The 110,349-nt window shown below is 34.5% G+C and overlaps 4 protein-coding genes, 2 long non-coding RNA genes and 1 pseudogene across 17 annotated transcripts; 3 read left to right on the top strand and 4 right to left on the bottom strand.

Moving 5' to 3' along the window:
- Positions 1–6,859: 6,859 nt before the first annotated feature.
- Positions 6,860–17,644, bottom strand: LOC147406888 (uncharacterized). Of its 3 annotated transcripts, none has more exons than XM_086435228.1 (6): positions 16,031–17,644; positions 8,836–8,940; positions 8,441–8,520; positions 7,693–7,957; positions 7,312–7,600; positions 6,860–7,217 (listed from the first exon to the last, which is right to left on the bottom strand). In XM_086435228.1, exons 1-5 carry the CDS (start codon positions 16,779–16,781, stop codon positions 7,335–7,337), a joined length of 1,467 nt encoding a protein of 488 aa, XP_086291354.1. In that variant the 5' UTR covers positions 16,782–17,644; the 3' UTR covers positions 6,860–7,217; positions 7,312–7,334. The 3 variants fall into 3 exon arrangements, with proteins under 3 accessions (XP_086291354.1, XP_086291355.1, XP_086291357.1); XM_086435229.1 differs by having other exon boundaries at positions 8,836–8,931; XM_086435231.1 differs by lacking the exon at positions 8,836–8,940 and having other exon boundaries at positions 16,031–17,637.
- Positions 17,645–33,386: 15,742 nt separating this feature from the next.
- On the top strand, positions 33,387–38,410 carry LOC147406887 (oligopeptide transporter 4-like; annotated as a pseudogene). Its single transcript, XR_015176628.1, has 6 exons — positions 33,387–33,919; positions 34,014–34,111; positions 36,025–36,588; positions 36,747–36,999; positions 37,133–37,315; positions 37,483–38,410. The product of XR_015176628.1 is annotated as an oligopeptide transporter 4-like (transcript).
- A 1,670-nt stretch (positions 38,411–40,080) lies between these two features.
- On the bottom strand, positions 40,081–40,912 carry LOC147406886 (uncharacterized). The gene is made up of 3 exons (XR_015176629.1): positions 40,728–40,912; positions 40,496–40,594; positions 40,081–40,396 (listed from the first exon to the last, which is right to left on the bottom strand). It is a non-coding gene; the product is annotated as an uncharacterized LOC147406886 (long non-coding RNA).
- Positions 40,913–47,995: 7,083 nt separating this feature from the next.
- LOC147406885 (oligopeptide transporter 4-like) lies at positions 47,996–52,808 on the top strand. Its single transcript, XM_086435218.1, has 6 exons — positions 47,996–48,632; positions 48,729–48,826; positions 50,469–51,032; positions 51,191–51,443; positions 51,578–51,760; positions 51,928–52,808. Exons 1-6 carry the CDS (start codon positions 48,126–48,128, stop codon positions 52,540–52,542), a joined length of 2,220 nt encoding a protein of 739 aa, XP_086291344.1. The 5' UTR covers positions 47,996–48,125; the 3' UTR covers positions 52,543–52,808.
- A 1,302-nt stretch (positions 52,809–54,110) lies between these two features.
- LOC147406884 (heat shock protein) lies at positions 54,111–64,593 on the bottom strand. Of its 7 annotated transcripts, none has more exons than XM_086435220.1 (10): positions 64,281–64,593; positions 64,115–64,213; positions 63,875–64,034; positions 63,594–63,773; positions 61,963–62,007; positions 60,815–60,949; positions 60,410–60,492; positions 58,155–58,248; positions 57,923–58,021; positions 54,111–54,431 (listed from the first exon to the last, which is right to left on the bottom strand). In XM_086435220.1, the coding sequence occupies exons 1-9, from the start codon at positions 64,538–64,540 to the stop codon at positions 57,935–57,937; spliced, it is 1,143 nt and encodes a 380-aa protein (XP_086291346.1). In that variant the 5' UTR covers positions 64,541–64,593; the 3' UTR covers positions 54,111–54,431; positions 57,923–57,934. The 7 variants fall into 7 exon arrangements, with proteins under 7 accessions (XP_086291346.1, XP_086291347.1, XP_086291350.1 ...); XM_086435221.1 differs by lacking the exon at positions 54,111–54,431 and adding an exon at positions 57,250–57,403; XM_086435224.1 differs by lacking the exon at positions 54,111–54,431 and adding an exon at positions 57,268–57,406.
- Positions 64,594–65,966: 1,373 nt separating this feature from the next.
- Positions 65,967–85,192, top strand: LOC147406883 (uncharacterized). Of its 2 annotated transcripts, XR_015176626.1 has the most exons (5): positions 65,967–66,113; positions 67,156–74,568; positions 78,125–83,863; positions 84,142–84,182; positions 84,275–85,192. It is a non-coding gene; the product is annotated as an uncharacterized LOC147406883 (long non-coding RNA). The 2 variants fall into 2 exon arrangements; XR_015176627.1 differs by having other exon boundaries at positions 79,097–83,863; positions 84,142–85,192.
- LOC147406882 (MADS-box transcription factor 23-like) lies at positions 71,789–97,810 on the bottom strand. Of its 2 annotated transcripts, none has more exons than XM_086435217.1 (9): positions 97,628–97,810; positions 97,277–97,505; positions 83,770–83,848; positions 74,470–74,531; positions 72,623–72,722; positions 72,507–72,548; positions 72,339–72,422; positions 72,026–72,180; positions 71,789–71,927 (listed from the first exon to the last, which is right to left on the bottom strand). In XM_086435217.1, exons 2-9 carry the CDS (start codon positions 97,456–97,458, stop codon positions 71,912–71,914), a joined length of 720 nt encoding a protein of 239 aa, XP_086291343.1. In that variant the 5' UTR covers positions 97,459–97,505; positions 97,628–97,810; the 3' UTR covers positions 71,789–71,911. The 2 variants fall into 2 exon arrangements, with proteins under 2 accessions (XP_086291343.1, XP_086291342.1); XM_086435216.1 differs by having other exon boundaries at positions 71,792–71,930.
- Positions 97,811–110,349: the final 12,539 nt, after the last annotated feature.

Genomic DNA, 110,349 nt, shown 5'->3' with positions numbered 1-110,349 from the left:
AATTAATCTAACAAATATATCAGTTATCTTTTTTTTTTTCAAAATTTAAAATTCATCTTCTTTAATAATACTCTATATAATAAAATGAGTCATTGTAATTTGAGTCTCTTTTCCATACGTTCTTTGTATGCTCACGTTATAGAACTATAGATCCTTTGCTTTGAGATACTCAAGAAAATGATTTATGATTCTATAAAATTAGGTTAAGGAGTAGCACAATTCTAATATAAACACAATGATAAGATTCACTTGTGGGGGATAAACATCTCATCCAATTTTAGTGATTTATTCCTTTCCTCTTAATCCTTGAACTTTATTGTTGTTACGTTCCTCCTCCTTCATACCCTTCCTTTTTTTCATATTACCCCTCTAATGTTACTTTCTTCTTTTATCGCCTTCAATCCCAAAGGTCTTTTAATAATACCCTTAAAAATTTATTATGTTTTCTCTTTGCCCCTCTTAACCCCCATAGAGGATGCCTGTGCCCTACGCATGGGCAAACTCTAGTAAACTTATAGGAAAGGAGGAGATTTTAAATTAGAACACATGATTTATATGAAACATGTGAAAATATTTATTCAACATCTATTAAATTTAAAAGGAGGAAAACCTTCGATCATTTATAATAGAAAAAATGATAAAATAAATCGGTTATGGGTACCCATTGGTTATGATTCCTATTCAGTTTGGTTCATTTTAGGCCCAACTTTAATCGGATATCGAAAATAAGGGTTTTCTATTCCTATTTTGTTTCAGCTACACTTAAATGGGTACCCATTGACACCCATAATTACAACACCATAAGATTATGAATAAACATCATAAATAATTTTACGATACAATATGATTTTACAATAAAATCATTTATAATATTTATTCATAATTTAACGATGTGGTAATAGTACAACCCTTTTTTTTTTAGAGTCGTGATGAATGCACACAGTTTGGTACATGGTTGGGTACACGGCTAAGGTCGCAAGGGCATAGAACCATAGATAATTTTCATCGGGATTCACAGGAAAAAGATGTGCGGTTATGTGCTCTTACCACGTTAGCCGTGTACCCAACTGTGTACCAAGGCCAAGTGCATTCATCAATATTCTTTTTTTTACTATGACATCCCAATTTATTTAATTTTTCCTAAAAGCAAATTAAACTTCTTTCTTCTCCAAATACTCTAGTTTAGAGAGTGAGAGATTAAACACATTTTTTGCTTATGCATCCCTCTTCTTCAAAGAAAAATCAATTGCATTTCTTTTTTTTCAAATATCTCTGAGAGTATGTTCGAGTGCATGGAAAATTAGGGGGAAATTGGAATTCCGTGGAAAATGATAAATTTTTAGTGTTTGATGCATCAAAAACTCTAAATTTATGTGAAAAATGATTTGCCAGTACCTTTGATTTTCCTTCATTAACGGCAAATCATTTTCTTACCCCTCTGCCTTGGAAAACAATTTACTAGCATATGACAAATCAAATAAAAACAATATTTATTTTATAAATAAATTTAAACAAAATAAAAAAAACATACAAAAAAAATGAAAATCAAACAAAATCATTATTTTATTTATAAAATAAATATTTAAATTCTTAAAAATTAATTATTTTTATCAAAAGAATTAAAATTATCTAAATCAATCTATTTTCTTTATATAAATTTCTGATTGAATAATTATTTTTAAATTATATCAATATTTGTTTTATAAATAAAGTTAGAGAATTGCTATTGACACTCCAAATTTTATTGATTACACACCAAATAAAAAAAGAAAATAATAATTAAAAGTTGGAATGCCAAAAGAAAGTATCTCATTATTTGCTAGATTTGATCTATCTTTTTGGTTTAGTATTTTATATGAGCCTAGTCATAATTGCAAACAACTACTAAAATTATTTGAACGAGTGTTATAGATTACAATTTGAGCCAAACCTTTGTAATGTTTGAAGAATACATTTTAATCTTTAATTGGGGTGGAATAATTAAAATGTAAGGTGCCAATAGTAACTCTCTACAAATATTTGGGGTGCCAATAGTAGTTCTCTAATAATAATTAAGAAATTGGTTGTAATAGTTCAAATCGTTTAAAAAAATGATTTAATCATTATTTTTTGCATAATTATAACAAAAGTCAAATTGAAATAATATTTTTTTGATTTTTTATTATGCAATTCAAGCAACAAAAATAATTTTCCATGTTGTACCAAAGCAGTAGAAAATGATTTGCCTTGAAAATCATTTGCTTTCTTTGCAATCAACCATACCCTAAATATTTTTGTCAAGAGATAGAGGATATCTTTTTTAGGATTGTATAAAGAATCCTTTTTAATAAATTTTAGTAGATCTCTGTCGTACTTTTGAGTTATATTTAGTTAAATTAATAGGGTAATTATAAAAAAAAATTCAAATTTAAATATTAATTATAAAAAAATAATATTTTTTGTAAATTTATCAAGAGAAACCTATTTGACAGTTTAAGTATCGAAATATATATTTTTTTTATTCAAAATTTCGGCACTTGAAGTGTCGAATTTTTTTTTTTTTTTAATTGTTTCATTTTAGATTAAACCCTAACAGACCCAATTTGTAGATTTTTTCAATCTTCTTTCTTTTCTTAGTTATGGGGTTCTTCTTTCCCCAACAAATTTATCTAGTTTTGAGTTATACCAATTGATCTGAGGTGTTTGGGTATTTTTTCAGATCAACCACCTAAAAATATCAATTTGATGATCTTATAAATCAAGCCCAAGAAACTACTTCTTTATATTAGAAGCAGAAAAACCTAATTCCCCCTTTGCAGAGAATCGATTCTTTGAACAAAAAATCTAGGTAAGATTTTGCAAATATACAAATTTAAATAAATCCAAATCCATTAGCACAATTTTTTATTGTTTCTATTTCAGACTTTGAAGAATGAGCATACAGCACATTCTGATGAAGTAAAGTGCATCACTTCGGAGCCATTCCCTGGATCTAATGTTTGGACTGCTCTTCAATTTTTTAGTATGATCCTTCACAAACCCTCACTATTATTTTCCTTCTTATATCTTATATTGGTTAAATTACCTGATTTATTTATGCTGTAATGGGATTATTTAGGTTCTAAATGTGAAACTCTCAAAAAGAAATATCTTGAAGAAAGTCTTCAACGAAAATGCCTCTACAATGAAGTAATTGAGCTTAAAGGCAACATAAGGATCTTCTGTCGAAAATGTGAATAAAAATACAAAATAGATAAAATTGACACTTTAAGTGCCAAAAATTTAAATATAAAAAAAAAAAAATCAATACTTTAAATGCCAAAAATTTAGAATAAAAAAATATTTTGGCACTTAAATCATCAAAATAAGTTCTTTTTGATAAATTTTTAAGAACTATTTTTTTTTATTTAAATAACTGATATTAATTTTTTTTTATATATAATTGCCCCTCAATTAATTAATGTGATAAAAGTAGGGTGATGTGCCAATAGAAATTCTCTAGAATAATTATTAAACGTGCGACTGGGTGTGGTTTTGTTATTAGCCCACTAGTGCACCCTAAATTGAGGTGTAATCCAATATGGATGCACTCATGAAGTTCCCACACGTGTCATTTAGAGCCTCCCTTGGGTTCATGCAATCCCAATACCCATCATAGTTAGGTGGCTTGTACGAGGTGGACTTTGGACCCATGAAATAAGTAATGGGCCCATATGAGTTGTTCAACAACCAATACCTTTGATGTCGACCGTACATCAAAGCCCAAACTTGACTATAGGTGTATTGAATATGATTCTGCCTACCTAGACGATCTGAAGTTCTGAACCAGATTCAGGTTCAGATCCATTCTTATGAGTAAAGGTTGGCTGTCAACATATGGGAGGTGCTAAGCTGTAACATCAACAGATAGTGGCCACGTGTTAATTGTCTAACACCCTCATTTAATTCTCACTTCATCTCATAAGCATTTTTTTTTTCTTCATGGGTATCCCGGTAGAGTGAGATTAAGCCCAAGATGGTCCCAAGGAATTTATGCTTAATGGGCTTTTTAACACTTAACTTACGTTTCGTGAAGAGATTATCAAGACTCAGTTTGCCACTAGGCAAACCCTTCGGGTAGGAATGTACAAATTATCCATTACCTAAAAATTGAATAAAAAAATCGAAACAAAATCCAGACCAAAACTTGAATGAACCGAACTGAAATGTTTTGGTCTAGGTTCGATTTCCACCCTTGGAAACCAGACGGAATCAATTAAAACCCAAGAATTAAAAAAAAAAATTCTGAAATATTTTCCCCTCATCCCACCTTCTATCTTGATAGTTATACATATTGAAAATATTTTCTATTTATTATTTTTCTCTCTTTTCTCTTTTATTATTTTTATGTAACGGCATTTATGTCTATTCACCATTTTATTAATATATTTCTGCCAAACTTTCATTATGATGTGTAAGGGCCTTCCCTTGTTACTACTTGTAATGGTCATAACATATAATGTTACATTTGTTGATGATTATTCTCGTTGTACTTGAATTTATTTGGTATGTTCTCGTTTTGAGATTTTTCCTATTTTGTATTAATTTTCTTAAAATGATTTAGACTCAATACAACATTATTGTTAAATCTCTTAGGTCTGATAATCGGGAAGGGGAAAATATATTTCTGATGGGATTCCATCTCATCTTCATGAGCATAGTATACTTTACCAGTTGACTTGTCCTTACACTCCTGAACAAAACGAGATGGCAGAATACAAGAATCGTCACCTCATGAACATTGTCCGTTGTCTTTTTTTGGGAATGCATATTCCCAAACTATACTGGAATATGATAGTCTTCACTATAGTTTTTCTTCTTAATCGCGTTCCGAGTCGCACTTTAGGTGGACAAGTTCCTATTCATGTTTTTCGACCTGATAACATCATCTTCCCCATTACACCTCGAGTCGTTGGGTGCCCTTTTTTTGTTCATGACAAGATCCCTTATCGCATGAAATTAGATAATAAAATCATTCGGTATGTTTTTCTTGGGTTACTCGACTATGTCAAAGGAGTATCACTGTTATAATCCCCTTTTTCATCATGTAATTCATTATTTGGATGTCATCATTTTTGAAGATGTTCCCTATTTTTCTTATATATCTTCTTTACATGACTCTTTTTCTTTATAGGATATCTCTCTTATAGTGCTACTATCTTCAATTTTTTCTTTATTTCCATCTTCGCCGACGTTTAAAATTTACTCTAGTCACCCTCCCCCCTCCCCCCTTCCCCTTCTCTAGTCTTGTCAACCTTCTCCTTAGACTCAGATATAACCTTTTACATTCTTACTTCGATTCCTTCTATTTTTGACTCCCACTTGCCTATTGTACTTTGCTATCGTTATGATATTTCGCTATCGCAAAGCAAATACACATTGGATCTTCTTCAAGACAATAAAATGCTTAGTTGTCGTCCTGCATCCTCTCCTGTGGATCAAAATCACGGTCTTCATGCCGAATCTAGTGATCTTTTGTCTAGTCCTTCTTCGTATCAGAGACTCGTAGTCCGTCTGATCTATCTGACTAACACTATACTGGATTTGACATTTACGGTTAGTGTAGTCAGTCAGCTAATGTATGCTCTGGTACCTCTCATCTTGATGTCGTTTATCGTATTCTTCGCTATTTGAAGTCTCGTTTTGGTCTTAGGCTTTCATTTCGTCTACTGCTCAGTCACATTTGTCATATTTTATTGATGCTGATTATGCTGGTTCTCTTACTGATAGGAGATATATCTCTGATTTTTGTATTTTTCATGGTGGTAAGATCTAATGAAAAAGTAAGAAACAAAATGTAGTTTCTCATTCTTCCACCGAAGTTGAGTGTCAGGCTAGGACCTTTGACACTTACAAGCTTATTTGGCTTAGATCTTTACTAACGGAGATGGGATTTCATATCTCTGGTTCTTCCACTTTATTTTGTGATAACAAATCTATCATCATGTTTGTCCCTAACTCAGTTCTTCATGAAATGACCAAGTATATAAAAGAAAGTTTGATCTGATACTCTTCAAACAATCTTTGTATCTTCTTTAAATCAACTTGTCGATATGCTTACGAAGTCTATTGTCTTTCTATCACTAATTCTCGTCTTGTCAAGTTAGACTTAGTTGATTTATTTGCCCTAACTTGAGGGAGAGTATTGGAAATATTTCCTATTTATTATTTTTCTTTCTTTTCTCTTTTATTATTTCTATTTAATGGCATTTATGTTGATTCACTCTTTTGTTAATATATATATATATATATCTACCAAACTCTCATTATGAGACTTTACAATTACTTTTCCTATAATTCTTCTATATAATTGACACTAAAATATTTATTTTATAATAATAAATAATTACCCATCAAAAGAAAGTTTCTCCGTATATTGGATTTGTGCAGTAAATAACAAAGTATCTATTTTACATAATAAATAGTTATCAAAAAAAAAATAATAATAAAAACATTCTATCTTTTAATTTTACACTCCATACAATTGGGAACAAAATAATTATTTTATAATAATAAATAATTACCAATAACAAAATTTATTTCTATCTTTTTGTTTTATACTCAGCACAATAACTATTTTTCTTTCTATGTACGTGATTTGTACAATAAAAACAAAGTAAATACTTTATTGCAATGAATAGTTACCGAATAGAAAACAAACTGTAATATCCTTAACTTTTTCATATTTTATATATACAATAGGCAATAGAATACAAAAATTGTTTCTATTTTTATATTTTATACGTTTGGCAACAAAAATAATTATTTTATGGAAAAAATAAATTTTAAAAAAATATACAAAGTAAATTATAATAAGTAAATCCCCATAAAATACAGGATGTAATCAGTTTAAGCATCTAAAAATTAACATTAACTCACTCCACAAATTCTGAGTGAATGTGTTTGAAAGGGTGGTCACCCTACAAGTACAAAACTACAGCATCTTTGAATAGCCCACAAAATAATAAATTGAATTAAAAAGAAACAGTAGATTGTAAAGAATAAGACCCACCCTCAACAAAAAATAAAATAACAAATGGCCCTTTTATCTATCCCGACTCAATGGTGTTTCACTACAGAACTCTCAATCTCAGTCTACTAACAGCTGCTCATCTGTACAGTTGATGGTGTGGCTGAGTACAGAGTTTATCTTTGTTTCATGGGAGGGTCCTCGGGAGCCCCGAGCCCATACAAGTTACCTGCAAACCAGATTAATGAACATAAATCTTTCATTGAAGGAATTTTTTTTTTTAAAGTTGGGTTCAGAAATACGAAAATGTAGCAGACCCATACCATAACGAGAATATATAGCCTTTTCAAAGGCGGAGGTAACCACTTCTTTCCTGAAATCCGCCTCCAATAGTTCTCCTTAAAAATGATTTCCTATTAAGAGACCAACTCCTCTTCACTGCCCTCCGCTTCCTCCAAGCAGCGATGCGGACATAGAGAGTAGGGAAAGTGAAGCAAAGTAGTAAAAGCAATAGCAATATGACACAAAGAAACAAGACATTGCGGAACCCATCTTTTAGGGAAGGATCTTTTTGCTCGGTCCATGGAACGCCTCCCACATTCATCCCGAATACTGTTAAGGGCACCCAAGATGAGGACAATGAATTACTACTCAGTTTTGATGGAAATGTGCTCTTAGAAGCAATTAACCGAAGAAATTTTTACCTCCAGTTACGATGGATAAAGGAAGGAATATTATTGAAAGAAATGAAAGATAGTAAAGCTTCTTGTTTATTTGCTCAGCCTGCCAACTGTCAAGACCAGCTTGGATTGCCGTGACACGATTGGCTATAAACCCAACATTCTCTTTTAATCTCCTAAGCCGCCCAATCAGTTCTTCAAGGGAGATGATGTCTTCACTGGCAAACCAAGTTTTGTTAGCACATTTTTCTTTGACACGTGGAAACACTTGCTCCCCATGTGCAATCACCTGAGTTACACAGCCCAAAGTAACCATAGTTAGCTTCAAAACAGAATGAAACCTATGTGTACTTGATTTCAAATATTAATGGCCTTCTGTCCCTCCTAGGAGATCCACCAAATCAATTCAATTGGGTATTGTAACCATCCATCCTATCATATTCATTAGGATATGCAGAAAAGATAGGGCAAATGTCGAGAAAAAAATTTCTGATACAACATATGTTAATGATTTCAAATATTAATGTCCTTGGTAAGCAATACTTACGCTCTTGGGGTGTTATGAGAAATGGTGGTCTGGCATAAAAAATTATTTCATCAACCAAGTGATATTGATAAGCATGGCAGAGATTTAGTCAGATTTGAGTCCAATTTTAGACCCAATAATTCTATTTTATTTATGAAAATCTCCTTTCACAAATAAAGTATTGAGTTTTCCTTTTTTTGTTTTTTTAATCCTCATGAAATGAATGAGTGGAGTCTAAGAAGCAACCTGCAGGAGGCGCTGCAAATTCAGATGCATTTTAGGGAATCTTCTGTCCTCCAGCATTTGTTTCTTTAAAGCTAAACCACCTGCAGTCAAAGGAAAGGGATCAAATTAAGACTCTTGAACAAAGAATCAGATGGGGAAGTTTAGGAGAAAAGCTGTGTTTTTTTCTCTTTCAGAAGAATTAGTTATGCTTCCCCAACCATTTATTTTTAGCGGTGTTTATTAAAGACTGCACTATATAAATGTATTTCAAGAATTCTTCATAATGTAATATAGTCTTTGAAGGGTTGAATACGCACGTTAGACTAGTAGCCATAACCTGTTTGATGTTCACGGTTCCAACGTTCATTGGAGTTGAATTCTCATGGAAGAAACAATCAAACCATAACTCTTCTTACCAAGGTTCATTATCATTAAGCCATCCTTGGAGATATATCTTCCAATGCATGCTCGATCTCCCCTCTTCAATTTTCTATTGTTGAAACATATGAGTGCTACACGGACTACCAGAAATCTCAAAAACTTAGAAGATAGAAGATAAGAAAAAAAAAATTAGCATGTAAGTTATGCTGCTAAAGACCAAGTTCCCTGCCAAAAGAATTAGTAAATTGGCATCAAGAGATTTGTTTTTCAAAAAAAAATAAAAAATCCAAGTGTTCTTCTAAATTTCAACTTGAAGGCATCAATGTGGCACTTCTATAACACCTGTGGGAAGGGTTGGTCCAAAGTATCAAAGGAATTCATGATACCAATAGAATTCCCTACCTCTACCTTTTGTAAGATCCCAATCAGGGGCAGAGCTAGGATTTTGCCCATGTGGGGGCAACCAAGAGTACAAATTTTTTTGGGGGAGCAACTAGGAGTGAAATAATATTTGTGGGAGCAGCTAAGAGTGGAAATTTTTTTTTTTTTGTGGGGGCAATAGTGGTAGATTTTGTTATCCACTGCTAAAATCTGTTACACTAGCTCACTAGTCCATAGACTTACAAAATTCTAAGGGGGGCAAGTGCCCCCCACAACCCCCACAGTAAATCCACCTCTGATCCCAATCCCTGTTAAAATAACTCCCAACCCATTGAATCAATAAGATTTAAGTCTCTGTTGTGTCAAAATCAGATGTGTTTTATAAAAATGTTTCACCAATCTATGTGACATCCCATTACTCTCTAAATCAAACTGGTCTTTTCACGATGCACAAATTATTCCATTTATGCTTCATTTTCCCTTTTTTTGTGACATGTAAGTTGCTACCCATTTCGTGCAATCCAAAATCTGAGTACATGATAGTTTTGCTTTCCCAAACATTTATTTTGATCATCCCACATATTTATGAATGTCAAAGAATTATTCAAGAATCTGCACACCTTAATATCTATGTGAAGAATAGCTCCTGTCTGGTCTTCTTCTCTGACGTTGGACAATAGCACGATACTAACAAAAGAACTGTCGATGCTTAAGTCAAATTCACAGTATATTGTTAGTTAAAAACCAATGAATCTATATCAGCAAATCTCACATTTATTTATAGATTTTAAACATGTCATTCTTTTTAGAGAATTTTCTTGTGGAGTTTTTTCTTTATGATTTTATCCCACGATATTTAGGGATCATGCTTATCATCTTCATCACAATTTCGGTTGTGTGCTTGGTCCAAATTTTGTTTTTTTTTATAAGTAAATTTTTTATTAATGAGAGGACTTGGTGCAAATTTCCAAATAGACATTCTCCTAAAATCCAATTTTACTTATCAAGACTGCTCTAATCTTCAATTAAAACTCTTGGTCACCAATAGGACAACAAAATCCCGGTCAAGATGATGGATCTTACTCACCCGCCTTCCAATCTTGAGCAACTTCCAATCCAATATATATATTTTTACACAAAGTCTCATTTTACCTGTCGAGGTTGCCGTAAGCTCCATCTGGTACTCTTGGTCTTCGATAGGACTGTAGAATCCAGCTAAAGATGATAGATCTTACAAACCCAACTCTCATGTCGAGATCTTGAGCAACATGCATTTCTTTCTACACAAATCTAGAAGTAACATATGTATGATCAAAATGAATTTGTATTCTTGCCCCCCTCTCAATGTTGTAAATTGAATTCGAAATCCTAAGATATTAGTCATACACACATTATCTCACGATTCCATGGGGCAACTGGTGTTTCTCTTAAAACAAGTCATTAATGACCATTGCCCATGTTTCTTAAGATGTCGCCCTCCTTTCAATTGTCATTGTGATGATGACATTGTTGTCATCCACCTAACTTGTCACACGAGATGATGTTTGATTTTCCTACTAGCTATTATCCTTATTCTTTAAGTATGGTAATTGCATTTCTTTCTCTTATTTCATGTCACATATTCTCTACTTTGCATCTCTATTAGACCTTAGGCATTTCCTGTAACTCTTGCTTGTTTCCTAATTCCCAATCAAGGTAACTCACACCTTTCTTTTTCAAATTTATTTTCCCAAAAAATAAAAAAATAGAACATCCGAGGAATAAGGATACTATTGAAAAAAGGATTTCATCTTAGGTGGGTTGGGGATGTAAATGAGAATTTGGCTACTAAGATATTTATTTTTTGATAGGCAATGAGATATTTATTTACGATGCCGAATAAATGCTAGACTGACTTTTCCTATGCATTCATTTGTTTCAAAGCTTTCAATTATAGGGTCAAGAACACAATTTCATCTCAATCGTACACGTGTCACATCTAGATCTATGTAAAAAAAAGAGTGATTAGGTTGCAAATTGCTTAGGATCCAAGATGGAAGACGAAGAGTAAGACTCGTAATCCTGTTAAATATGAAGAATATTAGATGGAACATAAGGCAATCCCAACAGATAAAACTAGGCCTAAGAAGAGCATCTAGTTAGAAATCAGCCCCAGGGGGCATAGCTTAAAGCATATAATTCATGGATGAGGATAAGCATGATCTCAAAGATCATGCGATCATCACCGACACCACTATAATGTAAATAATTCTACAAGGAAACGCCTTAAAGATGAAGACATGTTTAAAATCTATAAACAAAAGTGAGATTTATTTGTTTAATGTATTCAATTCCAACCAACAATATACTGTGAATCTGACTTAAGCATCGGAGGGTCTTTGACAAGTACCACACTAGTACCCAACATCAAAGAAGAAGACCAGAGAGGAGTTGTTTGTGGCGTCGATATCAAGGTATGCCAATTCTTGAGCAATCCCCCACAATGGTGTTTAATAAAAGTTGTATTTTACAAGCATATTCAAGAATTATTTATGATTTAATATAGTGTCTGAAGGGTTGAATCCAGACATTGAACTATCGGCCTTAACCTAGTAAATGGTTCTCAATGTTCTTTCATTCATTGAAGTACGGATTTTCCTCAAAGAAACTACAACTCTTCTCTCTAAGATTCATCATGGCAAAGCCATCCTTAAAGATACATCTTCCTTTCCACGCTAAATCCTCCCCTCACTTCCATTGTCTTTGTTTGGACCATAAGAGTACTCAATGAATTTCCAAGAATCCCCAAAAGATAAAAGAGAGAAGGTAGACAAATATTTAGCATCTAATTTATGCCACTCGAGACCAATTCTCCTAGTATGAAGTAGGCCTAAGATCAAGTATACCCATTGACGATGCTCAAATTATCTGTCAAGTATGAAAATGTGTCCAATTCACTTGATCCTATTTATTATAATTTTGCAACTACTTAACGAAGATTCATAAATTGGTGGCATAACAAACAAATAATACCCGAGGGAACTCTTTAAAAACTCTGCATCTCAAATTTTGTCAAACATGGAATTGGCATCATTCTTTAACTTGAAGCATTGAATGTTGGATTTCAATGCCAACTTCATCATCCTTCTAGCAATCTAACAGAGAGAATGCAGAGCCTAAGATTCCACCCATTGATATCAATGATTCATTAGAAAGGGCTACGTTTCTAAAGAACATTTCAAGGGATGAGCTTGCCACATGAGATGTAGGTCATTTGTAATATGAACGTCTTTATATGTTTGAGTTATTTTAATTGCATAAATCGTAACATTGTCCATAATCTTCATAGGCATGAGCTAAGCACTCGAGGGTACTTCTGAAATTTCGGATGTTTATGAGATTGTTAATTTAACCAAGGGCATTTAAAACATTATGCAATGATACCAGAATTCAAAATAAATCCCTTGAATGGGTATAATTAAAGTAGTAAGGACTGAATATTTTGTGGGGGAAATATGCATAATAAAAAAAAAATTAAGGGATTGGAAATGTATGTTAGTGAAGGTATCATGCAAGAAAAACAAGTATAGAAATTCAGAGTTGCACAATACAACCCTCCCAACCACACCTATTTGTGCCACTTACAATAGATCTTCTTGTTAGGTCCTCCAGATATTTAAGTGCCAAGGAATTTTTTATTGCTTCCTACCATTAAAAACTTTGTTTTCTCACATTTTTCAAGTTGGGTTGGAATTTTCAAGTTTTTTCCATTAGTTGTTTCCCAAAGCTTCACATTCGACATTTAGGAAGAAGGGAAATCTATATGATATGGCATTGGACATCCAATATGCATGGTAATCACCGAAATAGTGACTTGGGGAGTGATTCTGCCAGGACTAGTAACAACTGTCAACTTCAAAGTTAATCATGGGATGTGTCGTGGCCGTGCATCATTATATGATCAAGTTGCATCAGGGGGTAGTTATAATTTTGTTTTTAAACACTAAGGCGTGAGGCAAGGGATTTCACTAGCCAAAGCCTTAGAAGCACTAATTTTTTAAATCGATACGCAATTAAATATACGAAAATAAATAGAGAATTAAAATGAAAGATAAAAATCATGACAATATCTTGAAACAAAAATTATGACAATTCTTAATTCCAATTTCCAAATTTAATCAAAGAACCAAGGGGATGGCCAACGAGGGGGTTTGAACTCAAGACGTCTCCCTTTTTGGAAGGAGGCCCTGGCCACTACACCCAACACTCGTTGTTTAAAATCAAATTAAATTATATCGCATCTATAATTTCATATGTCCAACTTTTAAAGTTTTAATCTCTCAAATAGAAAACAACTCTTTGAATGTAACAACCACTCTTAATTAAAAAGTATAACAACATTAAAAGTAGAAGTAGAGGCGTAGGTTTTGCAAATAGAGAAACTAGGAACAAGGAAGAATAAAAACTAGTTGAAGAAGAAAAGCCAGAGATTTTAAGTAAATGAATGCAAGCATATTTGCTACAACACATCCCCATAATGCGTGCGCCTAAGTAAAAGGTCTCAAAAAGGCAATCCTGATGCATAAGCCTCTCAATGCCTCTTTAAAAAAGACGTAAGCCTTTGAGGGATAAGAGCATTTCCTTAAATCGTTAGGAAGTTTTAAGAAAGCTTTGCTCTGCAATTGGCCATTAAGTTTCTACCTTATACAAATATCAGCCATATATCAATATCTTGTAACAAGGAAAGAAAAGAAAACGGAAGTGTTGCACTAGGGTCTGCAGCATGTCAGAATTTGACATGTGTACTTCATCCCTATAGAAGAGTCCATGCAAAATAATCTTGGTGTGCTATGTGATAGATGCTTGCCTATCAAAATTAAAAAAGAAAACTATAGAAGATGGAAATAAGATTGAATTGCTTAAAAGAGCAGAAAGTTGGGCAATCAAGAAATCACACAATGAGCTAGCAGAGATGATGATGTTGTTAGGGCTGAGTTGAAAGTCTAAGAAAGATAAATTGCATACATCAACACATTCACAAAGTGTACAAGCAGCCCCAGTTGGTGATAAAATAAGGGAGAATCATTTGAGATGGTTTAGTCATGTGAAATGAAGACTAGTGAAAACCAATGAGAAGAACTTGTAGGTTGGAAGTTTGAAAAGTGAAGATAAAGACTAGAACGTACAGCCCTGCTTGGTAGCTCCGTAAAATGGTGTAAAAGATCAGAATAGTAATCCATTCCCACAATTTCAGATTTTCGTTTGCTTTGTTCTACGATTATTATATGGGCCCACCCATATTTCGATGCAAAACACCACAATTTTAAGGTAAAAACTCGAAATTCTTTGCGGGCAAAAAGGTCCTGCAAAACTTTCCTAAAACAGAAAACCTTATCTATTGAGATATTTCAATTCCTCTCCTATTTTCTCCTCTACTCTACTCTTCCAGGCGGTTGCGAGTCTCTCTCTCTCCTATGACAATGCTTGGATTCTTATCAATGGAGTCTAATCAAGAAACCCAAGAGGAAGGAGGGATTGAGTTAGAGTTGGATTAGGAACGTGGTTTTTCCAATTCTCTTGGTAGAGTGGACTTCCGAAAGAGGTATTTGGAGGCAATGGAGTCCAAGTAAAGGTTGGTAATGGTTCTCTAAGTTGGGGTTCTTGGGAGAGAAATGTGAAGGTGGAGATTGTCCTAAAGAAATTAGGACTTAAGGTTTGGAATAAGGTATGAGTTTTGGTTCGATGCCATTAGTGAGTTATGCTTGTATGTGTTTATCTGTGAGTGACTCTGTAACAGAGCTGCCATGAAGATTGAAAAGAAGATAAATGGACGGAGATTGAAGAAGAAAGAAATTACTTGTTTTAAAAATTATTTTAAGAAAATGAAGATTTTTTCTTTTAATTTTTTTTTTTTTAGATTGAGAGAAGATAAATGGAGAAAGACTGGAGGAAAAGAGAAGTCACTTGCTTAAAAAACAATTTTAAGAGAATGAATATTATTTTTAAAATTATAATTTTTTTTTGGCGTTTTCCTTTCCCAACCAAGAACCCCGAAAATATTACAGGAATTTTTCGGAATTAAGTACCAAGCCACTTTATCCACAAAACACTATAAAAATCCGTAAACGTAAAACTCCATGAACACAAAGTTTTGTGTTGACAAACTTTTGCAAAGCAAACAAGCAGGGCCTACATGAATTAGTTTTGAGAGTGGACTTCACGATGATTGAACTATTGGAAGACATGGCTTTAGATAAATTGAATGGCAATATCTATTCAATCAATTGTAATAGTTGGATAATGATTTGGCAATGATGATAAACATGAATTTTGGGCTCAAGCCCGAAGCATTGGTTCAAGTATTCCACCCCCATAACCATAAGGATGGAATACAATCCTAGCTTACCCACCAAAAGATGAAGAGTTGAGTCGGGCACTCACTTTTGTGTTTTCTTTTACGCTCAGACATTGATGAATAAGCTTACTAGTTGGCTTGAAACAATATAGATATGGAACTTTTGTGCATAATTAGTTTTCATCACCAAATCCTCTTCTATGTTGTTCCACTACTTGAAAATATAAAAATATATATAGAGAGAAGAGCTACCTATGAATTCATCATGGAAACGACAGGAAAGGGTGGAAGGCAATAAGTTTGAAAAATCAAGAGATGCCACCAGCCAACAAAACATCAAAAGCACAAAGTGAAGAATCTACATGCGTCTTAAAAGTAAATGTCTTATATTCTTTGTAACTAAAAAAGAAGAACAAGAGGTGAACCAAATCAACATGATGAAATATAATGGGAAAAAAAAAAACGATCAAAAGAATTCATTAAGCAGATTAAAATTGATATTTGATGGCAATTACCTTTATCCAATTCGAGCTCAACCGAATCCAACTCCATCTCAAGTTTGGTGACTATATCCTGAAGGTGATCCATATGCGTGTCAACAACATGAACAAGAAGATTTGAGACCGTTCCAGGAACTGGATTGTCAGCCTCCTCAGAATGATTCATTGTCAAAAGAAACTCAAGAACATGTTCCCCAATTACAATTCCATTCCCCTCCTTCTCCTCACCCCTAACAAGACTTGGACTCTCCACACTTGGAATTTCCGAAAGAAGAGATTGACCCGTAGGCGAGAAACCCAATCTTGGAACACGACCCAAAGACACGGTGATCACTGAATTCTCAGTGATTCTTGCAGCAATCCTGATTGTAAAATGACTTGAAGTGGGTCCGGGTGAATTGACCCTGAAAACAAGGGCCCCATCAACATGCCCACAAAAGGGTCCATTGCTGACAAGCGAAAGGATGTCTTGGAGTTTTAAAGGAGGGCAAAGAACATCAATAAGATATTGTGCGGACAATGAGAGTTTCTGATTACTCCTTGGAAGTTCAACATGATACCAACAGAATTCTCCACCTCTACCTTCTGTAAGATCCCATTCCTTGTCAAAATAACTCCCCAATCCATTAAATCGATAAGCTTTCTGTCTCACGGCTCCAGGAAAACGGGTTCGAAAGTGGCGAGTTTCCCTAAGAGGAAACTCTGTGGAGGGTTCTCTGTCCATTTCCTCAACTTCTCCACTTGTTTCTTCTTGATCCAGCTCCATATATATATGTACAAAGTTCAACAAAAGTATCTCCTAATTCTTGTCAATATCATTCCAATGGTCCATCCAACTTATTAAAAGATCAAATCTTGAAAACCTTATTCCAAATCTCCAGAGCCTCCAACCCAAAGTTTTGAATAAATTTCATGTTTCTGTAATGGAATGCTAAGCAATCAAATCTAACATGATTAATTTCTAAAGTAGGAATGAAAAAGATAATCTCAAATCAAAATGAATTTGATCAAAACAAGTAAGACCCACGTCGAGAAATCAAAAACTCATATCAAATCATTGACCGAAACCACAAAACTTCATCATCCACTAAGATTTCAAATCTCAACCTTTGATCCAACCCTTAAAATCCCATAAAGATTCAACCTTTTAGCATTCATAGAACCCCAGAACCAACCATTACAACAAATATTGGCAAGTCAAATACATTATCAACCAAAAACCCCAAAAAAATAAAAAAAACCATAAGAGCTCTTACCTCATTCAAACCCTAGAAAGTGATCAAACATCTTCCAAAATCCAAAAAATTCAATTAAGAAGAAAAAGAGGATCATTAGAAAAGTAAAAGAAACTATAACAAGAAAAGTACAAGAAAGGCAAAACCGTTCAAAACTGTAATTCCGACGGCGCAATTGTATCCCTTTCTTCGAAGTTGCCCACCATCTCTAATAATAAAAAATAAACAACTAAAATTAATGTTGAAAATATTTTAAAACTTAGAACCCCATCACCGATCACGTCTTAGTCTTCCAAAATTTTCTAAAATAGATTACTGGCTCTAAATTATTTTTTTTATAATTTTGGATGCCCTTTATTTAAAACAACTAGAATCGATTATTTGATATTTGTTGTTTTGAAAATTATTTGCTAAGACAATGAACTAATGACTTGATGTCACATGTATTAAATGAGTAAAAGTGATTAGTCATTGAGAAATTTTTTTGAGTAATTTAAGTATTTTATTTGTATTAACCTTTCAATACACATGGCGTTGTGCCATTGGTTCACCAGCTTAGCACATAACTTTCATAACAACAAATCTCTGATCAAAATTTAATACAGGAACAAACCAAGATGTTTTAAATTTCTTGATATGATACTCTTTCTTTTAACCTTCACTTAAAGTTTTCAATCTAGGATTGTCAATGGGATGGTCCCTAAGGATCTTAGAACCATAACAATCAGTTTTAATTCAATTCTGATTCTTATCCATTCTAACTCTAATTTTAAAATAAATAAAATCTAAATCACTAAAAATCATAGGTACCCATCAATTTGGATTTTCAAGAATCGAATGAAAAAAAATGTATTTCAAATCATTATAAAAACTATTTTTTCTTTTCAAAAAATTAACTTATTATTAAGAAAGTATTAACTTAGCTATCATTTGTTATACAAAAGATACTAAATAATGATTTTTTTTTTTAAATTAAAATTTATCTTAATTAAAAGTAATAATTTTTTAGAAGAGAACTTAAGTTAAACTCCAATCGATTATTTATATGAAAATTTGAAGAATTTCATATATAAAATATATTTATTTTGAAAATAAAAAAATATATAGGATGTTGTAGATATAACATTGGAGTTAAAGAGTATAGACATTTTGGTGGACCATCGCACAAACAGCCAATTTGATTGTTGACTTTTAATTATTAGATGGGATAAATATTTAAGTCATTAGATCTGATTAATTTTTCATGATTCATGATTAGTTATTTATTTGATATTTTTTATACTCAAAATTAACATGCATAGTCCACTAATCAAGTTATATTTAGTTTTCTTTACATTTCAACAATATATGGTGCGATTAGTAGGCCCAATTGAGTGTGGTACAAAACATTTTCGGTGAGGGCATCAAACTTGTATAGGAATCAAAATTGTACTTTCCATTACAAGTTGTTCTTGAACAATGCGTAGAAGATGTTACCTCACCTCCAAACCCATATAACGATACTGATTCTCTTTTTAAATCTTACGAAAAGACTCAAAATTATGATAAGTTTGCTAGTCAAAAGATCCTCCAACAATCAAGATAGAAAAAAAAAAAAGTCGCCATTTTCTGACACTCTCTCCTTGACGTGGCATGGGCTAAAACCATAAACTTTTATCCCTCAAGGTACACAATTATACATCCCCATAAATATGTGTAATTGTGAATCCCGAATAAAAGAATCTATGGTTCTAGCACATGCCACATCAGGGGGCATATGAGGGAGTTAGAAAATCATTATTCTACAAAAAAAAAAAAAGGATTGAAAATGTGTCAAAAGTCCTTTAGCATGTTGTAACTCTTATCTATATCATTCTTAATTTTTCTTTCTATTTTGATTTTTTTCCTTAAAAAATTCACGAAATATTTCCTATGGTCTTTCAATTTTCTCTCATTAAGAAACTTCCTAAACTTATCCATAATCATTCCATGCACAACTTTTATTTCTAATTATTTGAGTCAGGGGCAGAGCTAGTAAGGAGTCAGTGTAGGCAATTGCCCCCATAGAATTTTAGATACCCCTGTATTTTCAACTAATTACATTCTCTATTTTCCCTCACCCCCCTCAGACAAGTTGACACTTGGCAGGTCTTAATGCAACTCACTTATGTAATGGTGGACACATGCACCCTCAAACTTGCATGTTGATGTTGATCCTCCCTCAAAAACTTATAAAAATGTTAAAAGACTCAAACCAATGCTTCAAAACATACCTAAATGTCAATGCTTCAAAACATACCTAAGTGTCAATAGAGTGCTAACTTTAAGTCTTAACCTAACGATTGTAACAATTGCATTGATTCAAACAATTGTAATAGTTGTTTATATTTATAATTAGGTTCATATAAAATCCTAAACTAAAAAAACAGAAATCTAACAAAAAATTTAATAAAAATTGAGAGAGATTCTATGGGCACCCCAATTTTTACTTATTCCCAACTATTCATTCATTTTTTTACTTTTAATTGGGGTGAAAATAAGTAACAGCTAGGGTGCCTATATCTACTCTGTGTTTTTACCCAATGACAATAATGACTAAAATCATGGGCTATAAGAGTGTGTGTGGGCTTAAGACCTTTAAGGCCCTTAATGGGCATTAAACCCAATAATGATCTGTTGGCCAATAAAGTTTTTTTTTTTTTTTTTTGAAAGGTCAATAGGGTTAAGACAGACTCAAATCAGTTACAACCAAATAACCAGGACATTACAGGCATCGTGATAAATAACAAAGACAAGGTCGCTAGTACAACTTAATTCAGTAAAACCTAAACTATTCTGATAGGAAGCAAGTATGTTGGTAGTCCTGTTGGCCTCTCTAAAGACGTGGGTGAATGAAACTTCGTTGAATCTATTGAGCAAGTTCCTTATAACAAGGACCACATGAAGAACACTCCACGGGGGGTTCCACTTACTTTTCAGGACTTGGATAGCATGCAAGGAATCAAATTGGATCTGAATCTTAGAACATCGGTTAGAAGTTGCTAACTTGATCCCATGGAAAATGCCCCGGAGCTCATGGGAAATAACAGAGATAGGAGCTTCACATCTAATAATAGCCACAAAAACTTCTCCTTCACTGTTCCTAATGATTGCTCCAAACCTTATTCTACTCGTGGAATAGGAACTATCTGAGTTAATAGCCTAAATATCTCGATCTAGTTTAGGCTAAGTGCAAAATCTACTTGGCTTGTGGACAAAGCTAACCTGAAGGTCCCAAGCATGAGTGAAGACACGATTCAAATAAGAGTTTTCAATGTCTTCTAGTAAACCCTCGAAGTTGATCCAAATATCTTCAACAATCTTGCAAATAATCGACTCTGGATCTAGGCATTTATTTTGATAAATTCTATTGCAACGCTCTCTCCAAATGTGGTACATATAGGCACACACAACCACTTGCTTCACTTTTTGAATAATCGACTTCCCTTTGAAGTTTTCAACAGCCCATTCAATTTCTTCAGCCCAAGTACCGGAGACTCTTCGCACGAGGTACTTTTTGAGAATACTAGCCCAGACACACCTCGAAAAAGAGTAGCCCCGAAAGATATGATTTAAATCCTCATCTTGCAAGCTACACAAAATTAATTTGGACCTAACCCAAATTCCACAATTAGACACCTAGACATAGTCTATAATAATACAAAAGACACCACAAAATAAATTTGCACGACGTAATTTTGTACTTGAATATGTAGGATCCCAAATCGAGATGTCATTGAAATTTTCTTTATCAAAAGCAGCTCTTTTAGAAACTTCCAACCCTGTTGGAACAAATTCTTTAACGAATTTGTAAAATCTAGTTTTAATAGAGTTTGGAATTAAAATTTTGCAATTGAATGATATTTATGTGGATGATCTTCTCAAAAATAAGAAGGGGCCATAGATGAATTTATGATTCTGGCTCACTGTTCATATTAATTACCAAAACGTGAATGATAACGAATTCGAAGGTTGTTAAAGTGAGTATTTGGCAGGTTTGAAGTGACAATTTCACTTTAAACCACCTGCGAAATAGTCACTTCATTCTTAATTTACTTCTAACGAAAATGTTATTGTTCACGTTTTGGTAATTAAAGTGAAAAGTGACCGGAATCGTAAATAACTCATTTTCAGCTCACGAAATAGTAATTCACCCCTAATTTTAAAACAAGGTCTTAAGCATTATTATAAAGCCAACACCACTCCCCGATTCTTGATGCTGTTAATAGAGTCCCTTATTGTTTATTATTATTATTATATTTTAAAGTCATTGTTTTTATAATATTTTAAAAGATAATTTAAACAGTTTAAAAAAAAAATTCTAAAATATTTAAGTGGAGTTACTGAGGTATAACATTGTTACTATCTTAGTTCTTTTATCTCTATGAAATAAACGCCATTGTGAAAAATATAGTAATATTAAAAGTTAAAATTTAAGAGAAAATCAATTGAGATGATTTATTTATTTGCAATAAAGCCCGATTAATATGCAATTGGAAATGTTGTGCCCATTTAATATTTTAAAAGAATAAGAGAGAGATTTGAAAAAAAACTTATTTAATTTAACTGAGCCAAATTTAGTAAGTGACCGTGCGGAGCACCAACTAATAATCCCCTGATAAGTGACAAAATACTAACAACGAAAAAACAACACTTCAAGTTGAACTACGATTCTTCAACATAGAAACTTGATGAAAGTCATTAAATAAAAAAAATAAAAAAAAGAGTATATCTTTATATCTTCGAATATCTATTTTATTTTGTTCATATAATAAAATTAAACCAATTACTTTTGAAATTTAATTTAATTTATGTTATGATGCCAGAGCATGGTTTCAAAACTTGTCCGAGACCAAGACATATCGTTCGAGTCATCTCGATATCAGTCATGGACGAGATAGATGGGCAAGTCAATTTTTTGGAAGAGATTTATAATTTCATGTTCATTTTTTTATTATTTTTGAACGAGACGTCTCAAACATATCGAAAAACTCATCTGAGACGACTCAGTATCTAACATGGACAAGACGCAAAACCAAGTTTTACAATCATGTGCCAGAGTCTCATTTTTTTAAATCATTATCCAAATTGGGATATTTTTTATTTTTGAATTTTTTTTTTTTTTATCTTATCTAATTCTCCTATTCTTATGTGAAGGAAATTTATAGATGGAATTTTTTTTTGTTCCGGTCATGAAAATGTGGTTGGACCATTTTAGTTTTTAACCATTTGGGTCCTGTCATTGGCATTTATGACAAGCCACCCATTATTCGAGCCATAGATGCTACATGATGGCGATATTATTATTATTATTATTAGAAGAGTGGTGGTAGTACTAGATAACCAAAATATGAATTCCCATCACAAATGCTTTTATTTTGAAATTGGATTATAGTTGATATAGATGCTATAGTGACAAAGTCTCATTCTATACAATGTGATTTTGATTCAAATCCATATCATAATGGTGTGGTAACAATGTAACATCACGACCCCATCATGGCACTTTGGCATGAAATGTAAATAACAGGTAAAATTCTTTACCTTACCCCCATACTTGAATCTCGATGAAAATCTTTCTCCTATTATTGCAAGAAGTCTTAAGATTGGGGGGGGGGGGGGGGGTGTACCCTATCAAAGTTTCTTTGATGATTAAAGTTAACATGAAATCCTAGGGAATTGAAATAGAGAATGAGTTAAAAGTCTTTTACTTGGGTGATGGCCTCCCTATCTATTGATTATTGATTTTGAAGATTTTCTGCTATGATATTAATTTTGCTATATTTTTTCTGTGCTATTTCATTTGTAAGAGTGATTATTCCGCCAAAACTACCTTCAGCCGAGTGCTTTAAGTTAACCATGTGTCACTCTGGTCGAGTTCTCTCAAGGACTCAGAAGAGTTGACACGAGGAGTTTTCAGACCAATTCACTTGTTAGCTAAGACCATTATTATGCATGGGTAAGTAAACACATGTCTAACTTGATCTAACTCATTCTCGGGATTCTACGCACGAGAAAGTTTTTTTGTTGGTTCACGTCATTGAGTGTAATTATGAACTTAAACCATAGAGTTGGATTTAATTCTTGTCAACATTAAATTACTAATTTTATTAAAAAGAGGTTTAATTACCGAACAATAAAAGAGGGTATACTTTATTTTTATTTATTTATTTTGTAAGATTTAAGAATTGAGGTTCTTACTTTTGGGGGGTGGGGGGAAGCAAATAGAGTTACTAGACTCAACTCGGGTCAAATTTGGATCCTATTACGATAAGATAATGGGCCAAGTCAAATATCAGTTCCTCGTACAATATCAATTTAGTTTGGGTCGTTGGCCCATGATCCGATTTTCCAGATGTGAAATTAAAAGGGAATTTACCAAACTTAATTAGTCTAGAAGGCTATGGATGATTAGAACCGTTGGTTTTTATGATCATCAAAATGATAGTGAGCTGTCCACGGAATTTATTTTCCCATCGAAAATTTTTCCAAAATTAATTTGTATTTACTGATCAAATTAGGTGATTCGACTAAGATTTTTAATTAAAATAATATGAACAAGTAGTGTTAAACCCACCAAGTCAACTTGGTATGTATCTGATGTTATATCAGAGATTTATTTTTGGAAAAAAGTAAAATAATAATTTTAATTTCAAATATAATGGAAGGATGATGATTTTGATATTCAAAAAATTAAAATATTATTTATAATAAAAGCAAAATATTTCAAATCCCTAAGAGTTTAGAATATTTAAAAAATCTTATTCTACATACACAATGTGAAAAAAGTCCAAATTTTACAGCTCTGATCAATCAGATTTCGTAAAATTTGACAGAAAAAGGGGTCGAATTTTTCATTGTCAATTTTTTTTTTCAACAGATCAAAACTGTCAAATTAATAAAGGATGGGAGAAATTCGACAACTTTAAACCGTCAAATCTACGAATATCTAGAATTTTGACTGTCCTTGACTGTCAAAATTCAGTTTCTAAAATTCGTGGGCCTTGGCCCATCAATTTTTCTATCAAATTTTTTAGTTTTCACGTAGTGATCTTTTCTCATTTCATTGTATTAATCTACCAAAAAAATCTCCCAAAAGTCCTCATAAAAAGATTTATATTACTAACTTGCCTTGCTCCTAAAAAAAAATACATCCTAATAATCTCTTTACTAATTCTATTAAAAATACAAAAGGTTTTCCACCTAAAATTCTTTTGAAAATTAAATTAGCCGTATACTCTAAAACTCTTTTACCAAATATTACTTGGTACCAAAATTTCGTGATTGTAGAACAAAAATAGAAAAATAATGAACTAGATATGATCTCCTTCACGAGCTGAAAAATTCCTTGCTCTAAAGATGAGTCGTGATAATCAGACAACGCGTCCTAGAACATACGCCCCATCACAAAATTGTAGATCATTTGTCTCGGGATACATAAGAAAAAATTTCTATGTATCTTGAGATGAATGATCTACAGTTCTGTAACGAGGGCGTAGAGGGGAAGTATGTCAAAGGGGGCATCAGCAAATCATTATACTTTAAAGATTTAACCGCATCCAAGCACAAATTCAATTAGAATCGTGATAAATGCACGTGGTCTTGGTACGTGACTAACTTACCAAGGGCACAGAACCATAGATCGTTTTCATGAGGATACATAGGAAAAAGATGTGCGCTTATGTACCCTTACCACATCAGTCATGTATCAGACTGCGTGTATTCATCATTATTCTTTCAATTATCCAAAATCTCATAATGCTTTGGTAGCATCAACAGTCGGGACTACGGAATCAAAAATCACTTGCACATACCCATAGTGAGAGTCAAACTGCTCAAATCTAGGGACAGTTGATGCATGAGAGAATATGTCAATCGCCTATAATACTAATCTTTTACTAAATGTATTCCCTATGAAGCCTAATTGATGTACGATAATACATCCACAATTCCAAGGTAATGACACACTCTGTACTCAAATTACACGATAGTCTAAACTGATTTTCATAAAAAAAATATTAAATATTACATTAGAGTTGCCCTAGAGTGATTGTGCAAGACATTGCTGTCGACTTTGCGTTGATGTGGAGGTATGCACATAATAGTTTATGCTTCCACTCGTATCTCGAGGAAATGAAATGATGGATTGCCTGTGTTGGACAGACATTCAACGTCGAGTTGGACTGTCCAACCTTTGATTTTTAACTTATACCTCAAAGAAAACAAATATATGGTTATTTGTGCACTACCGCGTCAACTTAGTGTTGAACGTAGTGTCCAAGGCAGGTAAAGTAGCATGACTCCGAGGAAAAACACATATGATTTTGTCTTCCATTCACACTTCCACATCAGCTCCATGTCAAGCCCCGTGTGTTATGGGTATTCACTTTCTTAATTTGCATTTATTCTACACTTATTTATGGGTATTGTTTAAGTGCAATAACATCAGCTCCATGTCAAGCCCCGTGTGTTATGGGCATTTACTTTCTTAATTTGCATTTATTCTACCCTTATTTATGAGTATTGTTAAAGTGCAATAAATACACTTTGGAAATAAGCATATGAGGGTATTTTGGTAAAAAATAAAATTTGAACGTGTGCCATAAGGGCACATATTAGGAAGACCTCTTATTTATAAATAAATTTTTATGAATGAATAATGATTTTCAGGCGCCCCCTCTAACATATTTCCCTTGACATGGCATGAGCAAGAACCATAGATCTTTTTCCCTGGTATACACAACTGCACATATTTATGGGGATCTTGACATGCATGTGCAAGAACCATAGATCTTTTTTGCTTGGGACACACAACTGCACATTTATGGGGATGTAAAGTTGTGCATCCCAAGGAAAAAAAATTTGTGATTCTAATCCATGCCACAACAGGGAGTGTATGTTAGAGGGGGGCATAAAAAAATCACAACTCTTTATCATTTAGTAAATATCCATTCCTTGAGTTGCCCACTGATTGACCTCAGTTACAAGTATCTTTGTGACCATAGGGATCATGATTGTTCTGTTTTTATATTGAACTTGATTAGCAATCTTCTTCAACCCTCTCTCTCTCTCTCTCTCTTTCTTATGTTAATTTATTGAATCATGATTTTCTTACTCTCCCCCCCCCCCCTCCGACATACTTCCCATACTCTCCTGATGTGGCATGTCTTAGAACCATAGATTTTTTTTTTCTTCAAATACACAATTGCACATCTCCATAAATATATGCGATTGTGCATTTCGAGGAAATCTATAATTCTAGCACATGCCGCGTAAGGAGAGTATGTCGGAGGGGGAGTCAAAAAATCATTATTCTAATTTATTTGCATAATTTATTTCTTAAAACATTTTTGTTAGTGACCTTTTAACTTGCTTGCATTGACTTCTATGCAGAGTCACTACATAAGCCTCTTATCATTTATCCTAGAGTCTTTGGATATTAATAATTTTGACATTAGAAGAGTATGTCGGAAGGGGAGTCAAAAAATCATTATTCTAATTTATTTGCATAATTTATTTCTTAAAACATTTTTGTTAGTGACCTTTTAACTTGCTTGCATTGACTTCTATGCAGAGTCATTACCTAAGCCTCTTATCATTTATCCTAGAGTCTTTGGATATTAATAATTGTGACATTAGGATAATTAAGGAATCAAATCAAATTTTGGACCCCACAATATTACTCTCTATCTTTAGAATTGCCACATTATTTTTTGAAAAAATTATTTAAAGGATCTTAGTAGAGGGATTTTTTCTATATAGTTTCTTAATAGTCTAATTAATAAACTTTTCTTTTCCTTTCTTAACAGTCTATGGACCTAATCTCCCACATTTCTCATGATTGAATGTCCTAACCCTTCGAACTCATTATTTTTATCTCAAAAATTGGATTTTTGGCACCTTAATCAAGTTTCAGAGACTCCATTATGTTAGAAAAGGATTTAAGAAGGAAGAAGAAGTCATTTTCAAGGGTATTTTCAAATTTTATGAAGATGTATATAAAAACCTTGGATTTTTTCACTTTTTTTTTTCTTAATTTTTTGGATGAAAATCGATCAAGGATGATTCTTTTAGATTGAAATCATCTAAATAAGTCATTATCTCAAGTTTTTAGTCGATCTTTCAATAAAATTGGTGAACTCGATGATAACTAAAAAACCGTCGAATTCAACAAGAAATAAAAAGTGGTGAACTCAACAGTAAATAAAAAAGGGGTGAGTTCACCAATAATGAGTGACTATGAAGATGTATGTAAAAGCCATGAGTTTTTTCAATTTTTTTTCCCTTAGTGTTTTTGGATTAAAATCGATCAAGAATGATTCTTTTGGATTGAAATCATCTAAATAAGCCATTATCCAAGTTTTTAGTCAATCTTTCAATAAAAAGTGGTGAACTCGACAATTAATAAAAAACGTCGAATTCAACAATAAATAAAAAGTGGTGAACTCAATAGTAAATAAAAAAGCGGTGAGTTCGCCAATAACAAGGGACCATTAAGACATAAAAACTTTAAAAATTATTATAATAATTTATTTACATACTTTATAACTTAAAACATTTTTGTTAATGACCTTTTCCAAGCTTGCATTGACTACTGTGCTGAGTCACTATCTAAGCCTCTTATCATTTATCCTAGAGTATTTGGATATTAATAAGACTCGTGTTGGAGTGATACAAAAAGGATACAGGAGTGACACAATGACGTGGTGGCGTGCATATAACCATAGATGCTTTCCACGAGATACAAGTAAAAAGCATCTACGATTATGTGCGCGTCACCACGTCATTTGTATCATTCCAACATTAGTGTATTAATAATTGACTCTTATTTCAATTTGACATTAGGATAGGGAACCAAATCATATTTTGGACCCCACAATATTACTCTCTATCTTCATAATTGCCACATTATTTTTTGGGAAAATTATTTAAAGGACTTTTTCTAAATGAAGTCTCTGAAACTTGATTAAGATAGTAAAAATCTAATTTTTTTGGATGAAAACAATGGTTTCTTAATAGTCTATATAATAAATTTTTCTTAACAGTCTCTAGACCTTATCTCCCACATTTCTCACGGTTGAATGTCCTAACTTTTTAAACTCATTGTTTTCATCCAAGAATAGGATTTTTGGTATCTTAATCAAGTTTCAAAGACTCCACTCTATCATAAAAGGATTTAAGAAAGAAGGAGTTTTTTCAAGGTTTTTTTTTTTTTTTTTTCAATTTTTTTGAAGATGTATGTAAAAATCTTGGGTTTTTTCACTTTTTTTTCCCTTAGTTTTTTGGATGAAAATCGATTAAGAATGATTTTTTTAGGATTAAAATCATCTAAATAAGTCATTATCTCAAGTTTTTAGTCAATCTTTCAATAAAAAGTGGTGAACTCAACAATAAATAAAAAATGGTGAACTCAACAGTAAATAAAAAAAGCGGTGAGTTTACCAATAATAAGGGACTGTCGAGACATAAAAAGTTTAATAAATGTCTTATCAAGTTATCGTGTAAAACTTGTGTACTATTTAGAAATAAATCCCTTTTTTCTCTGTTAGGACACACCATTGATATAGTCGCACCAAAATCTCTCTCTCTCTCAACATTAATTTGCCATGGTTTAATGCGGTAGAGGCATTCAGTTGCAAGGAGAGGGAGGTCACAAATTCTAAAAGTATCAACAAACCCTAATCTTACTTATTATTAAAAAAAAAACAGGTCGTTTCTACATTGTGATGGACACTGTGTCCAACACTGAGTTGACAAGGCAGTGCACAAATGATCATATTTTTATTTTCTCGACATACAAATTAGTAAATTAACGATTCTCTATGCACTATCAGGTCAACTCAGTGTTAGGCAGTAAAGTATTTTCCTTTAAAAATCTCAATTTTTTTTTCTTTCTTATCCATTCCACTCATTTTGATCATTAGAGTACTTTTGATAGGTACCACCATCAACTTGGAGTTCAAAAATACTAAATTTTCTTAATAATGGTGACGATCAACGATATTGTGGAATGAAAACGATCAAATGGTCTGGCCCTTGGGTAATCAATCTACCACAACAAAGTCTCTTAATTAATCAAGAAAATATTTACAATATATTTTGATGTTGAATTTTTTTAACGATGGATGATCGATAAATTCATCCATAAAAGAAAAATATTGAGGAGTACACATCAAGAGGTCCACTAAGTCGATGTCTTGGATAGCAACATTTAACGTAATATGATGCGAAGTGAAGTGTGAACCTATTAAAAGTGCGGTGGAATCTTCATAGTTAGAAAGTCTTCGTCTTCATAGGTTGCTTAAACGTATGGGAAAATCCTGGGGGACTTTTTTTTTTTTATAACTACGTTGATGTGATAGCCATAGACTCGTTTCCTCGAGATACGACAAAAGCATCTACAGCTATGTACGCACATCCACGTCAGAAATGTGAGTCTCGCAGTAAATACAATTGTCACGCCAGCATTACTCATCGGCATAGTAACTAAAAAGGTAGTCTGTACAGCTGGAACACAGGGTGTATCCCGTGGAGATTCGAAACGAAGATATTCGGGATTTGGAATCTCCCCCTTCGATGAAGGAATCCTCCTTCATGCTTTTCTTCCATGAATCACTCGTGACTATTTTCAAAAGGACAAACAAGTCCTTCTTGACATTGCAAAGTGAAATCAAAGTAATCCTTCATGTTTAAAGTCAACCTCTACACATGCTGGTCAACAAAACGGTGGACCCACCAAGCTCCCCATGTGATCCCTGGCGATCGCGTGGTCAACAATTTAGAAATTTGACAAATATGATATCGATTTTTTTTATATGTATGGATTTGATTAAAACAGCCATGCAATTTAATTATTTTGGAAGAAAAAAAACACAAGACTTTTGACTTTAGGTGTTCGATCACAATTAATAATTCGATGAATTATTTATGAATTTGTTAAATTATACAATGATCAAAAAAAATTAATTTGTACAAAAATAATGATTTATACCCATCAGGGTGTGATGTAGTGATAAGAGCTTGAGGCCCCAATGGGGCGTGCATTCAAATCCTAGCAGCCCCACTTCTTGACTTAAAAGGTGGGTGGTTGTGTGGATCACCAACATCTAACCTAGTAGATTTAGTCTTGACGGACATTGTCTATGAGCTTATGGATTAGATTTCAAATTAGATATAACACTTGGGCCCTCAACTACCGGGAGGGTCAATGAGTCAATTTTGAGTTTAGTTTCAAAATAAATGGAATCGGAATTATCCAAAATCACGGGTACCTATCGATTCCATTTTTCAAGAATTAAATGAGAAAAAAGTATTTCAAATCATTGTAAAAAAAAAAAAAAATCCTTTAAAAAAATTAATAACTTAATTATTATTTGTTATATGATAAAAATTAATGATTTTTTTCGAGAATAAAAATTTATCTTATATAAAAATAATAAAGTTTTAGAAGAGTAATTCATTTTAAGCTCTAATTAGATAATTTATATGAAAAATTGAAGAATTTTATATAATATGCATTTATTTTAAAATAAAAAAATACCTTAAATCATCTATAGTATGAAAATAAATGACAAAATAAATCGATTCCGAGTACTAATTGGATAGAACTTAACGGTTTCGATTCCTATCAGCTCGATTTCATTTTATACCCGACTCTAATTAATTCCAATAACAAAAGATCCGGAACCAGGGTTTTTTATTCTAATTTCAGTTCGATTTTGGTTAAATGGGTATTCATTGACATTGCCAAACGACGTACCACTGTATGAAAAAAAAAAAAAGATTTATTATTTATATAAAGAAAGTTTTTATTTCCACACCAACTTTTACTAATGACATCCAATTGTGTGCATTTCTTTGGTGATTTACAAAGAAATTAACGTGGTATTAGCAAAAGTTGATGTGGCAATAGCAATTCTCTCGTATGTATTATTCATGATTTATTTAAATTTAAGATTGAGTAAAATAACAACAATAACAATAATAATACGGAAATTAATAAATGATTCATATTGTGTTATCTCAGACCCACATGTTATCATCTATCCTTGATTCTTCAAGGATTCACCACATATATAACGATTGTTCGTCAAGGCTGTGGACCGGTGACTCAAAGGCTTCACTGTAAAGAATCATTGGCTGTCAAGGATGTCGACTAATAGAGCAATTTCTTCTCCATCAATCTCAATCATAAGTGTTGGATTCACAACTATTAGTCAAGATAATGGACCCTATAATAATAAATAGGCAGTATTGATTTTTAAGATAGTTTATAAGCCTTCAATTATTCTCTTGAGGACTAGTATTGTTAAAATATTCCATATATATCTTGAAAACTGCATTCGAAAAAACAAAAAACAAAAATGATAAATGGATTGACACCAAATATTTAAATTATATGATTGTATAAGGATGAATTCAAAGATGAATACTGTAATGGTGACTTGATAAACAAAATACAAAAAAAAAAAAAATCCTCAATACATGGATGACAATCGATATCAGTTTAATTACTTGACTAGCAAATTTAATATATTTATATTCTTTTTTTTTTCTAACTAAATAAAATTTCAAATAAAAAAAAGTTTATGCATGCATTATAAAAGAGTGTTGAACTTGAATCATTCGAAGTTTTTGTTGAATAACATTAATGCACTCACTTATCAGGGGTTGAGACAGTAAGATTGATTAGGTTTGCTCCTTAGGTCATGTCTTCGAATCTTTGTATGCTCCTATGCCAAAAATGTGGATATTTAATGTTGTACATGTGCCGGATGGGATGATATGTAGGGCCCAACAAAGCGAGAAAAAAAAAAAAAAACATTAATACACTCACTAAGAATCTTATATTTTTTATGGTGTAAAATTTTCAACTTCTCCATTAATTCTCCAAATAAGAATATAAAAGAATCAATGGAAGTGCTGTTGTGCTGACAGTCCAGTAACCATTTGACATTAGTAACAAGAGAGAAAATTTCTCTTTTGTTGAAAATGAAAATTTCCTTGTTGGATCTCATTATGGCATTAAAAAACATGATGTGATACCATAGGGTTGTAGAGGATGGAATTCTACAAACTTAGAAAGAAAAAAAAAAAACCTTTATTTGTCACTGTTGAATTTGAAGTTTGAGTACATGGTACCCATCCATTTTCAATTCCATAAATCAAGCTCGAAAAATAATTTTTTTTTTAAATATGACTTTTTTTCATAAAATCCTGAAGGTTGATGTCATTTGCATCACATATAAAACGGCTATTGGGCTGCGAGCAATAAATCATTATTTCATCAAAATAAGCCCTTCACAATAGGAAAGTTGGGATTGGACTCCATTAACGAATGATAATAGGCCCTTCAATGGTTAGTGATGGGATACATTTGCCTTTTCTGTAATTGATCTGATTAAATATGTACAAGGAATTAAGGGAATCAAGCTTCTTTTTAACACATTTACCACTAGCGTACGTTAGTGTAAGTGTGTACCGTACGCCCGTGGTTAATGGTTAACCATACAATGAATCTCTCTGCCTATATGATCACATACAGCCCACACCAATTCAACCATTAATTATACATCAAAAAGCAAAAAATAGGTAACGCAGTTTGCCAAAATTACCCCCAACCAGTTTTTTTTATTTTATTTATTTATTTAAGAAAAATGCTGGAATCATACAAGATATTTACTACGATAGTTCAGCTAATTGGATATTTAATGTTGTACATGTGCCGGATGGGATGATATGTAGGGTCCATCAAAGTAAGAAAAAAAAAAAAAATTACTGCACTCACTAAGAATCTTATATTTTTAGTCTGACGTGCATAATTCAGCTAATTGGATAGTTCTTTGAAAATAAAAGTCGTGCTGGAGCAACATTGAAATTGACATCATTTAATACATTGGTGTGCATAGAATTATAAATGCTTCTCGCTCGTATCTTGATGAAAGGTATCTATAGTTATATAGACACATCCACATCAACAATGTCTTAAACGATATTAATTTCAGGTTGCATGAATTAAAAGAGAAAAAAATGGTACGAAGGGTTACTTCAATTTATTAGTAGTACCCATAACGATAGCAATAAATAAATAACAAAACCTATGGCCCTTTTGATAAAATTCTTGACCATTTTTGTAAAAGGAGGAGATACTCTCTCTCTCGTGATGGAAACTATCGAAATAGAGTCTCCAAAGCACCAATTTACAGAGGAGATCGATGAAGACGAATTATCCCCAATTGAAGAAGTTCGCCTAACAGTGACGAACACAGACGATCCATCTCTACCCGTATGGACCTTTCGGATGTGGTTTCTGGGTCTATTATCTTGTGGATTGCTCTCTTTCTTGAACCAATTCTTCGCTTACAGAACAGAGCCTCTCATCATAACCCAGATCTTACCAATCGGTCACTTCATGGCCCGAGTACTCCCTAAGACCCAGTTCAACATTCCCGGGTTCGGATCGAAGTTATTCTCTCTGAATCCGGGTCCGTTTAACATGAAGGAACATGTTCTCATCTCTATATTTGCTAATGCTGGAAGCGCTTTTGGGAGCGGATCTGCTTATGCAGTTGGAATCTTTAACATTATTAAGGCCTTTTATCACAGAAATATCTCCTTCTTTGCTGGTTGGATTCTTATCGTCACAACTCAGGTTTTTTTTTTCTTTCTCTTCCTCTATTTTTCTGGTTTTTTGCTAAAATGCACCGTTTAACAATGGTGGATGCTAATCTGCGCATGTGGAGCAGGTTTTAGGATATGGTTGGGCTGGGCTTTTGAGGAAATACGTGGTGGAGCCGGCGCATATGTGGTGGCCCAATACTCTCGTACATGTGTCTCTGTTCAGGTATACGAAATCTTTGATAAACATGAATTTGTTATACTCTTTATTACAGCAAGCTTGATGTCGTCTCCCTGAAAGTGCATCGTAGTTTTCTCGTTTGGGCCCAACAATTCCATGAATAGAAAGATTATCTCTTGATGGGCCTACCCTTCATGAAAATAAAAAAGAAAACAAAGTGTAATGATTTTCGACGTTCCCATGACAGAACCGTAAGATCATTTGCATCGGGATACGTATGTTTTGTATCGCTAGGCAACTGATCTACGATTGTGTGATGGGGACGTGTGTCAGAGGTGGGCGTCCTATTATCAGACTCAAAAAGATTATTAGAACTTTTTGATCAATTTGGAGGGTTAGGGCGTATTCGGATTGAAGCTCTTTTGTTTGTTTTGAGGCCTGAACGTCCGTATAGTTTGTTTAGATTAAGACTACTATTGCCACGTTAACTTTTTTTTTTTTTATACTAACGCTACGTCAGTCGGATCAATTCTTTACTTATTTACATAAAAATTGGTGGGTCATTAGTAAAAATTGGTGTGTTGATATCAACGTGAAAACAGGACTCCTTATTAAATATAATTTAATATGATAAATATGTGTTCTAAAAAAACCTCTAACATTAGATGATGAAGAACGTTGAGATGGGAGAATAACAATATTTTTTAAACTAAAACTCTTTTATCTTTTAAAACATATCTAATAGTTATTGAAAAGTCATGTTTCTAAGAATCTATCTATACAAATCTTGAATATTAATAATAGAAAAGAGAGTTGCTATCGTCACACCACCTTTTGATAATGTCACCCCCAATTATGTGTAATTTTTTTTTGATGATTAATATAGGAACTGGTGTAACATTAGTAAAGTTGATGTGGCACTAGTAACTGTCGAAAAAAAAAAAAAAAAGTTATTCATCATTTGTTTTATATTAAGTGTGAATATTAATGGTATCATATATTCGTATTCGTTGATTGTTTGGGGGGAAAAAAATAAAATCAAGAGATCGAATTTAGTAGAGGGTTTAGCTGGCAGAGTGGATAGAATATACCACTTTTTAATGCCCACTTCTTAGGTTCACGCACGTTGGAACATTCTAGATTGCCGCCGACCTTTTAGAATCTCCCACCTCATTTTCAAAAACAATGGCCCGAAAGAATTGACTTTGGACTCAACTTTTAGTGGCTTTAATGACTTTGGACTTGGACCAATCGCTGTTCTAGTTAACACACACACACACATCATTCTCACACTCACTGCATTTTGGTGTATATTAGATATATCTCCCTTGACCATGGTTTTCAATGAGTGACTAACAAAAATGATGAGAATACCCTCATCCTCACTCAAGGATACAGTCATCATCGCCAAAACCTTATCTAAAAATTTTGGGTTAACTAAATGAATCTTACTCCTCCTTTCCATGTTTAAAATTATTTAGATATTAAGATTTTATTTTCTTCCAAATTTCAAATGGAAGTGTTCGACGACTTGATTTTCAAACCTAATACTCGTCTCATCTTGGCAACCACACCGATCAAATTGATTTGTCTCCAACGAGAAACCCTAAAACAAGTTTAAATATTTAAAATAACTATTATTATTATTATTTTTATTTTTATTTTAACGTGCATTAGTAGATGCTCATGCACAAAATCTTGTTTTACATAGATCACAAACATTTAAATTACTTTTCATATTTTGGACAAATAAATGTGATGAACAATTTACATTGACTACGTTGACCAGTTGCCTCCAAAACCAAGATGATTCACCTGAGTCGTCTTAGTCTCGATGAGTTATAAAACCATTTTCAATACTCCCCACTCTAACACACTTCATATAATTAAAGTTGATCCTAATTTTCACAATGAAGTATTGATTGTAGTGTTGGTGAATTCTGATTTTATTTTTTCAGGGTCCTACATGAGAAAGACGAGCAACGCGTGTCAAGAGCTAAATTCTTCCTGATTGCAATGGTCTGTAGCTTTGTTTGGTACCTGGTCCCGGGTTATCTTTTCCCGACTCTATCAAACATCTCATGGGTCTGCTGGTTATTCTCCAAGTCGGTCACAGCACAGCAGCTCGGATCGGGTATGAGAGGCCTAGGGGTTGGAGCATTCACTCTCGATTGGACTGCTGTAGCTTCCTTCTTGTTCAGCCCCCTCATTTACCCTTTCTTTGCCATCATGAACGTCTTCTTCGGTTATGCCTTAATCATCTATGTCGCCATCCCCATAGCATACTGGGGGATAAACTTGTACAATGCCAAGACATTCCCAATCTTTTCTTCACATTTGTTCACAGACCAAGGACAGATGTATAACATAACTGCCATTGTGAATAACAAGTTTGAGATAGATATGCAGCAATATGAAGCGCAAGGGAGGATCAATTTGAGTATGTTCTTTGCTTTGACATATGGATTTGGTTTTGCCACCATTGCGTCCACCCTTACCCATGTTGGTTTTTTTTATGGAAGGTAATATATCCTAATTATATTGTCGATAGATCTAGAATTGTCATTAATTTGGACAGATTTCAAATTGGAAAGGTCCCTTATGCATCTATTTATTTAGTAAAGCTTTGAAATTGTTTAGATCATTAACAATAATATTTGGTGTTCAACTAAATGCTCAGCTAGATCTGTGAGCGATTCCGTGAATCATATAAGGGAAAGGTGGACATACACACAAGATTGATGAGGAAATACAAGGACATACCTAACTGGTGGTTCTACCTTCTGCTTGTCGTGACTGTCGTGATCTCTCTTTTACTGTGCACTGTCTTGAAGGATCAGGTTCAGATGCCATGGTGGGGGCTCCTATTTTCTTGCGTCCTTGCTTTCGTGTTCACGCTCCCCATCAGTATTATAACTGCCACAACAAATCAGGTAACATAGTTGAACTATAATCCTCTCCAATCTTGAATAAAGTAATGTAACCAGTTGCGCATAACACATTAAATTTTTTATTTACTAAAAATGCATTATTATGGCGTTGATGTTCTAATGTTTTTTCTTACAGACACCGGAGCTGAACATCATTACTGAGTATGTAATGGGCATTATATATCCAGGAAAACCAATAGCTAATGTCTGTTTCAAAACCTACGGTTATATGAGCATGGCTCAGGCTGTCTCCTTTCTCAATGATTTCAAGCTTGGCCATTACATGAAGATCCCACCAAGATCAATGTTCTTAGTTCAGGTATTTATTCTTCTATTTAGCTATAAAAACTTTGCAACTAATGTTACAAGAGCAGAACATATAAGAATAATAACATCTAACAAAATATTTGTAATTTTCTACATTTTCCTAAACACTTTTAATGATTGATGATTTTCTTCTTTTGCTTTCTACTCTGTTATTCGTAGTTCATTGGAACCATCGTTGCTGGTACAATCAACCTTGGGGTGGCATGGTGGCTACTGAACTCTATCGAGAATATATGCCAGGATGACCTCCTCCCAGTCAATAGTCCTTGGACGTGCCCAGGTGATCGTGTCTTCTTCGATGCATCTGTCATTTGGGGTCTGGTTGGACCCAAACGGATCTTTGGGTCTCTTGGAAACTATGCAGCCCTTAACTGGTTCTTCGTTGGAGGTGCATTGGGGCCGGTTTTGGTTTGGCTTCTGCACAAGGCTTTCCCCAAGCAATCTTGGATCCCCCTGGTTAACCTTCCAGTCCTTTTGGGTGCAACAGCAGTGATGCCTCCAGCTACAACTGTGAACTATAATTCCTGAATTTTGGTCGGAACGATTTTCAACTTTTTCGTCCTCCGGTATCGCAAACATTGGTGGCAGAGGTACAATTATGTTCTTTCTGCAGCTCTGGATGCTGGAGTGGCATTCATGGCGGTGCTTTTATACTTCTCGCTGAACATGGAGGGGAAGAGCTTGACATGGTGGGGTACGGGAGGTGAGCACTGCGAGTTGGCTCATTGTCCGACAGCCAAGGGTGTAGTGGCTGATGGGTGTCCTGTTTATTGATTCTCATTTTCCTCAAAAGGATCGTATATAGTTTCCCTTTCAAAAAAATGTCTCTTTTAAGTTCTAGTAGGCAAGCAGGTTAGTGTTCCGCGATCAGTAAAGGTGGGTTCTACTTCTTATCCAAGGTATAACATTTACAAACTTCACCAACTAAGCAAGCCTCAATAATGTTGGATTTGCTATTGAACTGTAAAGGTCGAGGCTGGTTCCCTGATGTTTATGGTGTAAATCATTTGGAATAGATTGAAGATTTGCTTGATAGTGCACATTTCTGTTTGATGTCTCTTTTCCATTATATGTAGAAATTGGCATATGAAGTTGTCTTTTGCTACGATTTTGGTGTGAGAAGTCAGTATCTGATTCACTCACCCCCAAACAAATTGTTGGAAGAGATTTTGCCCAAAGTGGCAATAAAATCTGGAACTTGTACGAAAAAATAGCTAGCAAAATGAATCAAAAAAGGAAAGTAACAAATCATTGCCCTTTCATGAGCAACTATCAAGAGCTCTCACTATGTAAAATCGGCAAATTATGCAAAACCAGATCCTTGGTACCTCTGAACACTTGAGCTCAACTCAGAACCTTCACCCGAACCCCTATTGAAGAGCCTCTAATTTACTAGAGATATCAGGCCTCTTCACCTTAAATCTTATGATCCCTCTCAAACTTAAGTACTGGAAGTCCAACTTTCTAACCAATCCTTGAACCTTTATTCACCAGAGACCTGGTTTGGAGACTTTACGACATTGGTTCATCCAACTGAAGTGTATTCGGAGTAGGGATCCCGATGCTGACTTAACAAAATCAAACTCTTGGGTTTAAACCCATAGGTCCATTGGTTTGACACATTGCAAAGCATCTTTGTTGTCATGGATTCGAGTACAGCTTACCCATTAAAAAAACCTCACACTTGAGAAAACTATAAATTATGATTATGGGTGGGTTCTAGCCTGGTGAACTTGTAGCCATAAAAACCTAATAGAAATCAAATGCCTTTTCAACAATAGCACTGTCTAACATCTATACTTGTTTATATGACCTTGCCAAACATTTATATGGGCATAATTAAACCTCCTTATAACTTATCGGTCTTTGGAGCCATCTCCCATCTAAATCCTTTCACCCTCACACCCTTCTTAAGTTATGAATCCATCGGATACATGAGCATACAAGGTGTGGCATTGCCATCACTATCAAGTATTCAACCATGATGAGATGTAGAATCACAACTAGCTACCAAGTCTAAATTTTCTCAGAAAGCTCAAGTATGTTTCTGGTAGATTGGCTTCATATTTGGGTCTTACAATTCCTCTGCACCCAACAGAATTTGAATTATTTTGCACAGTTTGCTCCATTCTTCTCCTCCAACTCATATTTTGAGATATTTTGCATTCGACCCTTTGCAACCATATAGAAAAAATTGAACCTTGTGGTTTTCACGATTCACTCGTAATTTGACATCACTTGTGAGAACAAATTGCCCAAGTAGCAGAAAAATACTAGGAACCCATTACAAATAATAGGTTGCAATATAGAGAAACAGGAAAAAAAGAGAGAGCAACAAATCAAATAAAGACACAATGTACATGGTCCACTGCTAAGGTCTACATCCATGGGTACAGACAATCAAGAACATTTATTACATATAATGAGTAATTTAGAAAACAATTTTTCAAGTCCTCTAAACACACTCTACTTACAACCTCCAATTGATCCCTAATTGAAAACCCTAACTTCCTTGGGGACTTGCCCTTCCTTGAGAAGTCCTGGATCTCCCTCCCGTAACAAGTTTTAGGATTCCCCCTAAGAATTAATTATGGACCCTCATCATTCTTCTGGCTGACAAATGCCTCAAGATGAGATTTCAAACCTTGATTAACTTTATCAATTCCCTGCTAATATAGAAGCAGAAATAATTTTTTTAAAAAAACAAGAAAATTTGAACAAAAGGTCATTGCTATCGTGATCATACATCAGCGAACACGCACATTAACCACAGATGACGAAAAAAGATAACTCAAGGTTTTTATTTCTTCTTTTTTTCAGAGACAATATGAACACAAGTGCAAGACACACATCTGACATACATGTCAAAAATAACAGTTGCTTGGAAATGCTAGTTTGCATTGGAGATAAGAAATATAATGAAAATTAAACATGCAACCATTAGGTGTAGTGAGGAGCTTCAGTCTATCCATCTGGAAAGTGCTTCAGAACTTCTTAAACGTATCACTAGATCTCCAATTTCTGTTTGCATAGTATGCACACATGAAATAACTTCTTCAATCTAAGGGGCACTCTTGAAGCAAGCAAGTTTAACTTCAATCAGCCAAAGTTTGAAAATGTAACAAATGCTTATCAAATCCAAGAAAGTCATCTAAAGGATACGGCTTCAAACCTTAAAAATTTGTCATGAATTCGCTGAAATCCATTGGTTGTACTCGTCCATCCTTATTATAAAGGAGCTAGAACCTGAGGATCCTCCTCCACCATATGCCTTCATGTTTAAAGAGGTAAAGGAAACTATGATTCAGACATTCAGTATTGCAAAATATTCAACTGAAGACAAATGGGGGGAAAAAAGAAAGAAAGAAAAAAGAGGCAAAAGCTTGCCGCACAATGATGCATACCTTAGCAACTTCAGAGGTGTCAGTATTGCTCTTTCAATAAAAAGTAGTGAACTCAACAATAAATAAAAAATGGTGAACTCAACAGTAAATAAAAAAAGCGGTGAGTTTACCAATAATGAAGGACTGTCGAGACATAAAAAGTTTAATAAATGTCTTATCAAGTTACCGTGTAAAACTTGTGTACTATTTAGAAATAAATCCCTTTTTTCTCTCTTAAGACACACCATTGATATAGTCGCACCAAAATCTCTCTCTCTCTCAACATTAATTTGCCATGGTTTAATGTGGTAGAGGCATTGAGTTGCAAGGAGAGGGAGGTCACAAATTCTAAAAGTATCGACAAACCCTAATATTACTTGTTATTAAAAAAAACAAGTCGTTTCTACATTGTGATGTACACTGTGTCCAACACTGATTTGACAAGGCAGTGCACAAATGATCATATATTTATTTTCTTGACATACAAATTAGTAAATTAACGGTTCTCTATGCACTATCAGGTCAACTCAGTGTTAGGCAGTAAAGTATTTTCCTTTAAAAATCTCAATTTTTTTTTCTTTCTTATTCATTCCACTCTATTTCTTTCTCCCTCTCCCTGTCTTTTTCAGAAATTTTTTTGAAGTGGGCAGCCCACTTCTGCTTCAAAATTTTGGTAGAACTCTTGCTAGGGTTTACACATGGTCAGACCTAGCTCAATTTTGGTTGAATGAATTTTTTTTTAATAGACAAGTGCGTTTGAACATGCGGCCAACCAATTTCTTAAAAAGATAGACATAATATTTGACTCTGGTGATATTTGTTTTGTGTCTAGATCATGTCTTAGTCTCATTGCCCATAATGGCAGAAAGAGACTTATTTTGGAAGTTTATTAGCTACAGCACCTTACATTATTGTGCTATCGACAAATTTGACCCCTAAATCTAAGGTGTGCCAAACCCTTGTCTGTTGTCTTAAGGACTGTTCATTTCTTTGACCTTGCTTTGCTAGTAGGGCTGTAAATGGATTGGTTCCGGATCAGAACAGGTTAGTTTGGGGTCATTTGTTAAAAATCGGATCTCAATATTCGGATTCAAATATGATCCAATAATAATTGGATCAAATCAAATCCATTTTGATATAAAAAAGATTTATACATAATATAATTTCTCACATATTTTGATCAGGACATGGTTGATCTAGAGCTGATCTGATAAGTTGTCATATCGGACCAACTCTTCAAACTTGATCCACAATTATCAGATCAAGTGGATTTTGAGTGTCAACTGATTGACAACCCCTTGCTAGGTTGGTGATCGCTGAAACAAATTTCTCAAAAAAAAAAACACAAAAAAAGAGAAAATAATGGTAATGCGCCAAACATACTAAACTCAGAGGGGTTGGCTCAATGGCAATTTCAAATTCAATAAGCGTTATGAGTCCATAGGTTGTGTTTTTTGATACCTTGTGTGAGCAGTGGCTCCTCAAGGCCTCTTGTGAGAGTGGTGTACCCTCACTTACCTAATAATGCGTGTGACGTGCGGACATTGCACATATTGTCCAAGGTAGCGACCCATATGTCTTTGTCCAAGCTCTGGCTCACCCGGTCTTACTAGTCGAACGTAAGTTTGGATACCCCCGTTAACAAAAAATAAAATAAATTAAAATGCACTTATATGTAGAATGGTAAAGAAGATAAAATAATTTCTCATTCCAAACAAGCCCTTAGAATTCTTAGAAAGCAATGGATAAGCAAGCAACCGTCATGCTGACCAAATGGTCCTTATTCCTTTTTCATTTCTCACATGCATCTCATATACTTTATGTAAAGTGATTATTTATTTATTTTGTTGTGACGGCTCCTTTTGAATTTTCTATTCCACTAAGCGCACCCATCTGTCAAATTCTCATCAATAAATCCGGAACTATGTACGGTTGCAATTACTAATAATTCCTCTCATAGTTTTGTCTAAAAGACACAAATTAAATTAAATTAAATTTATTGAAAAATAAATCAGGAAAAACTTTTACATAAGAATCAGAAACTCAAAAAACATTTTTTTTTCTTGAGTAATTAATTGTTTCTTAAAATCAATTTTCTAAAATCATACATACCCTTAGAAAAGAGTAGTTTTTCTTAGGTAGATTTGGACACTACATAATTTATTGTCTAATTTGATCATCACAGTAGTTTTGATAGGTACCACCATCAACTTGGAATTCAAAAATACTAAATTTTCTTAATAATGGTGGCGATCAATGATAAAATACCCAATCGTAATAAAATATTATTATAAATCAATATCTAAAGACCTTGATCATTTGATGATTCTCAATAGAGTTGTGATACTTTGACATACACTCTCATCACAGAACCATAGATCATTTGTCTCGGGATACATATTGGGCCGTATGTCAAGGAGGGGGTGTCAGAAAATCAATATTTTTCTCAATATTCATGTATTGTGGAATGAAAACAATCAAATGGTCTGGTCCTTGGGTAATCAATCTACCACGACAAAGTCACTTAATTAATCAAGAAAATATTTACAATATATTTAGTTGTTGAATTTTTTTAACGACGGATGATTGATAAATTCATCCATAAAAGAAAAATATTGAGGAGTACACATCAAGAATTTGCAGCATCAAGAGGTCCACCAAGTCGATGTCTTGGATAGCAACATTTAACGTGATATGATGCGAAGTGATGAAGTGTGAACCTATTAAAGGTGCGGTGGAATCTTCATAGATAGAAAGTCTTCGTCTTCATAGGTTGCTTAAACGTATGGGAAAATCCTGGGGGACTTTTTTTTATTTTAACTACGTTGATGTGATAGCCATAGACTCATTTCCTCGAGATACGATTAAAAACATCTACGGTTATGTACGCACCTCCACGTCAGAAATGTGAGTCTCGCAGTAAATACAATTGTCACACCAGCATTACTCATCAGTATAGTAACTAAAAAGGCAGTCTGTACAGCTGGAACACAGGGTGAATCCCGTGGAGATTCGAATCGAAGATTTTCAGGTTTTGGAATCTCCCCCTTCGATGAAGGAATCCTCCTTCATACTTTTCTTCCATGAATCACTCCAGACTATTTTCGAAAGGACAAACAAGTCTTTCTTGACATTGCAAAGTGAAATCAAAGTAATCCTACATGTTTAAAGTCAACCTCTACACATGCTAGTCAACAAAACGGTGGACCCACCAAGCTCACCATGTAATCCCTGGCGATCGCGTGGTCAACAATTTAGAAATTTGACAAATATGATATCGATTTTTTTTATATGTATGGATTTGATTAAAACAGCCATGCAATTTAATTATTTTGGAAGAAAAAAAACACAAGACTTTTGACTTTAGGAGTTCGATCACAATTAATAATTCGATGAATTATTTATGAATTTGTTAAATTATACAAGGACTAAAAAAATTAATTTGTACAAAAATAATGATTTATACCCATCAAGGTGTGACATAGTGATAAGAGCTTGAGACCCCCAATGAGACGTACGTTCAAATCCTAGCAGCCCCACTTCTTGACTTAAAAGGTGGGTGGTTGTGTGAATCACCTAAATCTAACCCAGTAGATTTAGTCTTGATGGACATGGCCTATGAGCTTATGTATAAGATTTCAGATAAGATACAACGCTTGGGCCCTCAATTAACGAGGTCGGGGGGGGGGGGGGGGGGGGGTCAATGAGTCAATTTCGAGTTTAGTTTAAAAAAAAATGGAATCGGAATTGTCAAAAATCAGGGGTACCCATCGGTTCCATTTTTCAAGAATTAAATGAGAAAAAAGTATTTCAAATCATTGTAAAAAAAAAAAAAATTTCCTTTAAAAAAAATAATAACTTAATTATTATTTGTTATACGATAAAAATTAATGATATTTTTCAAGAATAAAAATTTATCTTATATAAAAATAATAAAGTTTTAGAAGAGTAATTCATTTTAAGCTCTAATTAGATAATTTATATGAAAATTGAAGAATTTTATATAATATGCATTTATTTTAAAATAAAAAAATACCTTAAATCATCTATAGTATGAAAATAAATGACAAAATAAATCGATTCCGAGTATTAATTGGATAAAACCTAATGATTTCGATTCCTATCAGCTCGATTCCATTTTATACCCGACTCTAATTGATTCCAATAACAAAAGATCCGAAACCAGGGTTTTTTATTCTAATTTTAGTTCGATTTTGGTTAAATGAGTATTCATTGACACTGCCAACAAGGTACCACTGTATTAAAATATATATATATATATATATATAAAGAAAGTTTTTATTTCCACACCAACTTTTACTAATGACATCCAATTGTGTGCATTTTTTTAGTGATTTACAAAGAAATTAACGTGGTATTAGCAAAAGTTGATGTAACAATAGCAATTCTCTCATATATATTATTCATGATTTATTTAAATTTAAGATTGAGTAAAACAACAACAATAACAATAGGGAGATTAGTAAATGATTCATATTGTGTTATCCCAAGCCCACATATTCATCTATCCTTTATTCTTCAAGGATCCAGTAGAATAATTTTGTATCCGCTCTATTGTTTACTTTGTTTCTTTCACGCGAGACTCAAAGGCTTCACTGTAAAAAATCATTGGCTGTCAAGGATGTCGACTAATAGAGCAATTTCTTCTCCACCAATCTCAATCATAAGTGTTGGATTCACAACTATTAATCAAGATAATGGACCCTATAATAATAAATAGGCAGTATTGATTTTTAAGATAGTTTACAAGGCTTCAATTATTCTCTTGAGGACTAGTATTGTTAAAATATTCCATATATATCTTGAAAAGCGCATTCAAAAATACCAAAAACAAAAATGATAAATGGATTGACACTAGATATTTAAATTACATAATTGTATAAGGATGAATTCAAAGATGAATATTGTAACGGTGACTTGATAAACAAAATAAAAAAAAAATCCTCAATACATGGATGACAATCGATATCAGTTTAATTACTTGACTAGCAAATTTAATATATTTATATATATATATATATATATATATATATATATATATATATATATATATATATATATATATATATATATATATATATATTTTAACTAAATAAAATTTCAAACAAAAAAAAGTTTATGCATACATTATAAAAGAGTGTTGAACTCGAATCATTCGAAGTTTTTGTTGAATAACATTAACGCACTCACTCATCAGGGGTTAGTTGAGATGGCAAGATTGACTAGGTTTGCTCCTTAGGTTATGTCTTCGAATCTCTGTATGCCTCTATGCCAAAAATGTGGATATTTAATATTGTACATGTGCCGGATGGGATGATATGTAGGGCCCATCAAAGCGAGAAAAAAAAAAAAAAAACATTAATGCACTCACTAAGAATCTTATATTTTTTTATGGTGTAAAATTTTCAACTTCTCCATTAATTCTCCAAATAAGAATATAAAAGAATCAATGGAAGTGTTGTTGTGCTCACAGTCCAATAACCATTTGACATTAGTAACAAGAGAGAAAATTAATCTTTTGTCGAAAATGAAAATTTCCTTGTTGGATCTCATTATGGCATTAAAAAGCATGATGTGATACCATAGGGTTGTAGAGGATGGAATTCTACAAACTTAAAAAAAAAAAATCTTTATTTGTCACTGTTGAATTTGAAGTTTGAGTACATGGTACCCATCCATTTTCAATTCCATAAATCAAGCTCGAAATTTTTTTTTTATTTTTAAATATGACTTTTTTCCATAAAATCTTTAAGGTTGATGTCATTTGCACCACATATAAAACGGCTATTGGGCTGCGAGCAATAAATCATTATTACATCAAAATAAGCCCTTCACAATAGGAAAGTTGGGATTGGACTCCATTAACGAATGATAATAAGCCCTTCAATGGTTAGTGATAAGTGATGGGATACATTTGCCTTTTCTGTAATTGATCTGATTAAATATGTACAAGGAATTAAGGGAATCAGGCTTCTTTTTAACACATTTACCACTAGCGTACGTTAATGGTTAACCATACAATGAATCTCTCTGCCAATATGGTCATCTACAGCCCACACCAATTCAACCATTAATTATACATCAAAAACCACAAAATAAGTAATGCAGTTTGCCAAAATTACCCCCACCCAGTTTTTTTTATTTTTTATTTTATTTATTTATTTAAGGAAAATGCTGGAATCACACAAGATATTTACTGCGATAGTTCAGCTAATTGGATATTTAATGTTGTACATGTGTTGGATGGGATGATATGCAGGGCCCATCAAAGCGAGAAAAAAAAAAAAAAAAAACATTAATACACTCACTAAGAATCTTATATTTTTTGTCTGACGTGGATAGTTCAACTAATTGGATAGTTCTTTTGAAATAAAAGTCATGCTGGAGCAACATTGGAATTGACATAGTTTGATACATTGGTTTGCATAGAATCATAAATACTTCTTACTTGTATCTTGATGAAATGTATCTATAGTTATATAAACACATCCACATCAACAATGTCTCAAACGATATTAATTTCAGGTTGCATGAATTAAAAGAGAAAAAAATGGTATGAACGGTTACTTCAATTTATTAGTAGCACCCATGACAATAGCAATAAATAAATAACAAAACCTATGGCCCTTTTGATAAAATTCTTGACCATTTTTGTAAAACACCTAATTCATTTAGCAAGTCAAGAAAGGATGGAACCAGGATTTCATTTATGTAGGGAGTAACTAAGAACCTGAGGGGCAATAGCAGTGAATTATTTTTTTCTTAATAATACATAAATCCTTTTAAAATTAAAATTATTTTGTGCCGCAAGTGCCCCCATTTTAAATTTGCCCTTGGAGTCCATATATATATATATATAATTTTTATAAGAAACCCTACCTAAAAAGACTTAAAAATTTACACAAATTCCTTACCAATGTTATCTAATAGTGTTATTAAGTTGCCAACTTGCTATAATATTTCCTTAAAATAAAACCAATAGGAATAAGGATGTTTTGGTAATTTCACTTTAAAATTAATAAAATATTTAAACAAAGATCTGATGATAACATCACGATAAATGAATAAAACACAACACTGGAGTGACATTTTTAAGTATATAACGAAAATGACATTTGACGGGGTGACGAGCACATTTTCTTACACGTATCTCGAGGGAAAGAATCTACAGTTATGTACACGCCACCATGTCAAAATGTCATTTTTTAAACCCAAAAATGTCACCCCAGCAAGACTCGTAGAAAACGAAACAATTTTCTTACCTAGAGAGAATCTCTCTCACTCTCCCCCAACCCCAACACGTTAGTGATATAAGGGGAAGAGAGCGAGTGAGGAAAGGAGGAGATAACTGCAAGAAAACCCTACTGTACCCATTTCTCTCTCTCTCTCTCTCTCGTCATGGGATCAATCGAAATAGAGGCTCCAAAGCACCAATTTACAGAGGAGATCGATGAAGACGAATTATCCCCTATTGAAGAAGTTCGCCTAACAGTGACGAACACAGACGATCCATCTCTACCCGTATGGACCTTTCGGATGTGGTTTCTGGGTCTATTATCTTGTGGATTGCTCTCTTTCTTGAACCAATTCTTCGCTTACAGAACAGAGCCTCTCATCATAACCCAGATTACGGTTCAGGTCGCTACCTTACCAATCGGACACTTCATGGCCCGAGTACTCCCTAAGACGCAGTTCAACATTCCCGGGTTCGGATCGAAGTTTTTCTCTCTGAATCCAGGTCCGTTTAACATGAAGGAACATGTTCTCATCTCTATATTTGCTAATGCTGGAAGCGCTTTTGGGAGCGGATCTGCTTATGCAGTTGGAATCGTTAACATTATTAAGGCCTTTTATCACAGAAATATCTCCTTCTTTGCTGGTTGGATTCTTATCGTCACAACTCAGGTCTTTTTTTTTTCTTTCTCTTCCTCTATTTTTCTGGTTTTTTGCTAAAATGCACCGTTTAACAATGGTGGATGCTAATCTGCGCATGTGGAGCAGGTTTTAGGATATGGTTGGGCTGGGCTTTTGAGGAAATACGTGGTGGAGCCGGCGCATATGTGGTGGCCCGGTACTCTCGTGCAAGTGTCTCTGTTCAGGTATACGAAATCTTTGATAAACATGGATTTGTTATACTCTTTATTACAGCAAACTTGATGTCGTCTCCCTGAAAGTGAATCGTAGTTTTCTCGTTTGGGCCCAACAATTCCATGAATAGAAAGATTATCTCTTGATGGGCCTACCCTACATGAAAATTTAAAAAAAAAAAAAAAAAAAAAGTGTAATGATTTTCGACGTTCCCATCAGAGAACCGTAAGATCATTTGCATCGGGATACGTATGTTTGTATCGCGAGGCAACTGATCTACTATTGTGTGATGGGGACGTGTGTCAGAGGTGGGATTATTAGAACTTGTTGATCAATTATCGAGGGTGCGGGCGTATTGGGATTGAAGCTCTTTTGTTTGTTTTGAGGCCTGAGAACGTCCGTACAGTTTGTTGAGATTAAGACTACTATTGCCATACCAACTTTTACTAACACTTCACCAATCGCATCAATTCTTTACTTACATGCAAAAAATTTCTAAGAATCTATTTATACAAATCTTGAATATTAATAATAGTAAAGAGAGTTCTATCGCCACACCACCTTTTGATAATGCCAACCCAATTGTGTGTAATTGTTTGGTGATTGATATAGGAATTGGTGTAACATTAGTAAAAGTTGATGTGGCACTAGTAACTCTCGTAAAAAGAAAATGGTATTCATCATTTGTTTTATATTCAGTGTGAATATTAATAGTATCGTATATTCGTATTCGTTGATTATTGGGGAAAAAAAAATCTAAGAGATCGAATTTAGTAGACGGTTTAGCTGGCAGAGTGGGCAGAATATACCACTTTTTAATGCCCACTTCTTGGGTTCACGCACGTTGGAACATTTTAGACTGCCGACCTATTAGAATGTCCCATCTCATTTTCAAAAACAATGGCCTGAAAGCATTGACTTTGAACTCAACATTTAGTGGCTTTAATGACTTTGGACTTGGACCAATTGCTCTTCTAGTTAACACACACACACACACATCATTCTCACCTAAATTTTTGTATATATTAGAGATATCTCCCTTGACCATGGTTTTCAATGAGAGACTAACAAAAATGATGAGAATACCCTCATCATCACCCAAGGATACGATCATCATCGCCAACTAAAAATTTTGGGTTGACTAAATGAATCTTACTCCTCCATTCCATGTTTAAAATTATTAAGATATTAAGAATTTTTTTTTCTTCCAAATTTCAAATGGAAGTGTTCGACCACTGGATTTTGAAACCTGATACTCATCTCATCTTGGCAACCGCAACGATCAAATTGATTTGTCTCCAACGAGAAACCCTAAAACAAGTTTAAATATTTCAAATAACTATTATTTTATTATTATTTTAAGGGGCATTAGTAGATGCTTATGTACAAAATCTTATTTTACATAGATCACAAACATTTAAATTACTTCTCATATTTCGGAAAAATAAATGTGATGAACAATTTACATTGATTACCTTGACCAGTTGCCTCCAATACCAAGATGATTCACCTGAGTCGTCTTAGTCTCGATGAGTTATAAAACCATTTTCAATACTCCCCACTCTAACACACTTCATATAATTAAAGTTGATCCTAATTTTCACAATGAAGTAGTGATTGTAGTGTTGGTGAATTCTGATTTTATTTTTTCAGGGCCCTACATGAGAAAGACGAGCAACGCATGTCAAGAGCTAAATTCTTCCTGATTGCAATGGTCTGTAGCTTTGTCTGGTACCTGGTCCCGGGTTATCTTTTCCCGACTCTATCAAGCATCTCATGGGTCTGCTGGTTATTCTCCAAGTCGGTCACAGCACAGCAGCTCGGATCGGGTATGAGAGGCCTAGGGGTTGGAGCGTTCACTCTCGATTGGACTGCTGTAGCTTCCTTCTTGTTCAGCCCCCTCATTTGCCCTTTCTTTGCCATCATGAACGTCTTCTTTGGTTATGCCTTGATCATCTATGTCGCCATCCCCATAGCATACTGGGGGATAAACTTGTACAATGCCAAGACATTCCCAATCTTTTCTTCACATTTGTTCACAGACAAAGGACAGATATATAACATAACTGCCATTGTGAATAACAAGTTTGAGATAGATATGCAGCAATATGAAGTGCAAGGGAGGATCAATTTGAGTATGTTCTTCGCTTTGACATATGGATTTGGTTTTGCCACCATTGCGTCCACCCTCACCCATGTTGGTTTTTTTTATGGAAGGTAATATATCCTAATTATATCGTCGATGGATCTACAATTGTCATTAATTTGGACAGATTTCAAATTGGAAAGGTCCCTCATGCATCTATTTATTTAGTAAAGCTTTGAAATTGTTTAGATCATTAACAATAATATTTGGTGTTCAACTATATGCACAGCGAGATCTATGAGCGATTCCGTGAATCATATAAGGGAAAGGTGGACATACACACAAGATTGATGAGGAAATACAAGGACATACCTAACTGGTGGTTCTACCTTCTGCTTGTCGTGACTGTCGTGATCTCTCTTTTACTGTGCACTGTCTTGAAGGATCAGGTTCAGATGCCATGGTGGGGACTCCTATTTTCTTGCGTCCTTGCTTTCGTGTTCACTCTCCCCATCAGTATTATAACTGCCACAACAAATCAGGTAACATAGTTGAACTATAATCCTCTCCAATCTTGAATAAAGTAATGTAACCAGTTGCGCATGACACATTAAAAAAATTTATTTACTAAAAATGCATTATTATGGCGTTGATGTTCTAATGTTTTTTCTTACAGACACCGGGGCTGAACATCATTACTGAGTATGTAATGGGCATTATATATCCAGGAAAACCAATTGCTAATGTCTGTTTCAAAACCTACGGTTATATGAGCATGGCTCAGGCTGTCTCCTTTCTCAATGATTTCAAGCTTGGCCATTACATGAAGATCCCACCAAGATCAATGTTCTTAGTTCAGGTATTTATTCTTCTATTTAGCTATAGAAACTTTGCAACTAATGTTACAAGAGCAGAACATATAAGAATAATAACATGTAACGAAATATTTGTAATTTTCTACATTTTCCTAAACACTTTTAATGATTGATGATTTTCTTCTTTTGCTTTCTACTCTGTTATTCGTAGTTCATTGGAACCATCGTCGCTGGTACAATCAACCTTGGGGTGGCATGGTGGCTACTGAACTCTATCGAGAATATATGCCAGGATGACCTCCTCCCAGTCAATAGTCCTTGGACGTGCCCAGGTGACCGTGTCTTCTTCGATGCATCTGTCATTTGGGGTCTGGTTGGACCCAAACGGATCTTTGGGTCTCTTGGAAACTATGCAGCCCTTAACTGGTTCTTCATTGGAGGTGCATTGGGGCCGGTTTTGGTTTGGCTCCTGCACAAGGCTTTCCCCAAGCAATCTTGGATCCCCCTGATTAACCTTCCAGTCCTTTTGGGTGCAACAGCAATGATGCCTCCAGCTACAACTGTGAACTATAATTCCTGGGTTTTGGTTGGAACGATTTTCAACTTTTTCGTCTTCCGGTATCGCAAACATTGGTGGCAGAGGTACAATTATGTTCTTTCTGCAGCTCTGGATGCTGGAGTGGCATTCATGGCGGTGCTTTTATACTTCTCGCTGAACATGGAGGGGAAGAGCTTGACATGGTGGGGTACGGGAGGTGAGCACTGCGAGTTGGCTCATTGTCCGACAGCCAAGGGTGTAGTGGCTGATGGGTGTCCTGTTTATTGATTCTCATTTTCCTCAAAAGGATCGTATATAGTTTCCCTTTCAAAAAAATGTCTCTTTTAAGTTCTAGTAGGCAAGCAGGTTAGTGTTCCGCGATCACTAAAGGTGGGTTCTACTTCTTATCCAAGGTATAACATTTACAAACTTCACCAACTAAGCAAGCCTCAATAATGTTGGATTTGCCATTGAACTGTAAAGGTCGAGGCTGGTTCCCTGATGTTTATGGTGTAAATCATTTGGAATAGATTGAAGATTTGTTTGATAGTGCACATTTCTGTTTGATATCTCTTTTCCATTATATGTAGAAATTGGCATATGAAGTTGTCTTTTGCTACGATTTTGGTGTTAGAAGTCAGTATCTGATTCACTCACCCCCAAACAAATTGTTGGAAGAGATTGCCCAAAGTGGCAATAAAATCTGGAACTTGTACGAAAAAATAGCTAGGAAAATGAATCAAACAAGGAAAGTAACAAATCATTGCCCTTTTCATGAGCAACAATAAAGAGTTCTCACTATGTAAAATCGGCAAATTATGCAAAACCAACTTCCTTGGTCCCTCTGAACACTTGAGCTCAACTCAGAACCTTCACCCGAACCCCTATTGAAGAGCCTCTAATTTACTAGAGATATCAGGCCTCTTTACCTTAAATCTTATGATCCCTCTCAAACTTAATTACTGGAAGTCCAACTTTCTAACCAATCCTTGAACCTTTATTCACCAGAGACCTGGTTTGGAGACTTTACGACATTGGTTCATCCAACTGAAGTGTATTCGGAGTAGGGATCCCGATGCTGACTTAACAAAATCAAACTCTTGGGTTTAAACCCATAGCTCAATTGGTTTGACACATTGCAAAGCATCTTTGTTGTCATGGATTCAAGTACAGCTTACCCATTAAAAAAACATCACTTGAGAAAACTATAAATTATGATTATGGGTGGGTTCTAGCCTGGTGAACTTGTAGCCATGAAAACCTAATAGAAATCAAATGCCTTTTCAACAATAGCACTGTCTAACATCTATACTTGTTTATATGGCCCTGCCAAACATTTATATGGGCATAATTAAACCTCCTTATAACTTATCGGTCTTTGGAGCCATCTCCCATCTAAATCCTTTCACCCTCACACCCTTCTTAAGTTATGAATCCATCGGATACATGAGCATACAAGGTGTGGCATTGCCATCACTATCAAGTATTCAACCATGATGAGATGTAGAATCACAACTAGCTACCAAGTCTAAATTTTCTCAGAAAGCTCAAGTATGTTTCTGGTAGATTGGCTTCATATTTGGGTCTTACAATTCCTCTGCATCCAACAGAATTTGAATTATTTTGCACAGTTTGCTCCATTCTTCTCCTCCAACTCATATTTTGAGATATTTTGCATTCGACCCTTTGCAACCATATAGAAAAAATTGAACCTTGTGGTTTTCACGATTCACTCGTAATTTGACATCACTTGTGAGAACAAATTGCCCAAGTAGCAGAAAAATACTAGGAACCCAGTACAAATAATAGGTCGCAATATAGAGAAACAGGAAAAAAAGAGAGAGCAACAAATCAAATAAAGACACAACGTACATGATCCACTGCTAAGGTCTACATCCATGGGTACAGACAATCAAGAACATTTATTACATATAATGAGTAAATTTAGAAAACAATTTATCAAGTCCTCTAAAGACACTCTACTTACAACCTCCAATTGATCCCTAATTGAAAACCCTAACTTCCTTGGGGACTTGCCCTTCCTTGAGAAGTCCTGGATCTCCCTCCCGTAACAAGTTTAGGATTCCCCCTAAGAATTAATTATGGACCCTCATCATTCTTCTGGCCGACAATGCCTCAAGATGAGATTTCAAACCTTGATTAAGTTTATCAATTCCCTGCTAATATACAAGCAGAAATAATTTTTAAAAAAAACAAGAAAATTTGAATAAAAGGTCATTGCTATCGTGATCATACATCAGCGAACACGCACATTAACCACAGATGACAAAGAAAAGATAACTCAAGGTTTTTATTTCTTCTTTTTTTCAGAGACAATATGAACACAAGTGCGAGACACACATCTGACATACATGTCAAAAATAACAGTTGCTTGGAAATGCTAGTTTGCATTGGAGATAAGAAATATAACGAAAATTGAACATGCAACCATTAGGTGTAGTGAGGAGCTTCAGTCTATCCATCTGGAAAGTGCTTCAGAACTTCTTAAACGTATCACTAGACCTCCAATTTCCGTTTGCATAGTATGCACACATGAAATAACTTCTTCAATTTAAGGGGCACTCTTGAAGCAAGCAAGTTTAACTTCAATCATTGATTGCGCTTCTAAACGCAATTTTACCGGCGTTTGCGTCAAAACGCCGTGTTTTGAAGCTGAATCAAACGCATCCAGCTGCTGCGTTTTGACTTTGCGTTAAAATTTTGCGGTTTGGAACGCAAATGAGAGAAGCGGTTTGAGAGAGCTTTTTTATTTTGCGTTTGCGGGAGTTTGAGATACTGAATAAACGGTTCATCTAAAAGACGTTTCTACCCCTCCCTATTTTCTCCATCAAATAGACGAAGACAGAAACTCTGTTGAAGCTCTGTTCAACCACGACGACAGAAGCTCTTTCAACCTCTTTATCGCACACATAGCAGCCTTCACAGCACGACAATAGAAGCTATTGAACCTCTGTTCAACCTCTTTCTCGCACACACAGCAGCCTTCTCAAACCTCTCTCTCTCTCTCGAACCTCTCGGACACCTCTATCTCTATTTCATCTTGGTCTTCAATTGTCTAACACAGTTGCGCACAGCTGTTGGATCTCCAACTCGCACAGATCTTCGCAAAGTTCTCCCTCTCGCAGCAGATCTCGCATAGATCTGCAAGGAGTTCGACTTCTGCATCAACTCTTACAGGTCTCTCTCTCTCTCTCTACATCGAAAATTAATTTAATTTCTATTTTTTTGTAAATCGAATACGATTTTTAGTTTGGGGTTTTTGATTTAGAGAATGGGTTTTACCTGTATATCCATCACAGTATCGATCTCCAACTCAACTCACCAAGATTTGAATCCCAAACGAACAATAGATTCATATTTTCTCAGGTTTTAGTTCCCACAACTTCAATAGATTCATATAGTTTAGGGTTTTATAAAATTGGGTTTTCGATGTCGATTTGTTAACCCAGATCTACAATGAATCTGGATTTTGATGTCGATTTGTTTATGTATTTTTATATTTTCGGGGGATAATTTTCACTTTAATATAATTTTTTTGGATTGGAAATGATGAGAAATATAAGTTAATTGTTATTATCTTTATAGAGGTAAATCGTAGGAGATTTTGGTTAGATCGGAACTCCAATTGGACAACAGACAGGAAATTAGACATTTTTTAGAAACCTAAATCAAATATTGATAATATTTGGTAAAATTTTTCTAACCAATATACATCGGTAAAATTCAAAAATATTATCTCTAGGAAACAATATAAGAATATGATAATGTAATTTTAGAATATTTGAATATAAGTTGAACATGATAGAATTTAGGTAATTTTCTATTAGTCTATCATGGAAGTTTGAACTCAAGGAGGGCATATCATTAGTTTTTAAAAAATAGGTGTATCTCAAATATTCTTTAAAATGTGTAAGGTGTATCCAAAACACCCTATCTTATAAAATATTCTAAAATTGACTTTCATTCTTGCTTGTATATATAGGTTCAGAAGCATGTCTATGCCCGATAAGGATAAACCTTGCTTCTTTTGAATTTAATAAGTTTAGGCTATTGAACTAGTTCTTGAAGGAAAAAACTGTTTGTTGCGGGTAACCCATTTCAAGATTTTGAAGAAACTCTCTTTCCATTAGATTACATATGGCATTTCAAGAAAATGTTTCAAATTTTTGTGAAAATGTAGGGGCATGAAATAAATTCAAAACGCCACGTGTCTTATAATGAAGGAGGGTTCATTTAAAATTTGAAGCGGGCTGCCCGCTTCAAAGTCCCGCTTGATTTATCTTAGTGAGAACTCTTATATTGTGTATGAATATTTATTATTGGAATCTTTATTATTGTGTATGATTACTGGGTACCATACGCTTCCCTAAATTCAAATTACTGTTGGTAATATTTTTAGCCTTATATGTTCTTTTAATGGAATTGTTTTGTTGGTAATAGAATTTTATTATATTTATCTATATTTATTGTAATTATATATTTATAGGGGTATTTTAATAATTTTTGATGCATTATGTGTACATTATGTTAGATTGTGTATTATACAGGTATTTTGTTTATCAGAAAAATTTTATATGTCTATTTTTAAGAGGAGATGCTGTCGAAATTTCTATAGAATTATAAATTTTTCTATATTTTTTTTAGAATTATAAATATTTTAAAATTAAAATAATTATATTTATAATTTTTTATATAATTTTATTATATTTATATATATTTAGTGTAATTATATATGTATAGGAGTATTCTGATAATTTTTATGCATTCTGGTTGCATTATCAACCTTAAGGGCATTCTGGTCATTTTACCCTACTACAGCAAATTTTAGAAGCTGTATCAAACAGTAATTACCAGATTCTAGTCAACAGCACAGGAGTTTTAAAAAGCTCTATCAAACAAGTTTTTCAGCTTTTCAGATTCAGACAGCAGATTCTGACAGCAGAAGCTGACAGCAGTTTTAAGAAGCTGAATTAATCAGCACCTTGCCCTTCCTTGAGAAGTCCTGGATCTCCCTCCCGTAACAAGTTTAAGGATTCCCCCCTAAGAATTAATTATGGACCCTCATCATTCTTCTGGCCGACAATGCCTCAAGATGAGATTTCAAACCTTGATTAACTTTATCAATTCCCTGCTAATATAGAAGCAGAAATAATTTAAAAAAAAACAAGAAAATTTGAATAAAAGGTCATTGCTATCGAGATCATACATCAGCGAACACGCACATTAACCACAGATGACAAAGAAAAGATAACTCAAGGTTTTTATTTCTTCTTTTTTTCAGAGACAATATGAACACAAGTGCGAGACACACATCTGACATACATGTCAAAAATAACAGTTGCTTGGAAATGCTAGTTTGCATTGGAGATAAGAAATATAACGAAAATTGAACATGCAACCATTAGGTGTAGTGAGGAGCTTCAATCTATCCATATCAGTCTATCCATCTGGAAAGTGCTTCAGAACTTCTTAAACGTATCACTAGACCTCCAATTTCCGTTTGCATAGTATGCACACATGAAATAACTTCTTCAATCTAAGGGGCACTCTTGAAGCAAGCAAGTTTAACTTCAATCAGCCAAAGTTTGAAAATGTAACAAATGCTTATCAAATCCAAGAAAGTCATCTAAAGGATAAGGCTTCAAACCTTAAAAATTTGTCATGAATTCGCTGAAATCCATTGGTTGTACTCGTCCATCCTTATTATAAAGGAGCTAGAACCTGAGGATCCTCCTCCACCATATGCCTTCATGTTTAAAGAGGTAAAGGAAACTATGATTCAGACATTCAGTATTGCAAAATATTCAACTGAAGACAAATAGGGGGAAAAAAGAAAGAAAGAAAAAAGACGCAAAAGCTTGCTGCACAATGATGCATACCTTAGCAACTTCAGAGGTGTCAGTATTGCTATCTGTGCTCCTCAAGCACATTTTAAGATTATTCCGTTGCATGTAAATAACTGCACCTATAGGCCTGCCATCATTAACAGAATTCATTTAGATGATGCCACCTATGTCCTTCAACTAACAATCACTATAAAACATTGATAGAATAATAAGGAGAGATTTAACTAGAAGTTACACGAGACTGCAATGCTGACTAAAAAGTTCTAAAGAGCCACATGGCTATAGGAAGAATGACTTTTGATATGATTCCCAAACGTTCAAACAAAAAAAGAGCTAAATTTTGTCGGTGACTAGGATAAAAGAGAGTGGGGTTCTTGAACCAAGGCTTAGAACTTCATCTCAAGGCAAGAGAAAAACCGAGATTGTCTCACTAGAAGATTCTCAGATATTCTTGAGCATTCCGAGACAATCCAAACCATTTCATGTTTAGATGTGAATGTTCTATTATGGTCTTGGCCAAAGCATTTCAAGAAGATCCAAAACTTTGAACCATGCTGGGACCAACAGTAAAGGCTCCATTCATGCTAGAATCAGTGTAACCTATGACACACTTTCTCATCAATGCCATGGATAAACCAAAAACAAATGAGTATATTATTTTTATAAATTGTAAGGATATGCTCAACAAGTCAATCGAGGGACCTATTTTCTTATTACTCTTATGAATTGTAGTCATACTAGAGTTTACCCGTGCCTACCGGCCAAGGAATAGTCTTTGGGATCAAGGGAGTAGAAGAAGAAAGACAATAAAGTTGGAAGGGTATTATTAGAAAAGGAGGGAGAAAAGGAAAGACAATAAAGTTGGAGGGGTATTATTAGAAAAGAGGGAGAAGAGGAAAGGTACAATATAAAATTGAAGGCCTATTCTTGAAAAAGGAGATACAAAGGAAAGACAATAAAGTTGGAGGGATATTCTCGAAAAGGGGAGAAGAGAAAAAACAATAACGTTGAAAGTTGTCCTCAAAATTTGTGGCGAGATTAAATCCCAACTCCTCTTCACGGGGGGAATAAAGATTAAGAAAAAAGGGGTGAGGGTGGGGGAACAACCGTCCTATTTTATTATATAGATGAATTGCATGGATGTACAATTTATTACTCATCAATATAGTGATTCCTTTTTTGATTCATGGATGGATGATTATATTATTATAGGTGAATTTAGCTTCCTGTGGGAAGTTTGTATTCAAAATTCCGACTTAGGAAACTAGGGTGGACAGCCAAAGGTCCACCACAGGTTTACTGATTCTTCAAGTTGGTGTTGACCAAGAATGCTCATGACTAGAGGTCAATGGGGATAACTCCTTGCACACTAGCTCTCTGCTTCACCGTAAGCTAATGCACATGAAAATCTCACCATATTAAGATGTCTTAAAGACAATTTTTTTCCCTAGATTGTTCCCTTGACTTGAGAATTATTAAAGTTAATTGAGTTCATCTTAGGCTTTGATTTTCAAAAGAATGTTGCCTCATTAAAGGTTTTTATTCGCTAAAGAACATCATTATTTATGGTTATTGGATCAGTTCATCAAGTTCATAGCGAGACATCTTAGTTTTGATGGTGTTGAAAGGGAATTTCTAAGCATAGAGTGGTTTTGGAGAAATATCAAAAGACTAGGACCTAAAGGGAAATTTTCTTTACCTTTTTTAAAAACGGCATACTTGTAATTAAGTTTAAGGAATAAGTGTTATATGCTAAAAACCAGGACACCCTACCTTATTGGCAGCCCTATTTGGGTTGGGATTGGCAACTAATCTACAGCATCTAAATATACCCTGAAGATCTCACCCAAGAGCCTAGTTTACAGTTCTCATTTAGTGTGGAAATTAAGAGATTCCTTTCAAATCAAAAGAGGGTTAGATTATCTAATGCACTAATTGGAGGCAGGATGCACATTTGTGGCTTGAAAGAGAAACAAGAGAAGACAAGAAGCCGAATTATTTCATTAATAAGTATTCCTAAACCCAACTAGAATATATAACTATTTGAACATTTTAGGAGTGTAGAATAGTCCTTGGAGCGTAATGGACAAGATCCTGTCTGATTCAGTGAACTGCAAAGCATAAATAAGTATAATGCGATTTTAGGTCCACGGCCAATTCAAAGGGTGGTCTAACATTTGACAATATAAATTGATGACCATCTGTCTGACAGAGCTGAAAATGCATGAACAACTTGAGAACAAAGTCCTGACAGTCAATCTGGAAAACCTATTCCCAGGAAACGTTACCGTAAACCAGCTGCAGCACTCCTCACACTAAGTTCCATGCCAATTTCATTGCTTAGGCCAGAATTTCCATCAGCTCTAATTCCCTGGAAACAACAAAGGAATCAAGCATTGCTCAGATATTCCAAATATGAAGAATAAGAATTGACTACAACTAACAAATAAAATATACATCTCATGAAGCATTCCTGATATCTAATGTAGCAAGATCTATTTATGAGGTGAGGATTAGAGCATATGTCATTGGGTGGTTCAATAAGTAAGCGGACATGTAGAGACCCGCGATACCATGAAAGTAATCCAACCTACATGAGCTGATTAATCAATCAATAAACAGTTACAAAGGTTTGATAACAGCCAAAGTAAGAACTGTAGTCTGAGAGTTAATTGGGAGAGAGTGAATAATACCAAACACTCTCCATAGAACCCTTTGCCCAACCGAACTTTGAAAGCTTTATCCAACAAATTATTTGCGGCCTCCTGGTTGGAGGAGATATGAGAATTTCCTTTGGAGATTAAATCCATAGAACTGATCTCCAGTAACTGTTGACAAAGACAATACTCAAGTTAAATTGTGCAAGTGTATTACAAACTGAAGCACATGTTCTTGTGCTGATGAAATAACAAAAACCAACTATGTACGTGCTAGCTCATACCCCTGCCCAAATCAATCAGATCTATCAAGTGATTGGGTATCAGGCACCGGTTACAAACAGAAAACTTGCATGACCGGAACCCAGAACTGAGTCAAAAAGGATGGACCACAACCAAGGGCGGAGCCAGGATTTTCTTCCAGGGTGGGCAAACTTTAGTAGTCAACTCAACTTATAATATCAAAAATGTGAAAATAAAAAATAAAAATTTGGAAAACTGTAACAATATGGAGTTAATTTAAAATAAAAAATAAATGTGGGGTAACCTCACATTGAGGCTGCCCTGCTTTTGGAATTGGATGGAAACGTTCACTCATATCCTTCACAATCACACATCCCACCATGGGACTAGGTCTTGTGTAAAAGTAAAACCCATATTAATATTATTTTTTTCCTTCCACATCTGATACCAACTAAACAACCATTGTTTCATGAAACAATGGGAGATTCAGATACCCTTTAGAGAAAACTGCAAAACCCATTTCTTAGTTTTTGAATTGGAGACACATTGCTCCATATAGCTCAACTGGCGGGAAATGGAGGTAGAAATGGTAAAAAACAAAAACAAAAATGATGGTCGAGATTGAATTTCAGAGGTAAAAATGTTTGAAGGAGTATTTTTAGAGGTGTAATTATAAAAGCACCCCACGAATTAATAAGGGCAACCCACACCATAGCTGAATTGTTTTGTCTTCAATTTTCAGGAAGATGAAGATTAGTCAATTTGAAGAAACTAGAAAGTGTGTTCTTGAATCCAAAGGCAAAGGTCACATGGAGATGGAGGAATCACAATCACAAAAATATATACAATTACAAATACAATGAGATTTAAAATTATGCTTAAGAGAGACAAAAAATATAGGAAAATTGGGAAAGAAAAATCTGAGAAGGTATGTGATGTACCTTGCCCTTGTTCAGTTCTTCTGCTTTTTCTTCAAAGATGAGAGGCTAGATCGCATGAGCCAAGAGCCAAGAGGAGGAGAGACGATACGGCAGGTGAAACGAGAGAGATGAGAGGTCGAGAAGAGATTGCAATTTGAAAGGACGGCAAGATATTATGAGTTACAGTCTTTACAGACTTGCAAGTTGTTAAAAGAAAACCTAATTTTGTTAAAGACTTGGGGAAGGAAATAGATCAAATTACAAATTGATCCTTTAAGTTTGTTAAATATTTGCAAGACATTCTTATTCTTTTAAAATTTATAAAGATTTTAAATTTTTGTGAAAACTTAACCTACAGACCCTTAGTGAAAAAAAAAATAAAAAAAATTAAATCCAGGGTGGGCAATTGCCCCCCTGGCTCCGCCCCTGACCACAACTGACAAATCAGGTCTGGATGGCTCAGGTTATTGTGTTCCAAAATTGACACTCCTATTTAAGATCACATTTACACTAAAAAGAATTCAATAGGAGATTATGTAAGGTTGAAGTCTATCCATTCAGAGGCACTTCCCACTACTTCTTGTTATGGAACCCATGATATTATCTGTGGCCTAGATTTCTTTCTCCTAACCATCTCTTATCTGCATTTTGAAAATTAGAATGTTCAAAATCCACCCTCAACCCCTTTAATTTGCATTAGTAAAACATAGATGCAAATAAAACTCAAGCGACTGACAGAATTTTTTTAGCATTAGACAATAATAGGTAAGATCCCTATGGTGATAATAAATGGTCCAAACAAAATTCTTGACAAGTCGCAATAGGTGTAAGTAGCGAACATGTACTCAAGTGTCTTATTAACAATTTTTGGGAAAAATTTCAATGCTATAAATTGATATATTTTCTTGATAATTTTATCATCAACAAAGCCTTATCCAAAGTCAAAACTACTTGGGGTCAATTCCATAAATCATGTTTGGCCATTGAAGTCTATCAAGGGCTATATTGATCTAATGTTGCTGGATTTTAATAGGGTAGAACAGGGACTGTAAGGACTTAGGAGTATGTTTTGGCTAGGGAATACATAAGGTTTATGAGACTGGTTATTGGCTATTATGAATGGTTTAAAGCTAAAATATCTGGGTTTTGGAAAGGTGAGATGTGGCTGCGGGTTAGGGAGAGAATTAATTTATATCCATTTTTGTGGGAAAAAAAAGTTTATATTTAGATCAATACTACATTATTATTATTATTTTAATAGGTAAATGCTTGATTAGTGGTTAGTGACAGGTACAGTTGGTGGAAAGCATAAGAAGTATGAGTTCAAGGGGGTTTGAACCTAGGACTTGGGAACAACTCTCCACACGTCTTACCACTTAGCCAAGTGGCACTTCTTACTACATCATTTTCCTATCTCAATGTAATCAGATAAGTATTTATTCAGTATCCACGATAGTTTTCTTATCATTTATAAGGTGTAACTATCACTCTAAAATACACACAATTAAGATCACAGCAGAGGACATGAGCATCGATGAGTCTCTTACAATAATCATATTTCCCAGGATTATCATTGGAGTAAGAAGTAAACATTTATAAATCAATGAAGAAAAATGTCAGGCAGGGGTGAGCATAGATTCATGTTACCGAACCTGATCAAACACATACGGATTAGTAATGCAATTCAACTGCGATCGCACTTCACTGAGTCCGATATTAAACAATTTAACATCAGGTAGGCTCCATCTGCGAAGATCCCCATCTTCTATGTACTTGAGTACCCCCACCAGACGATCTCTATCTTCACAGTTAACTAGACTTGCAGCCTCTCCCTGTGGCGACCAAGGAAAAATGCATTCTCGAAGCCATTCCAAGAGAAGGGAAAAAAAAATTGCTCACTAAAGCTTAAAATGCAACAAGTGCTTCTACTTACATCAGTAGATTTTGCTTCTGCAAGTTTATTTGAGAAGTAATCAAACACAGCTCTAGAGCTACTCTTCTCAACATTGATGTGAATTTTCAGATTCTCTGGACAATCTTCTCCTAGAGGAATCTTGGAAAGTGTGGATTTTCGATGATCGAATACTATAACCCTAATTGAAGCAATAAATACTTGAGAAAAGTAAAAACTATGAACAAATTACAGCAGAGAAAAAGGGCGAAATAAGCTTACCTGCCTATCGATTGGGAAAGATTAACAGAGAATCCTTTTGGTCCGAAGAAATCGAGAAGATAGCAAGTCTCAAAACGTTCCACAATCAAATCTTCAACCCTAGAAAGAACAAATTTTAGAAACTGAAACGAGAGAAAAAATATGAGATGAGATTTGGTTGAGTAACCTGAGAGGCTCGAATGAGGAGAAAGGTAAGATGAGAGAAGGGAGGTTGAGATGAGAATGGTAGAGATGAGCGAAGAGAGCTGCAAAAGCTCCAGAGAAAGAAGGGTAGTTGTAGAGAACCAGATTGGGGATTCTCTCTTCAGAAGCCTTAGTTAGGGCTTCCAATGCTGCTTTCGATCGAAACTTTCGTGCTCGAATTAATGGAACTGTAGATGAGAGTGAGATTCTCCATCTTCGAAGAATGAGAGATGATGAAACCATGGAAGCATTTGCAGACACAGTGACTGTAGTGAACTACTTCCACACTCAGCCCTCTATATTTCATTTTTCAATTTTTCATGGAGGGGGGAAATTACTTAAAAAACCCTGAGGGAGGGACACATTTCAAATTTCACCTTCCAGTTAGTAAAATCTTTTTTTCTTAGTACCAAAGAATTCTTGTCGTCGAGATTAAGACTCAAATTGTCGAGATTAACAATTCAAATTATCCGTGGATATGTCAAAGACCAATGTTTGAATTATTGAATTCTAATTAGGACATAAAATGGGTCAATATTTTATCGACATCCGAGTGATCCAAATTCAAATTTAATAGGTTTTGACCCTTGGTACATTTGAATATAAATATGGATTGGTTATAGATTGATGTCTATTGACCTGAGTTGGATTTGGGTTATATGTGAATTCTTCCCTATATCTTTAGATCCAAATGATATACTTCTTTGAAATTATATTTTGTATTTTCAAAATAAAATTTTCTATTGTTTTAATGTAACACTAAATCTTATTAAATGAATGAATTATAATTGTAAAATTAAATAGTATAGCAATTAGAGAAAAAAAATTGTTAAATGAACCAAAATTATCTAACCTGATCGACTTGAATCAAGTAATTCAATCGGTTCATATTTAGGTTTAGTGAAAGTAAAATGGTTCAGATACGAATCTAGATATAAAATTTGGATCTAGGTATGGACATACTTAAATTTGATCCAAACCCAACACATTTAAAACTCTAACTTTAATCAACTATAACTCTAGATATCAAATTCAGCAATAAAATGATGAATTCGACAATAGAAACACACAAAATATTGGATAACTCTTCTCGAAGTATACAAAATACATATATCATAATTGCAAAACATACATTCATATTAAAAGTGACAACATAATCTTTAAAAAATTTAGAATTTTAATTTAATTTAATTTAATTAATTAATTTATAAATCATCAAAATAAATAAAAAAGAATATATCTAAATATTCAAAATTAAAAATATATCATTCTCCATTCATTATTCACAATTAAAAAATGATAATTCGTTGAAAAATCTAAATATATGAATAGAGTCGTGATAATCTAATGCCTCCCTCTGACATATGCCCCCCCCCCCGCCCCATCAAAGAATCATAGTTTATTTGCCTTGAGATACACAAGGAAAAGATTTGTGATTCATTGTATTCCGAGGCAAACGATCTACGGTCCTGTCTGTGATTTGGGCGTATGTTCGAGGGGCACATGAATAATATGAGAAAAGGGCAGTTTAGGTATTTAAAGGAATAATATAACGAGATAAGAAGTTGAGGGACGATTAACTAACTAGACTATCAGCTAGCGCCCAAAAGTGAGGAACTATTTACAAAGAAATCCCTTGTACAGAGGTCTAGTAAGTAATTGTCTAGAGAAATAATAAAGAAACCGAGACACGTGGAGATACGGTCACATCCCATTACCTATTTAACTTCTCGGCATCGTAGTTTCCATCCAATTTTGTCTCTCCTCCACTCTCTCTACTTGGCTATCTGGTAGTCTCTCGATACTTCTTCTCCATGTAAGAATCAGATCTCCACTTCTGCATTATTTTTGTTTCTTTTTCGTTGATTTCTTTGGATTCTTCCTGCGTTCTTATGTGTTTCGAGACTCGTATGTTCTATTTTAATCTCGAATTAGAGATATGGTTATGTTCGGATTCTTTCTTTCAGTACAACATCACATTTCATGTATTCTTTTTGTTGATCTTCACTTGGATTTCTTGGATCATTTCTGTAAAACCCACTGATTTCTAATCAGTTTGACGTTGCAAGAGGTCTTGATTGATCAAAGATCTCTGTTTGGCATGATATGTGATCACATTAATAAATGATAAAATCAGTAGTCATGATTTTCTTCTGTTTATTTTATGTTACTTTTTCTTGTTAGTGTGTGTGTTATTGTAAAATTCATAGTTTTATTTTCATATAATATCTCATTCATTTATTGTTGAGAATAAGTTTTGAACTCAAGACCTTTTGAGTGTTTTATTGTAAAAAGTAGTACTTTCCTTTTTTGGTGAAACATAAAAGAACTCTTTTCTTTTTCCTTTTCTATTTTACTTTACTTTATTGGTTTTTAAAGTTGTAAAAACATCACTACTTTCTTTAGTCCCACATCGGGTAAATACAAGGAAAATTCTCAACTTATTTATGATCTCTTTCTCTTTAATGCTTGAGTGTGAGAGAGATAGAGACTGGGCCTCGCGCGCACATGGGGACTCAAGGCATTGTGGGACTGCAGCCCATTGAGTTTGGGGCCAACTCGTCGGAAAACCTTAGTGCGCATACGATGCGCGCGCAGGGGGGGTGCAGATTTCGGGATTTAAGCCTCGCGTGATAGGCCCGTTTTTGCTAAACTTTTATTTAATCTCAATCGTTGGTTTGTGTTTTATCTCAACCGTTGATTGGACTACATTTGTGAACCGATGGCTTGCTGTTTATAAAATTAGTTTTTTACCCTTTTATTCAATTACAGAAAACGAAATACTTTTTGATCTCTCTTACGAAATATTTTCTGAACTCTCTTCTTCTCTGATTTAAAATCTTGCTGCTTGTGAAAAGTTCGATCTAATCGAGTTCGCCGTAGATCTGCTATTTCCGAGTGCACGGTTAGCAGACAGTGACTGTTGAATCTTGGAAATCAAACGCCAGAACCGACTGCACTGAGGATTCAATCCTAAGGAGGCGAAATTGGTTTTAAGGACAACGGCTTCTCCGTGCCTCAGTCACCGATAAGTTCTTCCAATTTCATCGAATTATTTACATATTGCTTATAATTCATTGTTTCAATAAATCAGATTCATAATTATTTCCAACATGTGTTTAGTGAACCCATTGATATACCGCTGCAATGAATTTGGCTTGTTTATCGGCTTTCTCTTACTTCTTGGAACCCTTGCTATTTTTGCTGTAATCAGTGGACTGTCTATACGTTTTATGACTTGTATTTCCTTGACAAGTTGTATTAAATTGTTACTACATCACCACAATAAAGATTATCAGTTCTTTCTTAATGGTTGGTTGTCTTGAAGGTCGTTTAAGAGTCCGACTTCAAAATTTCAGTAGAACCCTCTTCGCAACATGGCATGTGGCCTTTTTTATTTGTTTCGTCCCCCTACTTTTTCATGAATATTTAAGATACCTCCTTGGAGACACCATGTATAATCCAAAAAAAGAGGATTCTATGGAAAATTTGAAGTGGGCTGCCCGCTTCAAAGTTTTTTCCGTCTTTTAAAGAGCTCTAGAGGTTTAAGGCATGGTGATTTGTTGCGTTCTTTCTATTTAATATTGTTTTCGAGGATTTAGGTACACTCATATTGAGAGTTATGCCACATGTTATCTGGTTTTGAGGCCGGTGTTGGAGCTCCAAAGGTGTCCCATATTTAGTTGTCGATCCTATTTTTGGTTTTTTTAGAGGTCTCCTATGATGGTTCAAGGCAATATCTGGTACAACAATCAACATATCAAAAATGTATGGTGTTTGTGGTTATCCCAAACCTTGGTCATATTGCAAATGTTTTAGACTGTGGGATGGAGAGTTTCCGGCTAGCTATCTTGGTTTGCTACTTGATACGGCTTTCATAAGAAACCATGCGGGATCCACCCAGAGATGAGGAAGGGCATAGCATGCAATAGCAATAAGCCCTGTTTGAAGAGGTTCATATACAAAATGTCTCGAAATAATACCCAGAGCAGGATTATTTGGATTTTGGAATATATGGAGGAGTACATTACAAGACATGCATACCCATTGAAATTACTTAGCGACCATATTTACGGGGGCAATAGCGGTAAATGCACAGAATAGTTGGGAAGTATTCAAGAAAGAGTTGGTATGTTCTTAAGGCGTGCAAGTTGAGGTTCTTATCTAAGGGTGAGAAAAATGGCCTTTGTGAAAAGCACTTTAGCTAGCATGTCAAGTGTAATTTTTTCCTTATATTCCATCTCCCATAGTTTCAAATAGCTATTGGATAAATTGATTCGGGACTTTTTTGGATTGATAAGGAAGTGTCTCATTAAATTCACCTTGTCAATTTGAAAACCATTTTTTCTTCCAAAGAGGGTGGTGGGTTGGGGTTTTGTAGAACAAGTCATGAATTTGGCCTTATGGGCAAGTGGTTGCAGAAATTTGGGGCTGATCACAATGTTCTTCAGAAGAGTGTTATTCATGAGAAATATGTGTCTGGGAATTCTAAGTGGGAGTGTAGAGTTGAGATAGTCTTATGGTTGTAAGCTTTGAAGGGGTATTCTTAGCTCCAAATTTGGAAAGGTTGGCACTTAGAGTTTGTTATAGGATCAAGATTCATTTATCGAAAGATTGTCAGTGATTGTCCGCATAGATTCCAGTTTTCAAATTTTTATTCTACAATTGAGAACTTCATAGTTTGGTTTAGATGGATACTGCTATTGGAATTTTGGTTTTAGAAAGTGGTTCAATGTTTGAGAGGTGAGTCCATCTAGCCAACCTTATTAAATGCTTCTCATAATTTTTTATTTCTCCCTTGGTCAAGGAAAACCGGGTATGTTCTTGAAGTTGTGATGGTGTCTCTTCTGTCAAATCGTTTTATCAAGGTCTTCCCAGCCCCTTTCTTCTAATTACCTAGCTTTTAGTATTTGGGGATCTATGATCCCTTTCAAAGTGACTTTCTTCATCTGTGCAATTGTCTTTGATGACATCTATATCCTGGTCCGAAACTCAGATTTCTTAATCTTTGGTCGCAAACCAATCAAATCTTATCTTTTTTTCATCAAATTTCTCAAAATCATTTAATCACAGTGGGGTAGAAGCTAATTTGCAATCTCTCATTATATTTTTCAAATTTTCTTTCAATACTGTTTTTGTTTTAATCTTTCTTCAAACATAATTCATTCATTTCATGAGTCCGAACGAGGATAAAACACCAAGTCCAGATGAGTTTTCTATGGCTTTATACTTATAAAAAAATGTTTTATTTGTTATTTATAGGTATAGTGTTAGTGTGATGCAATTATCATCTGTCCTATTAGCTAGTTAATCAGTTGTAACTGTTTTACTTTTTTTAGTTAGTTACAAGGGCATTATTGACTTTTCATTCTAGTTAGTTAGTTAGACTTTTCTGCTAATTAGTTACAAGGGCATTATTGACTTGGCATATCTTTTGTTTTGCTTATAAATAGGTTATTGTAATCAGTTGTAAGGCAGTTTTTTTCATTTGAATGAAATAAAATCAGTAGAGTTTTTATCTAAAAGTTTCAACCAAATATGAGAAATCTAAGATCTGATCTCGTCATTTTGGTATCAGAGCTCAGAATTTGATCTGATTTGGTGAAGTTAGTTCAATTGAAGCAATAATTTATCAGATTCAGTGATGTGCTACTTCTATTGGGGCAGAGATTGATGTTTCGCGACATGAAATTCTCTGAATTTTGATGCCTTTTCCCATAGATCTGGTTGCAAAGTTCGAGATCTGGATTCACTCTCGCGATTTGTAGACTACTCGTGAACCAAATTTGAATCGATAAACAATTGTGATTTCAGATTAGGAAGTTAATTTTGAGTAGCTGAGATAAGATTGCGATCTTATTGTGTTTCGCGACTCAAGTAGTGATCTGGGGATCTGGAGTTCGAATCAGCTGTGCTGTTGCAGTTTGATTAGTGATTTGAAGCTCATTTCTGTTGGTTTTTTGGTGATTCGACTCAGCTGTTGGTTAGTTGGCTGTTCGAATACAGAAATCATTGTCATCTGAGTTTGAAGATTTTGTGTTCAGTCTTCCATTTGATCATTTATTGATCAATCTTGCGATAAACTGATATTTTGATCAGTTTTACAGCTTGTTTTCAACATTTGAAATGAATAGGCAACCACGTGGAAGAAATCAGTGTGGTAGGGAATGTGCTAATGCTGCAGCAAATCAGGAAGGTACTGCAGCAGATCAATTTCCTAACAATCGCAAAATGAGGTGGAACAACTAAGGACTCAAGTTGAAGCCTTGATTGAACTGGTCCAGTGTCTTCATCCTCCAATGGAGCAACCTAGAGTGCATCATAATCATCCTAATTCCAATTCTGAAGATGATGACACATCCAGCTCAAATTCTTTGAATTTTGAGAGTCCTTTTGGAATGAACCGGAATAATAATTGCCGGTGGGAAAACAATATCAAGGTAGATCTTATGGAGTTTCAAGGCAGCCTAAATCCTGAGGAACTTGTTGATTAGATCAACACTCTCGAAAGAAATTGTGAGTATTATGAGGTCTCCGATGTAAGAAAGGTGAAATTGGTGGCCATTAAACTAAAAGGAAGAGCCTCCGCATGGTGGGAACAATTGCAACTCACTCACCAAAGGAGAGGCAAAAGTAAAATTCGAGAGTGGCACAAGATGAAAAAAAGTTGAAGGGTCACTTCCTACCTTTCAATTACATGTAAACCATGTACACAAGTTTGCATAACCTTAACCAAGTTGGAAGTGTGGAGAAGTACACCGAAGAATTTTATTAATTAGTGGCTAAAATTGATTTGAATGAAAGTGAAGAGCAAATGGTTGCAAGGGACGTTAGTGGATTGAAAACTAACATTCAGGATATTCTCAATCATAATTGCACCTACTAACACATTTTTGTCACAACACAAATCAGTTCATGAATTTTTTCCATTGAATTATCAACCAAACAGGATAAGAAGGTAGATATTATTTTGATATCTTCTCTAGCTTAATTATCTAAAAATTAATTGATATCTTCTCTATCATAATTGTCCGGTTGAGGAATGAAAGAATGTCTATGCTGCTAAAAATCTTTATGTATCATTCTATTCAGATTATTCATAGCTAGGGGACAGTTGATGACTAGTGATTTCCTTTTTTAGTAATATTTTTTTTGTCCTGCTGCATGTATACTTGTTTCCGGCACATTTCCAGTCAACATTGTTGTGACTTTCCTCTTATGATGCTTCAATATTATCATCTCTTCTGCATTATTTTCTGATCTAGTCATGGTAGTTTTCATAACTAACATTTTTATTACTTACATTGTATACTTTTTAGTAAACACAAATAGTTATTATACCTTAACAGTCAACAATCCATTTCAAGGTTATGAGAATTCTGATACAAATTAAAAACACCTGGTATGTGCAGTGGTTTTTATTGCTATGTACCTTTACATCTATTGTTTGTTTCATTGATCATGCCATACCAAATCTAATGGTGGTTGTGCTAAATGTATCTTGGAAGCTTATATCCCACATTGCAGTATGAAGAAGCATACTGTTGTAACCGCAGAGCAATTTACTGATGGGGGATCAAGTGACATCTGTCCACGGTTCATCGATCCATTTCTTTAATGCAACTGTAGTCTGCTGCAATTATCAAGGAAATGTTCTGGGATTAATATTAAAATGAAATATTTTGTTTTCTTAATTGAATTTCCAAGTTGATTGTAAGAAGAAATTACCCCAAATTTATAGATTTCACTGGAGCCTCATGGTTTTGTTGCTGTGGCTGGCTTAGCTGGAGATGAACGGTAACTTGCGAGTCCTCCCCAAGACTAAAACCATTTGGCAGAACTGAATTTCTATTTGCTCCAGTAGCATCACTTGTTCCATAAAGCTGAGAGCCAAAATTTTACGCCTAGGGTTAGTTAGAATACATCTCTCACATTTTACCTTGAGTTAAAAGTTAGGAGGGTATAAGTGAATGAATGTTTGCATCTAAAATTTATTGGGATATTTGAAGTTCATACAAGTTGTCCAAAGTTTGATGATTACCTTCTTGTATAGTTCCATGTTCTCTTGATGAATGCAGTTTACCTCCCTATGCAGCTCCATATTTTCTTCATGAATGAGGTTCCCCTGCAGTAGTCAATGAAATTTAGCTACTTGGTTTACTCTTGAACTAAAGAATGGGATAATTAGTAGCCATTGTTTTGGGAAGACCTTTCGGTATTGTTCTTCTATTTCATTTGTTCGAATTTGATCCTGAAAAAGTGGAAAAAAACTATAATAAGATTCTTGCATTTCCTCTCTATTGTAGGCATTGCATGAGGGCTAACCTTCTGCATGCGAACACTGCGCAAACTCATTTCCAATTGCTTCTCCAAATTTTGTAGATCTCTGACACCCAGACCAGAAAGCTTTTCTCCCATCAATTGCCTGAGATGTTTACAATGCAAATGTAGGGTCATGTTATGGAGACCTTTGGGTCTGTAATTGTTTAATACTTGGTCGAAAAAAAAACTTGTTACTTTTGTACTTAATATTTGGATGTCCTTTTCTTCTACATATTACATTTCCTGTTTTCTGTAGCATAATTAATATGATTTTAAATTTTAAGAATTACATACGTCATTTGCTAGTGGCTTGACACAAGTCATGCATTCCCATATTAATTATGCTATACAGGGGCGGATTTAGAGTGGGGGCTGTGGGGGAACTTGCCCCCACAAGAGTTTTCAAATTCCATGGAATAATGAGCTATTGCGACAGATTTGAGCAGCGGATAAAGAAATTTGCTACTATTGCACCCACAAATTTTTTTTCCACTCTTAATTGCCCCCTCAACTATTTTAATCACTCTTAATTGTCCCCACAATATTTCTTTTTTACCCTTGGTTGCCCCCACATGAGCAAAATCCTGGCTCCGCCCCTGATGCTATAGAAAATTGGAAATGTAATTCATAGAAGAAACGGACTTCCAAATCTTAAGGAAGTACAAAAGTAACATGATTTTAAATTCTCCATGTTTCCCCATGTCACTGACTTCAATCTCAGTTCCATCCCCATATTGAGAGTTTGTCATTTTGTGGATTTTCCGCTGCTTTAGTATGTATTTGATAACCATTTTTACCTCTATCTGCATGTGGTGATACTTTTGCTAGTATGGAAATTGTAGTGTAAATTCTAACTTCCTTGTACTACCTTGCATAAGATTACCAATGTGAACCTTCGGAGCAGCCACCACATTAATACCATATGATACGTAGTGTTTACTCCCATTAATAATAGCCCCTTTGTCTTCAAGTTGAACAACGTTTCCACGAAGACCAATGGAGTGTATATAGGTGCAAGTTATTGAGAAACATTGGATATGCCCCGACTACATTGAGGGTGTCTTGTAAGATGATATAACACCAATGTAATAGCTTGTTTTAGTACACTAATATCTATACCCTGTTCATGCTTATGTACTTTGTTTCAATTTCTACTTTTGATGTAAAATTAACTCTTTAGATGTTTTGAGGATATTAATTTTTCTTTTAGCATGATTTTCTTGTGATACATTACAAATACTTGTCAATTACATTCTTGAGGAAAGAAATGAAGAAATTGCAGATACACTCAAGAAAGTGATATATCGACTACCATGACATAATTAGATTATTTGGATGTGAAGAAGACTGCTTGGTTTTATTTATTGACCTTCTAGTTAAGTTCAATCTGTATTAATTGTCACATCATGAATAGAAGGCTTTTGTAGCCAAAAAATGTATCGTATTGCATTTTATGTGCATATTAATTTTGTTTTATTGTAATTTGCATTTGGTACTTTAGTATTTCATACCATTTCTTTTTATTAAATCCCTCAACATTCAAAAACTGTCTTCCAAAAGGAAGGACGAGACTATATATATATATATATATGCGCATGCCCCAAGCATAGAAAACATTCTGTTATTCTTTGTTTTCTGACCTTAATTTACATTTTAATTTTTAATCCATTGTCTGATTTCTGAATATCTAGGTCATGTATCAGGGTCACATATGCTGCATTGTATTCTTATAAGCACACATAACTGCTTATTTCTAAATCGTGCATTCCCATATCTATATGCTTATCAAGTATGCCTCTTTTCCACATTTAAGATTCAGTAAAACCAATGTCAAAGAAACAAGGTCCTACCTATAGTTTTCTTGCAAGTTATGCAGTTGTTGCTTCAATGTTGCTGCTTCCTTTTGCCAGACCTGGCAATTACAAGGCACAAAGCTAAATTGATGCAAGGTACGCTGATAAGATTTCAACTAACATGACTAAATTGAAAAAAAAAAAGAAGCTTATAATTCTAGAAAACTTGCACAAAAGGAGCTAAAGAGAGATAGCATAAGCTTTGGTTCTGATTTAAAGTGTATCCATTGAATTATGTTTCTATTGTTGAAATCTGAAGGCAACATGATATTGTTGTTTGAATTTTTGATAATTTAAGAAGCAAAGTACTCTTAAATGTCTTTTTTTTTTACCGCATGGTCTTTGAACTTGTGAAGAACTAATCTTTTGAGCAAAGATACTATCTTGTTTGACTGCATGGTATTTGTAGTTTAAACTTGTGAGGAACTAATCTTTTGATATCTTCTCTCACTTTTTTTCTTTTAATCTTTTTGCAAGTAATATTCATACATTATAATTTATTAGTATAGGTATAGCGAACATACACTAGTTTTAGCTAGAGCAACCGCAAATCATTATCATCTCTAAATGAATGAGAAAAGATAATAAACTCCCTCCAATCAATTCCTTGATATGATTGGACAGAAATTGATGAATTGGTGACGCTTCTCACCATACAATTTCCATTTTCTTCAGGAAGTAAGCGAAGTAAGCTAAGTGTAAATTTTACCATAGTTGGTAAATGACATGGACTCATGGTTTAAAATATCATACCTTTTGGAATGTACCAACCGATATGTACCATTATTTGAATAACTTGAAATATTATACTGTTTCGGAATGTTTCAACTGAAACATTTTGAAACATTCTGAAACAAACTGGAACAAAATCAAACCAAATAAGAAATCAGAAAGAGAGGACAAGTTAGAAACAATGACTCTAGGGAATCATATAGTGGTTCCCCTTAACTTTTGATGAATATTTTGTTAACCAACCAACTACTCCAAAAGACCGATTTGTTGGAGAGGGGGAGAACTATGAATATAAGAGGATCATGGGGCTTAATTGGGGTATGACACGCCCGAGAGGAGTAAAATATGCACTCAACACTCCCCCTCATTCATAAGGGTGGAAAGAATTGAACCCGTGACCTATACGAACCTAGTGCTCTAATACCATGTCAACCAACCAATTACTACAAAAGGCAGATTTGTTGGGGAGGGGGGAAGCTATGGCCATAAGAGGGCAACAAGGCTTAACTGGGGTATGACACACCTGAGAGTGGAGGAAAATATACACTCAACATATTTGAGATACCCCCTATTTTTTCAAACTGATGACATCCCCTTAACCTTGGTCTTCTCTAACAGACTAATCAAAATGACCTAAATATCCTCGACTCAACCTCTAGCCAAAAACCCTTAATTTTCTCCCCAAAATCCATCATATGCAACCTTTAGGATTAACATTTTTACACATGCCTTTTTGCAACAACTTTATAGCCTGTAGTCTAATAAGAATTTGAATGTTGCATCTTTCTTGGCCCACATTGGGATTGAGACCATGTGGGAGGTTTTAGGAAAAATTTCAATGATTGAGAGATTTAGGAGCTTGCAGACATGAGTTATCAGCTTGCTCAGGCTAATTGGGATCCTACAGAGAGTGATGGGTGGGAGTGAACTTGTGCTAAAGTAAATGCTTTACTGTCAAATCCTTCTCATTGGTCTTGCTTAATTCCTCCAAGGGACTGAACCATGTCCCATCCTCGACCATTTGGGGCTCTAAGGCCCCATCAAAAGTGCACTTCTTTATTGGATAGCTTCTCTCGATAGTTTACCCACTATTGATCATTTGATTAAAAGAGGCTTCTTGATGCCAAACTTCTGTTTTCTTTGCAAATCTGATGGGGAGTTTGTGGACTATCTGTTATTGCATTGTCCTACCTTGTCAGCACTGTGGTCTCATTTTTTAGCACTCTTTGACCTCAGTTGGGTGATGCCAAAACCAGTCTAGTTGTCATTGCAAAGTTGAGATCGAACCTGTTTTCGTGTCAGGAAAAAAATTCTGTGGAACTTTCTTCTATTCACTTTATGCTAGGGATCTGGTTGGAGAGAAACATAAGAGTGTTCCAAGGAGTGGAATCCTCTTTTCAAGATTTTAAGTTGCGTATTCTTGGGTCGTTTTTTTTGGTGTAAATTATTTTTTGAGTTCAGGGATGTTCTTTTTAAGGAGTTCGTATTTAGGTGGGTCTGTTTGCTTGGGGTAGTTTCTTATCTTTTCTTTCCCCTTGTTCTTAGGTCGGTCATCTCGACTGCCTGTTGTACATTCTTCTCTTTTCTTAATAAAATTTATACTTAGAAAAAAGGCAAATTGATGTGATAGACATTTCCTATTTTGTGGTGAGAAGTGAATTTACAGTTCAAATTATATTAATGACATTCTCTAAAGTGATTCAATGTGTTGTTCTGTCTATACGGATTTTTTTCCCTGAAGCTTCATGTTTGCGTATGTACGCATGATAGTGAGATGGGGTATTAATTGTCTTCTGCCAGAAAATTAATTTAAAGCTAGCATTTATAGTATATGCATTATAAAAGTTGTATTACATTATTGAAACATCATATCATTAATGTAACAAGGATTTCATTTAGGGAGAAACCTCATGTTGGGTGCTAATCTAAATAATCTCATGAGTTTACAAAAGAACCAACCAAAGCCTTAAAGGAAAATCTTATTCATTAGTCAAAAATTTGTTGTCACGATGCTCTCATGGCATCTATTTGTATGAAAATAAAATCCTAAAGGTTAAGGACTAAGTAATCTGAAGCATCCAAGTTAACCTAAATATATTTTTTATAATGATTAAAGTATCCTTAATTGATGCCACTTCCTTTACATTCAAACTTCCAACAAAGTTTCTAAGCCTAAAACTGTTGAATGTTGTGTTATCCGTCTCCGCTCCTGAGTGTCATGTGCTCACGTATCGTGCCCCAATTCGACACTAATATTCATAGTTAAGCCTTCCTCATCAGATCGGTCTTTGGGGTAAATTGTTGTCAACATGTTATCTAAAGTGCTAGGTTTATATAGGTCACGGGTTCAAGTCACCTTGAGGCAATTTTCCACCCTTATGGGTGAGGGGGAGTGTTGAGTATTGTGTTGTCCGCCTCTGCTCCCGGGTGTCATGTGCTCACGTATCATGCCCCAGTTCGATCCGTGACCCTCTTATATTCATAGTTGTCCCTTCCCCATCAGATTCGTCTTTTGGAGTAAATGGTTGTCAACAAAAACAATGTAATCTCGATAAAAAACTGTGAAATGGCTATTATAGAACTCGAAAAGTGCTTTCCAACGTTGTTAATCAGATATTAGGATTAGAATCTATACCTATTGGAAGGTTTCTGTTTTTGGTCTGATGGGGTTTCCTTTGGATATCTTTTCTCGACATTGTTATGTTTTGGCTTCATACAAATCTTAATTTTTGATTGCCGACCATTTGATTTGGAAGGATGATCACTTTGGGTTGCATCCTATCCATAACTTGATTTAGCATTAAACCTTGTTGAAAAATATGTATCTTCATAATTTTTTGTATGGAAAAGGAACTTTTTAATTGTATCATTTCGTTAGCTTACCAAGAATTGAATGAGATGAAAATTTGAAACCTTGCAGTGAAGTTGATGTGATTCTTGGAAGGTAGAACTTGTGAACATCGACCATATCAGGATTTTTGAAGTTTGAGTAAGGGAGATTTTGAGACTTTTCTCCAGTTTTGGAATATAGGGTGGGTAGATTGCTCTATTTATCTCTAGGGGGCTCATAAATTTCATTTTTGAGTTCATAGAAAATGTATGCTTCTAGAAGGTAGGTTGGTATGCTTTTATAAGTCTTTAAGTGTTGGGAAAAAAGACTTTAAAGTGACAAATTTTCATAACATACTTTTCCTTCTATGTAACACACTATGGATATTGATTTTCCCGCAGATTCTACTTGTAAAAAAAAGGATATTGCCCACAGATTCTTCCAAGGTTTCTGACTTGATTGTTCAAATGACACTAGTATAAGTGCTAGAAGGCATATCACGCTTCATATAGGTTATTCAACTTTCATATAGGTTATTCAACTTATGAGACCAAATATCTCCTCATGCTCAAAGAATCCCATTATTTAACAAAAGGTTTACATTTTACGAAGGACCATATGATGACCAAGACCATCTTGAATAACTTGAAACATCGAAAGATTAGGTATCACTGTACACGTTCCCAGCTGCATGAAAGGGACACCATTTCCAACAATTTGCAACATCAGGCCATATTGTATCCACTTGTCTGAGATGCCAACTCACGTTTTCATATAACTTTTAATTTCTTTATATATTTTGTTTCCTGTCATTTATTGATTATATGATTCTAGTGCATATCAACCTATTTGTATGCTTTCTTTCTATGTTGTACACTTAATATGAAATCAAATATTTTTAAAATATACTTTTCAACACAGAATAGACTGGTGTGTGGACATGTTAGTGTATCTGGTTTGACTGTCAGTGTGTTTGACACTTTGTACTGGTGTCTGACAATGTCATATTGTCAATGTTCTAGCATCTTGGTGAATTCTGATTAAATTGTCTTCATCTGACAGCATCAATTAGTTAAACTCCAAGTTTGCAGGAAAGTATAACTCAGCTTTGAACATATCATTGACAAGTACTGGAGTCTACATTCAAGTTGTTACAGAAATGATGGAAGTCATGGCACTAACCGTGATGTGTAGCTCAAACTCCGGGTGTCAGATCATATCTGAACCTCGATGAGTGGAGGGAGAACCTTCAACTGAGGTTAGAGCCAAATTCTTTCTTCTCATATCCATCGGAAACTCTCCTTGTATGTGTAGATAGGAGCCCAAAACCTCTGGTCAATATTGACCGCTGGATCTCCGTCTACTCTAGGCCACCACTTTTTTTCAAAATTCCAAATTAACCCCTTCCCTGCAAAATCCCCAAATAGCTTCCCACTATATAGATACATGGATTCAGATGTCCACATCACCAAGCGTTCACGTACACAATTCATACGAATGGAATCCAGGTAAATGAGCAGAAACTTTTCCTTCATATTCCTCTAGGAATCTCCTGGCAGGTTCTGTATGTGCAGCTAACAAATGGAAAGTTAAATGAAACGAAAAGAAATAAGCTTCTGGAAAGATTCTGGTTCTACCTCTGGGATGACCATACCAACAATGACAATGCCGGCAATGTTCAAAGATCCAAGCTTCCATTGAACATTCATCGCCTCCTTGTCTTGTCAGACAGGAACGTGAGTTCGGGAAGAGATTCCTGAAAACAAGAAGCAGCTTTCTCACATTGAGGAAATTAAGTCCCTGAATATGGGAAACATGTAATGCATTGCTGCTTTTTTTTTTTTTTTTTCTTAGACTTGAAATATTACTAAACTCCCTATTTTTAGGAGATTCCTTGATGTGGACATTTTTTTTTTGGTTGTTGAGGTAGGAAATGTTTTTCTTCCATTTTCATGGGTACCCACACTGCCACACCTGAAGCAATTTTCATTGACATATTACTTTCTTAGTGGGTTCTTTTATTGAGGCCCTACACATGTAAAGACCACGCAGTCCACTAGGTTTGTATGGTTACTTCTTGCTGGCACATTTGTGCCAACCTTTCCATTAACATCTTGGATGCCTCGAGAACAAAACAATTATGTTCTCTTCAAGTTGTATACTGTGATTTTGGTCACTGCTATTAAACACCTACATTTTGGCAACAATCTCTAGTAAATAACTCATGAACTAGGGGAATTGACCAGTTCATTTATATACCATTTGTCTTGCAACATTCTGGCACTATTAATAGGTCAAGATAAACGAACTATCTTATAATGGAATAGTGTTGAACCCTGTGCACCTGTCGGGATTTTCTTTATAGCATCACATGTATTTGAATTTGGAGCTTCTAGTCACGATGATGCAGGTGCAAACGCATTTGGCTGATGCAAACAACATAAAATTGTGATCAAGATGACAAGATTTCTTTTTTCTATTTTGGCTTGGAAATCTATGCTTTCCCTCATTTTCTTGGTTTTCTCCAATAATGATCTTATTTGCATATCATCGATCAAACATCATCATTGTAAAGCTCTAAAACCAATCTATATGAAGGTTGAGTTCAATCAATGTAGTCAGTGACATGAATTGTTAAAATAAATATTTGACATATATACTCAGCCCAGAACTTGAATAATGCACAACACACTAATGCAAGAAAATAAATGTGTAGCACATTCTAGAAACCCTTTTGCTCTTAGATGTACCAGACAAACATAAAAAAAAGCACTGAATAGTTTATCCAAGATAGGAACAAAAAAAATTCCTACTTACACAAAACACTATAGATTTGTGCAACTCATCCTTGGATAGTGTGAACTACAGACTTCTTCATAAGAAATCATGGTAATTCTTGGTAGTAAAAAAAAGTAAGAATCTAGAAAGACACTTTACCTTTTTTTGACATTGATCAAAGTTCTTCTAAATACCAAAAATAAAAATAAAAAAAATAAAAAAATAAAAAATTCCAAATTCCACTTGGGTAACTTACCACCTACCTGTATTACTAAAGATCAGTGTGGTTGCTGTTTAGAAATTAGGTCCTCCATGCATTTCTCCATACACATTGCTGTATATTTTATATTATGCAACTTTGTTAATCATGATTCTATGTACTAATTGTTACTTTTAGTAGAAAAGAATGAAAGAGAATATTTTCGAAAACATTTTAAGTTTTAGCGTTAAATTGATTGAATAGGATTGGATGCTCTAACTTTTCTAGTTTATTATGTTGGATATTAATGTGTACCAAAACCTGGAAATGATTACATAAAATATATCTTCCCCTTGTGCTTGGACGGGTGGATTTTATATGTTTTGCCTTTCCAATCTCAATGCTCATCTTGTCTAGGCTTCAACCTTTTCCAGTAATGTATCATATGATATAGTTTTTGTACTGTAAGTTCTAACTGTTCCAACTTTTTTATGTGCACTTTATTCTTCATTATCTAATTTAACCCATAAATCATATATGTTGTGGTTGCATGGTTGTATTTCCAACAGTCTTTTGTACTTGTGATCCCCCACTCTAGTGACTACCTGTGGTCTATCACACCATCAAAATTAGTCTGAACTTTCTGCACTTTGCTATTAGATTGTTAAATCAAAATATTTGATTAGTTTCATGGACTCTTCTAAAAGGGTGAGGTACTCGTGTTGGACACATGTCAAATCCCTACACTACATGGACACTTAGATGACACTTCCATTTTTTTTTTTGGTATCTTATTGCGAAGGAAAATACTAGCCTTAAACAATGTTTGAGGCAGAGCATCAAACACATGGCTGAGGTGGGAAGCTATAAGGACTCCCTAGAAAAATGAATTTCTAGAAAATCTGTATTGACCCTAAGAAACCTGTGTTTTTGGTCCAATCTCAGCCATATGTTTGAGGTAGAATCTACCTCAAACACCAGAAAATAAGCACTTACATCATTTCTATGCTTTCCTATTGAATTTTTTTCCTTTTCCTTTTAGCAAATACAAGATTATAGTTTCATATATTCTCTGGCTGTAATTACATGAAACATATAGTGAGATAACCCATCCTACTATTCATTATTATCTTGTTATTATATAAAGATGCTTACTTCATTCTAAATTATTAAAAATTAATCTAGAGTCCTTTAATCCCTTTCGGGGATTGCCAAATCCGACTCTGTAAACCCTTATTAGAATTTGACACACATACCAATATCGATGCAACATCTATTATTTTTGGAGAAACTCTAGTACGCATTGTCAATAATTATTGTGCAAATGATTTCTCTAACCAGGGGTTTATAAGAGGTAAGGATTAAGTATGAGAAAAACTGATATCCAACCATGTTGAGTCTAAGGTGATTTTTGTTCTAGAGGAGGGCATGAGCCTGAGTGCTTGCATGTTTCAATTGCACACCCTTATTCCCAGTGGAGACAGCAAGCTGTCTGCAAGATTGGTAATGACAACAAATGGTGAACCTAAGCTATTCTTGATCTTATAACATTTTGTAGTAGGTAGACCTGCAGTTGGAATGCCCACCCTTGCCAGGCAATTCTTGGAGAGTTAAGCATTCGATTTTTGGACTTCATTTTAAATTGAACACTATTTTTCTATGTTACATACTCTTATGTTCACGTTTTTTATTAAAAAAAGGATAGTTTGCTTATCTTGGCTGAACAGGGTATTGGAATGTTGCAAAACTAGGTGTCTATAAGTCATGATGGAAGAGAAGTCATCCTTGACCACAAATTGAGAATGGGTGGTTATTCAATTGAGAGCAAAGTATTTCTTGGATGAGAATACAAGTGCATTGGTGGAGGCCCTACTTTGTGGAATATGCTCCCTGTCATGTGTAAAATACCAACTACTATAATGATCTTTGGTTGTATAAGTTAAATGTTAGGTTTTGGTGCCATCATGTTTTTTATTTATGAAGTCCTGAGTAGATTTTAATATGTCTTGACATGGACAATAATTTTTATCAGCACAAATGCTTGATATTTTCATGGTCTTGATTTTGTACCTTCATAGACATGTCTTCCTTGTCTTATCACCCATTTTGAAAAAAAATAAAAAATTAGGGTCATTTGTAATTATAGACTAGAAAAGGGTTGACCTACGGTATTGAATCTATTAGTATCTCATGCACATAACTACATGTTTTACCGAAGAATTTAATTGATTGAAGTATTTTTTATTTTCAGGTATTATTTATATATTGTTTATATTGTCTTATTGTACATCAACTTATGTAAATGTTTGTTTCTGTATTTTATTCTTAACATGAACTTAGTCCAAAAATCTGTCTCAATATATGGAATAAATAGTACAGACTTGTCAACATATTGGGTTTCTGGGGATACATGTGTGTGCTACTTAGTGTGTCGGGCAGGATATAGACATTGTTCTCTGATACTCTCCATGTAACTAGATTTCTTATAGGCCACAACTTTCCAATGATAAAGGGACTACAAGGGCTGTTTCATAGGGCCTTATGATGGTCCTTGGGTCATCCACAGAAACAAAGTAATGGTGCACATGAGTTGGACTTTGATATTATCATATTAAGGTGGTTAGAGTACCAGTTGTGACTTTTTAGCAATCATGCAGCAAAAGCTAAGCAAATATGAGAGATCAAAGAAATCATTTCTGAAATATCCCCTCAAGTGTTACAAGTAAACTTGCTGAACAAAATAGAGGGGCTAATATACCTGGACTTCTGAAGTTGGATTCAACAGTTGACGATGTTCCTCCTTTGATTTCTTATGTCGTTCAGTCACAGATTTCATGCTGATAATAATACAGGTAAAGACTATCAGCTTTCATCATACTTCTTAACATTAATGTCATGACGTCAGGGTGAATATGGCTATAGTTATGAAGAGCAGATCATAATATCTAGAGAGAGTTCATGAGAAATATTTTTTTCATGCCAAAAAGTTAACAATTACCTCTTCTAAGGCAAGTCAAATTCTAAGTTGATAGATGAACATCAAACTCAAGTTGGAATGTTGTTCTTTTCTATGTACCTTTCAACACTTTGGATTCAGTCTTGAATTATTTTGATTCGATTACTGTTTCAGTTGAATGCTGAAAATCAAATTTCAAGTCTCAAAGCTGGAAGGTATGAGTCATGACTCATTTGATCACATTCTTGATGTTTTATTAGCTTTCATATTCCACCTTAGACATGAAGGTCGTTTTTTTCACTGACAGGAAAATGTCCTGTATATTGTTCACCATTTTCACCCACAAGTCTTCTTCACCCACACCAAGGAGCTAACTCTGAACCAATGAATGAATGGCCCCTTTCCCCTACTATCAATAATAAAACCCTGACACCCTTCGGCATAGCAAGAGCTTTTAAAAATGAAATTTCCTGTATAACCCTCCTTCAATATCCTAAGGCTAGGATTGCCCGACTTATTCCCGATCATTCGAATTGAAAATCGAAAAAAATTTCCTCCTTTAATTATAAACCCTTTAATACTCCTCTGAACAGAAATGCTACTTGCAGTTCACTTGAGCATATGAATTTAATTCACATGATAGCAAATAAGAGGTGGATTAACATACTCTTTCAACCAAATGAAGAGCTTGAGTGTTCAGAGGATCCATGTGTTATATCAATTGATAAAGATTTAGGTAGCCTTTGGGTAAGATGACAACGAAGAGGAGCTTATTCGGTTGATTGGATCTTTCTATTAGGGGTGTGGGGGTGTGGCTCATACTCCCAAATCGCACTCAGACAAGCTGATTGTTCTCTAGACCTAGGTCTCACATCTGTTGGAAACCTATTTTCCATGAAGAAAAGTGCTACATCCACCTTGTTAATTACTTTTCATAAATAGATATTTTTTTTCTTTATTTGTTTGGAACTTGAGATATAGTAGTTGTAATGAAATACTGGTGATTATTGCAATGTGGAAGCAATAATGTTGTAATAGTTGAAAATAAAATCCAAAAAACTATTGAAAATACATAACATTTGTCAAGCCATAGTAAGGAGTAAGGAATACAAGCAGCAATTAACATGAGTGCAAATCTAATTGAGTTACTAACAAGAATGGAGCCACATTTCTATTTTTACTAAGTAAAGCTGGTTTAATTTCTTGGTGATATTGTTTCTATATGAGACACAGACGACAGTGAAGGAAATGGATGTATTATATTTGAGTAGGAGTAGAAGGCTCATGCAAAGTTGATACACATGAAGTTAATGCTCCACAATCTGAGACATTTTTTTATCATTAAATTGGTTTCAAACCCATGCAATTGACATTATGATTGTCACACAATAGGGTTGACTGCAGGGAGCCCAAAAAGGATATCTAGAATTCCAGATCAAAGGAGGTGATGTGGAAGGAAGCATTCCTTCGTGGGTAGGATTATCTAGGTTTACTTGACAATCTAGGCCTCCATAGGATTTGGACGAATTGGCCACGAAGATTGTATTTCTAGCGCCCCCCACACCACACACCACTCAAGTTGATCAATTATGTATCTCGAAGATTCAGTTCTAGCACAATTGGACAGCATAACACCATACATATGCTTGTTGAAGACAACAAGAAGCTGCATATTAGGCAGAATGAGCATGACACGTTGGCCTTCAACTTATAAAAATGGTACTAAATGTTATCCTGCAATTTTGTGAAAATCCTATAGGTTTTGTTAGAACAATGATATAATGTGTGATTGAAATGGGAGAAGATGCATCTCGAAGAAGGAGACGATGGCTTGTGATAATGCGAAGTGTTCAAGGCAAAGATCAGCTGTTGAGCCAACTTGGATCTCATGGTCATGTGGTGAGAATTGCTCGAATCAGATGGGATATGTTAGGTCAATGGGTGGATCAATAGTGATCAGTAATGGATGATGTTTCATTTCAAACTGATTTTCTAACAAGCTTTTGGAATTCGATCAAGATAGACTAGAAATTAGATTTTAGTTTCATTGGATAGAATAAAGTATAACTATAGCATCCATCAATAAAACGATTGCTCTGATACCAGATGATATGATCATTGGATCCTACATTGTCAATTTTCTTTGAGAAAAATCGTTCATCCAATTCTATTCTAATTTCTGAATTTTATTTGATAAAAAATAATGATCTACATTATGATATTTTAAGACAAAAGACTTCCTAATAACCTAGGACTCTTACCAAATTAAAATTAATCTAAAAGACTTAAAACAACTAAATGAATAAGTAAATACCTAATACGTAATAGGATTCCTAACAAGAATATAGAAGTTTAGTAGGCGTTTGGATAGGACTCCTTGGCTACTTCTGACTCTTGCGGGGAGTTAGAAGTCGTTTGGATGCGTTTGTATGAACTACTCTTTCGAAGAGTTACTCCGCGCAAGAGCAAGAAATTACTCTTTATGAAGAAGTCAAGAAAACCTATTTCTCAAAACTCTTCTTGCGGGGAGTCAAAATCTAACGGTTCGTTTTACCAAAATACCCCTAACTTTATTAATTTTCTATGAAAATATTTCTAATTCATTTGCCCTTAAATCAAACAAAAGAAACATTTATTAATATTAATTTTTTTTCTTTTTTAATTTTGAGTATAATGGATTTAAACACATTATATTAATATTTAATATTTAAAATATTATATTATATTATATTATATTATATTAATATTTATAGTTAAACACATTATATTAATATTTAATATTTAAAATATTATATTATATTATATTATATTAATATTTATTATATTATATTATATTAATATTTATAGTTAAAATATCAAAAACAATATAGTTTGAAGGCATATTATGACACTAAAAGACAGTCTGTCAATTTTTTTTTTAAATTTTGAGTATAATGGATTTAAACACATTATATTAATATTTAATATTAAAAATATTATATTATATTATATTAATATTTATAGTTAAAATGTAAAAAACAGTATAGTTTGAAGGCATCTTATGACACTAAAATACAGTTTGTCAATTTTTTTTTTTAATATTATGTCAAAAATAGTCAGTCAAATTTTTTTTAAAATTTTAAGTATAATGGATTTAAACATATTATATTAATATTTAATATTTAAAATATTATATTATATTATATTAATATTTATTATATTATATTATATTAATATTTATTATATTATATTATATTAATATTTATAGTTAAAATGTCAACAACAATATAGTTTGAAGGCATATTATGACACTAAAAGATAAAAAACAGTAACTGGTATAATATAAGGGTATTCTAGTCTTTTTTCTAGAAGTCATGAGAAGTCAGTATGGTTCCCAAACAAACTTCCAGCACAAAAGTACTTCTGCCAGTACTTCATAGAGTTGCTTGCCAAACGCCATTTCTGCACATAATTACTTTTCCAGCTCCTCCATAGAGTACTTCAGCTCCTGTTCTTTGGAAGAGTAGTTCTGCTGATGGTATCCAAACAGGCCCTTAATATCTTCATACTTATTACACGATTCAATGGCTTGATTAGAGGTAATGAGCCCTTAATTGCCTTCATCATGTCATGTTCGTTCTGATCCAAAAACCCCACCTTGACACTTAAACCTACCCCCCCCCCCCCAAAAAAAATAAAAATAATAATAATATAAAATAATAAAAATAAAAATAAAAATAGATGTTCATTGAGGTCCACTTGTTAGGATATCACTTCGGATCCTGAGAATTATGATTCTAAAGAGGCAAAAGCCTCTAGAACTCGAGATGCTTGATAAGCATGATCGAATCTGTTTTAGCATTTGATAGCTTTGTTTCCATCTCACCCTTAGCATAGGGGTAAGGAAAATCAAGCCAATGAAGAGGGCTTTTCTATGGAAGTGGTTGTGGAGATTTGGAAAAAAGTTTTTGAGACCCTTGGAGAAAAGTCATAGGGTCAAAATTTGCAAGCAGATTTCAAGAAGGCCCCCAAACCAATCTTATGGGAGGGGAGTTTGGAAGGGATTAGGGAAGTTCATTTAAATTTTTTTATGCGTGTTTATTTTAAGGTGAAAAGATGAAAATAAGAGATTCTAGGAAGATAGATGGTGTGGTAAAGGAGCTCTTACATTGATACTTTAAGCTCTGTAAGTGGAAGTGATATCTTGCTCAGATGGTTGGAATCATGCTGATTTATCTTGAGATCGTGGTTTTAGAAGAAAATTAGTGATTGGAAGATTTACGTAGTATCTACTCTTCTATCAAATATCTCGAAAATCATTTTAACACTACAATCTAGAATACGAAATCTTAGATTTGGGAACAAAAGGATAATTTTATGTAAAATTTCTTCTATAAGGCTTTTTATGTTAGTCGTTTCTCTGCTCTTTTTCGTGGGAAACAACAGTTTCATCTAAGGTTTTATTTATTTATTTTTCTGACTTTCTCCCAATAAATTTCTAACATTTGATCATCTTAGGAAAAAAATTTATTGCTTTTTTTTATTATTATTTGGGCTTATTACGTAATAGAGATGTAGTGCATCTTTATTGCTCCATATATATTTGGTGTTCATTTGTGGTTGAATTAAATGTAGCTTAGATGATCCAATTTTATTTTCTTTCCTTTCAAATGCCTCAACAAATTATAGAAGGAATCTCCATCAGAGAAAATGCCTCGTAGAGTAAGTTGTAATATGTTAGCTGCAACATACACCATAATAGAATTGGGGATTATCCAACCACATTAAATTCTACTTCAAATGAACACCCAATGTTGCTGACTATGGAACAATACATATCTCTTATATGGGAAGCATAAATCAAGGATGATAGAATTCCATTTACTAAGATGATTAATTGTTATAATTTTACTGAGAGAGATGATCCACAAGAAAAACAAAATTTTAGAAGACCGTTGCTCCCCGCATAAAAGGAGTAGAGAAACTACTAATATAGATTAATCTTTATAGAAGGATATCATTTATAACAGAATAAGCATACTTTTGGTTCTAAATACAAGATCTCCTGACTGAAGTATTAATTAAAATGATTTCTTGATTTATTTACAGAAGAACAGAAATTGTGCCTTCTTCCAATCATTAATTCCTCTTTTGAAACCACAACCTCAAGAATAAATTAGTACCATTCATGCAATCAAATCCGGAACAAGACACCCCTTCTAGTTTGATAAGGTATAAAATGATTGATAAGTTTAGATAAGAGCTCCCTTACCACTCCATCTATCTTCCCAGAATTTCACGTTGTTTGATATTCCAAATCTTCATTATTAATGGAATCGAAATGATCTTTGGATTGATTAGAAGATCCTTTCAATTGGCTAGAATCCATTACTTGAAAGAAAATAGATCTTGTGGAATCATATTGCATATTTGACAATATCTTTTTTGAACTTAAAACCAACAACCCTAAAAAAGTTAAAATTAACTTTCATAACCCCTTTCCAAACTTTTATCCCATAAGATTAGTTTGGGAACCATCTAAAACTCACTCAGTGAGATATCGTGCACTGTTTGTGGGAGCTATGGGAGATAAGATTGAGATCTATATAGACGAAGTATCCACATGTTGATCAAAAGTTCTCTAAGAAACAACCCAATCTAAAGTAGATAAGCTACTTAGTTGAAAAGACTAATGGGGTCGGATGAGAATGCCAATGTTGCATGTTTATTTGATATATTGTAGTTCTCATTGACCAAATTGATATATCTAGTAAGAAATATATATATTGTAGGGCGACAACAGTACTATGATAAAGTTTAGAATCAAGAACAATTATTCCCCAAGAGTTTTGGACAAAAATATTCTTTTTGCCATGGGCAAGGAGGTTGGCTTCACTGTTCATCTTGGTGTGTGATAAAATGTTCATAACATACTTTCTTTGGGATAAAAATATCATCGGAGTTGTATGGTACTTCTACACCCCAAATAGTAAACTAGCTAGGGCTGAGATTTTTGAAGGAAAATTCAATCTTTGAGAAAATGAATGAGATTGTTTACAAAGCGCAATGTTGGAAGTTCGTGAAGAAATGATTTTATTGACAATTCTTGGATGATTATTACATAACACCCTACACCTAAAAATAGTAAACTAGGGCTGAGATTTTGGAAGGAAAATTCAATCTTTGAGAAAATGAATGAGATTGTTTACCAAGCACAATGTTGGAAGTTGGTGAAGAAATGATTTTATTAAGAATTCCTGGATGTTTACCAATAGGGTATTTATACATCAACCAAGATATGGAAACTGAACTGATATAAATATTCTAGTTTATTAATACTTCCTAATGTGCAATATCCTAATGGATATTGATACATATATTATTCTCAATCTCTACCTTTCTTTTACGATGAAATACATGGATAAAGTTACAATGTATCTCGTGTATTATAATACGATTGCATCCATTTCTCTAACATCCTACCACAATTGCATAGTCCTTTGAAGATGGAATGCACAATTGGTTGTATTGAATAATTGTTATTGATCTCATAAGTGACGTGCTTATGATAACCAAAAATTCAATTGTGCTTGTTGGTGAACATCGTTTGTCTGTGAAGTCTATCATTATCGCATCCTACTTATTTTTGAGTTTGTTGGAGCTAGTGGCAAACCAAATCAGATCTATTTTGATCCTCCCAAGAGCATACGAAGTAGGATCATAAGGCTTATAGAAGAACTCTCGTTGGAGATGTTTAAGATTAAAAAAAAGAAAAAGAAACTAGAGATCAAGAGACATGAGTTAGGGAGGTTATAAAGATATAGAATAAGGTGTGGTGTTTATGTAAAATAAAACTATATTGTGCTAGAGTCTAGAAGAGAAAAAAAAAAGGATTTAAATCCAATGATGGTAGTGGTGCCATTGCCGAAGACGGCACACCAAAATCAAACTCTCACTAGAGCTTGGGCTCTGATACCATGTAGAAAATTGAAATTATTAAGAATTTTTGGATGATTATTACATACATCCCAATAGGGCATTTATAAAGATTACATCATCTAAGATATGGAAACTAAGCTAATATAAATATTCTAATTTATTAATACCTCTAGAATATCCTAATAGATATTGCTACATACATTATTCTCCATCACTACCTTCCTTTTGTGATGAAATTCATGGATAATGATACAATGTATCTTGTGAATTAAATATGATTGCATTCATTTCTCTAACATCCTCCCGCAATTGCATAGTCCTTTAAAGATGGAATGTGCAATTAGTTACATCGAATAATTGTTCTTGATCTTTTCAAGTTATATGCTATTTGATCGTATAAAATCCATTTGTAAGAGGAAAAAAAAGATTGAAGTCTAGCAATGGCGCAACAATGATGGTGGCACCATCACTATAACTACATGCCAAGATCAAATTCTCAATAGGCTCTGGTACTATGAAGAAGAAATGATTTTATTGAGAATTCTTGGATGATTATTGCATACATCCCAATAGGGTATTTATAGAGACTACATTAACCAAGATATGAAAACTAAGTTAATATAACTATTCTAATTTATTAATACTTCCTAATGTAGAATATCTTAATTGATATTGCTACATATATAATTCTCCATCACTACATTCCTTTTGTCATGAAATACATGGATAATGTACAATGTATCTCATGTATTATAATACAATTGCATCCATTTCTCTAATAGTTGGAACCACTGGTAATATCATCAATGAACAAAGAGGTATCAGTGGGGTGGCAGAAATTAAAGACCCCCTGAAAACCATCATATCAAAATATGGAATCAAGAAAAGAACCAATCACATATAAGTTGAAATGCTACTCAAGAAGGTCACACACCCAACAATATCAACTCAATAGTCAATGCAATCTCTCCACTTTTGTCCAACTAAGCTTATTATATAGCCAAAAGAGAACAAATTGCAAAAACACTTTGGAGGTTGAGAAACCCTTCGAAGAAAGCCCAACTAAGAAGAATCTACAAATATGGACAACCACTTTTCATCTACAAATCAATATAAGCTTTTTTGGGGTTTTTTTGGTTTGTTGGATTTTTGAGTCTTTAGGCCATTCATCCGTTTAATTTAGGTCGTTGGGGTTGAGAATGAGCCGTATATATAGGAACAAAGGGCATATATGGATGAACTTTTTGGTTCACAGAATCCGGGATCCAACAATCACATGAGCCCGCGTATATTAATTGGCATACCCAATTTACAAAACTAATCTTGTTAGGCTTGATGTTCTTTTAGTCCAAGAAATTCAAGGAATATAGAGAATATAATATTCTTTAAAATTTTGGTGTTTGATTGGAGTCACATTGATATGTGAAGACTTACGTTTACAACATTAAAGCTTTGATGTTCTTTTTTTCCAAGAAATTCAAGGAATGTAGAGAATATTCTTTGAAAATTTGGTGTTTGATTGGAGTTGTATGCAACACAAATCGTTCGAACCAAGCCTGAGGACTCTTAAAATCTAGCGTAACATATCTTATTCCAAAGACCTTCAACTTGACCAAATGTGGGCTACCCAAGGCTTTGTACTTCTTAAGCTAGGTTCTTGCCCTGGGTAAGGACCAATCCATTAGGTAGTTAAGATTTGATTTTCTCTAATGAGTACTCTAGATTTGCTTAAGGGGATTTTACACCTAAATCTCTCCTAATCCATAATTTTTCAATATAACACAAGATAAGTTTACCGTCCTACTTAATTGCTATTACATGTAGGGTGGTTGGTACGTGCGGCCTGCCAAAGCAAAAATAAATAAAAATAAATAGAATAAAATAAATAAACCTTTCTATCCTTACATTAATTCATGACTAATAATTTTCCTTTTGTTTTTTGGTAATTGTGAAAGTAATTTAACCTTGACCCTTGGCTTTCTCAAAACTCAATTACCATCCTATCCTTATTTTGTTGAGACCCAATCCGAGGTAATTGATCATTGAGGCCCTCTTCTTGTATAATATTCAAGGCTACCCTTCAACAATTTATTGTAATTTGACCTAGTTCAAGGAACTTAGACCCTTTTGTCCCTTAAAGAGAATTCTTTAGAAATTAGGAGTAATTACCCTCCTAACCCCTAAGTTTGTTAAGACTCAGTGCAAAATATATAATTGATTCTTAAGACCTTCTCTTGGATGAGTATTTACATTTATTGTGCTTAATTTTTATCCAACTTATTGCCTTTCAAGGGCAAATACAAACTTGCCCCTCAAAAGAATTCTCTCAAAATCTTAGAGCATTTAGACTTTTATTCTTTAATCATCATGATTGACAAGACTCAAAAGGGTGAAAATGACAATCACGACTTCTTTGATTAACGGTAAACAATGTCATTCTTTTAGGTTTTAATGCAATTACGTTGAACTTGTGATGTTTGAAACCTTATATCCTCAAGAATCTCCCAAAGGCATATAACTAGAGAACACTTATAAAAAAAATTAAAAAAAAAAAAATACTTTATATCCTCTCAAAATCCTAACCAATTCTCTTCTTGAGAGTTTACAAGACCCCAACCCCACGTACTATTGAGGCTTGGCCCACTAAACCATAATTGTCTGCTAAAATCATATTGAAAAATTGAAAACTTAGTTTAAAGTAATTTCCAAGTTTTGTTGATTGTTTTTTAATTGGGCTTTCTTGATAGATTTTCTCTACGTTGAAAGTGTTTTGTGATTAGTTTTCTTTTGATTATATAACATGTTTTTGTTGATGAAAAAAAGGTTGGACAAAAATGGAAACGGTGCACCAACCATTAAGTTGTTGGTATTGGAGTGTGTGACTTCCTTGATTAACATTGTATCTATTAAGTAATTGATTCTCTATGAGATTTTCCTAATTACTAATTTCATTGATGATTTTTGGGGTTTATAGTTTTTGTCATCCCTCAATTACATCTTTGTTCTTGTGTACATTAGTGATGTTACCATTGGTTCCAACATATATAACGTTGTAAACAATCTCATTCATTTTTGTGAAATTATTGATTTTTTTCATCAAAGATCTTGGTCTACTTTATATATATTGGGTTTAGAAACATCATGTGACTCCATGACCATCATATGGATTTGGTTGATATCATAGAATCACAAATATTTCTAAAAGATGTACTTTGATAGATATCTAAATAGAAGATGATTGATCGATTAAGTAATGGATGAAGAGTGAGAACTTGTATTTTTTCCTAAATGAATGGAATAGTGACTCCAGAGATATGATAGATGAGAGAATGTATAGATAGATGGGTGGATGAATATCTCACATTCTCATGTTCACGTGAAGATATGATGGATGGATGGATGTATTGATTGATGAATGGATGTATTGACAAAAATGATTTGAGGACATTACCATTACTTGTATTTTTTATAAAAACAAATTGTATATATATATATCCAAATACAACTATTTTGTTTACCAAAAAATGATCATAAAAAGCCTAAAAAGAATGATGCATTGTTATATTTCTAGAAGCGACGGATCAATATAGGATAATACTTGATACTCTTTGGTAGTATGAGATACTTTAGAGTATAATATCGCTTGTGAGATCTGAGAATTTTTTATCTTCTTTTTTTATATAAATATTTATGTTTAAAGATGATCTTTGTATAGTATAGAAATAATCGAGGTTCATATGTTTTGTCTAATGATAAGCTTAGACGCGATGAATCTCTCTTGAGTTACTTAATGATTACTAAGAGTTTGTAGTCGTCAAACAGTCAACTTCACTATTAGTTGAACTCGGTAGGAATGGTCAATCTAAATCGAATAAATGGTAATCCAACTGTAGTATACTATACCAGTCACAAAACCATATAAAAACTATGGGATTTCACACTGGAGGATAAGTATTGGAATATCGATTTATCATAGTTGAGACGATTATATCAACATGTTCCTCAACTCTCTTATCAACTATATCGTAGTGTGGTATTATGTATTCATTCTTCATTTTGTGATGCAATATTGATAAATATTTTACTTTAAAATTTTTGAAGAATGATAGAATATTTTGATGATAGAACTGATAGATAAATAGATAACTATTACAAATGTTGACTTCTTTTCATTTTGCCTTTATTCGAATGTTATGTCATGATAAAATTATATTTGTTTAAATATTCAACATCATTTGACATTGCATGTTATGACTAGATGTTATAATGGTATATTTCTTGCTAAGCAACTCTCCATTACTCACATTTCTATTCACCATTTCAAATTATTCAATTGTTGAAGATCTAATTTATGAAGAATAGTAGTTTAAAGAGGTTCTTGAGGAGGAGTATATTGACGAACATTTCTCTTGTAGTTTGCGACATTAAAGTTTAGGATTTATTTTTTGTTTCAATTTTGAGAAACTTATGTCTAGGCATCATGTGTCATTATATTCAGTACTATTAATTTTTATGTCATTATGTAATTTGAAAGGATTATGTCTTTTGAGATTTCTTTATGGACCTAAATTATGATTGATGTTAGCTTTTGCAATTCTGATAATTGGTTATTAGTTTTATTTCCGCTGCATTATAGCTACTAAATACGAAATGTTACTTATTATTATATGTTATCATAAGTTGAGATATATAATCATGCCTTGAAATCTAACCTTCAAATCCTTGGAATTCATGTTGGATTTGGGTGTGTGATATGTTTTAACATTGTAAATTGCTTTAAGATTTTGCTTCCTTGAAGATATTATTATCTAAATTGGTGTATTACAATGTTGTAATCTAGTAGAAGCCTTTAGTTAGTAGTTGTAACCTTGTCAATTGCTTTTGGAGTTTGTTTCGTTAAAGATAAGTTGTGAATCATTGTTTGTAACTTTAAAATTTATAAATATTAAACCAATGTTTTAAAAATCAGAGTGATCGGTCCAACTTGTTTGAACCAAACCCATTTGCTTCTATGAGCCAAGTCAACCATGAAAAACCCACTTTTAACAAAATCAATTGATTTGTCTGATTCAATCGGTTAAACTAGTTCAACCAATGACCCGAATGGGTTTTATAAAAGGTCCGATCCAACTTTTGGGTGATTTTTCACCTACCCCTTTACAATTTGGTGAACATTTGAGATACCTCATGTGTTTTAAAATTGATGACATGGCCTCCTTAACCTTAGGTATTCTCTTACAAACTAATGGAAAATGATCAAATTTAGTAAGATTTTAATTGTTGGATCCACATGCTTAGTAAGACAAACCCTAACATTCATATCTAGATCAAATTTAAAATAAATAAATAAAATTATTATTTTCAGGCTTGATCCATGTTTTGAAAATAAACATATCCATTAAATTCTTAAATTTAAATTTCAAACTCATATCTATAGGAAATTTTTTTATAGAAGTTCTTAAAACTTTGTAGTCGACATCATGTGACACTGGATCATGTTTTGAAGTAAAAATTACCTGATTTTAGGAAAAAACCTAAAACATTTATTTAATATTTCATATTTGGGTCCAACAGGTCAGACCCACCGTCCGGACCACTTTGGACCGACCTGTTTAGTCATATCGGTGAATGACCGGTCAGGTATCAGGTTCCTTCACTGCAGTACTCTTAAATTAATAACCTAATAATACGGTTTCTTCACAACAGTTAGATTGTGTCAATAGTTTAGTTTTTTTTACTTTTCTTATTTGGCATTTTTTCTTCTCCTTGTAGCTTCTTTAACGCCTGGGTATAGTAGAGCCCTAACTATTAAGATAAATTTAAGGGAAATGCTGTATAGAAAAATTATGCAGCTTGGCACCTATAAATGATACCGAGAGAGAGAGAGAGAGATTCCCATATACCCATTTTTCCTTTTATGTGGAACCAGAAAGATACCTAATCAAGAACATTCTTACAACATAGAAACGCACAGAAAAAAATACGATTAATTATCTCAAAAATAACCCATTTTTTATTTTGTTTTTGGAATATAAAAGATCTTGTCCATGAAACTCAACACTTCGACCCTAATTGCTTTCCCATAGCTGTGGACTCTAGACCCGTGGTTGCAGTGCTTTGATGTGTCGCAAAACCTAGTGACAATGATCATGTTTCTAGTACTTAGACATGCTGATGACATTTTTGTTCATTTAGATCAATCATATCCATCGTCATGCAACGCATCAAACCCTAAATCCATATTCAACTTTTTATTATTTCATGAGATCAATATCATATTCTGTGATGTAAATAAATAGGAAAATAGAACAAAGCCCATTATGTATGAGAATAATTTATTAGGCATTTTATTCTGCAAAATATATATGGAGAGAGAGAGAGAGAGAGAGACCTTGTGCTGGCGAACTCGTAGAGCTTTCCAGTGCTTGAGAAGACAATAAGGCCTACTTCTGCGTCGCATAGGATCGCTAGCTCCTTTGCCTTCTTCAACAATCCACTCCTTCTCTTCGAGAAAGTCACTTGCCTGCTTGTCGTATTATCGATCCTTCGGATCACGATCTTTCCTCTCCCCATCTTAGGGTTTCTTCTTAGTTAGTAAGGGTTTCTTCAAAGCTTGAGATCTTAAAAAAACAAAAAAACAAAAAAAAAAATCAGTAAAACATGGAGAATAATTTGATTTGAATAAAAAAAATATTTCTATGTGGAGCTTTCAAAGAGAAGAACAACAAACAGAGTTTTTTACATGGGATTTGATTGTCAGATTTGTCTCTCGCTATAACTTTTTTCAGATCACTTTCTTTATAAGGAAACCTGGTAAGTGATTTTAGAAGAACTTAAAAAACTGCCTATTGTAATAAAACAAGAGCGGTTTGTGTTTCAAAACCGCTAAGTGGTTTTACTGTGGGAAGTGGTTTGAGAGGTGGGAGGGTTAAGTTTAGCATTTCAACGTATAAGTTGCAGACACGTTGTATTCAGCGTTACGAGTTACGATGGTGCCGTTAACGTATAGATCACTGACACGTTCTACCGTACTCCCAGATTTGGACTTTTGTGTTAGTTAAATCAGTCAACAAGCACAAGGCCACGCTCAAACCGGTAAACGTGTTTGCTCATCATGTAATGACATCTTATTTTGCTACGGATCAACAACATCTTAACATTCTCGCTACATCTTTCTCTTTGTGGGGCGCGTTCTTGGGTTGGTTTGGTTCAGTTCGGTTTGGGACAAGTTGCCACTTGCCTATAGTTTAAGAAATTAACTTACAATTAATCAGTTGAGTTCCATTCTCGATTCAAGACTTATATAGAACTGAACCAAATCAAGAATTGGACTCTTGTAAAATAAATAAATATATATTAATTTATTATGAATTATTTTAGATCATTCATGAAAATTATTAAAGATAGATTAATAATTAACAATATGAAGTTGCATATTTATTTTTATTTTTTTTTCTTAAGTTATAATTCGTTACTTTAAAACATGTTTTTAGGATATTGGCAACCCATAGTACCAAATCTAACCCCTGGCACTAAAGTATGTATAAAGCTACCAAATTAAAATGGTGAACTTATTTGGTAGACCATTGCCTGAAAAATCAAAGGCAATACCTTAAAAACTTATTTAATAAAGTAGTTTCATGATTCCATGGTTTGTTTAGAAATTTAGTCAAAGAAGCATCCCATATTAATGTCCGGCCTCCAAACAAAGATAATGGATTTGAAATGAGATAACGGCCAAATATTCCTTAATAATGGAGTCATCCCTATCCCTGTTAAAAAGAAGAGTCGTGATATCTGACTTCCCCGCATGGCAAACTCAATTGATTACCTGATGTGACAAGCTCAAAACCTATTGATCTGTGCTCATCAATATACAATTCCTTTGGGATATATAATTTTTTTTATGGGGAAGTGTAATTATGTATATCGAGGAGCACAGATTTATGGTTCCAAGCTTGTCACGTCAGAGTAGTTGATTCAGTTTGCCACGTGGGGTCAGGGGCGGATTTACAGTGGGGGCAGTGGGGGCAATTGCCCCCACAAGAATTTCTAAAATCCATAAGAAGGTATTAATAATTTTAAATTTTTTTTTAACATTCTACTGCTTTGCCCCCACAGAAGTTTTGAAATTTTTTTTATTTGTAATTTGCCCCCACAAAATTTTAACATTCTACTACTTTGCCCCCATAGAAAATCAGAAAAAAATTTTATTTGTAATTTGCCCCCACGAATACAAAATCCTGGCTCCGCCCCTGCGTGGGGTAGTCAGATTATCATCATTCTAAAAAGGAAAAAAATAAACAAAACTCATACTATATGGGTGATGAACTTTAATCGAGTTCTTTAGGGGGAGGGGGGTTCACGAGTTGAATATTTTACGATATAGATAAGTGTGATTTTGTCGATTTGTAAGGTAGATGGTTATCACATCGAATATATTACTCCATCGAACCTGATGCTCTTTGATCCCCCAATTGAAGGCCTACATATACGTGCTAAGAGCCACATTAGTGGAACCCATGCGTGTAGATCACATTTTGTGTCTAAACACTCAAGTCAATGTCTCAATGCAAAATCAATTTTCCAATTTTTTATTATTATTTAAAATTAATACTTTTATGTTCATATAAAAGTCACTAAACGTGATTAAGGACGTTCGTGTACCCAAACACCTTAGATAATTGTTAGTAACTCTTTTTTTCCGTGAGAATCTAAGGTCGCCTATCAAAAGTCAAGACTCAATTGCTCGATACAGGAGTGAAGGACACATATCATTATCCGCCAATCGATAGCACCCATCACATATGCACTAGCTTTTATCGAGCTTAAGTCCAATGGCAAACAGGTCGTACAACTGAGGTGCAAGCGTGTGAGCCATACCATGGCCTACAGGAGCAATTTACTTGGAACGCACATGTTTTTTGTACCATCAACCTAAAGTTTTTCACTATTTTATTAACCATCTCTGAAGTAAACAATGCGTGGAGACCATCTTAGACACCAAAATCTAATGTGTAGGATTTTTATGATTGCATGTGCGCATAAGCCCGAATTTCGATTGGTTGAAGTCACATGATCGTGATCCGTCGACCAATAAGATTCGACTTGGCCCCAAAATAACTTGAGTATTAAGGAGACCAGAAAAAATTAATGGCTACGACTAAAAAATTATAATTCTCATGGCTTCAACTAGGAGCTTGGACAAGTGTCAATCATCGCCAAATTATATACGTAGCACACCGAAGAAACGTAACCCTCTCATTATGTTTTATAATCCCAACAATAGAAATGTCTCTTTAACTGAGCCATTTCTGCCTTTAAAAGAACAAGTTCTTTGGCGTTGTCATGTTAATTAATGGGATATAATATGAGAAGTACTAAGCAAGCTTATATATATTAGTTCCATCCCTGTCGCACATGCGTGTGTGATTAGAGCATAAATGGGTCGGACCTGTGTCAAATTTGAATATATCCAGATTCAGATCTGATTTTTTATTATTATACTGATCGGGATTTGGATTTGACTAAGAACCTATTAAGACCATATCCGGATCTGACTTGGGTCGGTTCAGATAATTTTGGACTGTTTAACCTTTTTCCCCCTATTTTACTTCTTTGCAAGCTTATAATACGTAGTGTTCTATTTTATCATTATTCTCTTTCATTTTTAAGGATTCATGTCGCAGAAAAGTAGTTTAATATATATTCGGATCCAGGTTAATCTAGGAATGGATCCATGTCTAACCTGGATCTGAGTCAGGTCAAGGGACATTAAACCATGTCCAATCTAATTTTTATTCGAATCTACTCCAAGTGTCCAAACTCACTAAATTCAATTTTTGATCACTCTGATTTCTAATCAATCCTAACTCATTTACACTACTGTAATATAATTAATGAACAAAATTGTACTTAACATGACATTTGAAAAAGAAATTTCCATCTGTTGTGCATGGATTTCATATGAAGACACAATGAAGTAGAAATTACTTTACTACTTATGATAAAATAAAAAAAGGAGGCATTTTTTTTTTCACTTCAACGCGAATATATTCATGCATGTGGATAAATTTTTGATTTACCATCAATTTCTTGAGATTCACTCCCACAATGGTATTTCTTCATCGTGCAACATTCGAAGACATGCACAAGAATCCAAAAATCATGCATTAATTAGTTTATGAAAAACTGAGGAAAATTGCTCAAACCGAATTAGGAGACACAAAATTTGTTCACAAGGAGGCTACTTATCTTAACCTAGACCAGTATACCTTTTTTATTTTTTTTATAAGCATAGGGAGTATCCCCACCTTTTGGTGAGACTAATCTCTATGAGGCCGCACGCATCTTCCCACTCAATCACGTGTTAAGACAGGTAAGTAGCCGCATTTACTATAGAGGGGTGTATAAAGATTCAAAGTTACAACCTAGGGAGCAAATCCAGTCGCTTCCTTACCATCTCAGCTAACCCCCGGTGGATTAGACCAGTATACTTTTTCCTCTTAATCTATATAAAGCCAATTCATTATTCCAAAATGTAGAAGCATTATTATTAGAGTATTTTTAAGTATTTATTTTGCATATCATATTGGGCCTCTTGTTTATTATGGAATCTTCTTGACTGAAATAATTTTATTTGATTGAGCAGATTAGTAGCTTGATTTAGTGTTTAAGTTATAACCTTTTTTTGGTTTTGGTTTTGGTTTTTGTTTTTTTTTTTGGTTTTTTTGTTTTTGACTTTAGGATAATTTTGATGTACCCTTGGTAAAACTTAAAGGTATCCGTATGTTTTCAATATGTCACGAACCTTCGTTTCAATCTTACAATCAATATAAAATGACCAAAATATCTTCATCTTCAACACTACATAAGAGTGCGTCTTTTTCAGTGCATGCCCTTGTGTCACGGCCCTATTCTTTCGAAGCGGGGTCGTGCGGCACAAGGAGGTCAAATCCACTTGCAAGCCTGTAAAATGATCGTACACCACACACACGTAGCTAGCAAACAAGTAAACGAGGCAACACGAGACAAAGCCCGGAGGCAACTTTGTTGATATAATATTGATTACACGGTGCAACGCGTTACAAAAGCAATAGATGCGTTACAAGCAATTGATGATCCTATGACACGCGGGACTTCCACGGAGCTGGGCTTCAAGGGCTTCAACAACGTGGGTGTAGGCCGGGGATTGGGATAGCACTGACACCCTTCCTACAAAGTGTATGCTAAGTCTTTACTAGGTTTCCAGAAGGAAACATCAAAAGTAGAGGCCGGTCATACTCTCTTATTATGAAAATGCCACTAAGCTAACAAGTGTGCCCTAGCACAGGACTGACACGTACCCTAAGCTAACAGATATGCCCTGGTACGGGGGCTGACATGGCTTCATAACGAGCCTTACATGATATTACATGGGTGCTCCCGGGTAGCTCCGGGGCGAGCTTACACCTAACTCTAGGTGACAGATGATGTGGCCGTTACAGTCTCCCCCACCTATTCTGCAGACGTCCTCGTCGCATTGACCTGGTAAACTCTTCAATCGGCTGCTTGAAAGTTGTAGGTTCTCTGCACTCTTCTGTGTAGCTTCAAATTCTGGCATGTCCTGTGTGACGAAGTACTCTACGTGCTGATGCTGTTGTTGCTGGATGAAACTACTGCTGAAATGACATCTTCGAGAACTTTGTCGACAACACGCTCTGGCTGAAAGGCTGAATGAGAAGTGGTACGTGTTGGAATGCTGCGCGCGGGATCTCCTAGATCTGCTTGGTACGGCTTGAGACTTCTTGCATGGATGACAGAGTAGATGCTGTGTAACCTGTACGGTAACCAAAGTTTAGCAAACCTATACGTCCTTGGACTGTGTCTCCTGTAGCCTGAAACAATAGTGTGAGAAGTTAAACACTGTTGGCCTGAAATAAGTTCAAAAGTACTCTTGTTGGAGGAAGAGTTCTTCTGAATGGTGGAATTGAACAAATTCGCCCAATTCTGATGATCGGCATTGGCAAGATGCCTAAAATACTCCAACGCAGAACTGAATCTCTATGTTGGCCAAACTGATTGATGATGTACACTGCCTGGAAAATCAAGCTGAAATCTAAGTAGTCTGCACGGTTCGTTCCATAACTTCCCTGTGACTCTTGAATCTCTGACGCTGACAACACTCTGAGGTACATCACAATTCTTGCTGACGCTCTGACTAAGTGGCTGAGGGGCTTCTTCTGCAACTTGAATCTTACAGTAACCTGATCTCTGACCTAACTCTGAAAGACACTTGGCTGTCCCAAGCTTATCAAACAAGTCGGCACTCTGCTGGATAGGATACTTGTTCTTGATGGTGATCTTCTTCACTGTTCGATAATCTTGGATGATTCATCCTGTAAGGCCTCTCTATAAGAGGTGTGGCAACAGGTAGCAATTCATTCTGATGATCATTCGACCTACGTGGCTGTAGTGTCTTCGGAAGCAAATTCGCTGTCACGTCATCAACTTCTGCTAAAACCTGTGTAACTGGTGTGGGAGTTGAACTATGGTCCTTTTCTTCGGCTTCAACTCTCAAGGAAGCAGTGTACGGTTGCTTACCTTTCTTCAATCCTTTCTTCACCTGAATGGCTGAAATCAAATTTCCCTCTTCCTTGCCTGTGGAGACGGGAACAAAGCTTGGACATTCACCTAGCATGCCCAAGGTGTTGGCGAATGGCATCGGTACAACCCTGTTCTGTCGCATGAAATCCATCCCAATGACAACTCTGAACTCATCGAGCGGAACTGAGAGTAAATCAAGCTTACCCTTCCATGTACCTATCTTGACGGACACTGACTTGGCCGAACCTTGGATAGGAGTGGCTTGGGAGTTTACAGCTTTCATACGGCTTGAACCCTTATCGAGCCGGATATTGAGACGCTTCGCCTCTGCAGGGGTAATGAAACTGTGAGTAGCTCCTGTATCAACCATTGCCTGGGTGGTCTTCCCACCAACTTCAATATCGACATACATAAGACCATTCCGTTTTTGGCTATTCTGAGTCTCAGATGTCTGCTTCATTGCATTCAAAAGATGCAAGGCTCCCATGTGAGGAGAATCTTCATAATCTCGCCCACTCGTACTCTCGTGACTAGGGTCACTCTGAGAAGCTAATAGTACAGTCAGTTTGGCTCGCTGTGGGCACTTGAATGTCTTGTGAGGCCCACCACACAAAACACATCCATGCTTGTGACGACGCTTGACTGGTGAGGTACTTCTGCTCTGTGAAGGAGAGGAGTTCCGTGATGATCCCGGACTGGAACTCTTTCTATGCCTTCCATTCTTGCCATTCGATGACTTCTTTGTGTACTCAGGTTGCTGGTAGTAACCCTTCGATTGAGGATGTACATACTGTTGGCTCCCTCCCGCGGGAGTATAATCAGTCAACCGCTCGGCTGCTGCAATTGCAGACGCGAGATCTTCCACACGTTGCCGTTGGAGTTCTGTCTGAACCCAAGGCTTGAGTCCTTCTTGGAATGAGAACAGCTTGTCTTTCTCTGACATATCACGGATATCAAGCATCAAGGCGAAAAACTGCTTGACGTACTCGTGAACTGTACCTGTATGTTGGAGTTGCCTCAACTTTCTGCGGGCAATGAACTCCATGTTCTCGGGTAAGAACTGGTGCTTCAATTCTTTCTTGAGGTCCTCCCATGTATCGATGAAACATTGGCCACTTTCCATCTCGGTGTACTTTGTCCGCCACCATAGCTTGACGTCACCTGCAAGATACATAGAAGCAGTTGTTACTTTTACCTCTTCAGAATCCGGACGAGCTGCACGGAAGTACTGCTCCATGTCGAACAGGAAATTCTCGAGCTCTTTCGCATCGCGAACACCATCGAAGGTACGTGGCTCGGGTACTCGCAAGTGCGAGGGAGAAGCATCACTATTGGTAGGCCGTTCGTTACCGACGGCGCGGACCAGGAGACCTACTTTTGTAGTGAGTTCTGTAATATGTTCCTGTAAGACGGCTAGGTTGTCTCGGGTATCTTCCTCGAGGGCTGTCACTCTAGCTCTGAATGTCTCGGATCTTTCCTCCAGCGTGTTCTGTCGATCATCCAATTGCGCAATACCATCAACTATCCCGGATAGCATACTTACCTTTTCCTCTAATACCTCAATGTGTTCCTTGTTTGTACGTGGTGCTGGTGTGTTTGGAGTGGGTAGATCCGCGGTACTAGTAGTTCCTCTTACCATCGTTCGTGTGAACTAAATGGAATCTTGGGGGAATAGCTAGGGGGAATACCAACTGTGCTCAAACAACTGCTGCTCTGATACCAACTGTCACGGCCCTATTCTTTCGAAGCGGGGTCGTGCGGCGCAAGGAGGTCAAATCCACTTGCAAGCCTGTAAAATGATCGTACACCACACACACGTAGCTAGCAAACAAGTAAACGAGACAACACGAGGCAAAGCCCGGAGGCAACTTTGTTGATATAATATTGATTACACGGTGCAACGCGTTACAAAAGCAATAGATGCGTTACAAGCAATTGATGATCCTATGACACGCGGGACTTCCACGGAGCTGGGCTTCAAGGGCTTCAACAACGTAGGTGTAGGCCGGGGATTGGGATAGCACTGACACTCTTCCTACAAAGTGTATACTAAGTCTTTACTAGGTTTCCAGAATGAAACATCAAAAGTAGAGGCCGGTCATACTCCCTTATTACGAAAATGCCACTAAGCTAACAAGTGTGCCCTGGCACGGGGCTGACACGTACCCTAAGCTAACAGATATGCCCTGGTACGGGGGCTGACATGGCTTCATAACGAGCCTTACATGATATTACATGGGTGCTCCCGGGTAGCTCCGGGGCGAGCTTACACCTAACTCTAGGTGACAGATGATGTGGCCGTTACACCTTGGCATGTTTGCTCACAGCCCAATAGACGTTTGACATGTGGTGTGAATGACATCAGCCTGCTGTCCACAGATCTATTTTTTAAGATTTCAAATTTTAAAAAGGGTCATGGAAATATTAATATTCAAAATAATATATATATATATATATATATATATATATATATATAGTACTTGATCCAATGGGTTGAAAATGGATGGCCACCGAGCACCCAAATTTAAAAATAAAATTCAATGGTGAAAAATAACTATTTTTAAATTTTTTTTTTTTAAGTTCATATAACTTTGTATTCTACAACTCCATTGCATCGGATCATGTTTTTGAATGTCACAAGGTGATCAGATCAAGAAATTTATTTTTTTCATTATGGGCAGTAGAGAGAAAGGGGTATGCGCCAAAAAGAGCATCATATTATCAAAAGTCTTTGATTAATGTTAAAAGAGCATCATATTTCAAGTGACAATCAACACTGATAGAAATTAAAAAATGATGTGGCGAGATCACATGTATTTAGTTTAAAATTTACGATCTCACTGATAGTTATATTGTAATTTAATTTTAAAGTCAAGTATTGTTTGATATTTAACGGTGAGATCACAAGTATTATTCTAAAAGTGACAATCTCAAAAATAATTCCGCAAAGCATATTTTGGAAATTAAAAATGAATAGCGTATTGGAATGAGAATTTGCTCATATTCCACATGAAATGAAATGAAATGGTAATTCACCATTAATTTTATTCCCAAAAAACCTATCATCTTGAGCCTCCTCCAAAACCCTATCTTGTTCTTGAGGTTTAATGGTTGAAGGGGACAAAATCTTTAGGTTGAAGATGGGAGTAATAAAAAATTTGCCTTAATTAGAATTTGAAAGCAAAGGTATTTTAGAAAGAAAAAAAATTCAAGGATTCTTGGCAAAGGTTGGGTGGGCATTTTGATCATCTCTCACAAAGAAATTGAACCCAGAGGATATGTCAATTTGAAAATATAGGGGTATCTCTTAGTTCCACCAAAACCTAAGGAGTTTTTCAAAATTACTAAAGAGTTGTAGTTATATAATATAACAAATTCATTTATGGTGTGGTTTTATAATAAGATTGTGTGTAGTCGTTACATTATAAGTTTGGGGTGAAGTCTATTATAGTGGTGTGGTCATATCAAAGAACTAATATGGAATTAAGGGTATATTTCTATGGAGGAAAGGTATATATATATAGGGGTGGGGTTCGGCTGACACACTTAGGATGACAAAACACTGCCGAAATGTTTGTCCTATGTGGCTTAGAAATTTTGGATTGTGCTTTTTTTTTTTTTCTATAGTGAGGATGATCTCTATAGTGAGGAGATCATCCTCACAAAAAATCAGCCGAAATTGAAACTTCTAAATCCATCAAAAGTAGTTTAGAATTGTAAGCAGTCAATTTTTTATTGAAAATTTGTAAACCACTTTTGATGGACTTAGAAGTTTCAGATTCTGCTGATGAGTATGATCTCCTCAACATAGAGATCTTCCTAATAAAAAATCAGCTTAATCCAAAACTTTTAAGCCATATAGGACAAAAAGTTTGGCAGCGTTTTGTCATCCTAAGTGTGTCAACCAAATGCCCCTATATATAGTTCGTAAATAGGAACAACTCTGATATTTAGTTTAAATGAAAGAACCTCTTTTTTTAAGATTAATTGAGAGAAGCAACCTTATGTTGACTGGTGATAACCTCCCTGATGATCAATTATCTTATATGGGTTAGAAGTTCCCGAATCAAGTGATTTTTTTGTGAGGATGATTTCCCTACAAGTAAATCACTTTTGATGGGATGGTCTCTTCACCGTAGAAATTATCCTCACAAAAAATCAAGCCATTCCGGAACTTTTGACCCATATAGGAAAATGGTTGTCAGAGTAAATAATTAAAAATAAAAGGAAAGGAAAGAATGGATTTGGATACACCCCTCCATGTTTTGGTGAGTTTTTTAGATGTTTCTCTGTGTTTCAAATCGATGAGATATCTCATTTGACATCGGTCTATCAAAGAAAAGAAAAAAAACAACAGAGAAAAAATTGCCTAAATGCCCTCATCTTCAACCTCTAGTCAAAAGTCCTTCATTTTTCTCACAAAAATTATTGCATTCAAGGTCTTTCAACCTCCAAGGTAAATTATTTTTAACCCATTCAACCTCATCTTCAACCTTTTGTAATGAATCGTTGATTTATAGAGAAAAATTTACTGTTGTCTACTTCCCCAAAATCATATATATGTTTTGCTCTTGAATGTAAGTTAAACAAGATGAAATCTTAATGTCAAAGATGGGACAGGAGGAGGAGAAGGGGGAGGGGGGATTTACCCTAAAAGTTGAAGATGATTGGTTTAGATTAGATGTAATAAAGATATTAGATTAGATGTAAGAGAAGACTGAGGATATGTCATCGGTTTGAAAACACTACGAATATCTAAAAATATTTAATCAAACCTTGAAGGGTATGTCTACGTTATCCCTCTAATGTATTTTCGTGGATAAAATTGAATGGAGGAATAAGATTCATTTAGCCGACCCAAAATGTTATGGACAAAGCTTTAATGCTGATGACAATGAGAAAAATACGCTAATGAACAATGGTTTAATCTTGAGGACCAGCCAAGTACTTGAGCAAATATGAACATAGAATCCATGCAAAGACTCGGTTTTCACCTGCGACACCACAAACAACTGTATTGGGGATTTATTAATTAAAAAATGTAGATTACTAGATCCATTTGTTGGAAGATTAGTAAAAAGGAAAAACAACAGTCCAGTTGTTGGAATGGAGAAGGCAGTTTTTAAGCTAATGTTTTTGGTTTACACCCTAAGCTAAGGACATAATAGATAAGCTAAAAGAGGCATAAACTATTCCACTGATATAAACAAAAACAGTAAGACAGGTACCGGCATGCCCTATGATGTCCGGCCCCAAATTTCTATTGAACCCTTCTCCCTCCTGTTTGTTTGTTCTGCAATGCTATTATAAGACTAATTCCTTCTATAGTATTTAACTTTGAAACATCATAAAACTTAACCAGCTATTTGTCAAACAATATATTAGTACCAACTAACTTTAGGTCCTAATAAGTACCCACCCATGAAACAAAATGTCACCTGACATAGAATTATTAAGAACAGCAATTAGTTTAAAAACCCAAACCTCCATCCCAATAACACCTCACACCCTTTCAAACATGGTTCTTTCCCTTACCTTTCACATCTCAATCTTCTTGTTATGGCTTCTTCCCTATGCAAATTCAACTTCCTTCAACTTCTCAGGTTTCCAAATTCCAACCCAACACTTTAAACATAACTTACCAAGGTGATGCGTTCCCATCAAATGGAGTCCTTCAACTAACCAAGAATCAACGTGATGATCCACTTACTAGCAGTGTCGGTCGTGCCGCATTTTCTGAACCCGTGCACCTATGGGACTCAAGCACGGAATGGCTCACAGATTTCAGTACACACTTCTCTTTTATCATTAAAGCACTCAATATGTCTATGCATGGTGATGAGCCACTATGTGAAAACTGGAATATTTGACATAAAAATTTGACGGGCCAAGGCTCACGAATGTTAGAAACTGAATTTTGACGGTCTAGGACCGTTGAAATTCTTGATGTTCCCAGATTTGACGGCTTAGAGCTGTCGAATTTCTCTCATACTTCATTAATTTGACAATGAAAAATTCGACACCAATTTGACCTCTTGGTCCATTGAATTTTATGAAATTTGACAGTCCTAAGGCTGTCAAATTTGGGCTTTTTTCACATTGTGAGCTATGCTTCTTCTTCTCTCCCTTCAGGTCTGAAATCCCTACTAATTCGACGGGTGGACTCCTAGGCCTATTCAGTGATCAATCTGCTTTCAACTCAACCGAAAATCAAATTGTTGCCATTGAGTTTGATAGTTATATGAATGGGTGGGATCCAAGTTCTGACCATGTAAGTATCAATGTCAACTTGATCGTGTCTATTGCTAACACGGCGTGGAAGAGTAGCATAAAATATGGGTCGATAGCTAATGCTTGGGTTAGTTACAATTCTAGTACAAAAAATTTAAGTGTTTTCTTGACTTACGACGAAAATCCCATTTCCAATGGAAATTCTAGCCTTTCTTATGTAGTTGATTTAAGGGATATTTTACCAGAACAGGTCAGTGTTGGGTTTTTGGCTTCTACAGGTACATGGATCGAAATACATAACATTCTATCTTGGGATTTTTATTCGAAAAGTTTGGAGGGAACCAAAAAAGAAGGGCAATATTAGATTGGTGTTGGGTCTGGAGGACTTGTGTAATGAACGAAGTTGTACTTAAGATGGCATTTGATAAAGCAATTTTCATCTGTTGTGCATGGATTTTACGGGAAGACACCATGAAATAGAAATGAGGAAATTATTTTACTTCTTCAGATAAAAAAGGAGGCAATTTTTTTCACTTTAATGTGAATAAATTTTTTATTTACCATTAATTCCTCAAGATTCACTCCCACAATGTTATTCTTTGACCCTGCAACATACCAAGACATGCAGACACAAAGGTTGTTCATGAG

The sequence above is a fragment of the Akebia trifoliata genome, chromosome 3, assembly GCF_017979445.1.
Source record: "Akebia trifoliata isolate Shusen 1 chromosome 3, ASM1797944v1, whole genome shotgun sequence".
NCBI classification, from domain to species: Eukaryota; Viridiplantae; Streptophyta; class Magnoliopsida; order Ranunculales; family Lardizabalaceae; genus Akebia; species Akebia trifoliata.
The sequence above is the reverse complement of the archived record's forward strand: the minus strand, read 5'-3'. Positions and strand labels throughout refer to the sequence as shown.

What these genes read in the sequence shown, in the direction of transcription:
- LOC147406888 (XM_086435228.1), bottom strand. Translation starts at nt 16,781, where the DNA reads ATGGAGCTGGATCAAGAAGAAACAAGTGGAGAAGTTGAGGAAATGGAC. An exon ending in CTTAATGATAATGAACCTTG is followed by an intron (nt 8,521 to 8,835) that starts GTAAGAAGAGTT and finishes CTTTGACTGCAG; the next exon opens with GTGGTTTAGCTTTAAAGAAA. An exon ending in TTTATCCATCGTAACTGGAG is followed by an intron (nt 7,601 to 7,692) that starts GTAAAAATTTCT and finishes TGCCCTTAACAG; the next exon opens with TATTCGGGATGAATGTGGGA.
- LOC147406885 (XM_086435218.1), top strand. Translation starts at nt 48,126, where the DNA reads ATGGGATCAATCGAAATAGAGGCTCCAAAGCACCAATTTACAGAGGAG. An exon ending in GTGCAAGTGTCTCTGTTCAG is followed by an intron (nt 48,827 to 50,468) that starts GTATACGAAATC and finishes TTATTTTTTCAG; the next exon opens with GGCCCTACATGAGAAAGACG. An exon ending in TAACTGCCACAACAAATCAG is followed by an intron (nt 51,444 to 51,577) that starts GTAACATAGTTG and finishes TTTTTCTTACAG; the next exon opens with ACACCGGGGCTGAACATCAT.
- LOC147406884 (XM_086435220.1), bottom strand. Translation starts at nt 64,540, where the DNA reads ATGGTTTCATCATCTCTCATTCTTCGAAGATGGAGAATCTCACTCTCA. An exon ending in CAGAAGCAAAATCTACTGAT is followed by an intron (nt 63,774 to 63,874) that starts GTAAGTAGAAGC and finishes TGGTCGCCACAG; the next exon opens with GGAGAGGCTGCAAGTCTAGT. An exon ending in ATCCGTATGTGTTTGATCAG is followed by an intron (nt 62,008 to 63,593) that starts GTTCGGTAACAT and finishes CATGCGATCTAG; the next exon opens with CCTCTCATCTTTGAAGAAAA.
- LOC147406882 (XM_086435216.1), bottom strand. Translation starts at nt 97,458, where the DNA reads ATGGGGAGAGGAAAGATCGTGATCCGAAGGATCGATAATACGACAAGC. An exon ending in TACGAGTTCGCCAGCACAAG is followed by an intron (nt 83,849 to 97,276) that starts GTCTCTCTCTCT and finishes TATTATTATCAG; the next exon opens with CATGAAATCTGTGACTGAAC. An exon ending in ATCCAACTTCAGAAGTCCAG is followed by an intron (nt 74,532 to 83,769) that starts GTATATTAGCCC and finishes TGTAATTGCCAG; the next exon opens with GTCTGGCAAAAGGAAGCAGC.